Source organism: Podarcis filfolensis, assembly GCF_964270895.1.
Source record: "Podarcis filfolensis genome assembly, chromosome: 2".
In the NCBI taxonomy this organism is placed as follows: Eukaryota; Metazoa; Chordata; class Lepidosauria; order Squamata; family Lacertidae; genus Podarcis; species Podarcis filfolensis.
In genome coordinates, this window is record NC_139605.1 from 119618509 (window position 1) to 119728441 (window position 109933).

At 47.5% G+C, this 109933-nt stretch overlaps 3 protein-coding genes across 10 annotated transcripts; 1 reads left to right on the forward strand and 2 right to left on the reverse strand.

Annotated features, from left to right (window-relative positions):
- Nucleotides 1-843: 843 nt before the first annotated feature.
- On the reverse strand, nt 844-12701 carry CCNT1 (cyclin T1). Of its 2 annotated transcripts, XM_083599628.1 has the most exons (9): nt 12421-12701; nt 11127-11208; nt 9746-9874; nt 8937-8997; nt 7580-7642; nt 7182-7227; nt 5093-5256; nt 4753-4823; nt 844-4277 (listed from the first exon to the last, which is right to left on the reverse strand). In XM_083599628.1, the coding sequence occupies exons 1-9, from the start codon at nt 12594-12596 to the stop codon at nt 2913-2915; spliced, it is 2157 nt and encodes a 718-aa protein (XP_083455754.1). In that variant the 5' UTR covers nt 12597-12701; the 3' UTR covers nt 844-2912. The 2 variants fall into 2 exon arrangements, 1 of the variants encoding a protein (XP_083455754.1); XR_014544686.1 differs by lacking the exon at nt 5093-5256 and having other exon boundaries at nt 12421-12633.
- Nucleotides 12702-17842: 5141 nt separating this feature from the next.
- SPMIP11 (sperm microtubule inner protein 11) lies at nt 17843-22555 on the forward strand. The gene is made up of 4 exons (XM_083599696.1): nt 17843-18156; nt 18963-19100; nt 21091-21235; nt 22370-22555. Exons 1-4 carry the CDS (start codon nt 18072-18074, stop codon nt 22416-22418), a joined length of 417 nt encoding a protein of 138 aa, XP_083455822.1. The 5' UTR covers nt 17843-18071; the 3' UTR covers nt 22419-22555.
- A 3038-nt stretch (nt 22556-25593) lies between these two features.
- Nucleotides 25594-73959, reverse strand: ADCY6 (adenylate cyclase 6). 7 transcript variants are annotated; one of them, XM_083599613.1, is made up of 25 exons: nt 73496-73701; nt 73249-73343; nt 70350-70615; nt 68560-68672; nt 67155-67977; nt 61303-61452; nt 60837-60958; nt 60416-60527; nt 59585-59712; nt 56518-56676; nt 54775-54916; nt 53899-54027; nt 43067-43092; nt 42706-42853; nt 42470-42567; nt 40617-40704; nt 39231-39347; nt 38556-38717; nt 37396-37571; nt 35857-35892; nt 34326-34455; nt 32897-33160; nt 31224-31428; nt 30957-31081; nt 25594-28462 (listed from the first exon to the last, which is right to left on the reverse strand). In XM_083599613.1, exons 5-25 carry the CDS (start codon nt 67974-67976, stop codon nt 28337-28339), a joined length of 3465 nt encoding a protein of 1154 aa, XP_083455739.1. In that variant the 5' UTR covers nt 67977; nt 68560-68672; nt 70350-70615; nt 73249-73343; nt 73496-73701; the 3' UTR covers nt 25594-28336. The 7 variants fall into 7 exon arrangements, with proteins under 7 accessions (XP_083455739.1, XP_083455738.1, XP_083455733.1 ...); XM_083599612.1 differs by lacking the exon at nt 70350-70615 and having other exon boundaries at nt 73496-73959; XM_083599607.1 differs by lacking the exons at nt 73249-73343; nt 73496-73701 and adding an exon at nt 72326-72914 and having other exon boundaries at nt 70251-70615.
- Between the last annotated feature and the right edge of the window lie 35974 nt (nt 73960-109933).

The window sequence follows — 109933 nt, forward strand, 5'->3', positions numbered from 1 at the left end:
TTTTTATTCTTTTTTCTTTTTTATGTATTTTTGTATGTTCTCTTTTTTGTATCTTTTTCTTTCTATATGACTTTTTTCTATTTTGTAAACTTATGTTTTTGTAAAATTTCAATAAATATCTTTAAAAATAAAAATAAAAAAAATAAAGGGGAAATGTGTGTGCATCCTATGGGGCGAATACAGGCTTCAGGAAGCTCTGCGCAACTCTCGGGAGCCCGGCGCGAAGCCACGACGGGCTCCCGAGGGTTGCGCAGAGCTGCCTGCACTCCTGGGCTCGGCGCAGCTCCGCGCAAACCTCCCGGGCGCGCAGCCAGAGCAATGCCGAAGCTGCACGCAGCTTCGGCATCGCTCTGGGACCTGTTCTGGGGGCTGGGGTCGGGGGAAGCTCGGGCTTTCCCCGCCCCCCGCCTGGGGGGGGGGGAATAATTTTTTTCCCTTTATTCCCCCCCCCCCCCCAAATCTTGGTGCGTCCTATGGGCCGGAGCGTCCAATAGGGCGAAAAATACGGTACTTTGTGAAAAGTGATATTGTGCTACTGCTACTGCTTAGGGGGGGAAATAATTTGCCCAGCATTGCCACTTCCCTCTGTCTGCCCCACTCCCCACACTGCTGTAAGCAGAAAACTGGTGAAGTGAAAAGCAGTTTAAAGATAGGTAAAATCCCAGTGTAAAAAATTAGAGCCACAAGGCAGAGGAGGAAGGATAACAATGAGTCCTGGATCCAGAACTATTATATGATACAAGGTTCTTTCCCCAATGCTTCTGTACAGACTTTCTTTGCTGTATATAAATATTGGGATGTGACCAAGGCAGTTTGCAACTGTTGAAATATAGAACAGACAAATTGCGGAGACAGTACATTTATTGAAACTTAGAATAGTAATAATATGAGCTGGGAATTAGAAAGTTTCTGAAAGATTATGTGAAACCAGACCAAAGTTTGTGACCATCAACAGCTGAGACACCATTGCTTTAAAAATTAAGAGGTGGTGGGAAAATAGTTATTGTTCCAAATTAAGAGAAAACACTTCAATAAAAACCAAACAGATACCCACAGATGAGTGTCTTTTGTTGTTTTAAACATGATACACTCTATCTAACCAGCAGCAATTAAACTTTTCTCACATGAGACTGCAGACCTAGGCCATTGCTAGCCTTGTTTGTTCACAACTTTTAGTTGCTATTAACACACTGGAATAGATACCTATTGATATGTATTAGTCAAAGCATTCCATTCCAGCTAAGAAAACCACAATGCTTTACACCACACAATCCTCCAGATTTTAATTTGGAAGTTTCTTCAGAGCAGTGGGAATGCCCTGAAATACTTTGCTGAACTAAGAAATGTATACTCAAAGGACAGCAAAGCTGGGATTTATGAGTACCAACCAAGTTGTTCAGTCCAATTGTTATGATGCGACAAACCAAGGCTGAATCCTGTCAAATGAACAAGCACTCAGATGTCATCTACAGAAACACTAAATATATGGCCACTTTTAAAAAGAATAACCCCATTTAACTTTAACACAGTACTGGAGAATCAGGTCAGAATGTTATGCCTTTTGCTATACAACCTTAGGCTGGAATATGTCTCTGAATCAACTTACACAGGGTCAATTCCCACATTTTCCCGTAGATCTCAAAGTCAGGACACAGTAAACCTGGCCATAGGTTTATATTGTCGGCGGACATCATTAAATGAGGAGACAAGCAAGTTCCCATTTATTCATCTAGGTTTTACCAGCTCTTTTCACTCCTCTGTTCTCCAATCCAAATATGCCTGATTCCACTCACTGCTGTCTTTACAAATACTTTGAAAAGCCTTTTCTGCTTCTAGCAAATATGAAAATCTCGTATCCCATAATGCAGTTTAAGTACAATTTAAAGCATCCCAGAATCACGATTACTGTTCTAACATTCACATTGACTTTCTGCCTCCCTTCCCACTCCTCTTCCCAAACTAACCCCCACTTCCAGATAAGTTGCTGCAAAGACCCTCTTTTTTGAAGGCACCCTCAGAGTTCCTGCAGGAAGACACAGTCCTGACCACCTTTATAACGCAGTCCCATCAAAATTATTTTCAATGCCTTATGCTAGGTGGGACACACAGTAGCAGGGCACCCAAATGGAAGCAATGTGGTCAAGGCAGGAAGTGAAAGGTTAAGGAAGACACGTTCCCACATCCTTCCCGCTCAGCAGGAAGGGCTGGACAAAGCCAGAAACTAAAACACACAATTTGCTGTTTCCAAAGTTTCTTGGAAATACGGGTCTGCCATCTGTCTCCACGCTCACTGGTAAGCAACCAAAAGCAGCAGTAGGGAGAAATTGAGGGAGGGAACTCCACGCCCTACCCAACCATTAGGCTTCTAGTTAATGTTCATGCCTTCCTCAAGAGAGTTTTCATGCCTTTTCATCCTATCAAACCTTCACTGCCTTCCATTCAGAGGGAAGCAACTTCCACCAGGACAAGTAACACTTAAGGAGCGCACAGAGCCCATGAGCCCTGCCTTCATTTCAGTTTCTGCTGTAATCCCCTTCCTTTGTCCACCTTAGAAAAATAAAATCAACACTAAGAACATATATAACTTATTTTTAAATTATTTTAAATGTCTTTTAGGAGAAAGACTGCAACAATTTTAAATAGCCCTATGCCATCTCCTGTTGGTTCACGACCTTCAAATCAGTCTGACAGGAAACATATCCCCATTTCTTTCCAGTAGGACTGGAGGGGAGGGGAAGCACATGGAGAAAGATGGGCGCATCTTTTCACAGCTTCAAGGGCTCCACATTCTCATACCAATAATAAAAATGTTTTAAAAAGGGGTTCGGGCATTCACACAAGGCAGTGGAGATCACTACGAGCAACATGCCCTCAGCAGACGGCAGCCCAACCTCAGTAGTTAAAAACGGGAATCACTTGGGGAGAGGCGGCAGGGGAGGGGGAGGTTCTGAAGGTAGAGGGGGCGGCCGTGGTTTATCCACACTCGCAGCAGCCCTGGGGTTCAAGTACTCGCCATATGAATGTACAAAGTCAAAGGTGGGAGGCTGGGTGGGTTGCATGCCCTGTGCGCTGAGCAAGGAGTGCAGCATGTTCACTGTATCCTGGTAATCAATGGCCTGGTTCATGTTATGCCCGTTGGCCCCGGCAGTGCTCTTGTCCAGTTTCCCAGGAGCCCCTCTGGTTTTGCTGCCCTGGACAAAAGGGAGACCAGCTGCATCCAAGCTGTGCCCAGGGTGCTGGGGAAAGGGAAACGGCATGGAGGCCCCTTTTGAATTCTTGCTGATTTTCGGCTGATGTTCATGTGCTGCAGCTGAGGCCTCCTCAGAAAGTGGTCTCTTGCGGAAGGAACAAATTGGGACAAAACCTTTATGGGATGCAATGCCACTTTGGTTACCATGCTTGGAGTCCACTGGCCGCTTGGTGCTGGCAACAGGTTGTGCATGTGAATGTTTGTGAGAATGGTGGTTGTGGTGGTGGTTGGAAGAATGGACCTTATGTTTTTCCTTGTGCTCTCCTCGGCTCTTGCCGCTACTTTCATCAGAAGAGCCTGGCCGTTCTGACAGAGTCGGCACCTTGATGCGCATTTTTATTTCCTCCGGTTTGGAGGAAGAGACAGCAGGTTTGTCCCCTGGTGCAGTCAGCCGAACTTTGAGGGCAGATGAGGTCTTATCAGGCTTTTCAGTGGGGAGCCGTTCAGAACCATCAGAGCTGCCACCCAATGGGATTTTCAGAATGATGGGAGATGGGTTATTCTCTTGCTGCTGCACATCCCGTTCCCGCTGCTGTTGCACAAGCAGGTTCTGAGCAGCATAGGCATATTGAGAACGTACATTTGCCTCCATGTTTTCCAGCTCACGTTTCTGTGCAGCTAGTTCTTCAGCATGTTTGGCACGATACTCCTTTAATGATACTTTTGCCAGTGGTGCACTTTTAATGCTCTGCTTAGAGAAGGGGCCGCTACTGTTATCGAGATGTGGATGATCTGTGCTGGAAGACATTTCACTGGCCCTGTGGCTGACCTCCAATTTATGTGACGGGTGTTGAGCCATCCAGCTGTCTGCTGACATCACATCTGTGCCAAGGTCCCCTGGAGAGTCGCCTGCTGCACCTGAAAGCGAAGCAAGGCCTCCAGCTGTCGAGGAAGTAGACATGCTCATCAGACCTGCAATGGTTGTGTCAGAGGAGCTTCTGGAGATCATGCTGAGAATGGTCTGTTCTGAGAGGCAATCATCATCACCTTGATCATCAGTCTTTGATTTCCTAGCTGCCTGGCAGGCCTAGGGGAAAAAACAAAAGCAGTACCAACTTTAGAATGCCAGATCTCTCTCCTGGACAGAGGAAGGAAGGAAGGAAGGAAGGAAGGAAGGAAGGAAGGAAGGAAGGAAGGAAGGAAGGAGCTGCCCTGTTTTGTTGCAACTGTCCTGTTATGCCATTTCCATAAACATTTTTTTCATTCACAAATTGTCTTGCAAGAAAATAGAATACATCGCATTTCAACAGCATACAACATTTGATCCTGCCACTTTAGAAAATTCTATTATGGGAGAAGGCAGACAGCTTCCTGTCTGATGAAACCTTTGGATAATTCAAATAAATAAAGAAGGGTTTATGTAGAGAAGCATACACCTCTTGAATATTCATCGCCTCACAGCCAGAAGATGTTTATTATACATATATTTCTGCATTACTTATCAAACCTAAGAGCACACACAACTTTGCCAAGCCATGCTCAGAGTGTGCAGAGGACCTTACCCGCCAATTCCTGATTCGTTTCAGCCGGTTAGGAGTTTTCTCAAGGATCTGCAGGAATTCATGAGTAAGTTCTGCAAGATAAACACAAGAACACCAAGTAGTTAGAGGCGTGGAATTTACAAGCCAGAACCCAAAGGGTGCTTTAACTTCTGCCCTTGCCAGCAACAGATGGAGCAGTCCTGGGACTAATAATACTGGCTCAAGTTATCAAATTAATCCCACTTAATTTTTTATTGCCATGCTGGAAACCTTGGTGAGAATGTCCCTTAGAAGTAAGATATCAAGGTAATAAAATACCTCATTGTGCATGGGAACGTATTTGACCTTGCTCCAAACTTACCATCCAAGAGTTCCAGAGTTACAGTGCCATCAACGTACTCCCACCAGTGCTTCCCGTCCATGGAGACTGGGATCTCCCAGTTGGACCACTTACAGGCCAAGTGGATGCAGACGCAGGCCACAACGGGAGGGGTGTACTGCAGGCTGAAGGTGGTTAGGTGAAGGCTGACATCACCAGCAGGGAGAGAGAAACAGAAAGCTGTAAGCTCCCAAGCCTGAACGGCAGCAGCACACACAACCGCCCGCTGGACAGACACTGCAAGAAGTGAGCATCCCTCAGCTTTAAAAGCCTTAATTATCCTGCATGGTCAAGCAGGCCCTGCTTAAAACAACACTGTTTCAGCCTTCTTCCACGAGGTTTTCCAGGAGCTCCCGTCAGCCTGGAGCTCCAGGACCCCCATACGGCCAACAGGGCGGGCAAAGGGAAAATGCTGCATTTGAAGTTACTATTTTGGGGTTCCACAGGGCTGGATTATCCAATAGCACCAGAGAACAATCTCAAGAGATTTGGGCTACTTGGCTCTTTTTCAAAGGAATTTTATTCACCAGGCCAAAAAGTGCCAGAAACCTCCAGATACGACAATCTGATCAGTGATGGCAGTAGATTTTTGCATCAGATCCAAAAGCCAACAGTCAAGCAGTTGTGCCTTAGACAAACTGTAGTTCCCTTTAAGCTTTGGCCAATTCCACAGAGCATCAAATCGTCTTGCATGACAACAACCTAATAGGAATGGGCCCCAGAAGCCTGATAACAAAGAGATGCTGGCAAGATACTACTTTACTTATGGTACATTTCTATCTCAACAAACTGGAGACACACTACAGGGCAAGGCATTGATTTGTAAATGGTGTCTGCTGGGACAAAAGTGGTCCTTGGGAGATGTGCCAGCTGCTCTTTCCCTCCCCTACACCAGGAAGAAGCAACGACTGTGGTGATGGGACTTGCAAGCAGCATTTTGAGAAGGATGAGGCCTCAAGCCCATTCCATCCCCCTCCTTCTAAATAAATTAATCTCCAGCGGAATTAGTACTCTTTGCATATTACACATCAGCTGACTATATACTCTGCAACAAGGTAACCCACATAAGCAAATCTACACGTATGTTATTTTGCACTTTTAAAATTCAGTTCCTACAAGTCAATGAGAAAGAAGCAAGAAATTAGAAAGAGAACTCAAACCCCATTAATTGGTCACAGGAAGGCCTATGTATCTACTCTCTGGCTTCTGAAATTTCACAAGGCACAACATATGTCACCAAGTTTCTATACGCCCTACTTTTAAAAAAGAATAGTAAAATCCTCAGGATGCTGACTGCTGTATTAGACACAAAATTCCCTACTTCAGTCCTCCATGAAGTACAAAGCTGAAACATTTAAACAGCTGCATATACCAGGCCACATCTGAATTCAGAGAAAACTAGTTTGTATGAGTGTCTGAAACACTGTCAAGAAGAGCACTAAACTGAGCAATGGTTATCAGAACAAAATCTAAACATGAAATATAAAATCTATAGAATGGCAGCCTTTGCACACAATATAGTTCCAAAAAGTGATTTCAACTGTGTTGCAGGGTTCAAATACTGAAAAGGCATCTCTCTTCTGGAGAATTCTAGATTGAAAAAAGCCAGCTCAAGCCAACAATTTAGCGTCTTCCAAAAGAAAATCTAATACTTTTCATCTCAGATGAATGCTGCTAAGTGTTCACTGACTTGTAGATGGAAAGATCCAGTCTGATCCACACTTAGTAGCAAAGCAATTTTAGCCTGGAATTATAAATAGCCAGCCACCTATGGCAAGCAAGAATTGTTTCAGGGTAACCAAGCAGGAAAATCCTAATAAAAGCTGTTTATTTTTTTGTTTAGGCCACAACATAGGCTAGTACATGAGCTAGTAGCATTGTCAACTTATTTTCTAGGAGATTTCTTCAGAACAGAACCTTAATTTATTCTAGGGTAAGACATGTACTGCCCTGATATTCAAATGCGCAATAAAGCATTTCTTCTGTAAGTTTAGAAGGATGTTCTTCTACAATTGTCAAGAACTACATTCCCAAATAAAAAAGCTAATAACAGTAAGCCTTCAACATGTACCTGTTGGTAGCCATGAAGTAGGACGTCTGTGCCAGATCCTTGCTGGCTGAAAGAAAAAAGGAAAACCACGTGTTAGTGCTGCAAAGCACCTCTTTAATATACAACAATATGTTTCTATTGGGAAATAGCTCAGCATATTTACTTTGATTATATATATATACTCATCAGCTGTAAATGCCTACTTTAATACTGCCATACTCTGAAAGTTTGTATCCAACTCATTACCACCATATTAAGCCAGGGTAAGGGGTGAATATTTAGTATAGCAACACCCTCTGTTTATTTTACTTGTTCCTTTGACCAAGAAACAATTTGTCGGCTAAGAAACGCAACCACTTCTGTGTGAAAGTGTCATAAGTGCTGTGCCAGAATCACAGCAGTGTTGAATCACTGCTTACCTCGCACTAGCTGTGTGCATTTCACCACATGAGTGTGAGGATGATCTATGGTGATCTCAAACCCTGGAAGAAAAACAGGTGACAGTTAGGTCATGGATATAACATACTTGTGCTTCTACATACCACAAATGCCCCTGGATCCTGGGAGGCAAGTAGATTGCTCATTCTTCCCCATTAAAGCTCATGCTGTGTGTTCAGTTGCAAGCAAGAAGAAAGCACAATATCTTCCTAGGTTCAAATGAATCTGTTATCCAGCACAAGAAAATGACAGAAACGTCTAGCTTCTAAGGCAACCATATTCTCTGCTGCAAATATACTAAAATACAACTGAACATTCTAAATCAGAAAACTAACCTGTATTAAAACAACAGGAAAAGAAAATTCTACAATCTACTGGAAGAGAGCTTTTCCTCTCACTCCAAACACCAACAAGCAATGTTTTCCTCTTAAGCAACAGATGCTCACTGAGTATAAACCTAGTTTTCAAATGTTTTCTTTTAAGGGGAAATGTTTGGCCCAGCTATGGACTGGTCTGAGAAGTCCCAGTGGGCAATGGCTCAGGAAAGACAATAAAAAAAAATATTTGAAGCCTTGCCTTCTGCCAGACAGTAACTACTACCAGCAACAATTAAGTTAATCAAGTTCTTCCTCTGCGATGTTCTTTGATGAAAGTGTTACTGGAATAATTTTGTTGTGTCCCTTGCAGCCAGGGGTAACTTCTTTGTACATTGGGGACTAAAATTTATATACCACTTGATTGTAAGAAAACCTCTGAGGTGTTTTCAAAAAAGTGTTTGAAATATCTGCATATAACAAGCAAGATTGGGCATCATATCATTCATCTAATTACAGTGAGAGATAGTATCTGTAAGCCAAGAGGTTACCAAAGGCATAGAAATAATATTGTTTCAGCTATCAAAAAAACCTGTTTGAATTAGTTACAAAGTAGCAAAAGCTCAACATCAACAATTCATGTCAGTTTGTCTGGGTATCCAGTTCCCACCCTGCATGACCAAGCTAATCATACAATTGGAACAATAGGCTGTCATGTTGCTAAGCCTTCAATCCAGAGTACACTGCATGGAACCTGAACAATATAAATCCTGTTGAAAAAGAACCCAAACCAATTTTTGCATTCATATTGGTTTACAAGAATGTCAATAAATTCACCCTAAACAAAACATATCAAACAAGTCATAAATTGTGAGGTTTGTCGCCTGGACTGATGCTCTCCCACACTGGCCAGCTGTGCCTCTGCCCTCCAGCTGTGAAGAAGACTGGGATTAGACTCTCCACTCTGCGGAACTTTCCTGGGTCTGAGATTCATGAAGCAGCCCGTCCGCTTGGAAAAACTTACCCAGGGTCTGCAGTATTATGCTCTCTAGAATGACCAGGTCTTGGGCTTGTTGCAGGTAAGCCTGGGGTTGAGAGGACAGGCAGGTTACTTGTGATGAGGCACTCTGTATCAAGCCTGCATATTTCTAACACTCTCTTGGGGAGGCAAAAAAATATCAAGGGGGAATCTTTATCATAGTCAATGCTGGAGAGAATTGGCACAAGCATCCCATTCCCAGGAAAAAAATGTTAAGTGCCCAATAGACACAATGCTTGCTCAAGAGGCTGCTCTTGATTCCATAATGGCTTCAACTGCCATGAAGTTATCAGTGTGTGTTAAAAATTTGCCCTTTCCTTCAATTTGGCTTCAGAATAAAGCTTCCCCCTTGTTGGCAAGGTTAGATGTGCTGGTCCTGTCAGGAAGGGCTGTGGTGAGATGTAAAACAATATGCTTAACAATCCTCCTGTTTGAATGGCAGTGACAGGAATGAATTTCAAACAACGTTTTCTGTGTCACCATAAGAGGGTGATCCTGGCAGGCAATATCCACCCATTAATACAAACAGTGCTACACATCTGGCTTTAATTCACAACACTCTAGCAGGAACACACAGGACAGACAAGCTATTTGGCTTACAAAATCCCAGAGCTTTCTGTACTATGCACCAGCAATATTCAAGAACTAATTACTATTGTTCAGATAATATTCCAACAAAGCTGTAGCACTCTAGATCCAATGAAGCACAGGGGACTTGCACTGCCAGGATTCGTCCTTTCCCCTCCCTCACTTGTTGAGCACTGTATATGTTTCACAGGTATTCAGTTACTTACCTCACTCCTCGTATCTGGAAGCGCCTCTTGAGGATGCAGACAGGCATGAGCGACCTTGATGACATGCTCCAGTTTTCGCGGTTGCTCCTCCACCTTGGCTGCCAGGAAAAGGGCAGCTGGTGCTACAGACTTTACAGAGAAAATAAATTTAAATGCAACATCCTCTTTCAAATGGCAGCAAACCTCCTTGGTCTCAAAAAGTCCAGAGAAAGTATCTTAACAACAACTTAGAATTGGTAGTTCTACTATTTGACTAAATGTCCATGAGCTGAATTGTATATACAAACATTAAAAGATTCATTTGGCAAGGCATCATAACCTGCAGAACATACTGGATTGTATAAAACCCATGTTTTATATGAAAGCTATTAAACAGTAGACAACCAGTGCTAATTTGGGATATAACTACCTGGGTTTTCACACTGCACAAATTATGCACAGTAGAAGCTATAATTTAATGCAGGGGATGGTTTCTGGGAATTATAGGCTTATTCTTTTCCTTAAAAACATTATGACTCCAGGTCTTATCATCACAGGAAAACTAAGTTACAAAAATGAAAAACTTCTACAAGGAACTGTGGGTGCAAGTTTTCAAGTTTTCCTGGGGCATTCTACTGCTGATCCTGAAGTGAAGACCACTGCTAAGCTGATGATCAATTTAGGAGCTACCTTGATCACCATAGGGTCCAAAACTTGATACAGATCTATTGAAACAGAAACCTAGGTTAAAACCATCCAGTTTTATATGGAATGTGTGCCCTGTTAGTTACAGCATCCAAGTTTTAAAATGTGTTGCCTCAGGAAGTTTACCTTCCTCTCTTCTTCAGCAAAAAATGGGCATCAGCAAAATGGTATTGTTCCTATAAGCATTTGACCTAGGTGATGCCTCTAAGTTCATTCATGGATTTGCTATTGCTGTTGCCACTACATTTCACTCTTCTATTATCTTATTGTTTAACTATTAGTGTGAACTAGTGAACACAAAATGAATCTGTTCATGTTTTGTTCTTCTTTATGTATAATTGCTAGCGACCTTAAATGTATTTTTAGATCAGAAAAATGAGATCAAATGTTTAATAGAGATTATCCTTGCTCTCATACCCTCTTCATAATAAATTATTTGGAATTAATTTCTGAAAAATGTGACATAGAATAAAACCTTTAAAGATTTCCACCACAATACTCAGCACACACCCTTTCTCTTAATCTGCGTGGGATAAGGGAGAATATGAAACATATCTATGTACAATTCTAACTAAGAAAAAGTACTAATACAAGTGATACAAATGTATTTTCAATCTTTGCTGGAAGGCACCCAGAGTGGCTGGAGAAACCCTGTCAGATGGATAGGGAAATAAATAAATAAATAAATAATACTTACATTTCGATGAAATTGAGTAAAAGATTGAACCATGTAGAACCGATGCATGTAGACAATAGCCGTGTTGATAGTCAGTTGGGAACTAGTATCTTGTGGTTAAGGAAAAAGCAGACAAAGGCTTTCCAAGCATATTTTAAAAGGGTTATCTGCAAACTGTAGGTTTTAAAGGACTGCACTGCCCCATGTATTCCAATCTTCACAACACACACTGATGTGAATCAGTGTTTTTGAGGTAACGTACATCACACATTAGCAAATCCCAGATGTCTCCAAAATGATTAGAACACTTATCCTTCAGATGCAGGCTTACACAGGAAGTTCAACACCAATAAATGCTAAAACAATATTGGGCTGCAATGCTCTGCATTCTTACCAAGAGTAAGCACCAATGGGACTTCCAAATAAACGTGCATGGAATCACACTAAGTGCCATATGACCTTTAAGTAAACTCACTATACTAAGGCTACAGTCATAATAGCACTTACCTAGGAATAAGCCCCACTACATACAAAAGGATTCATTTCCTAGTAGACCTGGCTAGGATTGTACTGACAGTAAAGAGACCCTCTCTCTGAACACACATCTAAACACACATACACAAACGTTAATTTTCCAGGCTAAATCACATCTTTAAAATCAGAACCAAGCTTTAAAGCATTGCTAACGGCTCACCAACATTTACTCCTCCATAATCAAGAAACCTAATACAGGAAACACTGACGGGACTTTGGCTGCATTTTGAAAAAATACACCGCCATAAGCGTAACCAGCATTAACCTGCGCAAAGGAGAAATGTCCGTACAGGAACCAAGACTGGCCTCTTTTCCCACCAGCAAATAACCCTCTTAAAACTTAGCTCAAATCTTAAGATTCGCAATCCCAAGCCAAGCCGGCCTGCTAACAAATGAGTGCGCCTTCCAAGTTGTTGCTCAATAACGGCTTCCTCTCTCGGGCCTTGCAGCTCGATCCAGGCTTCAGGGCCTAGTCTCCTCTCCCCGACCCCACCTAGTTCCACCCCAGCCTTCTCCGCGTCGCGGAGTCGACCCTCCGCGGCCAACCGTAAACGCGTCCGAACTCCCACCCGCTACCGGGCCATCTTTGTAGGACGCGGCCTAATAACGTGCCCCGTTCTAAGCCGGCCGCGAACCACCGCGAGGCCCCAGGCTTGGTCTCTCGCCTCAGAGGCTTCAGCTCCGGCGAGGCCTAGTTCGCCCAGCGGCCCAAGCGCGCTTCCCGCACCCTGCTCAACCCAGCCCGGCTCGAGCTGCCGCGGCCTAGTCCCTCAATGGATACACAGTCAGGCGCTGGCCCATATCCTGAAGCAGGTTGGCTGCCTGCTGCCGGTACGACAGCTCCTTGTCTGGGTCGAGCCCCGCGCGCCGGGAAGGGCTGCGCGCCAGCTGCTCTCGGCTGAAATACCAGCGCCCTCCGCCGCCTCCTGCTGCAGCCGCCGCGCCACACACCGCCATGATGGCCGCCGTCGCCGTCGACAACCACGCATGCGTCTGGAGACGCACGCACCGCGCACCGGCCTACGCTTGCGTGACCTCGCCCCAGAGTGTGCGTGCGTGCGTGCGTACTTCCGTTTCCTCTCCCGCTGGGAGAAAGAAAGGAAGAGGATGTGCGTGCCGAACTTCCGGTATTGGCTTGCGTAGGGGTGGGGGCGGGGCGTTGCGTTGACAGTTACGTTTCAGATGCGTCGGTCGACGCCTCCCATCTCTATGGCGATCGTCATAGAGGCAAAAATGGTAGAGTGACACGCAAAGAAGAGGGACTTACATGAGCCTTTTTTTTGGTTCGTTTTAATCTATGCCAGTGTGGTTTTAACCTTCTGCACGTCTTAAATTACGCTTGTAAATTTTTAAGCGATGGTTTCACGCTTCCGCTTCGAGGTCCCCCCTTCCCCCGCTACAACCAAGCGGTGTATATATGCAGCTTGGCAGCTGCGTGCCAGGAGGCAAATGGACCCTCCCTCCCTGGCTGGTAGTGAGTGGGGAGGAGGAGAAATGTGGGAGAGCTGGGCTAGGAGCAGGCAGAAGCCAGAGAATGAGAACTGATATGTACTGAAGTTCTCACCCTGGGCTAGCAGGGGGATACTGTAGATAGTTTTCACTCAGGTCCGCATATGCAAATAAGGAATTGAAAGTGACGTTCAGTGATTGGATATGTACAGAGTTTGGATTTGAAGAGTTTGGATTTGATATCCCGCTTTATCACTCCCCTTCAGGAGTCTCAAAGCGGCTAACAATCTCCTTTTCCCTTCCTCCCCCACAACAAACACTCTGTGAGGTGAGTGAGGCTGAGAGACTTCAGAGAAGTGTGACTGGCCCAAGGTCACTCAGCATCTGCATGTGGAGGAGCAGGGAAGCGAACCCGGTTCACCTGATTACGAGTCTATCACTCTTAACCACTACACCACACTGTCTCGTTGTTACTGTTGCTTTGTAGTTGAGCTCTATATAAGCAGGTTGGCTGACCACTTCAGCCCAGTTCTGTTCTGGCCTGTGAATAAACAAGAGCTGTTGGAAGAATCGCTGTGTCGTCTGATACGTTCACCCACAATTTAACAAGAACCATGCTTGATTTCTGCTTGAATCCAAGGCTGTGGCTATGGGAGAAGATCCTCTTGGGTGTTAATGCTGTGAGCCCCTCCAACGTAGGCTCCGGTTGTAAATAAGACCTATATCCTAAAGACCTCACAGTCTCTGCTGCCCCTCATCCCAAGGACATCAAACCCTAGGTAAGTGCCTGGAAGCCCTGGAATCTGGCACCAATTGGGGTAGTGCGCAACAATATTAATGTTGCTGCTGAAGGAATTACACCGGCTGCCAGTTACTTCCTGGGCTAAATCCAAGGTGCTGGTGCTGGTGAATAAAGCTCTGTACAGTTTGGGACCAGGACAGCTAAACTTCATCTCCTCTCTTATACACACTGTTGTAAACCAAAATCTGCCCTTTTCCCTTATGGGGTATCCAAGAGCCCATATAGAGTCCCTATGTAGGTTCCCTATTGGTAGGAGAAAATAACAGAGGCCAACCAGAGAATATTGAGAAGCAAAGCAGCTAGTAAGCCTGATCTTTATTGATCTGTTGCAACAGGGTCCTCATTCACCACACGCAGGAGGGAGGAGGAACCCAGAACAATGGCGCGCAAGCCCTTATATATACTTTTGAAATTGCCACCCTGTAGATCAAGACCACCCCCAGAAACATCATACATACATCACAGAAGGGGTGTAGCTCAAGACCCCCCCATACATCATACCTACATCTCAGAAAGGGCGGTCAACAGGAGAAATCTGAGTGCTTTGTTTACCTCCTGTCTGCCAGGTTACCTATTTAATGGTCACTTGATTGGATTGCCTGGGGAGCCTGGCCAGTCTTTTGTAATGATAAATACTTAGTTCCTGAGCCAGGTCAGGCTCACACCCTATTCGTATCTTAAATGTGCCCTTAAGACAGGATTTGTAAAGGAAAAGACAATGGGGAGGCTTTTCCATTTTCCTTTCACCTTGCAGAGAAATAATTGAGGTCAGTTTGGGAATCAAAAATGGTTTCAGGTCGGTCTTCCTGTCCTTTTCTTAAAAAAATTTGCCCCACAAATAATAACATGGTATGTTGTAAATGGATGCCTTTGTATAAATATAGGATATCACATAAAAATAACACATGTTGTATTTTGTTACTAAATTACTTGCAGCATTCTAACACTTTGGGAGAAATATTTACTCAAGAGTGGTCTATGCTTTTCACTTAGCAGGAAAGTCCAATAATGAATGGAAAATGCAGTTTGGTTTGTTTCTGCCTTTTTGTGTGTTTTCAGGTGTCAAACATACGTAGCTCTCCTCCATCATACCACAGCAGCAACAATCCCTGGTGAATCCCTTTAGGGCTTTCATATAAACCATGTCACCTTGCCATAGGTTTGGACATGTCATGAGAGAGATGTCCTTGCCTTGACCTTTCTATGGGATTTTAGTATTATAGGCTCTGGTCTTGCACTGTGAGGAAGTTGCTCACTTGCTCTTAAGGGACGAAAAAGCTAGTTGCAGTCTGGATACACTTGTCAAATTCAAACTGAGTCCAATTAGAATTCAGATAGCACCATGGTTCTCAACTTTTCAAACCAATCTGTAAAAAAACATTCTAAAAAGGGCACTTGTCCAAATTAGTCAATTTATAAGGGATCATTTCTGCTAAATCAAGGCATATATACTTTCATGTAGCTGGTGTTTTCATGGATCCTGAAGCTTGCCTTTTTTTTCGTGAAATGAATTAGGATAATTTAAAAATGGGTAGAGAAGGTTGTCACACTGCAGAGTGTGCCAGGTGGAACATGGTCTAATCTAATTATTGGACCACACAATAGCCTGATCTATTAGAAAGCATAAAATACCTGTTTAATGGTCACTTGATTGAATTGCCTGGGGAGCCTGGCCAGTCTTTTGTAATGATAAATACTTAGTTCCTGAGCCAGGTCAGGCTCACACCCTATTCATATCTTAAATGTGCTCTTAAGACAGGATTTGTGAAGGAAAAGACAGTGGGGAGGCTTTTCCATTTTCCTTTGACCTTGCAGAGAAATAATTGAGGTCAGTTTGGGAATAAAAAATGGTTTCAGGTTGGTCTTCCTGTGCTGATTTATGTATGTGCTTGGTTGGTACACTTATGAACATTTAACATATATCTAAGACCTCAAAATTCCTATCACAACACCAAACTGGTCACTGCATGCTGCAGGAGAGGGCATTGTGATAGGAATTTTCTGGTCTTAGATATATGGTAATGTTCATAAGTGTACCAACCAAGCATGTACATAGATCAGCGCAGGAAGACCAACCTGGAACCATTTTGATTCCTAAACTGAGGAAATGTTTTCTCTGCAAGGTCAAAGTGGGAAACCTTCCATTGTCTCTTTCCTCACAAATCCTGTCTTAAGGGCACATTTAAGATATGAATAGGGTGTGAACCTGTGACCTGGCCCAGGAACTAAATATTTATCATTACAAAGGACTGGCCAGGCTACCCAGGCAATCCAATCAAGTAACCTGCCAGACAGGAGAAAAACAACAGGAGAAAAACAACATTCAAATTTCTGTTTTAAGACCGCCTTTTCTGTGATGTATGTATGATGTTTCTGGGAGTGGTCTTGATCTACAGGGTGGCAATTTCAAAAGTCTTTATAAGGCCTTGCACGCCATTTTTCTGGGTTCCTCCTCCTCTCCTGTGGGTGAGGGGAGCACCCTGTTGCAACAGTTCAATAAAGATCAAGCTTACTGGCTGCTTTGCTTCTCAATATTCTCTGGTTGGCCTCTGTTATCTTCTCCTACCAATAGGGAACCTATGTAAGGACTCTGTATGGGCTCTTGGATACCCCATAAGGGAAAAGGACAATTTTTGTTTACAACAGCATCCAGCACATTGTCGCCCAGTCGGGAGGTTTGGTCTACACAATGTCAGAATTGGACCTTTAGTGTGGAGACATCTGCCATTTGGAACTTGTGTTAAAGAACAAGTGCTGTCTGTATTCTGCACCTTTAATAGGCTTTTCCTTCCTAACAAGTATTTTAAGTGAATAGGGTGGTGGTGTGGTCTAAACCACTGAACCTCTTGGGTTTGCTGATCAGAATGTCGGTGGTTTGAATCCCTGTGACGGGGTGAGCTCCCGTTGCTCTGTCCCAGCTCCTGCCAACCTAGCAGTTCAAAAGTACGCCAGTGCAAGTAGATAAATAGGTACCGCTGTGGGCAGGAAGGTAAACGGTGTTTCCGTGTGCTCTGGTTTCCATCACGGTGCTCCATTGAGCCAGAAGAGGTTTAGTCATGCTGGCCACATGACCCGGAAAGCTGTCTGTGGACAAACGCCAGCTCCCTCAGCCTGAAAGCGAGATGAGCACTGCAACCCTGTAGTTGCCTTTGACTGGACTTACCGGTAACCGTCCATGGGTCATTTACCTTTACCTTTAAGTGGGTAATTTTTTTATTCCAGTCTGTACTGGATTGGAAATTGCTTTTAAATATGCATTTGTTGTTGATGTTTTTTATTGTTAAATTGCTTCAGTGTGTTTTATGCGGATTCATAAACTGAATGAATAAAAATATCTGTATATAAACTTATTTTTAATTGTTCTGCTGTCTGAATGTTCTACTTGTTAGAATTGCAGTGCAGGAGAGCATTGTCGTGACAATGTATTACACCAATAAAATGCTGGTTAAACTGGAAATATGAAATAAACACAACAAACTAAAATAAAATAGCTGAGAGTAGATTATAAAACTAACTTCAGACAGACTACACCTCTTCAGTACAAAAGCTTAGCAAAAGAGGTAGTTTCTTCACCTTCCCCCTAAAAGAGTATAAAGATGAGGTAAGAAACACCTCAGTGGGACGATCATGCCTGAGTTTTGGAGGTGCCAAATATTTGCCTATTAGAGTCGGAAACAAGGCTGACACACAGCACACACTTATCTATCTTTACTCAGAGCACTCCACTGAGTGAGCCACTCTTCATGGCTGGCATTTCAAGAAGACCGTTTGGCTCACATCTACTAGAGACAACACTGAAAGCTGCTGTGAGTGCCAGATCTCCCTAGAAGAGAAAATACAGCCATCTGGTTAAATACTTATTTCATCACTGGGAATCACATGCAAATAAATACAAATTAATGAAGTCATAAAGCTGGAAAAAACACAAGGTTAAGGGTCACTTCTCCCCTTTTCCTTTCTAGATACCTCCTCAAACCAAACCTCAGTACATTTTTCTCAAGGTATCACAGTTGCCCTTTCACACACTCAAGTTTTCATTGCTTAAGAAACTCCCAAGAGACAGGGCCGAGCTGCGCATCTCCATGGTAACATAGCAAACATGCTTTAGAAGGCTGAAGGCAGAAGGCTGCAGTTGGGAAGTTGTGGAGTCAGTTGAAGCTACAGCAAATTAGGTGCAGGAAATGTCTTTCTTTGGATTAACCTTTATGGGATATCAAGACCCCTTTCGGGACAGAAAACTAGAATTACCAAAGTATGAAGTACCAGGTAAGGAAACTATCCGAGAACACTTTGCTGAAAAAACAAAGCCCTTCCTGGGATTAACCAGTGGTGATTGCTCTGTATGTGTACGTAGGTACAAAAGTCTTAACTGTCATTCCTTCATCTCGGAACCCTGGGAATGGCAGTGCTCTGAGGAAGGCTGCGGATCTTTAATGGAATTCCCACCACTGTCACTAAACTACTATTGCCAGGATTCTTGCAGGGAAACCATGATTGAAGATGGTAGAAAACTGATACAGAGCAGTTGCACAGATAAGCTCTTTTTGTGCTGTTCACACATATCACCCCTACTGTACAGGAGGTTCCTGGTTTTGTCTATTCAATCCCCTTCTGAAATTGAAGGGTTGATGGCCATCCCAGTCTTTCAAAGGAGAGAATCATGCACTGGTCCGCATCAGAGAGAATGGTTTAAGCCTTTCTCCCTCAGTGTGCTAGTTTTATGCCTAGAGATTGTTTGTATATTACTGAGATATTTTTCATCCATGCTGTCTTCCAGCTGCAATCTGAAGTGGTACATCTGGGATCTAGATTGGACTGAATTCCCTGGACACAAGGAAATTTTCCTGTCTCCAACATGACCATTTTTGGCCCTAATTTCATTACTTCTTTACTTGACTGAGGCCCCATGTGCTCAACACATTTCAAGCAGCATCACACCACTTTAAACAGTCATGGCTTTGCCCAAATAATTTTGGGAACTCTATTCCCCTAATCCTCTTGTTCCATTTGCTTTCCATTTTGCTATATTCCAGAATTGCATTAGTTTTCTTTCTTCTTCTGTCCATCTTCAGTGGGAACACCAACCCCTAAACTGGAACTTTTCTACCCAAAGCTGCCACCCATAGGACCAAGTGGATATGATGGCACAGTACACAGGGGAAGCTGCAGGAAGTATCGAGAGGCTATCAGAAAGATGAAGCTCAAAAAATGTAGGTAAATAATTACCAGAGGCAGGGTTTAAATGGTGGTTTCAGCAAAAGCACAAGGAGCCTTTAGGATTCTGTAGAGGAACATCCATACTCATGAGTCGGAGCACTGGGACCAGCACTAGGAGCAATGACCTCTGGGTTGGCAGGAGCTGTGTGTGTGCATGCATGCAAATCTAAGAGAGTTCTGGAGGCAGGTTTGGAGGAAGGAGGAGGATTGAAGGCCCCTGGGTTCTTTGAAGAGGATGTCATTGCAGGATTTCCTGTACATATCTGGTTGGCCAGTCTGAGGACAGGATGCTGGACTAGCTGGTCCTTTGGCCTGATCCAGCAGAGCTCTGCTTATTCCAACGATGTTGGGCTCGAGGCAGGTGCTCCACCTCCCTACTCGCTGCATCAGCATGACAGCTGGCCCCTCCAGACAGCAGGGAAAGACAGGGAGGAAACCTTTGGCCATGTAAAAAGGAAGTTTGTTGTCACGAATTTTTAGTGAACATGCAAACCAAGTTGCAATACTGTGTATACAACCAGGTGGAAATGTGATGTTCAAGAGTGCTCCTGAGGAAGAACAGTACAGTGGTACCTCGGGTTAAGTACTTAATTTCTTCCGGAGGTCTGTACTTAACCTGAAACTGTCCTTAACCTGAAGCACCACTTTAGCTAATGGGGCCTCCTGCTGCTGCCGCGCCGCCGGAGCACAATTTCTGTTCTCATCCTGAAGCAAAGTTCTCAATCTGAAGCAATATTTCTGGGTTAGCGGAGTCTGTAACCTGAAGCGTATGTAACCCGAGGTACCACTGTAATTTGAAATGTGTTGGGTTTAATAATCAAAAGCAATTTTTCTTGTGTACCTGGGGTTTTGATCAGTGGCGTAGCGTGGGTTGTCAGCACCCGGGGCAAGGCAAGTAATTTGCGCCCCCTAACCCGTGGATTTGCGCCCCCTAACCCGTGGATTTGCGCCCCTAACCCTAACCCCTAGATGTTGCGCCCGGTGCGGCCGGCCCCCCCCTGCACCCCCCACGCTACGCCACTGGTTTTGATCTCTTTCTCTGATTTCATTCCTCCTCCTCCTCCTCCTGGACAGCAGGCTCGTACCTCTAGGCAACTGATAATGAGGAACCAGTCACCTCCCACTGCCTCCTAAAAGGCTCGCGACATCTTGGGAAGCCACTTGTCTCCTAAGTGCCTGTGTCAGCTGTCATTGGAGCTTGGCTTTCCAGCTCGTCTTGCCTGCTTCTCTGTGAGCACATTTTGTGCTGACCTAGCGATGGGGAAGCTGTGGCCCTCCAGATGTTATTGGACTTATAACTCCAATCATCCCTAGCCAGCAAGACCAATAGTCGAGGATGTAATCTGAAGTCCAACAACATCTAGACCTGCAGTGCTGAAACCAGGGCACCAAGCAGGTTCAGGAGCATTAAGGACACAGTAGTTATTGGTTCTCTGGGGAAGGGGAGGAAAAGACAAGGACGAAATATGATAATTCTAGAAGGGAAGGGGCCATAGGTCAAACGTGGCAGTTCCCATCTTTGTTTAGGGCTGATGCATGTATGAGGACATGACTGTTGAGCTTCTGAACTCAATATGTACAGCGGTAATTTAAACCCACAGATTATTAGCTATCTTCTCAAGCCTCCATTGTTGCTCAAGCTCCTGCTCAAGTCAGTGGATTTTTAGCAAGTGTTGATGGCCAGCCCAAAGCCAAGATCCTTCTCTCCCACACCTCCAGACAGCTTTTGGTTTCTCCTATGGTGTAGTGGTTAAGAGCGGTAGTCTCGTAATCTGGTGAACCGGGTTCGCTTCCCCGCTCCTCCACATGCAGTTGCTGGGTGACCTTGGGCCAGTCACACTTCTCTGAAGTCTCTCAGCCTCACTCACCTCACAGAGTGTTTGTTGTGGGGGAGGAAGGGAAAGGAGAATGTTAGCCGCTCTGAGACTCCTTAAAGGGAGTGAAAGGCGGGATATCAAATCCAAACTCTTCTTCTTTTTCTAGACCCAAATGAAGAGTACAGGGAACCAATGACCTGTGGACAAGAGATTGGCTGGTGGCTGCCTAAGAATCGGTCAGTCAAGCCAGAAGATGCCATCCCTTGGATAAGAGTGCAAAGGCATCCCCAGCTACGGAGCTCTATGACCAAGTGAGCATACAATGGGAAGCAGGGAATCAGCCTGCCCACCACTTCACCCAGCCAGGGATGGAGGATCTCACTCTCATCCTTTAATTGTTGTGTGTACAGCAGACATCATGGCCAAATCCATCCCATACAACTTACATTTTATCATATAGCCTCACCCAAAGAATCCACAGAACTATAATTCTCAGCACCTTAACAAACTACAGTTCCCAGGGTTCTTTGGAGAAAGATGTGCTTTAAATGCATGGTCTGGATGTGCACCGAGGGGGTTGCATGATTCCTGCCACCTTCCAAAAGCAGCTGCCCAGCATCTCCTTTTACTCGCAAAAGACAATGCCATTGCAGTTGGGAGTTTTCCCAGCACCATTTCATTGACTGCTGCTTGTGGAGGGTTTGTGTGTGTGTGTGTGTGTGTTTAGGGAGGTGTAATTCTGAATGCCATGACACAACAGCTTGCACCTCCTCCCATTAGGTATCATTGTGCAGATGTAGAGAGGAGATTCTGGGTGGCTGCTTTAACTGGATCCAAGCACCCTTTGTATTGTCTAAGAGATCCATGCTCTTGCTTGCCTGGAGGGCAGATAGAGGAATGGCTGCGGGTGTGTGGAAACCTTTGACCTTTGTGTGGCTGGAATATAGGCTACTGTACAAAGGTTAAGAGTCATATGTGTTGCTGTGCCAGCTTTGCCTCTTACCCACTCATTTGGCCCACTGCCCCCCCCCCCATAAGGCAATGTGGTCCTTGGCTGGAAAAAGGTCCCCCACCCCTGTGCTAAGATGTGCTTCTCAAACACTGAACCTTTCTTCCCAAGGAACTGCTGTTTGCTCCCCACAGAGCTAGTTTCCAGTACCCTTAACAAAATACAGTTCCTAGGATTCCTCTGTGTGTGCTTTGAAGACCTTCCTCTTTCAACAAGCCTTTTAAAGTTGAGGTCTTTCCCTGTCTGCACCTATTTCGAATTGGCTTTAAAGATGTTTGTTTTTATAGCTTTGTCAATTGTTTGCCACCCTGGGCTCCTTTGGGAGGAATGGTAGGGATATAAATTTAACAATAGATAAATAAGGTCCTGGCAGCTGAAACAGTACCCCACGAGACAATGGAACAGCAATGAAATTTGTTTTCTTTGTTTATTGTAGATTTGTTGACAGCATGATAGCAAGCGACCGCCTCTTCAGCATGTTTTGAGAACCATTTGGAACCATAATAGGAACCTGAGGCGAGTGGCAGCACCACTGTGTCAGTGAGAGCTCATTGGCAATAACCGGCTCCCATGTTTTAGACCTAGCGCATTTGTTCTACAAATAAATAGGAAATCAGTACAATTCACTGTGTTTGGGGTTTTTTTTGCCCACAAAAGAAGGGGAAAAGAAAGTGGGTGGATATAAACTACAAGTGAGAAGCCTGTGGCTTCTAAGTGTTGCTGGGACGCCAAATCCCATCAACCCAGCTAACACGTTCAATGGTCAAGGATGATGTGAGTTGCGGTCCAGAACATCTGGGGAGTCCACAGCTGGTGAAGGCTGGTCTATGGCCGTTTATCTTGTACTATATCTATGCACTCCCTGCTTCTTCTTTTAAGAATTAGTACAGGAATGAGGATTGTTCCTGACATTTCAATATCAAAGCTCGCTATGATTTAAGTAGATGCTGGCAAATGTGTGCACCTGAGCATGTGTTATGTCTACATTTGACCAATGCATGTTTCATCCAGGGACAAATGGATGACATATGCCATACAGGCATGGGCAAACTCAGCCCTCCAGATGTTTTGGGACTGCAACTCCCATCACCCCTAGCTAACAGGACCAGTGGTCAGGGATGATGGGAATTGTAGTCCCAGAACATCTGGAGGGCTGAGTTTCCCATGCCTGATGTTCTAAAGCAGAATAAAATGTTTATTGAACTTCAAAATAGATTATCTCCACCCCATTTCCCCACATGCGGACCCCTTGCATTTTCCATTACAATAACGTTGACCTGTCACTGTAGCAGTGCTTCAAGAAAGGGGAGGAAAATCAATGCTAGAAGGACCCAAATTGCTAAAGGCAGGGCCTGCAGGCAGACTAGTGCTGCGCTCTTACACCCCCCCCCCCCCGCATTTCTCAAACCACCACCTTAACAGAGAAATGGAACAACTCTGTTTTTTGTAAATTCCCTGCTTCCCAATCCACTTCCCTCTAGGAAACTTAAAAGCAGGCTTTACAGATGCTTGCACACAACCACCAAACCAACCCACCCTTCTGTGCTCTAGCAAGGGACTAAGGTGATGATGAGGCTTTCAGGTTTTACTATTGTTTGACTAGCTTAGCATAGACAAAGTCAGAGGAGAACAGTCAAGGAGAGACTAGAGATACACTTTCCTTTGATGGAGGTCTAGTTTGCCACTGTAAGAACAGGATGCTTTTCTAGAAGAGCCACTGGCGAGATCCAACAGGCTTTTCTTACAGGTTTCTGCTTTGTGCAAGGAGTTTAAATGTATGACCTATTGAGCTTAAGGAAAGTTACTGTCACTTAACTATATATAGAATTGCAGTCATGTAGTATAAATGCAGGTCATCTTAGCAGCTACTTTGTTGTTGTTGTTGAGTCGTTTAGTCATGTCTGCCTCTTCGTGACCCCCTGGACCAGAGCACGCCAGGCACTTCTGTCTTCCACTGCCTCCCGCAGTTTGGTCAAACTCATGCTGGTAGCTTTGAGAACACTATCCAACCATCTCATCCTCTGTCATCCCCTTCTCCTTGTGCCCTCCATCTTTCCCAACATCAGGGTCTTTTCCAGGGAGTCTTCTCTTCTCATGAGGTGGCCCAAGTATTGGATCCTCAGCTTCACGATCTGTCCTTCCAGTGAGCACTCAGGGCTGATTTCCTTAAGAATAGATAGGTTTGATCTTCTTGCAGTCCATGGGACTCTCAAGTGTCTCCTCCAGCACCATAATTCAAAAGCATCAATTCTTCGGCGCTCAGCTTTCTTTATGGTCCAGCTCTCACTTCCATACATCAGTACTGGGAAGCAGCTACTACAGCCTAGCCAAAGTTCCAGCATGCAAACCCTCTGCAGTACCAATGGGTCATAGCCTGACCCAAAGTGGGTCACAACAGGAGCACTACCTTCATGCAATTATATGGTAACATTTAAGAAATGGGTTCCCAAATGCATGTTTGGGTTAAGCATGAGACTCTCCATCTCAAGGTCATGGGTTCGAGCCCCACTTTGGGCAGAAAGATTCCTGCATTGCAGAGGGTTGGGCTAGATGACCCTTGTGGTCCCTTCAAACTCTCAAATTCTATGGCTCTAAATGTGGTTCCTGGGACTGAAAAGGCTGAAGATCCCTGCTCTACACCACCCTGCGGCAGCTCACTTTTCTATAACGGTTAGATGATCCCAACACCTTGGGCATTATCCTATATACTGTTGGCAGTGATGTGTGTAAAATATGTAATGTGTTTCTGAATTCTCCTGGACGGTGGCTGTCTTGATGTGGTCCTATATGTCAAAATTACCATTACACTTAGGTTCTGGATTCAGGTAGGTAACAGTGTTGGTCTGATGCAGTTGAAATATATATAAAAATAAAAAAATTGTCCAGTAGCACCTAGGAGACCAACTAAGTTTGTTTTTGGTATAAGCTTTCATGTGCATGCACACTTCTTCAGATACCTGAAGAAGTGTGCATGCACACGAAAGCTTATACCGAGAACATTACACTTTGGGTTATTCACAGTGATAGTTGTTCCTTAATGCCTGAAATAATGTAAGGAGATTTAATCAGGAATGTACAAGCTTTAGTATATTAATGATAAACCCTGCAAAATACCAATGCATAGGCATGTAAGTGCACACAAATTGCTTGGGCTGCAATGATTACAGTCAAGTTGACTTAACAAATGTCTTTAGCCTGAATCAATCAGGTGCTGATATCTATCTATAGCAGATTTAAAAATTCAAGAACTGTTGTTAACAGGTACTGTCTTGAGAGGTGCATCATCTAAAAATTAGTGAGGTGTTTTCTTCAAAAGCATCTTTATTCATACACAGATGGCATGCAGATTTAAATCAATTAAAAACCCATGTGATTCAATTGTACAATAGTGAAATCTCATGCAAGTGTGCTCAGTGGTCAAGTCCCACTGGGTTCAATGGGGCTTACACCCAGGAAATCGTGTTGAGGATTGCAGAATAGAATTTCCTAACTGTATGACAGCCCTAACATTCACAGTTCTCACAAGTTTCCATCTCCCTATATTCCATGTATTTGTGCACTGAGCAACTGGGGGTGGGAGGAAGTTGCCCAGGTAAGAAGAGAGGTAGTATATTCAAGTTTATGGCACTGGGAAGGGAGAAGAGAAAGAAGGAAACAATGTAATAGAAAGTGATCTTTAATATATAATTTATATATACACACACAAAAAGAAAAAAAGTACCAAATAAGTGCCATATTGCCCACTCTGCTCATACACCTTGCCCAAGGAACACAACTGAGCCATTTTCGCAGTAGCCCTAGAGGGAGTGGGGAGATCTGGGTTAGTTTTGTCTTTTTTTAAAGCTCGCTCACTCCTCCTACATAGTCTTCCCCATGGTGAGCATCAATAACTCATAGGCTATGCACAATGACAGTTGTCCATTAAAAATAATCTTTTCTTTTTTAAAAAATTAAGGAATATTAGAGCTTTTTAAACCATAAACTAAAAAAGAATAATCTTCAACTTCTTTCCCTCCTTCTTTAAAAGACTCATTTTTTTCAATTAAAAATAGTTGTTTTCCGCTTTATCCAACCTCTTCAATGGAATAGAGATTTCACAAAGCTCCCTTGCTTCCCCATGGCTTAGATGTTCCCCAATTTAGGTGTCACTTGTGACAAAGAGTTGAGCAAAATAAACCTTGTTTCCAAGGAATCTGGTTCAGTACTGGAATCCTATGTAACAAAAGGTGGAAAGGGGGGCTGTAACTTGCCAACCTCAGATTTGAGAGGGACAAGACCCAAACTATGGTAGTGGGTGGGACATACCCATACACATGCTTGCAACCAATTCAGTCCACAGCTGCAGATTAAAGACTCCTTGGAACAGGGTCAAGTGAAATAGGCCAAAGGTGGTTCCTCCAAAGGGGGAATTGCACCCACTGCATAAAATGGGAAAATTATAGAGGAAACAGGCAGAATGTAAGCAGGCTGCATGCCTGCACTATCCAAGGTGCCCCTACAGGGGCTAGAGAAGTAGATGGAGCATTTCAAAATGGCAGCCACAACCCCATTGATCTGGGAAATAGCAAGTGCTCAATATCTGTGCCATTGGCCAGCCGCGCCAGCTACTGACCACATGGACCTGCCCTTCTACACCAAACAGACACACACTTCTTTTCAGCACACTTTCACCACTCAGCAGTGAGCTCTCTTTCAAATCTTTTTTTACACATGGTTTCTGAAGTTCCTATGACCAGTTAGTACTTTGGTGCAAATAGATTCCCCTTCCCACCCACCTAGGCTAATAAAAACAAAAGGAGCCAAGGGTCTTCTCCTCTTCCACCTCAGTGCCATGTTCTCGCCAACTTAAATCTGGCAATTAACACAGAGCTCTCACTGAGCTGATTTTGTCATCTACCGTGTTTCCTGCCAGTCAGGAGGGTCAGAGCAAACATTCACTAGGGTAGCCAGACCCCAAATTTGTGGAAGTCCACTTTGCACACCCACCCTCAAGCCTTCCAACATCTGAAATAAAGAGCAGAAGGGGGGCGGGTACGTTATTATTTTTTCTGGAGCTACATATATAATATGTATGAGAAAGACGGGGAAATACCCTCAAAACCCCCAGAATCAAGGTCAGTAGAACCAACTTGACCAAACCTAAAAGATGGATAAAACAGGGGGCGGGGTGAGTGGAGAAGAGGCATGGCACTTAATAGCAAAAGATCCATGAGAGTGGGCTAGAAGGAAGGAGCTTGCTCTGTCTGCCAATTCCAGCTCCTGTTAAATAATTTCTACTTCTTTATTTTGGGGTCCCAAGTGAGTAGGGAAGAAGCTCCCGTCTGCAGAAAGGTGGAAGAGGAGGGCTGCAGACAAAGCAATCTGTCCCCTTTACTTCAGGCACCTAAGGCAGGTTTGCATCTCCACAGGGCAGCAAAACCTCATTCCCTGGCTATTACAGGAGATGGAGTGGCGGGGGAGGCAGGGGAAAGAAGGCCTGTTTCCTTCCCGTCTCTTTGGCATCAAAACCACAACCCCCAGCCACTGTCCCATTTCCTCCCCCTCTCAAAGCACCCCAAGTGCTTGTCATCACTCCCCTTCATTCCAACCAGACATAGCAATTTGGCAAATGAGAACTGTACCCCAAATGACAATCCCTCAGAGAGAGAGAGAGAGAGAGAGAGAGAGAGAGAGAGAGAGAGAGAGAGAGAGATTCCCAAACATCACAGTGAGTTTATGAGAGTGTGTTATGTGTGTGAGAGAAAGACACACACACACACAGGAACAAAAAGACAGAGTGGGTGTTTGCTGAGAGATGTGACCAACAAAACGCACTGGGGGAAAGTCACCTCCCCCAAGAGAAAAGTGCCGTCGCTGCGCTTCTGGAAAGTCTCAGCAAAATGGCGCCATGAGAAAAATGGAGCCCCGCTCAAAAAACATCCGAGCAATGCCTCAGGTTGGAGGCGGGGCAGAAAGAAAAGGGTATAGCCTCCCTTCAACAATAAAATCAAAATGTCAGCTTTCTGGATCCACAGATAGACAAGGGTGGGGGTCTTCTAACCCCTACTGCAACCTCCCTTCACCAGGTCCTTTGGTCGATCCCAAGAGCGGCAGAAGGTTCACAACAAACTTTACCCCAAAATAGCACCCACACGGGCCCAAAAGGAGGCACTCCAAGTTAGGCTTTGCTCCAAATAAATAAAAAATAAGTCTTGTATGGGGTAAAGCGACCCCCCTGACATCTCTTCTGTTTCCAAGACTATCAAGGATCCCATTTCAGAAGCTGTAGGGGTTTTTCCCTTTTTAGGAGGGTGTGTTCCAAAATCCAGAGCAAAGAGAGAAAGACAGAGAACCATTCAACCCCATGGTGCCTGACTGAGCCCAGCTTAATAGGTCCCTTTGTTAAGCAAAGGCTCTTTTCTTGCTAACTGGTGGGGCCTCCATTCAGGAAATAGGTGGTCATCTCGCCTTTGCCCTTGACCTTGATGACCCCACGACACTCCAGCTGATAACCTTTGGCTGCCAATACCTGATATAGGTCAGTTGTCACCTAGAGAAGGGGAAGAACAAGTGTTAGGAAGAAAGGGAACACGCAGTTCTGGGCAGGTGGAATTATGAGTTTCCAATTTTGTCCCTCTGCTCACAGAAAGCCTGTTGCTCTAGAAGAGGATTCTGTTCCTGGGAGTGGGAGGCAATTTCCACAAATTCTCCCCTTTATCTTGCAGTCATATCTCCCCGTCCCCCAGCACTGTTCCAAAGGGCCCCCAAATCCTCTGGAGCAAAATTTGGATGGTAAAAGGAGCCTGTAGAGGGAAGTTGCAATCAGCATAAATTGCCTTCTTGCCTTGTCTTGGTGAGAGGGGGAAAGCCAGACTGCTGAATAAAGCCAAACAGGTGATGTGAATCCTGCTGTTTTTGACAGCAAGCAGTTTGTGACTGAGGACAGCAAGGAAGCCAATGCAGCCCCCCCCCCCCGCCCAAGCCTGGCATAATTAGTGCACATTTAAGCAATGCAATGATCCAGCAAATACACTGGAACTGACATAGAGATACTATAGAAACAAATCTTTTGCCACATCATCCAGGGTTTAAATCACCCAGAAAAACCATAGCAGCCCCTCTGAAATACCTGTCATGGAATATCTCAGGTTGGGCTAATAAGTCATGTAGGGTTGACATACATCAAGAATTCCCTGGACATTGCTGGGATTCAGCCATCGGAAATGGCCTGAAAAGCTCAACAACTTTTGTGTCCAGATGTTCACTTTTTGAAATATGGCAACCCTAAGTCATGGGATTTGGGGTTTTTTTGAGCATTTGTCTCCATTTCAGTTATTTGGCTTACAAGAGACCTAGTCCCAAAGTATTGAGGTTCAGGGCTTTCTGTGTCCCTGGGGAAGGACCATAAGAAAGGAAAATGGTCTTGCTTTTGGTGTAGCCACTAGGTCTACAAGCAAGGACTCAGCCAATTGATACTAACTCATCCTGTCTTCAGACTATTTCCCTTGGTGAAGACAACCCCATGAATTCATTATCTCAAGATTCTGTGATGGCGACCCACTTGGATGGCTGTAAAAATAGACTAGGTAGCTTCATGGAGGATGGATCTACCTGTGACTATTAGTGGCAACAAGCAGAACATCCTGAGGCAATATACACCCAGATGCCACAAGGGGGTGCTGCTGCTTTTATGTGCTGCACATGGAATCTCTGGAAGCGTCTCATAGACCATGCTGCAAACAGGATGCTGGCCTAGGTGGGACTTTTGGCTTGGTCTGGCAAATGAGTTCTTACTCTCATATAGTAACCAGAACTATTCAGAAGTGGTCAGCAGAGGGAGCCTTACTGACACAATGCTCCCGTAATATTATTTAATAGAAATGTGGATATTCCGCCCCTCCCACTTCCATGGTCTCTGAGGCAGCTCACAACAAAGCCTGAATTGCTCCTCTTCTCACTCTGGACAGTCTGCTCTGGACAGGATTTCCAGCTTTCCCCACCAGCCCCAATAGTGCCTCCCCCCCCAAAAAAAACCCCATTTGCCAGGAAAAACTGGCAGCAAGTAACAATTTCAAAGCGGTTGGTGGAAAGCTTTTCCTCCACCAGAAATGACTCCCAACAATTGGCAAAAAAATAAATAAATGGTGATGGTGGCACAGGAATGAGTCAGCAACAATCCTCACTCCGATCCAGGTGTTCCAGCTGCTGGGTCTTAAAAATATCCCATCATCTCCTCGTGGGCTGTGTCACAGCTGCCCCCACCTTGAGAAAATGCTAGCTATCAACAGCAGGGCTGCCATGCTTGAGGGAAAAGAACTCCTTTTTTCCCCCTTAAATTGCTACCCAGAAATTCAGCAGCTGTTCAAAGTGCTGGCACTGTGTTCTTAAGGTTTAAATGACCCCAGGAGCAGGATAGATGGGTAGGCCTCCTTCTAAACATTTGTCCCTTATCCTTAAGGAGAATCTTCAAGATGGTCCTAGTTAGGGTGTCATTACATTTGAAGCTCAGCAGGAGGCTATCAGATCAGGTGGGAACTCTTTCTTAAGGAAGGTTTGTTTGGACACTACTCCCTTCCAACTTTTAAGAAGATTTGGGTATAAAAACAAACCAACCCCAAAACATCATCTCTTTTTAGCAGGGCTTATAGATGCAGAAACGATGGGTGCTAGTGTGGAGTGAATCTTGCTGTTCAATGTTGCTGCTTGTTTTGTAAGGTTTGCTGTTTTGTTGATTTTTAACTGTTTTAACTTTGCATGGGATATATACTTTTTTTGTTACAACTCCTGTGACTAAGCCGCTCGGCATAGATTATATTATTACAGACCTATTGAACCTCTCCTAAGGAAGTAGACTTCCAAGGTTAAATCCTGGCAACCATGAGGCCTGGGATGGGGGTCTTGTTCTTCGCATGACAGTGTAAGTCAGGCAGGCCCCCTGGCGGGGTCCCTGGCTGGAGGCAAGTGTACCAGGCTGCACCCTTGACCTCTGCATGGGCCTGCCAGCAACCTTAACCAAAAACAGGTCACGCTATCGCCGCTCTCACCTGAATACGGTCAGGGACACCAGTGCTGTCCATACGGCTAGAGACATTCACCGTGTTGCCCCAAATGTCATACTGTGGCTTTCGGGCGCCAATCACCCCAGCCACCACTGGCCCAATATTTAGCCCTGTGGAAGAAATGGGAAGGGAAGAAGGGATGCAAAAAAGGAAAATCAGTCAAAACTGAGCAGTCAAGCCACTTGCCTTAAGGCCACCTAATCTCTCCCCCCAATGTGGAACACCCGCCCACCCTTCCCAGGCTCCACTGACCAATTTTCATTTGGAAGTTATTGAATGAGTGTTCGTTGATATATTTCATCTGCTCCATGAGCCGCATCGCATAGTCTGCCAGCGCTGTAATGTGGGAGCGCCCCTCGCGGTCATACGTGCTGTCATTCAGCCCTGAAGCCGCCATGTAGGTACTGCCAATCGTCTTTATCTTCTCCAGCTGCCTGAATGGCTCATCACTGATAATCTACAGAAAGAAGCAATGGAAGGTAATTTCTACGAATGCTGAGAGAGTCTCCTTTCATCAAAATTGCACATCTGTTTTAAAACACATACAGCTCCCAAGTTAAAACAGTTCAACGCATCGTTAGAGAGTTACGACCTCTCCTAGACAACGACAGTTCTCTTTCCCAACCTCTGGGAGGAAGACTTTTCATTGCCTACAAACAGCCGCCCAATCTTAAACAACTCCTCACCCACAATAATACAGCAAGCAGACTTAACATGGACACTGGTACCAGAGCCTGCAACAAACCCAGATGCCAACTTTGCTGCCACATACACCCAGACAACACCATCACTGGACCTAACAACATCAAACATACCATCTCAGGACTATTTAATTGCTCATCTTCTAACATTGTGTATGCTATCAAATGCCAACAGTGCCCTTCAGCTCTCTATATTGGACAAACAGGCTAAACCGTATGCCAAAGGATAAATGGACATAAATCTGACACCAGGAATCACAAGACAGAGAAACCAGTAGGAGAACACTTCAGTCTCCCAGGACATTCTGTACAAGATCTAAAAGTAGCTGTCATATTACAAAAGAATTTCAGAAATAGACTGGAAAGAGAAGTTGCTGAATTACAACTTATTACCAAACTTAAAACCATGGAGAGACCTGGTCTGAATAGAGACATTGGATTCTTATCTCATTACACCTGATAAAGTTATCTCATCCCTTGCTTTTTCCTGTAAGACCAACTGCAGTTGTTAACAGTCGTCAACAGGTTTACCACACCTATCAGCCAATCACCCATTCCCACCACCCTTCTGAGTAAAACCCCTCCCTGCCCTCTCACTGTATATAAAGGTCTGGTGACTTCTGTTTCAGTGTATCTGAAAAAGTGTGCATGCACATGAAAGCTCATACCAAGAACAAACTTAGTTGGTGTGTGTGTGTGTGTGTGTGTGTGTGTGTGTGTGTGTGTATATTTTTTCTACTGTTTTTAAAACCTTCCACGGCCACTTCTCCTGAACGGCAGAGATTTTTCCTTGGTTCTCAAAAGTCTCTCCTATTTCTGCTCTGTACTCGTGCAAATGCCCAGCACTAGGTGAGAGCCGTCCTCAGAAGAATGCCATGCAGAGAGCACCAACCTCACCCTGGCACAGGGCCCCCTAGTGGGCACAGAGCCAGATCCGGATTAAGACCCCTAGAGGCCCTATGCAGCACAGAAAAAACTATGGTGACGCCCCCTGTGTAATTCACAATAAAAACAATACTAAACCACAAAACAGTAAGGAAGACTAACCAATATCAAATATTCATTCACGTGGCACTTTCAAAACTGAAGTCACAAACAATAAACATGTCCTCCTCCAGCATCTTTGTTTTGGGGGGGAGGGGGAACCTACTCATCTTTCAACCTCTGCCAGTCTTCGGTACCTCCCTTTTTCCAACCCAATGCAGGCAAAAGACACGCGGTTACCTCATCGAAGTCGGCAATTATCTCATTGAGCAGCCGCAGACATTCAACGCCTTCATTGTTGGCTTCCAGCTCCACGTAGAACTCCGAGAAGTTACTGATCGAGGCAAACATGACCGCGACACATTCACACGACTGGTGGTACAACTCGTCGTTGAGGCGCTCGCGGGCCAGGAAGTGAGCGGCCACATCTTTGGGCAAGATGTTGTGCAACAGCCGACGGTTGTAGGCCTGAAGCTCCTCCATCTCCTCTTTCTCACCTGTAGCCTGGGAGAGTCACACAGGAACGAAATGAGGAGGGTACCAATTCTCCAAGACGTGCAATTTCATTAAGCCTTTTGAACTTCCGCTGTTGAAGGTACTGGCCCTCCAGATGTTCTTGGGATTCCAACTCCCAGAAGCCTTAGCAAACAAGGCTGGTGGTCAGGGATGACAGGAGTTGGGAGTCCCAACATCTGGAGGGCCACAGTTTTGCCCAGCCTGCACCACACACACCAGGCACGAATTCTGCAACCTGTAGAAGTTCTGTACATCCAGCAGGACTGCAAATATCTGCATAATTTATTCTTTCCTGCTAGTCACAGAGAGGGGAAAAGAGCAATGTTTGGGACTAAAACTTACTACTACTAACAAAAGATCTTGCTCAATCCACTCTTCAGTTTCAGGTTTCATCACTTGTTGCCCTGTCAGTAGCCATAATCTTAAACCACAGAAGCTTACACCCCTAGTCAAGAGACGCTGTACCAGTCACTCTCCTTCCTACCATTTATTTATTTAACTTGTATATGCTTTATGTTTCGATGAATCTCAGAGACATTTACATCATCATTCAACACAAAAATACAACAAAATACACAACAAAATACAACACTGTGTGTGTGCACTTTATATAATCACATTAATATTACATAAAAGGATCCTCACATGAAATAATACAATTCAGGAATTCAAGAACCATGCTGTCATTACACCCATCACATCACTCCATCCTCTCAACTCTCACTCCAGCGAAACCCTCAACAACCCATAATCACATATGAATCCAACAGGAGAAAGCCAAACCCCCCCCAATCATTTCATCTCCATCTCTCACCTTTGGGGCTATACAAACACCCTCTCCCTCTATCTCCCCTGGGGAGATCAAGTTCTTCCTCTCACTCTGGGGTAGAAGGGTCTCTGGACACAGCCACCCATAGGCTTGACTCTCACACCCTCAGAGGGAGCATCCCAGTCAATCAAACAAAAATAATGTCCCTTAAAATAACTTTGAATTTATAAAAGCACCAAACTAAGTAGTTCAGAGCCAATTAAAGAAGGCAAGCCAAAGAGCTGAGTAAACAGCAAGAACTAACAGCATCCTTTGGAATTCCCTGGCACCATGAGATCTCCAGAGCCATCCCAGCCTTGGCAGAAACCTCACACCCTCCACTACCTGTTGTTTCCAGAGAAAGTCCAGCCGGGCCGTAGACTCCACCTGCTGGGCATGCAGATAGAGTGCCAAAGCAAAGAGCAGCAAGATGACAGGTGTCATGTACTGTAGGGCCACTTTCCCCTCGGCAGAACTAGGAGAAAAGAGAGTAAAGGCAAGCCGTTATCTTTCTGTGCTCCTGTGCCCAATACAGCCCTTTGCTCTGCCTGCTCCCCCAGCCTAGGGAAGCCCCCTGCTCTTTAAAAACCAACCTCAGCCCATTCTCCCTCTCTGTCCCTTATGCTTGGAGTACCTTCCTGCCATGACACCAAGGGGACAACCCAAACGCACTGTCATTACATGCTTGTTATCTGGCTTGGGTACCATATGCAGAAGGTGGAATATAAATCGAAATGGGGGAAAATTCAACCACCGTTGTTACTCCATAAAGTCCATCACTTCCACAAAGCATTTGGCATTTCCCTTTAGCTGCCATCCCAAGCTGAAATAAAAGCTGTTATTTGTGACTCCAGTTTTTAATTTTTTTTATTTGTGGTACGCAGTTACGTCTTGTTTTTATTTAGCTTTCCTTAGGAAGCTTTGGGTTGTAGCCAAGTTATTCCTACTCAGAGCAGACTTGACTACCTTGGGTCCATTAATTTCAACAGGGCTACTCCAAGTATAAGTTGGATAAAACCTTTCATTGAATAATGCATTTTCATTCAAATCACTCAGAGATTGTTATATTAAGTGGCACACAAATTCCATATATAATTTGCTTAAATTTCATTTCGTCTCAACGATTTATGTATATATACCACTTAAGCCTAACTACATATACAGTGGTACCTCAGGTTACATACGCTTCAGGTTACAGACTCCCCTAACCCAGAAATAGTACCTCAGGTTAAGAACTTTGCTTCAGGATGAGACCAGAAATCACATGGCAGCAGCGCAGTGACAGCGGGAGGCCCCATTAGCTAAAGTGGTGCTTCAGGTTAAGAACGGACCTCTGGAACGAATTAAGTACGTAACCAGAGGTACCACTGTAACTGCATTTGCTTACCAGTATATTTGTCCCTTGCTATCATTGCTTCACCATTGCTAGGTTCTCTCCCCTCCCCTCTAAACTTGGACAGTAAGCTCCTCGGGGCAGGTACCTATATAGTGCTTCTGTCACATTGTTACTGATAGAGCATCACAATATATAAACGAAACAGCACAATCTGATGCTTGCAAATCCAAAAGACTTCTAAAAAACAGAATCTACCACTGTCCCAAACCCTAAAAAACAGCCTTGGGACAGTTTCCCCCAAACTAGTACCCTCCAGATATCGTTCGACTGCAACTCCCATCAGTATGGCTTATTGTCAGGAAAGGTGGGAGTTGTAGTCCAACAACATCTGGAGATGTCACCTGTACCCCCTTGCTGTACACTTAACTTTTCCAAAGCTTTGGTAACACCTTCACCAAACCTCTAGGTAGCCTTTATAACCACAGCCCTCCATTCCCCACAACCACATCAAAATTGGCTCCCTTTCTGGTTCCAACTCACCAATCTTGACTACTGTGGGTCTCATTGAAGGCTGGCCTGTTGTGAGAAGGGGGAGAGAAGAATTCTTATAGCGAGAGGCCCAAGTCACCCAATACCAACACCCCAAGCCACCTCCCACAGTGCAAGGCAAATGAGATTGAGGGTGAGTTAGACATGGGGAAATGGGCTGGGAGACAATGAAGATTCTGGTAGTAGATGATGCACCTGAATTCTGCCCCAAGTATCTTGCAATGGGAAGAGACTGAGTAGCCTCCTCCTTAGTTTAACACCCATGTCCAGATAGAATGGATCACAATTAGAGGTTTCTGAAGCTTTATAGAACACCCCAGGCTCAGCGCAGTTTCCTTTTTCTCTGCCCCCCAAATTTAGCTGTTTACAAATCATGTTTGCCTATGCCTGGTTTATTTTTTGTAAACCACTTCCAAGTTTTATTACAATCCAGAGGTATATAAATTTTGCTTAATAAAAATATGCAACATTAAGTTACATTTGTTTCCTTTCTTTCACTTCTTAGCTAATAGAGCTGCTTCCATATATAATTTGAAGCAAATTATTTTCTCAGAGGAAGGGATGTTCTTACTCCTTTCACCCAGAAATAGATTTTTCTGCTTTAAAACTCCCCCCTCCTGAGGAAGCTGCTCTCTCCTCTCCCTGGGTGGGGAAAAAGATGTGGGCACTCAAGGTGGGGGGAGGTGGGCACAGAAAATACAGAAGCAGTTTGCCCAGTGATGGCTTGCTGGCTTATTTTTCCACACATGGTAGAAATATGAACAAGTCAAGAAATATTCAGGAAGAATGGGTTCAAGTTCATTCCGAAATAATTTTTGGATACAAAGTCCCACTGCATCCGGCCATATTCTTGCTGGATTATTCAGAAGGGTCAGTGAAGGAAGAACGTAAGGATATGATTTATTACTTGCTAGCAGCTGCTACGATCTTACATGCAGCTAAAAGGAGAATGGTTACAGCTCCTGACAATTAAAGAACAGCATAATAAGATACGGGATTATGCAGTAGCGGCAAAATGAACTTATTATATAATATTGTAATTGTAGATGACATATGTTAAAATGGAATAAGTCTGTCAATTATTGTAGGGCATACTGTTTTATCTTCCAGCACCAATTATGGATTTTCTATGCTGTGAGCTAGCTGGGTTTTTGTTTTTAAGTGGGAAAAGTGCCAAAGGAATAAGAAGCCCCTCTCATGAGATAATGCATGAATGAGAACCTTTGGGAATCCACAATTCAGCTGATATCTGAAAGGCCACAAAACCACCACCTCTGGTGTAAAGTGACGGTGCTAGATCATCTTTGTTTCTGGTGTTATTTGCTATTGTGGTGGTTTGTAGCTGGGCCCATTTTCTCTCGGTTACTCATGGCTGTTTGGAAAAGTTATATTTGAGTGCAACATGGAAGAAAACAAGCGCAGGGTGAAAGCTGGAAGACCCTTCCCACTTCAAGTCACCCAGACAACTTCAGAGCCCAGGGCTGAAGGTTTGAGATTTTTCCAGTCCCAGAGGGGAGGGGGGATTCTTACAGGGCATTAGCTGCCACCAGCAGGTCGTAGTTGTTGAACAACACCCCCTGGGGGCCCTCGGCCACGGCCAGGTACACCACCTCCATCCCTATCAGCAACGCCAGCTTCCCAAGGCTATTGATGTGCAGGAAAACAGAGGAAGCCAGTAGACTCAGCAACACCGAGTAAGTGAAGTACTGCAGGGAGGAAAGGATAGAGATGTCAGAACGCCCCTTACAACAGCTAGACGTGCTCCCCAAAGCCCACAGTCATTCCCTTGAGACAAGCGTGACCTCTCCTTCTCCCCCCTCTTAATTTGGATAGTGTTTGCTGCCACAAGATTTTTTTAAAGGAGAGATTACCGTATTTTTCGCTCCATTGGACGCAGTTTTTCCCCTCCAAAAATTGAGGGGAAATGTGTGTGCATCCTATGGAGCGAATGCAGGCTTGTGCCATAGCCTCGCGCAACCCCTCCGGCAGGGAGAGGCTGCACGGGGCTATGGCTTCTTTAGCTCCACGCAGCCTCTCCTGGCAGGGAGAGATTGCGCGGGGCTAAAGAGGAAGCCAAAGCAGCCAGTGGGATCCATCCCGCTCGCTGCCTTGGCTTGTTCCATAGCCGCGCGCAACCCCTCCGGCAGGGAGAGGTTGTGCGCAGCCTGTAAGCTGCAATTTGGGGCTGGGGGGGAAGTTTTTTTAATTGATTTCCCTGTCTAAAAACTAGGTGCGCCCTATGGTGCGAAAAATACGGTAGATAAGTTCACGGAGCATGGTTCTACCAACAGCCACTATCCACAGACAAGCAACCGGGGTAGATCACCACCCTTGTGCCTTGCTTGTGGAGTTCCCACAGGCACCTGGGTTGTGTGAAACAGGATAGTCAATTGACCTTTGGTCTGATCCAGCAGGATCCTTTTATGTTACACTCTCCTCCTGTCTTCACAGATATGCCACCCGCCTCAGATTTCACACTTGAGGAACCTTCAAGGCCCAGTCAGAGCCACAAACTCACAAGATATCAAGGCACTCTGTGGGAGCAAGGATGTAAAGGAAGGGAGAAGAGACCATCCTTGGGCTTAGAGGTAAACGCTGACCCCAGGCCCAGTGACTGAACCCCCAAGTCCCACCCACAACTCTTCACACCTCATGCAACCCCCCCCCCGATCTTTCTGAAATACACGTACCTCAGGGAAGCTGCAGCTAGAAGCACCATTTCCCTGGCAGGGCAGAGTGTCTGATGCCAACGAGTAGTTGAGGGCATGTAGGTGGCAGGGCCCCACGGCGGCTGGAGTAATGTTGAGAAACCCGGCAGCGCAGTCTTGGAGGCGGAGCCGGCTGCAAGCAAACTGGGTTGAGGGGGGAAAAATGGCCGACTATGTAGGGCTGACAGGGAACTCAATGCTGCTCTTGTTTGCTCTGGGCTTGCCCGATCCCACCCAATGCCAGAGACTTAGGGCAACCAGGATAACGGAGAGCCAATGCCTGGGCTCTGGGGCCAGAGACAGAGAAAGGGTTCTTCGGAGAGTTGAAGGTTTGGAGAGGGTTGGAAGTGGGACTGCTGCTCATAATGTATATTTTCTTCCCACTTTTGCCCACTGGTAAATACAATTTTGTACTGTTCCAAACACCTGCTTAATCCGGGGAAACAGCAGGACATGAGAAGCGTGTGCATAGCTCCCTCAAACCACTTTAGTCTCTCTCTCTCTCTCTCTCTCTCTCTCTCTCTCTCTCGTGTGTATCTCCAGCCTAGAGCAACCTCTGTGCTCTTTCCTGACTCCCATATCGCCTTGGTTCTCAACTGTCCCCACACCAGTCAAGGCCTCACTGCAAGACCTGCCCACCTCTCCCAACCCGCATACCATGTTGACAAAAGCAGAGATGAAGACCAGCAGGATGGCAGCAACACCAGTAATCGTGCTGTTCATTCGGGACTGGATAATCTTGCGGGAGACACGCTGCAAGGCGGCTGGAAAAGGCTGTAGGGAGTCACGAGAGGTCGTATGAGATGGGGGGCCACCACCACACACCCCATTATGCCCAAGAGGCTAGAACAAGCCTTGACTGCGCCCTCACCCGCACCAGCCTGGTTACACCAGAATCAGGTGTTAGCATTCAAACCCACAGCACGTTCTGTTTTTTTTTTAAAAATAATATTTATTAAAGTTTTAAAGGTTACAGAAAGAAAAAGTAAAAAACACCATCTTGTGTCTTCCAGTACTTTGCAATAAGCATTCTTGCTGCTGTTGTAGCATACATAAAGAAATTTCTATCCTTCTTTGGCACCAATTGGCCGACCATGCCCAGGAGAAAGGCCTCTGGTTTCTTCAGAAAGGTATATTTAAATACCTTTTTCATTTCATTGTAGATCATCTCCCAGAAAGTCTTAATCCTTGGGCATGTCCACCAAAGGTGAAAGAATGTACCTTCAGTCTCTTTGCATTTCCAACATTTATTATTGGGCAAATGATAAATTTTTGCAAGCTTGACTGGTGTCATGTACCACCTGTATATCATTTTCATAATATTCTCTCTTAAGGCATTACATGCCGTAAACTTCATACCCCCACAGCATATTCTGAACCCAGGCGATAACAGGTGGGGATTTAGTTTGCGCACTCAGTGGCAGAGCTCCTGCTTGGTATGGAGAAGGTCCCAGGCCCACTCCCTGGCATGACCAGTTGAACAGAGAAGGGGGGAGAGACCTTAGGGAACATAGGGAGCAGTTGCCAGCCAGTGCAGCACCGGGAGAACAAATAGTCTGGCTTGGTACATAAGTTAGCTTCCTGTGTTCTGACTGGTCTGAGGAGGAAAGTGCAGGGAGATTAGCCAGAAAGCCTCTTAGCTACAGTAGGCCAGAGGTGGTCAGAAGATACTTTCAGACCCATGTAAAACCTTCCAGACCCAGCTTGTTCATTGGCCTGAGCAGCTAAGGGACCCTCCTCCTCCTGGCTGCTGACTTGCTTTGCCTTTCCTCACCCTTAAATGGACAGAAGCCTGACACCAGGACAGCGGGCCCGTCTGCTCAGCCCAGCATATCAAGGGCTTAAGGGGCAGGGGGGTGACACTGTGGCAAAAACCCAGGAGGTGCACATGGAACCAAACTGAACCCACACACTGCACCCTCAAAAGGCATAAGGGGTGTTCCCAGGTGGGGTCCAAGGGCTGGCAGAGGGAAGGTCAGGGAGTCCTTGGGATAGTGATGAGTCACAAAGACATGGGATCCCAATGAAGAGAAAATCACTCACGCCAAGGCAGGAGTAGATGGCACAGACAAAAAGGATGGTGGCCAGGATGACAAAGATGCTGATGTAGGCGCCAAGCATCAGAGGGGAGCTGCGGGGAGACAAGGCAGAATCAGCCCCACCAGTCAGGAGAACACCATAACGCGTGTAGCTTTCCACCACTCATCAAATGTTGGTGGACTCCAACTCCCACCAGTCCCTGTCAGTGTGGCCAATGGTCAGGGATGACAGAATTGTGGTCCCAACAAGATCCAGGCCCCAGGTGCGGGGAAGGCAGAAGTACTGCGTAAGTTAACAATACTGTGCATATTGCTGGAAGACAGAATGTTAAATTTAAAAAATTTAAAATAGTGTGGGTTTTCCACTTGTGGTGACTCCTGACTCCCAAGACCAGTTTGGCTGTGTTGGTAAGTCACTTCTCCTCCTCTTTTTGCTTAAGAATCAGCCTCAAAGCAAAAACCTCCACAACCACAGACTGTGCTCTCCCCACTTCCCCATTTACCCCTCCTTCGCTCAGCGATATCCCCAAATTAGCCATTTAATCAGTCTAGCATATTGCCTTTTCTCACAGTGTTGTCACGTGGCATCTGCCGACCCCTTCTGCATCAGGTGTGTAACATGGGCGAGAGGGGGAACTTGGGTGTCGTGGTTCAAAGTGTAAATATACTCACAGATAGACAGCACATCTATGCTCCCTAATAACTGCAACTGAAATTCTTCCCTCCTCTTCCCCTAAAACATTTGTGGCAGCAAATAATTTTACTGACTGGAATCCAGGCAGAGTTGGCTAAATATATGAGGGATATCTTGGGCTATCCAACTGGAAACTGAAACCCATTGGTTCAAGCAGCGTTCCTCCACACTTGTGGACAAGGAGATGGAGTCGAGAGAAGGACTGGGGTTTAGTGGTACGACACCTGCTTTGCATGCAGGATGTCCCGGACTCAATCCCTGGTGTCTCCAGGCAGGGATCGGAAAGACTCCCGTCTGAAATCTTGGAGAGCTTCCACCAGCTGGAGCTGAGAATAATGACCAAGAAGGGGCCAATAGTTGGAATTGGTAGAAAGCAGCTTTCTATGACTTTGAGGTTCCCCCAACCCAATTTCTTCCACAGTGCCAGGGTGTGCCTTGATTGGGAATCAGCAGCTTGAGGGTCCTGTGCATCTGTTGGTGGCACATGATGGCAAGTAGTGCATAATAAGCCTTTATGAGAACTAGGTGTGCTTAGCACCAGTACGTTTCCAAGCACAATTCAAAGTGTTGGTGTTGACCTTTAAAGCCCTAAACGGCCTCGGCCCAGTATACCTGAAGGAGCGTCTCCACCCCCATCGTTCTGCCCAGATGCTGAGGTCCAGCGCCGAGGGCCTTCTGGCGGTTCCCTCATTGCGAGAAGCAAAGCTACAGGGAACCAGGCAGAGGGCCTTCTCAGTAGTGGCACCCGCCCTGGGGATCGCCCTCCCATCAGATGTCAAAGAGACATACAACTACCTGACATTCAGAAGACATCTTAAGGCAGCCTTGCTCAGGGAAGTTTTTATTGTGTGACATCTTAGTGTATTTTTGGTCTTTGTGGAAGCTGCCCAGAGTGGCTGGGGAAACCCAGCCAGATGGGTGGGGTACAAATAATAAATTATTATTATTATGCATCTGTACATGCCACCTTACCTCGCCTATGGCTACCATATGCAGCAATGGAGAAGTGTAGGATGCAGACCCACTGCACATACTGGGATCCTGTGAAGCGTGTGCCTTCACTGCGTGTGCACATGAACGCACACACATGGGCATGAATGCATATGTACCACGTTTGCAGAAAGAGTACACGATGAACGTACTCTTGCATATGTGTCACTCACTGCGGGAAGATGACAATCTGGATGCAGCAAATGAAGCAGAAGACGAGCACGGTGCAAGCCACGTAGCCACCAAAGCGGGTATCCACCTTTTTCGAATACTGCAGGGTGGAAGGAGAAGAGAAAGGGAAGTTACCAGTGGGGGAAAGGGGTGGTTCTGCCTGAACTGGAACAAAGAGGTGTGGGATTTCCATGCCCAGATTGAAAACTGAAGACTCCAGAAGCAAATGGGAAGGTACCTTCTTCTCCAACTCTGGCTTCTGGAAAGTGAGCAGGAAGCGTTTGACATGGTCCTTGCGCAGCTGGTCAATGCTTCGAGCATCAATGGCTCTGCCCAGAAACTCATCAACTTCATCTTCAGGGTTCAGGGCCTCCTGCGTGCTTCGGCTGCAAGAGGCAGATGTTCCAGTTTTATGACTAGTTGTGGGGGTATCAAGTGGCAGTAAAGCAAGCCTTGCCAGTGAAGTCCCTCCCCCCACATTCATCTCGCCACTCATTTCAGAATCAGCTCCCAGGCTGTCCCAACACAGGCAAGGCGCTCTAACTGGCACAACCTCCCTGCCCGCTGCCAGGGTCCCAAGAGCGAGGCAAGATACTCACTTGTCTTTGCTGGAATCATCAATACCCTGAGAAAGGAGAGGGAGACACAGAGAGGAAACAGATATTTATATTTATTCATAAAAGTATTTTTGTACCACCTTATCTTAAAATACTAGGGTGGTTTGCAACAACAAAATATTAAGAGCCATTAAAAACAATTCAAAAAATCATCCAAGTATCTGGCTAATTAAACAGCTGCAAAAGCCTGTTGGCCTAAAAACAGTATTCAAGAGACACCAGAAAGTCAAAAGCATGGATGCCCATCAGATCTTTGCTAGAAGACTTCTCCACAGTGTGGATATCATTCAAGTGTTCAAGTGTTCACAGCAGATCTTAAGAAAATTGTATACACATGCACAATGTAAGAACTTGTGATATTTTTAGAATATTAATATATAATCATGCAATCTTTACTGTGAATGTCTAAAGTGCAGAAATGGCTAACAACTGTGAGGGAATGCTATTAGTCTTAAAATACAGTGGTACCTCGGGTTAACTACTTAATTCGTTCCGGAGGTCCGTTCTTAACCTGAAACTGTTCTTAACCTGAAGCACCACTTTAGCTAATGGGGCCTCCTGCTGCCACCGCGCCGCCGGAGCACAATTTCTATTCTCATCCTGAAGCAAAGTTCTTAACCCGAGGTACTATTTATGTGTTAGCGGAGTCTGTAACCTGAAGGGCATGTAACCTGAAGCGTATGTAACCTGAGGTACCACTGTACCTGCAATATTTATTTATTTATTTATTTATTTATTTATTTATTTATGAGAGCGGTGGGGAATCTCCAGTGCATTGGTCCATTAGGGGGTCCAATTAGGGCTCTGGGGTCATATCCCCCAAATCACACACCTGCCAATCAGCTGGTGGGTTGGGAGGAGAGTTGTTTAAAATCCTGCTATGTATTGCTTCACCAAAATACTGCTAATGTGGTATAGTGGTTAGAGTGCCTGGGAGACCAAATCCCCACTCAGCCATGAAACCCACCTCCCAACCTAAACTGGGATAAAATGGGGAGGGGGAGAACCATCAATACCAACTTGAGTTCCTTGGAGAAAAGGTGGATAAAAATAAAATATGAATAATAGTAATAATAATAATAGAGAAATATCTACGTAAAATATTAAAACAGCAGAGCATAGCATACAGTTATTAAAACCACATAAGATCAGGACACAAGAGTAGCAAAAAGACCTGGGGGGAGGGAATGGTATTCACCTGGCGCTGAGAAGATAAACCAAGTCAGTGCAAGGCAAATCTCTCTTGGGGAACACATTTCAAAGGCAGGGTGCAAACAGAAAGTAAGTTCCATCTTGGCTCCCCTCCCACCTCTCCTTAGATGGAGGGAGCACTTGAAAATGGGCTTCCAAAGTCACCCAAGTCATTTAGAGACCTGAAGGTCAAAACCAGAACTTTGACTCATGCCTACAAGCAGATAGGAAGCCAGCACAATTGTTTTCAAAACTGGTGAGAGACAATCAAAACCCCAAATTTCCAGCAGCAATCTTCAGTATTTTAAACCACCTGAAGCTTCTAAGGGGGGTCCTCATATAGCACACTAAATACAGTAATCAAAATGGGATGTTATCAGTGCATACTAAACTGCAGCTTGGAATCTCGGCCAAGGAGAAATCACATCTGGTGTACCACCCAAGGTGGCAAAAAGGATCCAGAAGCCGAGAAAGCCACTGGGTTCTCCATCAAAAGATAACGTCAGTCCAAATAGCATACCATGACTACAGATCTAATCCTTAACCGCAGCCAGAACAGGCTGAACCACACTTTCTTGGTCAGATAAGTCATGCATAGTAGCTCCATCCTGTCTGGATTGAGTTTCAGTTCAAGAACCTTGCCCCCAAATGGAATGTTTGTAATGTTGGGGGGCGGAGGAGGGAATCTTTGAGTGCCCTTTATCAAGAATGGTCATAGAATTGTAAAGTTGGAAGGAACCCCAAGGGTTATCTAGTCCTCTGCAATGCAGGAAAATGGTTATACCTTGGTTTTCTTTAAAAGGTAGTCTTATCTCAGAAAGAGACATTTTTAGCCCCTAGACCCAGCAGATGAAACTACCCCAGGCAGATGTAATGAGCCAGGAAGGGCAAGGATTGAGCATCCAGGCAGTAGGCTGCCCCCATCCCTCAGAGCAGCCTGTCGATGGCCTCAGGCCTCAGCGACAAAATGTGACTCAGTGGTGTTCTGAACATGATCACAGAGATGGCAGTAAAGGAGGCATTCCAGTCCGTGCAGATATGAGCAATTCTGCCTTTGAAATGATTAGCACATAAGTCGCAGCTGGCCTCTGGGGAGTCTTTAACACCTGGATATGGGCTCAGATGGAGAAAGTCACATACCCTCCAGTGGATGGTATTGTGAGGTTACAACGGTGAGGGGGAAGTGTTGTTCCTTCACTGAATCTACTGGGTCAATAATGGCAATGATGAACAGTTACCTGCGTTTGGTTGGATTCGCTGCTGCCAACACCATGCTAGCCAGTGCAGTAAACCAAGGAGCAAATGGACTCTTTCTAGCGGGTGTGATGATTTCACCTGTCTGAGTCACCTCCATGTTCCACAGAGCAAAGCATTGACAGAAACACTAGCCCCAAACTGCCCAAGGCCTCTCAGGAATCCAACAGCCTCTGAAAGCAGGCCATTTTAACAGGTTCCTCTTCAACGGGATAGCTGTAAGTCTGAAGTCCTGTTCAGGCACTTGAGTCAAACTCATAAGGGCCCAGACTGTGTATGGGTGGAAGAAACTGTTAAGTTGTGGGTGAACATATCAGACGACACAGCGATTCTTCAAACAGCTCTTGTTTATTCACAGGCCAGGACAGAACTGAACTGAAGGGTTCAGTCAGCCTGCTTATATAGAGCTCCACTACAACGTTACTGTAACAACTTTCTAAAACTATCCAATCACTGAACGTCACTTTCGATCCCTTATTTGCATAACTATCTACAGTATCCCCCTGCTGGCCCAGGGTGAGAACTTCAGTACATAACAGAAACATTGGCCCCACCTTGTGACATCCCCAACATGCAGAGTTGGGCTTTTAATCTCCTTCCAGACCTGAATGTGAGACCTGGGAGCAGATATGTGGGGCATTGGGGGGGAAAGGGTGTTGCTGGTGCCCACAACACAGTTTTTTGCCCTCACACCTTTGGCCAAGTAGACCTTAATCTGAGCAGGAAGTGATCCAACCATAATTAGAGGAAAAGGTAAGTAACTCAGAAGTTCATGTAGGGCTGAAGTGCCCCCAAATTGCTTCACTCCTAGACCTCAAGCACAAGTCAAAGCCTGAGCCCAGAGACTCTCCTGAGGCACCAGAACCACCAACAAACCATTCCACTGTATTGAATTAGCTAAACCACAACAACAGATGCTGGGAGAGCAAAGGGCACTGCCAGATCATGCAACAGCCACCAGTATCGTGGCAACCAATCAGCCACTACCAAACCATATCAGACAATGGGCTGCCACCACTGGCAGAGTAGCTCCTCCTACCATGCTAATGAAGCTCCTCCTAAGATGCAAAGGATGCCATGGCAGCAGATGCCACACCACAAAACCCACTGAGCAACCAGTGCCATAGCAACAACCTGCAATCGAGCAATCAACAAAGTAACAGCAACCCTTCACAGTGAATGACACAAGACCACGGGCCGTCCCTTAGCAACCAGCGAACTGTGACAATATGATGAAGAAGAGCACATTAAGTGGTAGTGGTGTTTTAAAACTCTGGAATTATGCAAATTGGCTTAAAATCTTGCTCAATTTACACTTTACACTTTTGAAATCAGGGTAGCGGCTACAAGGTTCTGCATACAAGTATATTGCCAGAAATTGAGATAGTCTCTATGACCTATCATTTCTTAGACTATGAAGTCTGGATAGATATTGCATTAAATAACCAACCTTAATGCGGAGCTGACAGTGTTTAAAATCCCTAGACAACCATGTTTCATTTAAGCAGGGCAAATGGGATTTTTCCAACACAGAAAAAGGAAGGTGCAGTGAGAACAAACAACTGTTGCAATGCACGAAGTCTCACTGAAAAAAACCCCAACACTCTTTGGTTTTGAAACCAGGGAAAGGCAGCTTCAGTATCAGGGGATCTGCCATCTATTCTCAAGAAACGTCTCTGTGGGCTGGGAGTATATTTTGCGGCACAATCGGATCCCTTCAGATGCGGTCAGGCTCTGTGATAAAGTTATCAACATCTAACAATAAGGGCCCTCATAGCCGTGGAACAAGTGTGTAGAGGCACAGCCAAGGTCATTCTGCAGAAACTCAGAATTAAAATGTCACACAGTTTGCTTAAGCATTGGTGATCAGCTAAAAGGGTCTTGTGGGCCACACCCTGGCCATGAGAGCTGAAAACTTAGCCATCTGTATTTTCTCATTCACACATGAGCTGTGGGGGCTACAAACTTGCTTTCGTTTTGTTGTAAATAAAAGCCAAGGCTCTCAGGATTCTGCAGAAGCTGGTAGATTTCATGCTAAAGCCTCGCTCAGTTCATAGACTCATAGAACTGTAGAGTTGGAAGGGACAACAAGGGTCATCTAGTCTAACCCCCTGCAATGCAGAAATATTTTGCCCAACATGACTTGAACCCACAGCCCTGAGATTAAGTCTCTTATGCTCTACCGACTGAGGTATCCCAGCTATTTAAATAGGTTGTCACCTTGGCTTTTTGTGAGAATCTCACAAAGCAAACAACATGCAGTAACTTATTTTTTAAATATATAAAAAATGCTTCCAAAGTCTTAAAGTTAGCCAGCGCGTCAAGATAATGGTCATAGCTATGATAGTTTCGAAATCTCCCCCTCCCTGTCACACACAAATTGGGAACAATAGCTGCCCCAATGTGCAACAACTGTTGCTATAACAATGCTCCGTGCAATTTATGAAGCAAAATAGGGCTGGGAGGAGGGAGACTTAGAAAAGCAGGGCATTGTGCCGAGGTCACAGGAAGGAAGTAGGAAAGACTCAGGGGAAGCAAGATTCCAGTTCTCCTAGAAAGACCAAGGGTGAGGCGTGCCGGCGGGTGGGAAGAAAAGGGTGAGAGAGAGATAGCTGTTGGCTGTGGCGGCTGATAGCAGGAGAAGGAAACTGGGTCCAGAAGGGACCTTCCTCCAAGACTCTCTTTGAGATGTGCTCGGCACCTGCAGCAGAACGGAGGCAGTAGAGCAGACCGACTCTAACCAAGAGGGGAAGGAACGTTTTTGAAAGCTTTTCCATAGAAGAGCACTCCATGCACAGAGAAAGTAGGTGAGGAGCTGGTCTTAAAATGGATCTCTTCTCAGCTATTCTTCTTTTATTACATGGGCAGCATACAGAAGTGACCCCACACCTTGCATAGTCAAAATAGCACCATTCACACATAAACATACAGAAGAACCCCAGAGTTTGCCAGTATAGTTTTTTTTTAAAAAAAAAAAAAACCTTCAAAGCAGCCCAAATATGTTCAGCGGGCACAGAATGTTGGCCAGTTGCATGTGAAGTGGGAACAGAAGAGGTCAAAAGTGGTTAGGATCCTGAACAGGAACACTCAGTCCTACTACAGTGGTACCTCAGGTTACATACACTTCAGGTTACAGACTCCATTAACCCAGAAATAGTACCTCAGGCTAAGAACTTTGCTTCAGGATGAGAACAGAAATCGTGCTCCAGCGGCACGGCGGCAGCAGGAGGCCCCATTGGCTAAAGTGGTGCTTCAGGTTAAGAACAGTTTCAGGTTAAGAACGGACCTCCAGAACGAATTAAGTACTTAACCTGAGGTACCACTGTATATTTTGTTGCAAGCCTCACATGTACCAGCTCTGGAGACCTCATCCTGGGAGGTGGGGCGGTGGGGGGGGATGTGGATGATTAACAGGGAGGGAAGAATTACTCCTTCCAATGCTAGATCAGTAAATCCTAAACCGTGTGCCATGTAATAAATTTAACAATTTATGTAATTTGAGCCGCACCAAACTTGGCAACAAAGGAAATGCATCCACTGCAACTCTGCACAATTTCACTGGGTGGTATACAATACTTGTCCTACTCAAAGTAGGAGACCCACTGAAGTTAACAGCCATGACTAACAAAGGTTGGTTAATTTCAGTTGGTCTACACCGAGTAGGACCTAGCTGAATAAAACTCATAGACCTTGCCTTGCCCCTTCACAGCAGCCTCTAGTAGGAGCAATTAATTCTGCTATATCACTCCGCTGGGTGCAACTGGAGCATGTAAATACACTCCATGTATAGACAGACATGGCAGAATTCCTCACCCACTAGGAGGCCAACAGTTACATCTCTGCCTGAGTAGCAAAACTAGGTTTGCACACTGGCACCGGGGTCTTGCACAGAAATCTAGGGGGCGACCTCCTTTGAGAAGTAAGAGACCTCCTCTTACTTTTGCACATTTTCTCAAAATAAAATCTGTTCCGATGAAATGGAGGTGGGAAAAGGTGTGCCCTACTTATCAGAAGATAACTTGGGGAAACACCGGATTAAGGGCAGAAAGGGCTCAGGCTTTTGCTGCATGAATGCCCAGAAAACCTTGGGAGGTTCCCCTACCCACCGAATAAGCACACAAGCAACTCTCATTCTTGCCACCCAAGCAAGATAGTCCAGAGTAATTCAGGCACGAAATTCTTCCTAGTTAGCTGCTCACCTCACCTCTCGCTCGGGTGAGTGACTGATTGGAAACAACCTGCACTGAAACTGCCCCAGGCAAAATCCACCAGCTCAGAATGGCCACTAGCAACACACTCACCCAACCAACAAGCCATAAAAAGAGAATCTGGACATTCTCCCGCTCCCCACAAAAGCCACCACTTCTAAAACCCTTTACACACAGAATATGGAGAAGAACTGTTCTACTTGTTTTCCACACGAAGGAACAACTCCCCACAACTCTGCTCCTGCCTTCTGGGGTAAAACAATCCAGAGGGCTGTAATAAATGCTCTTTCACATGTGAATGTGTCCCTCAGCCCTAATGCTTCAAAATAATCCTCCTAGTTCCTGAAGCAAGCACCTTCTGTCCTGATAGCTGTTGTATTTCTTAAACAGCCTAAGAAACCCAAATGCTTCAGATTTATTTGGCAAAGCCATGTAGTCCCAACGCCTTCAAATTCCGCATTGTAACTAGACATTTCTTCACCTGAGGCCAGACTTTTAAGAATCCACACTATGCCTCCGCCCATTCAGTTTTCAGATAAAACGGTCAATTGTGATTCTCCAGTTGTAGAACGCTGCACTTTTTAGCTCTGCTCCACATCTGGGTCTCCAGACATTTTGGAAATCGTCCTGTTTCAGCCAACATGGAGCCAGGGTGGGTGGGTTGGGGTGACATGGGCATGGTACCCAATTCCTGCCTGCTTACACAGTCCATTGGAAGTATGAAAGAGTTTCCTTCCCTCAGCCCCTTGTTGTGCCCCCCGCCCCCCGAGAGAGCTGGGCCCCAGGTATTCAGGAACCGAGAAAGCCAATTTACTTTCTGGCATTTCTATCCTTCCTATGCTCTGAGGAGTTCTCGGTTGTGAGCACAGTTCTCCCCCTATCCCACTGTATCGTCACAACAACCATGTGAGGTAGGTTAGGCTGAGAGAAGGTGACTGACCCAAGGTCACCCCATGAACTTCCTGGCTGAGTGGGGATTTGAACCCTGGTCTTTCAGTCCCTAGTCCAACACTCTTAACTGCTACTCCATACTTGCTCTTTAGTCCCTTTATACACCTAGCCTGGCACTATCAACTCTGGTCTCTTTCCAAGGTCTCGGGCAGGTAGAAGAAGAAGAAGAAGAAGAAGAAGAAGAAGAAGAAGAAGAAGAAGAAGAAGAAAGAAGAAGAAGAAGAAGAAGAAGAGTAGTAGTAGTAGTAGTAGTAGTAGTTTGGGTTTGATATCCCGCTTTATCACTACCCTAAGGAGTCTCAAAGCGGCTAGTAATCTCCTTTCCCTTCCTCTCCTACAGCAAACACTCTGTGAGGTGAGTGAGGCTGAGAGACTTCAGAGAAGTGTGACCAGCCCAGGTCACCCAGCAGCTGCATGTGGAGGAGCAGGAAATCAAACCCGGTTCACCAGATTACAAGTCCACCGCTCTTAACCACTACACCACATTGGTGTAGAGGTTTTTCTACTTGCTCTATTTAACTGGAGACACCAGGGAATGATGCCAGGAACCATCTGCATGCAGCATATGTGCTCTACCAATGCTGTCCTACTTTAACCCCAATTCCTTCCATAACTTTTTTTTTCCAAAAAAAGAAGGCTAAAAGTATTTTTGTTCTCTTGTTTGTAGGATATTTGGCACCTCCTTTGTCCAATTAGCTAGTCTCTCAGGATGATTATCTCGAGGGAAAATATGATGTGCTGACACAACGCATCAGATCTCCCCTATCCGCATGGTATCAATAGATTTCCTTTTAACATTGGTCAGCTAGCCTCCAAAAGGTTGACAGGATAAATAGCTGGATCTGTTCTGGTGGTGTAGTCTACTTATCTGCCCTTCTGCTGTCCTCATGGAGGGTACTCCTAGACAGAAAGACAGCAGGCTTCATTCCACACACATATTCAAAAACACACATGGAGGAGATTCCCTATGCTTCTTCGCGTCTGCTGCAACACCCAAGCAGACTCTTGGACATCTGGTGTGCTGACATCTCATTTCAAAAGCCAGTTCCTCTCCAAAGTTAAAAAGAGGTGCTACTCAATATCTCCATATGGATCTAGGCTTTTAATTTATTAGAAAATTTATATCCTGCCTTTTTGAGCCAAAGCATCTACACAGTGGTTAACAACAACAACCCAAATAAATATAATTCAAGAGGGGGCTTAATTTTTTAAAAAATAATAATAATCAAGAACTAATCAATCAATCAAGTTAGCAGCAATAAACAATGACCAAAAGCTAGCAGAAGGTGGGAGATTCTCTTCCAACTTTGAGGGCAGCCTGGGATGGCACAGCCTAGATCAATAACAGCAGCAAAAATTAACAGAGATAAGTGAAAGTGTGAATAGCCCTTGGGAGGGACTTCCAGAGTTTGGATTCCACCACCAAGGAGGTCGTACCCCAAGTAACTCTGCCCTCAATTTACTTCAAATGGCAAAAGGGTTCAGGAAGAACAGAGTCTCCAAGGAAGTTCTTGTAACGTGGGTAGGTTCACGATGAGCTGGGAGGGAGGTAGAGGAGGACCTTCCACATTACATATATATAGATGCCATCCTCGTGATCTTAGAAAAATTACATGAGCAAATTCAGCCCAAAGCCTCTAAGTGGCTCATGCCACAAAGAAAGAGAAAAACAGCCTGCTTGTTGAGCATCAAATATATTATCTGTACATCACATAAAGGGTGGGGACATTATTTGCTTTCTCAGCTTCTAGGATCAGTAACAGCCTGGTTCTCATGGATGCAATTTGCTGCAAGTGGGGTAAAACTGTAACTCTGGCATGTGACACGTTCGGTTTTATGGCTGGTAATCCAACTGCACTGGAAGCAACTTTATGGTTATGGCCTATGGCCTTAAACAGCTACTCCCACCCTATCCCCATCCCCCCCCCTCATTCTGGGCCAACTCCTTTGGCACAGGGCTCACTATTGTCTCCTTGGCACAAGTCAAGGTGCTGCTCTGACCTATAAACAGCCTTAATGCACAGAAGCCTCAGAGAAATCCTCTCCCCTAATTCCACATACTTTCTCCTTTGCTCCACCGCCAGTTGCAGAATCAAGCAAGACGGATTTCTTCACTGCGCCAACCAGGCCACCAAAGAGGGAAGTTATTGGTGGCTCCCTTCTCAAGCACTCTGAGGATGTTTTAAGGCTTTTCCCATTTGGGCTGGCATTCAAGAGCCTGTGTGAAGCAGCCCAAATGGCAGCGGAGACAGGCTCTGGATGCGGAGATTTCGCCATGCTCATTCCCCAGCCACTCTGGTAAAAGGAGCTCACATAAGCGGCCCTTGGAAAGATCCCCACCCAAAGTCCTTTTGCCAATCAATCTGGGCAAAGTAGATTAATACTGGACTCAATAAGAGACATCAGCTTCGCCTGCGCCAATAAGAAGAATCGAAGAGACCAGATCCTGCACATGCTGCCATGTGACCAGCTTGCCACACAGTCAGAAAAGCCAACACAGGCAAGGCTTTTGCCATGGTCACTATGGGTTGTAGCCAATGCTAGCCTGGCTCAGAGCAGACCCATTGAAATTAAGACATGGCTTAACTTAGGTCCATGAAGAGTAACAGGTCTACTCTTAAGCTGGCTACAACCCCCTGTGCTCAAACATTCATGAGAGCAGGCCCTTGTGGGGGCTTCTGCCTCTTTCTCTAAGGATAATAAAGGTAAAGGGACCCCTGACCATTAGGTCCAGTCGTGGCTGACTTTGGGCCGAGGGAGCCGGTGTACAGCTTCCGGGTCATGTGGCCAGCATGACTAAGCCGCTTCTGGCGAACCAGAGGAGCACACGGAAACGCCATTTACCTTCCCGCTGGAGCGGTACCTATTTATCTACTTGCACTTTGATGTGCTTTCAAACTGCTAGGTTGGCAGGAGCAGGGACCGAGCAACGGGAGCTCACCCAGTCGCGGGGATTCGAACCGCCAACCTTCTGATCAGCAAGTCCTAGGCTCTGTGGTTTAACCCACAGCGCCACCCGCATCCCTTCAATATTTAGGATTTTATTAAGGATAATAAATAGTATAAAATGTACACAACAGACCATTACCCACCCAGGACCTGCAAGCAGGTGTGTAACGTGATCAAAGCCCGGTTGCCTTTTTGCTCCCACCCTCTTGGCTGGATGTGCGCCCAAAGCAAGCCCTCTCTCTGTCCCTCGCTGGCACTCACCATCTGTCGAAAGGCCTTGGAGTCCTTCGTCCGGGGGAAGGAGCGCTCAGGCACCCAGCGAGGCACCAGTCCTTCGGTAGAATTGGCCTGAGCCCTCTGCAGCTTGGCTAAGATGGCCTTCTCCTCTTTCTGTCAGAGAGAAAAACAGGCCATGGAGGTGCAAACAAAGAAGCTGGGGTGGGGAGGGGGCCATGGGGAGAGGGGGGAGGCCCTTTCCAATACCCTCCCCTGGAATAAGGCTGCTCATCTTGGCTGGTCAGAGTTGCAGCTTCCACTGCTCCAGGCTTGGATAGCAGAATGCTCACCTTCCCCGTGAACCACACCTACAGGGCATAAGCATTGCCCTGCTGGCTGGCAGGTAGGTCTTCTAACCTTCCACACCCTAGAGAAGGGAGGGGAGGCAACTTTTTTGGGCCACGGGACACATTTTGAGAGTGTGCTGAGAGTGCCAGTCACAAAATTGCTACCACTGGGGTGGCATTGCATAACACACAATGGCTGCCGTGGGGAATGTGGCATAACACAAATTTAGAGACTACCACCCCCGACCACCTCAGACTTACTAATGGAAGGGAGGTATGTCCTGCTGTGATTCTGAGGCATCACACAGTATTGGTTCTACTTACACACACAAACATTTGCAGTCTAAAAGGAACAGGGAACCTATCTCAGTCCCAGGGAAAATATACCTCAGAAGGTATATTCACATTTTGCTCCATAACTTTTTTCCAGGAGGGCTAGAGGCTTCCCTTTAAAAAGACAGAGAAAACGGGGAGACCTGCCCAAGAACCATGGTGGGAAAGCCTTTCGTGACCCCTGCACAAGAGCAAATGACTGTGATATTCTTCCCCAGTCCCCAGCCCCTCCAGGACTCACTCGTTTCTGGCTGCAGCCCACGATGAAGAAGGTGTCGATGTTGTGCTCCTTAAGGTAGGCATTGCGCTCGCCCCCGTGCCCTGGCTCCACTTCGTAGTCCTCATTCAGGTACTGCAGCGTAGCTCGTGTAATGTGGATCCGCCTAGCACAGAACTTTTGTCACTCAGCCAAGTCATCTGGTGGAGCCCCCCCTCTCCCACTCCCTCTGAGCCACATCTACAACTGCCATTAATATGCACAAGAGGAAGAAGAAGATACCGTTCAACATGTAAGTGGTTTGGTCTCTGCCCACGAAGCTGGAGAGTAAGAGGCTAGAATCATTGAACCATAGAACTGTAGAGTTGGAAGGGATCCCAAGGGTCATCTAGTCCAACCCCCTGCAATGCAGGAATCTCAACTAGATCATACATGACAGATGGCCATTCAACCTCTGCTTTAAAACCTCCAATGAAGGAGAATCTCCCACCTCTCATGGGAGGTTCGATGGGCAATTGAACAGAAAGGGCAAGTAAGTGGGTAGTAAAATTAGAAGAGGTAGCAATAGGACTGCAGGGAAGACAAAAGTGGACTAAGCTGAATATCAGGGGAAAGCCTCAAAGGTGTGTCTTCAGGAACTAAGGCAGGAACAGGGAACAACATGGCTGAAAGCCACAGAGACAGGACTGGGGGAGGCAATGACAGATGGCTTTTCATGGTACAAGAAGGGGAGATGAGAAGGGAGATAGTTGGGGTCAAGAGTGTTGTGTTGAATGAAGGGACTAGAAGTGTGAAGAGGCTGCAGGTGGCAACTGGGAAAAGCCATTGGAGAAGCTTCAAGGGAAGAGATCTTTGGTCACCTTCACCACACCTGGCCCATGCAGTAGTGGAGAAACTCCAGCCCACATGCCCTCCTTTGTGGCCTGCAAGGCCACTTCAAGCAGTGGGGACAGGGCTTTGCAAAAGTGCCAGGGATAAGCCGATGGCAGTGACTTTGCCTGCAAGGATTGACTCCAAACCATGAGGGCCAAATTGGGCCACTTGCTACCAGGTGCTTCTCAGGGTGGTCTACTCCACCCACCTGTCAAGCTTGGCCTGCAAGCTTAGATCCAGTTCCCCACCATTGGGTCAAGACAATGACCACCAAAACTAGAGAGCCTAGTTTTGCTCATGCCACCAGCAAGCTGAAATCCTGGCCAAACCAAGCTGCTTGTTTATGCAAAACTATGGGGCCTCTCCAGGCACAGAGGTGGGCAGAGCCATGTGGAGGTGGCTGAGGTGGTCAGACAACGTTGCCCCAGCAAAAATGCATCTTTGTGGCAGCGGGACAATGGCTGCTGTTTAAAAATAAACCCTTGCCCCATTTTTTGGATAACAGCAACCCCCCACTTCCAAGCATCAAGGATAGGGCAGGGCTTTTGGGACAGGGAAGGTGGCGCCTATTGGACAGTGCTTGTGACATCCGCCAAGGGGGAGCTCACAAATTCTCCACCTGCCTACCCACAAATACATGTACAAGCTGTTCATCTCCACATGATCTGTCTCAGGCAACAGACACAGCCCTACAGTTCCAGCTATCAACTCATTCCTCTTTATGGTGCCACGTCTTAGTAATTCCACCAACCCAACTTTCCCCTCCTTTTACTCCAAAGACAGAGACTTTGTGGCTCTCCAGCCACAAGTTCCAGGACTCCCTACTGCTATCATGCCTGACCACTGGCCACTACTGCCCCTGCCTTTATTCAGGCCTATGGGGACTGGACTTACCCAGCTTTGCCACCAGCCTCCATGTGGTTGGCCAGGGTGACATCATTGGACCAGACGTCAAACTGCCACTTGCGTAGCCCCAGCACTCCGCAATGTACACGCCCACTGTGGATCCCGACACGCATGTTCACATTCACCCCTGTCACCTCACGCACCAGCCTGAAAAGCAGGAGGAAAGGAAGTGTCAAAGCACCCCTCCCCCTCTTCATACACCCATGAATTCACTTGTGTGAAGCAAGAAACACAGCCTGTGTCATGCTTACAGGGGAAGACTGACTATAATACCATCAACAAAGTGTCATATTCATGCAGGGTACAAGAAAACAGGTCACTGCCCTTAAGGGTGATGACTGATGTTAAAATGGGCAATGAAACTTCCTGCAAGCAAGTTGCCAGGGTGGGGATGGAGGTACAAGAACAAAATAATCTAAGATCAATAGACAAGCTTTGGCTATACAATATTATTATTATCATCATCATCATCATCATTAATAATAATAATAATAATAATAATTTGTACCCCGCCCATCTGGCTGGGTTTCCCCAGCCACTCTGGGCGGCTTCCAACAAAGATTAAAAATACATTAAAATGTCACACATTAAAAACTTCCCTAAACAGGGCTGCCTTCAGATGTCTTCTAAATGTCAGGTAGTTGTTTATCTCTTTGACATCTGGTGGGGGGGGCGTTCCACAGGGCGGATGCCACTACCGAGAAGGCCCTCTGCCTGGTTCCCTGTAGCTTTGCTTCTTGCAGTGAGGGAACCGCCAGAAGGCCCTCGGTGCTGGATCTCAGTGTCCGGGCAGAACAATGGGGGTGGAGATGCTCCTTCAGGTATACTGGGCCGAGGCCGTTTAGGGCTTTAAAGGTCAGCACCAACACTTTGAATTGTGCTTGGAAATGTACGGAATATATGGAATATGAAGCCTCAAACACCTGTAGATTAATTTGTCACCATATCCATACCCAAAGCACATCTTTAGACCCTTTTATCAGTGGTTTTGTGTTGGTCAAGTTAAGATTTACCTGTGAAAGAAGACTTTGTATGCTTCTTTTTATTTTCTGTGTTTTTGTTCAGATTTTTTGTGTGTGGTGGGGGGTAATGTGTCTATACATACATATACCAACTACTTGGGACTGGAGTGAGCCCTCACAGAAGTGGGACACCATGATAAACCACTGGGTTGTATTCAATGATGCCATTCTGCTTGTGCAACAGACTTCCTGCTCCAGAGGGTTGAGGGACCAAAAGGCATCTTGCCGCTTTGACACCAGCTGCCGCTTTTGGATGGTGCAGTGTGGGGCACAGAATACAGCCACCCGTGATTTCAGATGCAAGGACAAAGCTGGTGGCATTGCTGGCTTTTATCACGCACCTCTTCACCTCGCAGATGCTTCTGCCTTACAAAAAATGGGCCTATAGATAAAGCATTTCGATCCTCTGGAAGGGGCTCCAGTTTCACAGCTGTCCATCGATAACCCCATGGGGTTCTCCGTTCTCATTTCCTTCAGTGACACTGCATAAGCGCACAGGGCTTGGCACAGAGAGCTGACACCCTGAGAGGACTTTGGCTTTTATGGGGGGTGGGGGTGTTGCAAAAAGGAAGTTTCTAGACCATATGGCTGTAAAGATAATCCTGACATTACATAGGCAATGCCTGGTGAAGTATGAAGATTCTGCGGACGAGGAGGAGGGGTGATGAGGAATGGCCAGGAAGCAAAGGCAGGGCAAAGCACCTCCCTCCCTACTGTCAGCCAAAGCAACACTAAGAACATTATGGGAGAATAACAGAAGCTTCCCCAACATGTATGATTTATTCACTTCCACAATTTTGCATTTCAAGGAACTGAGATTAGATATTTCTGCTTCATAGCCCTGGTGATGCTATCTCATATAAGCTATTATCAAGCCAGGATCCAACTGAATGCTGCAAGTGTGAAAGAGATACTAAGTTTTTTAAACCATTCAGTGATCTGTATAAATGGAGAAGTAACGAATTTGGCTTTCTGTATTGTGACCTGCGATAAAGAAGGATGTTGCCACCTGTATGTTGTGCGTCAAGCATATGCGCAAACTGCCACAGTCATGGCTGGTGTATCTCACACATTGTAAGCTGATTCAGATATCCTGATAAAACACGGTTTATCATGACGGGAACAGGCTGCACCTGTGAGGGTCACACAATCTCCATTCCTCCTCCAGAGTGGCCATGGGGGGTGACTGGAAGATTTTGCAAGCTTGTTATTAACAAACTTGACATTCCATCCAAACTTGACAAATAATTTTAACCAGAGTTTATCTGAAATAAGCTGTGGGTTAAACGACAGAGCCTAGGGCTTGCCGATCAGAAGGTCGGCGGTTCGAATCCCCGCGAAGGGGTGAGCTCCCGTTGCTCAGTCCCTGCTCCCGCCAACCTAGCAGTTCGAAAGCACGTCAAAGTGCAAGTAGATAAATAGGTACCACTCCGGCGGGAAGGTAAACGGCGTTTCCATGCACTGCTCTGGTTCACCAGAAGCGGCTTAGTCATGCTGGCCACATGACCCGGAAGCTGTACACTGGCTCCCTCGGCCAATAAAGTGAGATGAGCGCCACAACCCCAGAGTCAGTCACGACTGGACCTAATGGTCAGGGGTCCCTTTACCTTTTTTAAACCATGGGTTATGAAGTGGGCTTACTTCAGACAAACCACTGTTCAGATTAACCAGAGATTATGAAATGGATATACTGATAAATTGTCATTAATCTGAATATTCAAGTCCCCTCATCCAGTCCACGCTAGAGGTGGGGAGAGCACAAACACCCTAGGCTAGCTGGTGCTTGTTCCCATCACGACAAACCACAGTTTACCGTACATCCAAACTAGCCCATTGTGCAATATGAAAGAGCAAACACACACACAATTTTATGGTATCCTAGCCAATGAAAGCTTATGCCGTAGCAAATGTAAAGGTTACCTTTATGGAAACTGTCACAGGGAACATGTTACATGCATATGGCGAGGCACTGACTAACCCAAGGAACGCATGCAGCCCTCGCAAACCAAGCTGCTTCCCCCTCTCACACTCACGAAATGGCCTCGATCATGTCAACGCCCATCTCCACGCAGCAGTGGGCATGGTCCGCCCGCGGTTCTGGAAGTCCAGAGACACAGTAGTAGCAGTCCCCCAGGATCTTGATGCGGAGGCAATGATTCTCCTGCCAAAGGGAGGAGGAGGAAGTCAGAAATACCACCACCCCAAACTCCAACATGCCCCTTCCAAGCACATCTCACCTCAGTTCATTTTGAATTTTAATTTTTTATTGGAATTTTATTTACAACATAACACAAACCCCCAATACACAAATCCACCCTCATTAAACGTGAACATAACATACAGTGAGCATAACACTGTGGATATTTAAGTTATAATTAGAAAATTCATAAAGGAAACGGTTTATAAGAAGTAAATAAGGAGGCCAGATACAAGATAAAGGAAGTCTTTTATTTGGTTGTTTGTACTGTTGTATGTTATGATCTCACCTCAGTTCAATACCTCTGCCCCTGCTCCACAAAAATACCCTCCAGCAGCCAAAAACTGTACTTCTATAGGGGACGTAAACTTATAAGAATAAACAGAGTGCTGTGGGATGTGCCTTAAAGGATCTTGCTTTGTCCACAAACATAGGGAAGGAGGTGGTAGCGGAGCTGAACATTTATGGGGATTTCTTAACACAGCAACTGTGTTTGCTGCAGGCACACCTGTAATAAGCACAAAGCTCAAGGGAGGTGTGAATGCTTAAAACATGCAGACATTTGCAAGAACCCCGACTGGGCCATATTCCTCCAATGAGCACAGGCAGATCATCATTCCCACACAGGTCAGCTCTTCCACTGGCCGATCCTGCTAGACACACTTACCGCAGCCAGCTTGTCAAAACGGGCAAAAAGCTCGTTCAGTGTCATGACCAGTTCCTGCGCTGTGCACTGGGACGCCAAGCTAGTGAAACCCTCAATGTCAGCAAACAGAATGCTGTTGGGGTGAGAAGAGACAGGAAATGAGCATAGGAACTGGCAAGGAGCTAACAGCCTGGGGGGTCTCTGTCTTATCTGGCTTAATAAACCCACCCAGAACCCAGCCAACATTTTCTCTCCTCGAGCACCCAGCGACCCACCCGCTCACGTCTTGTCGAAAAGCAAGTGCCCTGCAGTTTAAGTTTTCCATGTTTACAGTAGAATGGCCTTTGCTTCACTGACGTCCTTGCCACTCCTAGGCCTCGGTCACTCCCAGGCATGGGTGCACACATGCAAACACACACCCCATATCCCAATAGCTTGGTACCTGACATTGTCATGTTTCTGGATGTAGATCTTGTGGAACATCATGTCCTCCTTCTTGGTGTTGATGTCCTCCTTCATCTCCATGGCAACATGCTGGGGCAGCACTGATAGCAAGAGCCGCTCCTGCCCACCACCCCAGAGAGAAAGCCACATAAATACTCCCCTCAGAGCAAGAATGTTGACACAACACACCAAAGTTAAAGGCACCAGTTTCAGCCTTGTCACAGATAATCCTCCCTTCACCTTTCTCTTCCAACCTTAACATTCCTTCTGTCCCAATTCACAATCCCCCCAACACTGCCGGACTCTCAAAATTCTGGCATCCTCTCGTCCCCAAGCAGCCTAATGCCAGCCAAACAAGACCAGGAACTGAATGGCAAAGCTGGCCCTTTAACTGGCAGCCCTGCCTACTACAACTCCCGTTCAAGGCTGCAGCCCAACCCTGGCCCCCCACAATGGCTCCTCACCTGCTGGCGGTTTTCACGTTGCAGGTGTAGCCGTGCCTGAATGTAGCCCCGGGTCTCTTGGAAGGCCTGGCGCTGCGACACCTCAGCCGGGTAGTGGGTGCAGATGCCAATGACATTGGTACACAGGAATATCAAAATGTTGGCTCCAAGCTGCAAGCAAGAGAGGGACCCAAGTGAAACGCATACTGGAGCAGGGAAAGAAGTTACCTGCTTCAAGCAGTTTTCTTTCCCAGCAAGCTTTCAGCAGGAAACCTAGACCTACTAAAAAACCCATTCATCATCAACTCCAGGTCCTGACGTTTGTGAGGTGGACCACCTTCCCTCCACCTGAGGTGCCGTTACCCTCTGCTCCCTTCCCTAAAGAATGAATTGGGAGCTTTGTGCAAGCCAAGGAGACCCTCTTGGCCCATAATGGAGTCTCGCCCTCCATTGCTGCCAGGATACAAAAGGGGTCCCAATATTGTGCCTTCGGGAGACAGAGGGTTGGAAGAAAAACAAGCAAAACACAGTTCCCTAAGGTTTAAGGCAGGGCTAGGGAACTGAATCTGACCACCCCTTACACCCCTCACAAGCAGTGCTTGTGCAGCACTTTGAAAGGAGCTTTTGGATATTAGACCATTGGCTGGCTGGCTGTTCCTAGAAGCCCATTTTAGAGCACCATCTTGTCCAGCGCTTTGCAGGCACTGTTGATCAGCTGACCAGCAATACCTGCTAATCCCCTTTTGGCGGAGCCAGGTGTTCACCTGCCTCACACCTGACAGGTGGCTGCTGCTGGGAGAGGTAACAGGTAGCAGCAACAGCCCTTGGCCTTTCCACTCTGTTGCAGGAGCGCTGTGGGAGCCGCATAGCCTGGCCTTCCTAAGATGAGCCTGCTCTTCTGTTGCCATAACTGAAGGAAGATTAATCTAACAGCCGGCTTGGTTTCTGTTATGTGCAACAGGGAGGCACGGTCTTGTCTTTTGCCTCAGGCAGTGACACATCTTGGGCCTGCCCTGCCTCCAGGACCCACCTGCCGCTGAGCTAAGGTGCTGCAGAGAACTGGGATGGTGCCGTGGATAAAAGGGTGAGCTGCAGGCCAGGAAGTTGCCAGCTGAAATCTCACTTCAGCTCTTTAACTTGCTATCATTTAGTTAATTAATGTTTTCTAGGTACTGCACAAATATTAAGAAAACACCCTAGCCTCTCCCCACCAGCTTACAGTCCAGCTGACATGATGGAGAAAGGGATTGGGAGGGAATGGGCAAACAAGCTGACAGAGGCACAGATTTATTCAGAAAAGTTGAGGGCATGGTCCATGGGCACATGATGCAACTGCCATGTTGAAGCCAAACAGGCCTGGACAGGACCTGGTTGGGAGTGTGTTTTATCATGTATTTTATGTTTTGCTAGAAACTTCCCAGAGTGGCTAGATCAACCCAGTCAGATGGGTGGATGATGATGATGATGATGATTAGCTCCACAGGCCATCCCCAGCTCCTCCAGTTAACAGATCTCTAGTTGGTCTTGGAATGGGGAAGGCCTAAGATTAGGTGCCAGGGCTGGGAAAGACCTCAGCTTGAAATCTTTGTGCAATTCCTGCCATACCAAGTAGGTATGAAAAAGAAATTGTCAGACTTGGTCTATGGCCGATGTCTATTCTCAGGGCGACAAGCCCAATTAGAGACATTTCAACTGATTCATCAGCTGAAACTCTTATTTGATTAACCTATTAATTAAGTTTGTGTGATCAATTATGTCTGCATGCACATTTGCAAACAGTGGCATTAAGGGGAAAACAATGTTTCTGAAGCAAGATGCATTTTTTGGGTAGATAACAAAGGAAGCGCTATTTCAGAAGAGGCATTTCCTTGAGTGTGCACACATGGTTATGTGGACGGGAGAGACAACGAATCTTCTTTTACAAACATAAGAAACACAGAAAGCTGCCTTATATTAACAACAGGAAAGACTATTTATCAATTGAGTCCAATAATGCCTACTTAGAGTGGCAGCATTTTTCCATGAAAAAGGGAGATGTCAAAGATTAAACCTGGAACCTTTGCAAAGCCTGTGACCACTCCTACCATCTATTGCACTTCTCACCTGCATTTTTTTGTAAGAAGCTGCATTAATATACAATATGAAATACAACTTTAAAATCTACTGCCTTGTTAATCAGTGGCACTTTTGCACGCATGCACACACACACACACACACGTAGCTGCACCTGCTGTCCCTTGGTCACTCTGGACTTTCTTAGTAGCTCATGCTCTCTCTCCATGCAACGTTTGTCACAGTGACAGGTACTCAGTATCCTTGTAAGCTTCCTGGGCAGCTTGGGTGAATTCGTTCTTACTCTAATGCAGTCAATAGGTGACGCCAATCTGTAATCTGCCCTAAGCCATAGAGATAGCATGGGGGGGGGGGAGTCTAAATAATATATATGTAAATAATGCACAAGCTAAGGCTTCTTCCCTGGTCACCTAATAGTGCCATGATAACTGGAAACAGGATCTTAACACATCTGCTTGGGGGTCAGCTGCGGGAGGCGGCTGGTAAACCTCCACTCTATAAATGCTGGAATGCTCACAGGTATAGGTGTGCTTATTACTGCAGGGCACTGATGGTAGGTTCTAGGGATGCTGTCAGCATGGTGAGTCTTGGAGCACAAACGTCAACAGCGGGCTCTTTCCCACAATGCCACTACGGTCTGATGGCTCTGATCTCATCTCATCAAGGTCAACCAATCCTCAAGGACCGCCTCTCCCCATGTGAAGTGACCCGGACCCTGCGATCATCATCTGTGCCTCCTCCTTGAGAGGTCTGGAGGGCAGCAACACGAGAACAGGCCTTTTCTGCTGCGGCTCCTCGCCTGTAAAATGCTCTCCCCAGGGAGGCTTGCCTGGCCCCTTGGCTGCGTTGTTGTTGGGTTTTTTCCTGTATTTTTGTTGGAAGTCACCCCGGGTGGCTGGGCAACCCAGTCAGATGTGAGGGGTATAAGAAATGTATTAGTATTAGTATTAATCTTTAGGCACCGGCAAAGCATTCCTCCCAGGCTTTTGGCTAATAAACAATCTATGGGCTTTTAAACTGGGGGGGGGGGGAGAGCATTGTCTTTTTGTGTTTTTATATTGTAAACTTTGGTTTCTGATCTTTGTATGAAGGGTGGTATGGACTTGTAGTAAATAATAATAATAAATCCTGACCAGAGTTTTGAAAGGTAGCAAAAATGAATGCCCACTAGGATGTCACCAACTTATAACAGACAGTGACTGGGCCACTTATAGACACCTCCAGACTCCAAGCTAACTCCCCAATTGCTGCTGCCAGCACTGGATAGTTGAGGGTTAACTCTAATTTAGTTTACGAGTTGAAGATACAGCAATAATTCCAAGCATCATAGGGGAGCTATTTGTGTGTGTGTGTGTGTGTGTGTGTTTTAAAAAAACCAGAAATCCACAGCAACCCAAAGCTTGAAAGTAGCTATTTCTTTCCTCCTGCACAGAAAAGGCTGATGTGAGCAGCTGTATCCTTGATCCTTTTTTGGAAAGGAGCACTGGAAGCCTGAACCGAGGAGGAAGGGGAACCAAATGGAGGCGTGGACGAAACCCAAGCAGGCCGTGAGGTTACACTAACAGCAGAAGCAGCTGCAAACTGACCACCACATTTGCCTCTCCGTCGCCAGTGGCAGCGCTCATCAATCTGATAACTTTGCAGACGCAGATCCTTCTAGTTATTCCCAGAAGAGAAACGCCGAAAGTTGGGCTAGCCAAAGCTAACAGACAGTGCAAGAACAGGAGAGATCTGGGGAGCAGTGGGGGAGAAACAACCAGTGAACTTGCGGATTTGAGTGTTTTAAAGACCCTTTTCTAAAACCATGTCAATAAAGGGGCACAGATATAAATCACCGAGGGAGTCTGCAAGCTGCCAGATCATTATTCTATGTAGGCCACCCTCTTGTGGCCTCTTTCCTTTCCTCCCATTTTCTCCTCTCCACACACAAACATTACACATTTTAGAATTATGCCTCATTGCCGCTGTAGTGTTCAACATCACAATTTTAATGACCCGTGTTTAAGAGGTATGTTACGTAGTAGTTCAAAAACCTAATTGCAATGCAATTATGTAAGTTTTAGACACACTGAATTTGACGGATTTCAAAAGGATAAAAATACAAAAGAAATGGGTAAATTATGCTGCTCCTTCCTAGGGCCAAAGAAATAGAAGCACAAAAAGAGGTGATGGAACTGACTATTAACATTATGGTTAGCTGAACTTCTGCATTTACCAGCTGAATAAATGTGGACATTTAAATTACACCTTTGCCTTCATCTCTGCAGCAAACAGAGCATCAGGGAAGTAAATTCAAGGCTTGGAATGTAAGCATATAAAAACAGCTTTATCCAGCCTAATGTCCACCAGATGTTTTAAAACTACAGCTCCCACAAGCCCCAGCCAGCATGAACAATAGCAAGGGATGGTGGTAGTCTACAACATCTGGAAGGTACCAAGTTGGGGAAGGCTGATAAAAAGGTCACCATAAATCTGGATGCTACACAGCACTGACTCTGTAGCACTAATGATACAGTGATGACAGCAGGTAGAGATGCTTAGGAGTAATGTGTAGATATGGTTCTCTGTGGAGTGCAGACCATAATTAGCACATCACTCTCTAAAGTACAAAATAGGTAAGACTTTGTCTTTCATAGCACTGATTTATAATATGCAACTGTGGGACAGCAGAGAACTCTTCATCATACAAATTGTTCTAATTCACTTTCAAATGCCTGATTTCCTAATTCATTCAGAGAAAAGGGGCAACCAAAATTATCAAGAGCTGAAGCAACTCCTGTATGAGAAAAAGGAACAGCACACCAGACTTGTTAGCTTAGGGGATTAAAAAAAAGGCACGCAAGGCCAGGGAAGGGCAAGGAGAGACCACCAGACAGGTATATAAAATTATGCAGGTGGGGAGAAAGAGGGCAGCGGTTTCTCTCTCATTGTCCTTGAGCCACGAGGTCATCCAATGGTTGCTGGGAGATTCAGGACAGACAAGGCAGAAACCTTCTTCACCCAGCGATATTTAAGCTATGGAAATGGCCGTCACGGCTGTGGCCACCAACTTGGATAGCTTTAAAAGGAGGTTAGATAAACTCATGATGGAAAAAGGGGCTACTAGTCATGCAGCAACAAGAGGCAGGAGACTGAGGAGTCCAAGTCGGCAGCTTAAAACTGCCCCAAAATATCCAACCATCCCACCACAAAGAACATTCCTGCGTTAAGCAGAGGATCCTGTGGACGTGCCATCAGATTCTGTGCTGGGAAAAGATGTTCAGTGCTAGTTCTGGCCAAACAAGATTCCCAGGCGTTCCTCTGTCACCACCAAGCAATGAAAAGCGGGCAAGAACCAAACAGATACGGGGCAGAAGCAAAACGAAGTTTTCACACACAAGGCTTTAGCGCCAACGGCCAAGCCAACCGTGTTATTTGGGGAACTCAGGAAATGAAATATCCCAATCACCCACTTCCAGAAACTGGGCCAATCCCACAGCATGGGGAGGAGCCACAGGCAGGCTCCTCCTATACTACCCAAAGCTGCTCCTACCAGCTTAGGAAGGGGCCACAGATTCATGTTCCCACGCAGCTCAGCAGGAGAAGTAGGTTGCAGGCCACTTGACTGCTCCCCCAACAAAAGCCTGAAGCAATTACCATACGAGTCCCCGACTTGGCAGCCTTTTTGTTTCACACCCAAGGCCTTTGCCCAATTAGTGTACGGTTTCAAGTGTGCCTTTCCTCAGCTTCCAAGGTGTTTCTTTGTCCTCAAGGGACTCATTAATCCCAGGCCTCCTCCGCCCTCACTCCTTCCCCCTTACCTGCTTCCAAAGGAAGGAGTCCGCCCTGTTCTGGTGCCAGGAGATTACCAGGTGCAGCACAGAGAGCAAGGCTCCAGCCAGGACCGCCACCCGCATGCGGACGGGCAGGAGGGTGTAGATGATGTAGATGAAGAAGACACTCCACCAGACGCCCTCGGAGGCACTGCGTGGTGAGACCAGGAGAGTGCCCAGAGCCTGCACCCCGCACAACGCCCCAATGACCAGGTAGCTCACGGCCCACATGCAGTCCTGGTGGAAGCCAGTCCGGTTGCAGAGGACCATGAGCGAGAGGAACAGGGCGGCCGCCACGGCCAGGGCAGCGGCATAGGGCACGCGGGGAGTGCCAGGCACGCAGTGGAACAGCAGCATGATGCCACAAGCCAGCACCAAGACTCCCATGAGCACCGTCAACGAACTCTGGTTCATCTGGAAGAAGTAGCGCTGGTAGAGCCGCTCCAGCTTGGCCGAACGGAAGCGCTTGGAGCGGAACACTTGCAGCAGGCGCCGGCCACAGTCGCTGGCCGAGAGCCCCTTGGCCTCTCCGCCCCCGTCCTCAAAGCCCAGGTCCACGGCTTTGAGTCCAAGGTCCCCAGTGCCAGGCGGGGGTGGCGGCGCCGCCTTCTTGCCATAGTGGTCCTCCTGCCACGAACAGTTCAGGCCCAGTCCCCCGCTGCCTCCGCGCTCCAGCTCCGGGTCCTGCAGGCAACTCATGTAGCGAGGGCCACAGAGCGCTGGGCGGTGGCGCTTGGGCCCATTGCGCTCCCCCCAAGCAGTCTTCCGCTCGTCCACTTTGGGCACCAGGATGCCACTAAACCAGGACATACTGTGGGGGAAGGGGAAAGGGCATTAGAAATAAGAACAGGCAGCAAGGGAGAAAGTCAGCTGGACTTGCCTCTCCGAGAGGACCAACCCCACATCGTTCCCCACACAGCCCAGTAAGGGAGCAGTTCCTGCCATGGGTCCGTACAACCTAGAAGGAGGTGCTTTCTTTCCTTGGCAGACACAAAGCAAGAACAAGGGAAGAATGAAATCCTTGCCAGACCACTGGCAAGGAGAGCTCCACCAGTTCCTGGGCAAAGCTATTCCCCTCTCTATGGGAGGCTGGGCCACAGAGGCAAAGCACACAGGGCACTGGGACGTCTCCAGTTTAGGTAACAAGGATGGCGGCCACCAAATAGGATGCTCTTCAAGCAGGGCAGCAGGATCAGCGCCAGGGGACGAGGCAAAGCTTGTGTGGCAAGATACATAAACCAGAGGTGCCTAACGTAGAGGTGGGACAGGGGAAGCAGAGCATCCACATTCTTGAAAAGAGCGTCTTGAGAGCCTGCAGAGGGAGGGTTCAGATTTATTAGGGGTCGGTGCCAATGCATCAGGCTGCCCTCTCTGCCTTGGGGAGATTCAATACCTGGAAGGCCGCTGGGAACTGGACACGAGGAGGCGACATGGATCCCCGTAGGGAAGGCAAAGAAGCAGCAGTGAGGGGTGTCTCTTATTTCCTCTTCAACATTGAGCGGCAACCTGTTCAAAGAAAAGAAAGCTGTCAAGCTTGTTGTTCATCCTTGATGCTCTTCCAAGGCTGAAGCCCCCATTTCATCCCGTTCTCCTGCTCTCTGGAACTTGAGACTGGATATTTCTCTACTTGCCAATCTGTGGTTACCTTCACACATTCTCTTTCGACTTCAAGTTCTATTACAGACACTTCCCCTGAGATGCAACTAGATTCCCACCAGGGGATGACACCCCCCCCCCCGTGCATACTTTATGCTGAGTGACGCAAAGAGGATATCTATCCCTTTATTCCCCTTCCAACAAGGATGACAGTATGAGCGCGATGCTCTAACTAACAGCCCACAAACACAAGTAAATACATTAACTGCTTTGAGTCAAAAGGACAGCTCAAACAATTCGCTTTGTAACCTCAGGTTGCGTAGCGCTGACAGAGGGAGACTTGCAGGTACTTTGGTCACTGAACCATCTGCTGCAGATACTGGGAATCAGAAATATGTGCATGTTCCCCCCGCCCGACCTGCACAAAAACCAGCTAACAGAGTCTCGGGTGTGTGTGTGTGTGTGTGTGTGTGTGTGTGTGTGTGGCTTGCTTCAATTTAGCATCCCCGGTGCAGCAAAGTGGAGGACAGGCAGCAACAGTTGTCCTACCAAGGTCAGCTCCAACAAAAGAACAGTGATCAATATGCTAATCTCTCTTTCCTTCTTTAAAAAGGCTGGCTCCTAACATTCCAACCCACTGGAGAAGGACTAAGGGGGGAAAAACCCCAAAAGGATGGTGTTATGTGGATGAGGAGGGGTTTGTTGCAGAAGGGAAAACCTGCTTGATTCTTAATCCCCAAGATCAAGGAAGGGAGCAGGGAATGGGATTAGCCCCACCCCAACAGTGTGCTTGCACACTTTCCCTACTTCCCACAGGAGAGAGGACGCCTGTCAGTAATTCCTCCAGAGAGAAAGTGAAAGTGCTGCACCTGGAGAATTAGCGGCTGCCTGAAGCAAAATCTCCCTGTGCATTGCTCTCACCAACATAGATCCCATGGGGAGGGGGTGCTATACACAGGTCCCCTCTCTATACACATCCTGCCCATTGCAACAATAAGGGGACAGAGGGGGCCTTACAGAATGCTGTTGGAGGGGGTCGGGTGGAGCAAAGGCCAGCCTCCCTGTTTAACTGGCAGGTTGAGAAGGCATGTGGCATGTTAGTGGCAAGGCGACTGTGCCCTGCCCTCCTCTCTCTCTCCTGAAGTGGGAAGGGTCTTTAGCGAGTGTCAGCCTGGCAGCAAAACCTGGTTCCTAACATTTCATCACACTCTTAAGAGTGCCCAAGAAACAGAAGTAAAGGTGGAGTTATGCAGATGAAGGGACTGAATTATTCAGAGACATCTCAAGGCAACACCACACTCCTTGGCTGTCACTAGAGGCAAAGGGAGAGGACAGAGAGAGTGTTCACACGCACAGCAACCCGCCAATCTCCACCAAAGCCCTTGCAAAACACAAGTCCTTTTTCCACACTGCCCATCAAAATGGTATCTCTGCACAGCGAATACACACACACACGCGAGCATATGGATACAAAAGTTTAAAACGTACAGTGAACACAGCCTACAATATGCAGCCTTCCTTATGCAGTCCAGAAAACTCCAGAAGTTCAGATCAGACCCCACTGGTCTCCGACACTTGCTGGCTCACCTGATCCATCAAAGATCCAGAACACAAGGTGAAAGGAACTATATGGGCACAGCTCAGTCCAAACTCAGTTTACTTGTCCGCTAATTCCAGCTCGCCATTCTGCTGCTCTCTCAGCAATGTGCCCTTCCTCTTCTCCAAACGGTGTGGAGTTTTGCCCAGGGTGCAACAGGAGAGATTTCAGAGGCCAGGGAAAGTTTGGGGCAGGAGGAGCAGCGGTGCTAGTTTCTGGCAGCTGGGTCTTTCCTCTGGCTTAGCTCGCCCATTCACTGCAAAACCAAAGTGGAATAGTTTTCCCCTTTCAAACTCTATTTGTCTTGAGTGCCAGCCAAACCAGGGCTTGTTTTAGCTCCAACCCCTTCGGAGAGCGATTCCAGTGCCCTCCCACACTGTTCTTATCTGCATCCATCCAGGGAGATGGCGTCAACGTCATGACATCATTGCCCTTTACTGTAGGAACACACAGGCAGGCTTCAGAAGCTGGACCCCTCTTCCCCTCCCCTCCAATCCCCACACAACACACACACCAGGAATGGCTTCACACACACCAGCAGCACTCTGACGCAGCCTCCTGGGCTGTGGGAAGCAACAGCCAACAGCACATGAGGACAGCTTAGTGGCAAGCGGAGGAGGTCAAGGGGTGCAGGACATAACCCATCTAGGGAGAAGCTGGGCTGAAATAAAACTCAAGCATGCAGGGAGGGGGAAGGACTTTGGCTTAATAGCAAGGTTTATTACAGCTCAGCTCCCCCAGCATGGATTTTCCCCCTCCCCGCAAAAACCCCCCACATTCGTAAGTGATGCAATAACGAAGCATAACAAAGTGATACAACAGCAACAGCATCTTCCTCCTTGGTTCAGCTATGCATCCTAGGAAGAACACATGCCCCCTCGCATAGTCACTTTTACCCTACTCCCTGCAGCCCAACACCCCTCACTCAAGAGCCTGTTCCCTATAGCACAGCACCCTCTGCCTTGCACCAGGTTATAGGTCAACTTCCTTTCCCTTTCCATCCCCTTCCCCGGGTCCTACTAAGGGGCTTGGGAGAGGTGGTTCCAAAGTTCAATGGGAAAAGAGTCCAGAGCCCCACAGAGACTCTCTGCCCAGAGACCCCCTTCCCTCTGCCTGCTTTAAAGGGGGGACACGGCCAAAGAATAAACAAGTCCACAGCTCACAATACAGAGGCTTTAGGGGAAGCCCACCTGCTCCTCCTCCAGGTATGTAACCTGACCAGGCTGAGAAGCTAAGCTGCCCAGGCCAGCCCACATTCGGGAGCCAACCAATCCCTGCAGAGGGATCCCAGAAAACCAGTCCTGGGGGAAGCAGAAATGGGGAGAAAGTCCTACCGCGCTCAGCCCTTACGAACACAAGGAAGGTGAAATCTTTCAACTCTGGGAGTTGCATTATCATTAGCCTTTTCTCCTGCGCTCTGCAGGCACCCTATTGCCTGCCCACCTCATTCAATAGCCAGTGTTCCAGTCGGGGGGCAGCCATGGAACTTTCCCGGCTCTGGGCAACTGCGCCCCCCAAGGGCCCCGCATCGGCCCGCTGCTGTGCGCACCTGTCCCCACGCCCCTTCCCCCCGCGCCTCTTGCATTCCCCGCAGTCGCCGCGGATCTCTGGGCCTAAAGAGCGCCCCCAGCCGGCGCGCTTGGACCCAAACGCGTCCCCTCTCCTCCCGTGCGCCAAGTCGCCGTGCGGACGGCCTAACTACAGTACTGCCACCCCTTTCTGCTCGTTGCGCTGCCATCCCTCTCGGGACCACCTCCCCAGCTCGCTTCTCCCCGCCGCACCCCCGGCAGGCCCGGCCTTTCTGGACGCGGCGGTTCCCAGAGCCAGCCTCCCAGCGCCCCGCCGCCGCCGCCCGGCTCCATGCGTCCTCCGGGGCGCAAAGCGTATTTCCCCCTCGGAGAGATCTTCCGTGCTCCCTGCGCTCTCCGGCTTGCTCCCGTTCACCACCTCCGCCACTACCACTCACCTCCGGGTGCTGGGCCGCCTCTGGGCACGGCAGGGCCCTCCTCTCCGGCGGGTGGGGCGGCGGGGGGTGTAGCAAGCAGCGATCTCTGGCAAGCAGATCCTTCTGCAGCCCCTCGCTATCTGTTTACACCATGCGCCCCCCTCTCCGTTTTCGCCTCCTCTCCATTCCTGCCTGCCCGCCCGCCCGCTCTGGGCCCGTCCCCTCCTCCCCGCGTTGTCCAGAGTAAACGCCCTCTAGCCCGGATCCACAAGGCTCGCCCCGCTCCGTGCGCTCCTGACCGGGATCGCCAAGCAGGAGGCCTTAAAGGCACAAGGTCCCTTTTGTCGCCTTCCCTTCGCCTGTTGCGCGGGGATGCGGGGGCAGTTGGCGCGGGGGAAGCAGAGATGCCGAGGGAGAGAGGAGCTGTGATTCCAGGCAGCGAGGGCGCTTGGCAACGGGAGGCGGCGGAGGCTGCCCAAAGCATGGGCACCTGCTGCAAGCAGGCAGAGCAAGGGGGGGGGGCAGAGAGCGGCAGCTGGGCCCAGTGGTGCAACCCGCCTCTCCCCACTCTGCGGTAGATGGATTCGCTCGGCTCACACGCGTGCCCGCCGGGAGATACACGCAACACCTACCGCCCGTGGGTGGCGACAAAATCCCCGGTGTCCTAAAGCACAACTCTTGGCTACAAGGGTCTCTGAGGCTCTCGCCTCTTCGTACGCACATTCCCCCCACCCCAGCATAAAAAAATCTCCCAATCCCAGGACACTCGTGGATCCCAAACTGTTGTCGCCTAGAGGGGGAATCTCTTAATGCCGTTTGGGTTATGCTCAGGAACCACCTGTTGTTGCCATCTCTTAAACCAGGACAGTCCCTCTCCCCTCTGTTTTTTTGCTTATCCCCAACGCACAACAGAAATATCAGGCTGAAAGTCTGTGCGGACTTACCTGGGAGCCAACCCCACTGAAAACAACGGCATTTACTTCTGAGTAGGCATGCCTCTGCCAGCCGTATAAGCGTCCACCCGTTTGGATGCCCACGGCTTCAGTCCAGTGGCGTAGCGTGGGGGGTGCAGGGGGGCCGGCCGCACCGGGCGCAACATCTGGGGCTTAGGGTTAGGGGGCGCAAATCCACGGGTTAGGGGGTGCAAATTACTTGCCTTGCCCCGGGTGCTGACAACCCACGCTACGCCACTGCTTCAGTCATCAGATACACTCCATCCATCAACAAGTGGCTTGTCAGCCTGTTTGCCCAACTTGGAGGCCGCTCTGCTCCGCTCCAGATCCCGATCCCAGGCAATCTCTCAGGGCTGGTTTGAGTCTCTCTCCCCCCCCCCCCCGCAAGCTTGCTAGCAGCATACAAGCAGAGGAAGGGAAATGGTTAGTGAGCAGCTTGCCCTTGGCATGGGGACAGTGCCAGGCAGAGGACAAGCCCTAAATCCTTCTGTTCGTGCCACTCCCTTAGTTTGTGCCAGCGAGGGAGAAAGGGGAAGGCAGGGCTCCCCGTGGCACAATCCTCCGAAGAGGTAAGCTTAATTGTTAATTAACCGTGAGTCCCGCGGGGCCAGGGAAGTGCCCGCAGTGGCAAGGATGGTATTTTGTTAAGGGCACAGTGGAGCGGTTCTTCCAGGGCACCTGCCCCTGTGCCGCTGGGTGTGTACAAAGCCTCCACTCCCTCCCTGCTTTGCAGATTGGCTTGGCTGTGGAATAATGCCACCAAATCTCCTTAACCGAGTGACTTATTAAAGCGCTGTTTGGGGAGTGATTATCCCCTGCGCAAGAAGGTCTGGGCTTCCCCTGGGCCTGCTTGCTTGGCTTCTCCCCAGGCAAGGAAGAGGGGAAGGGGGTGTGAAAGGCATTAATTGATTCCGAAGCCTTTCTGCTGAATGTTCCATTGCATCATAGTTGATGGCAGGGGGATTAGGACTGGGTGTCATGTGATGGCCTTAACCCTTCCCGGACTGTAACTGGACACAGAGAGAAACAAGAGCCAGAAAATGTGGCAGAAACTCGTCACATTAACATATCTTTGGTGCCTCTTTTCTTTTCTTTGACTGCGTACACATCATGCATTTAAAGCACATTGTTTCCGCTATGTCTCCTGGGAACTGTAGCTTAACCCTCACAGAGCTACAGTTCAGAGCACCCTTAGTAAAACTACAGTTCCCATGATTCTTTGTGTGAAGTCATGCACTCTAAACTTGTCTTATGTACACAGCCATTGTCTTCTTCGTCATCTCTATTCTTCCTGGTGGAGCTCTAACATGGCTACTCTAAATATATGGATGCATTTTAACGCCTTTTCTAATAACCGAGTATGGAAGAAAATTCACCAGATTGTGAATTTGACATGGTGTTTTCTTTGCAAGTTCCCTTTTCACCTGGATGGTGGCAGTTTTTTGGAGTCAAGCTTTCTAACTCCTGCTCCAATGAGTGTCATAGGAGAGTGTTTTCAAGCAGGGTTTTATGAAACCCTTAAGATTCATGAGCATCTGCTTACACAGGTTCTGCAAACATTATCATTGTCCCACTTCAAGGACATCACCTCCCTATTCTAAAAGTGGGGTTATCCCTGAGTAACACATGTCCCAGTATAATCTCATGATGCATCTTTTGTGCTTAATTGTTCAAAAACAGTCTTTATTTGAATTTTGAAAACGTTAAACACTACGTGCTTCCAGACAGGTTTTTGTTTTGTTTTGTTTTTTGTCACGAACAGGTAATTCAGATCTGATTTTTGTGTGTACGTGACTGGCACGCAACCATCAGCACACTCCATTTTTAGTTATAGATTTTTCATAGCTATTCAGCTGTTTCCCATCTTGATGGAATGCTATATTTTTTGGTTTCTCACCTCAACTGCCCACCCCCACCCCAATGCCACCTTATCCTGTTCTGGGCCGCAGACAGCTTTAAAAAAGTCACAGGGAGAGGACAAGAGCAAACTTTACCTCTCGTTATCATGCTTCTCTATGGGCAAAATGAAGGCTTGTGCTGTGCAGAGAGATCTGGTTCCATTTATTTATTTTTTTATGTTCATTTAAGAGTTGTGAAAAGCTTGTGTTTAGCTATACAGAAATTCTGATGCATAGATCTTGTGCAAGACCTTGTATTATTATTTTTAAAGACCTGATGTATGTGTTGTGATTGCAGTCCTCAAGGGACTCCCTCACATGCACTGAGATCTTGGGAAAACAGCTCCTCCAAACTGGGCTGTTGAAAATTTTGACGTGCCTTCAGCATGTGGTCATCGGTGGAAGTAGGTGGGGAAACTGAACTTGAAAATGTAAAATAAAATAAAATTGGGTCATGGGAAACAAAATCGCCAAGTTGTACTCAGGTGAGGAGCAGATAGAAGCAGGAGTGTGGCAATGGGAACAACCTACTAAAACATTTACCATGAATGTGACAAACAGCCCCCCCTGCCCCCCATCTGCTGGCAAGCTTCTGCTCCAGTAGTCACTGCAGGTATATAATGGGTTATTTGTACTGAACAGCTTTTCTACAGGAGATATGGATTAAATGTAAAAAAAGAGAAAGAGAGACTTTGTGTCGTCATTTTGGTGGTAAGAACAGTCATATGGACGGTGCAAAAACCTTGCATGTGTGAACAGCAACAATTCCACAATAAACTTTCACCTGGAAGTAAAGTAAGGCTGCTACGCTATATCCATTTACTAGGGAGTAGACCCCAATGAACTCAGTGGGGCTTACATCTGAGTAGATGTAACCAATTGAGCTGTAAATTTCTGATTAACAGTTGCCCTCTCACTTGGCTTGGTCTCTTGGTGCCTGAGTTTTCCTTTCCAGTGGAAAGTGGGGAAGATAATGGAATTTCCCCAGCTTTAAAGAACAACTGCCCCAAAGGCCTGCTTGTGATTATTTGTGGTTGTGATTGTTCAGGGAGTCTGGAAGATCCCCAAAGCTACACAGGTTGGGGATGAAGGAGCCCTCAAAGCCCAGGACTAGCAGGTGGGGGGGTGTTAAGTAAGAGAAGCTTTCCACTCTAATTCTGTGCAAGTTTTTGGGAGCAATCACCATGGCGGGAAGAGTGCTCTGCAGAGGCCAAATGTTTAGGGTCAGCCTGAGCCTGATCCTGGAATAATCCAAGCCTGCTGCAAATGATTTTTCAAATCCTGACATTAGATGATTGCATGTGGCATCAAACCTAAAATGCTTTTTGAGCATTATGCCCCACTGGTCTTGGGCTGGGTGGCAAAGATACATGCACTGAGAAGGAGAGAAGAAAGTCAGACCTGAGGGCCAAATGCAGCCTCTCTAGCTGGCCCTCGGAGCTCCCCTTAGACTGCCATGGCCTGCTGGAATACATCCTTGAATCTGGATGTCTCTTGCTTGCCAGAGTGGAGGACAGCAACGTGTTTGTCTAAGTAGAAACTAGCCCACTGTACAAGGGGGAAATTGACTTTGTTGCTCCACCTACTTTTGTCTCTGGCTCCACCCATCACTGACATGTGGCCCTCAGAAGGCTGCCCAGGGGATTGCGGCCCTTGGTTCCCTGCCCCTGCTGTAGATGAAGCCAGTGGCGAAGCTACATGCTCCGGCATGGGGGGGGCGGAGAGCAGGCGGGGGGTGGCATGCATCCCAGGGGCGTGACACATCGCCCACAGGGCATGGCATGCGTCCCGAGGGCGTGGGGCCCGGCACAGTGTGGGGGGTGCGGCACATGTTCGGGGGTGTGGCTGTGTTGGTACCCCCCTCTCTGATGGTGCAGGGGGGGTGCGCTTCTCCGCCCCCCCACTCCTCCGCCAGTGGATGAAGCACAATGGGGAATTTAAGAGCCAATACAGAATGCAGTGCACCAGAATGACATAGGTAAGGCTGCAAGCCTTTGCTCAGTCACCAGGGAATTACGGTAGTTTCACTGAACTGACTGGAACTTAATTCCATCTAATAATAATAATAATAATAATAATAATAATAATAATAATAATACCTTTATTGTCAATGTACAACCTGTGTACAATGAAATTAACTGAGCCTCCCTCCCCGCCCCCCACAAACACGCAATCTCATTGCACTCATTGCACCCTAAACATGCAGAGATCAGGCCTACCACCAAGATTTCTCCCATTGAACTTAGTGGAACTTTTTCTTAGTAAAAATATTTGTGACTGGGATGTCAGGGTGCAAACAACAAACAGAAATACTGCTCCTTTTTCAGTCGATTCTATGGTGCTATCCTGCGGGTTTAGCAAACTCGCAAGGTGTGGATTGGAGGATTCTAGGCCAGTGTTTCCTAAACTTTGGATAGCTGAGGCACAAAATCTATCTGAATTGAAAAGGGAAACACAACACTCTTAGATCTGCAAAGACTAAAAAGAAACATACCCGAAATAGTAACTCATGCAGAGATGCAGCAGGCAACCTCCTATGATGGCTGGTAATTCTGGTTCATTTGTTCATCAGGTATGATTGAATTGTTTGCATATTTCTGGGGTGGGACCTGGCACTAATAGTATGTTCAGAAGCTGAGCCCTGGCTCAAATCAAGCTTTTCACAGAGCTTCATTTGAGCTAAAATATAGCATCTGTTTTCACCATTTCAGCTAATAGCTGCTCTTGTGGGGTGGGAGGGTTTGCATCAGGGAACGGATGTGGGGGAAAGGAGAGAAAGGGTTAAACCTCTCCACTTTGCTTCCTTGATCCAAAGCTCTCTCTTCTCTCTCATGTGTACACACACAAAGAGCAGCTGTTTTTCAAAAGAGAAAGTGATTTTGGAGATGCACTCCTGGCTCTCCACCATCATGTATAGTTTGGGTATGTTTCCCTGGTGCAGGGAAAAGGGTACTGGGGTCCGTCGCCAGCAGTTGCACTATGCCTCTGTATAATAGTAGCTAGTAATCACAAGTGTGGGGGACGCAGGTGGCGCTGTGGGTTAAACCACAGAGCCTAGGACTTGCTGATCAGAAGGTTGGCGTTTCGAATCCCCACGACGGGGTGAGCTCCCATTGCTCGGTCCCAGCTCCTGCCAACCTAGCGGTTCGAAAGCATGTCCAGGTGCAAGTAGATAAATAGGTATCGCTCTGGCGGGAAGGTAAACGGCGCTTCCATGCGCTGCTCTGGTTCACCAGAAGTGGCTTAATAATGCTGGCCACGTGACCCAGAAGCTGTACGCCGGCTCCCTTGGCCAGTAAAGCGAGATGAGCGCCACAACCCCAGAGTCGGCCACGACTGGACCTAAGGGTCAGGGGTCCCTTTACCTTTACCTTAATCACAAGTGTGCTGTCGCACTCATGTGCTCCTCGTGGGTTTCCCACAGGCACAGGGGTCCTGAAACTAAGGCCCGCGGGCCGTATAAGGCCCAAGGGACTCATTTATCCAGCGCACGGTAACCCCCGCCTCCCGCTCTTACCAGCGCTGCGCTGCGTCGCGCGGCGTGGCTGCCCACTTCCAGGTCGGAGGAGCACCGGAAATAGCTTGTGCGCATGCGCAAGCATTATTTGTGCATGCGCAAGTGTTATTTCCGGTGCACATCCGGGTTGGAGGAGGCCCGTGCACATGCACACAAGCTATTTCCAGTGCTCCTCCGACCCGGAAGTTCGCGGGAAATAGCGTGTGCGCACACGTATGGGCACACGCATCCCCGCCCTCTGGCCCGCCGCAAGATTGGCACTGGAGACACCGGCCCGAGGCGCGGTAAGTTTGCTGACCCCTGCCTAGCACAAGCAACCAGGATTTGCCACCTAAGGGACTGTCTTTCTTTGGAATCTTTCCTTGCCATGCATAGCGACACAGGCTCGCTCCCCATCTTCCGTCGCCTCCTATTCCAAACAGTGGCGTAGCTCTGTTGCATTATGCAGCTACTGCATCTCTCCCCTTCTCTGTAGAGAGGCCTGCGTCCCACTCCTGAGCCGGGAAATCACGGCCACGTGCAATTTGCCAGCTCAGTTTGCACAGCTTGGTGCGGTTAATTATTACAACAGCTCCCCCCCTTTTCCGTTTCTTTCTTTTTGCTGGGAGATTCCAGAGCAGCGATAAGAAGAACCCGGCCAACACATCTCAGAGGGCTTAACGTCCATTAACTGAACACCACAGTGTGCCATGATGAAGCAAGCTGAACCAATTCTCCTGTGTTATGTACTGAGTTGAATAGGATCCAAACTGCAGCAGTCTGATTGGTCCTAGAACAATAGGATCCAAAAGGCAGCAGTCTGATTGGTCCTAGAACAATGCAGCAGTATGATTGGTTGGCAGGAACCACCCAATCATGCTCCAGATAGAAGTGAATCCACAACCTGATTGGCTTACAGTAGAATTCCGGAATTAGCCAATCATGTGCAGCCCATTGTGTAAATAATGTATATAAAGCAGATACTTTGAGGGGACATTCATTCATTCCTCCTCACCACTATGAGCTGAATAAAGAGCATGAAATCACTTTGCGACTCTGAGTATATTTCATCCTGTGTCAAGGAAGGGAGACTGAGGCTGGGAAAACGGGGTGGGAGAGTTACCCAAGGTCACAGAGTGATTCATCAGGCAAGACAGGAACAGAAAGGTTTGCCAGAATCACCATGTTTTTAAAGGGACTGTCCCTATTACCCCAGAACATTGCAACTTGATGGAACATTTCAGGACACTACAGCACCAGAGAACAGACACCACAACTTATTTTTAATGCTCCCCCCCCCACTCCCTTAGCAGCACTTAAGTCCTGGCCTCCAGCCATCTGTTTTTCTTCCTTGTAATTTAGGTCTTCCGACATGGAATTCTCCACACTGAGACTCAATTCTGGAATCTGGAGTTAAATGAATGTGTCACATCACATGTAAGCATTGCTGTTTAGCTGTGGAACTGTCCTTCTTGCTTCCCCTTACAGTTCTACAATGCAGTGGTGCTCCAGAATGAGAGAATAATGGACAGCTGAAGCACAGTCCTGGGCTTCTATCTGCACCACAGACATAAACCAGTTCCATAGCCTTTCCCTCTTCCTAGGAACTTTTTATTCTGAGGCAGTGAACAATGGATCAGTTCAAATGCAGACAACAAACTGGTGTGCAGAAGAAGTTAGCCATCCCTGTACTAGATATGAAAACAATATAATGGCATTGTGGTGTTGGAACAGGATTATGCGCATGCAGTAGGTTGATAAGGTTGGGTAAAAGGTGGCAGCCCTAAACGCTCCCCCCTTTTTAAAAATAGGTCCCCCAATGTGATTCTGTGATGCACCAAGAAGTGTGGTGGGTTGTGAGCCCCCCCCCCGCAAATGTACATAGGAGATAAGGTCCCATCACACAAGGAAAATAGCCAACATTTCCTAGGCAAAAACTGGGACATTTGTAAACTGTCCTCACCGAAAGTAACATAAGGCACACCTCACTTCATTCTGTAAGATGCCCTTTTTTGAATACCATATTTATTTACCTTGCTATAGCCTGACTTACAATGTGTGTTAAATATCCCCTTTAAAAAACAAATCCCAAACCTTTAGAACAGGCATAGGCAAACTCTGGCCCTCCAAATGTTTGGGACTACAATTCCCATCATCCCTAGCTAACAGGACCAGTGGTCAAGGATGATGGGAATTGTAGTCCCAAACATCTGGCAGGCCGGAGTTTGCCTATGCCTGCTTCAGAATATATATTATTCAATTTATTCATTCAGTTTCCTCCCAAAGGAACCCAGGGTGGAAAACACATCAATAATAAGTGTGTGTAAATACACTTAAGAAACATTCTAAAAACAGTTGAATGTATTCTCAGCCAGTGATTTCAGGTTGCCAGAAACTGTATCTTTCAGCCATCAAATGCTGGGTCAACCAAGAAAGCCTCGTTTCACAGGGTCTGAAATGGTTTGCTTAATCTAACAATGTGTCTGGTTGTACTTATGATGGGATCACTGCAATTCAAGCCCATCAGCAACATGCTGTGAGTGGTGGTGGTGAATGGGCAGCAGGACACGCCTGAAGATGCTGCAAACATTTTGAAAAAGGCTTCCCACAAAGGCGTGTGACTTACTTGGGACATGTACCAGAAAAGACAGACTGTTCCTGGTAAATAGAAACAGGGAGCGTATGTGAATGTTGGGTGCTGGGGACACACAGAAGGGGAAGGAGTGCTGTCCTTGTGCTGCTCATAAGCTTCCCAGAGGCAAATCTGGCTTGGCTGTTGTGGGAACAGAATGCTGGACGAGAGGGACCTTTCATCTGATCCAGCAAGACTTTACACCATATGGCCTTTCGTTTGAGGTTCCTGTGATTTAGCAGTACCCAGCTTGGACTTGAGCTGCCGTGATTTAGCAGTACCCAGCTTGGACTTGCTTTCTGCAAATTTCTGATGGCAGAGGGCAACTCTGAATTCTGCCCCCTAATGAGCTGAGGTCACAGCCTTCTGGCTAGCCTCTCATTCCATTAGAGAGAATTAGAGGGAGACCAAAAGTCATGGAATGCAGCTTTGACCCTGGGCTGGCCTGCGCTGCATTCCCACCCTAAGCGATCTGATCTAAGGGGGCTTCTGACTTCCCTGAATGGCTTCTGTGTAGAGGAGCAGAGGTCAGAAGCGACTTCTTCCCAACTCCCGCTTGCAGTGCGTTTGTGCCAAGCTTTAAAACAGCAGCAGCTGAAGCAGGAAACGGGCCGCCTGAACAATAGCCCTTTGCAAATCCATGTCCCCAAGGGTTTCAATCAGAGATGGAGCCAACCCGGAACTCTCCAGGCTTAAACCATCGGGGACTTCAGGGGATGAGGGGGGGGAGGGAGGAGAGTGGGAGAGAGAATCCAGCCCTGATTGGAATCTTGAAAGATGAATCATTTTAAGATTTTGAAGAAACTTTCTCTTCTCCACTCCTCCCACGCCAGACGCTTTCCTGCGTTTTACTGAAAGGAGGATTCATGGTCTCTCCTCTCACCCCACCCAAAAGTGACTGCTTGTGTAGTTTACTCCTCTTATGCTCAAGTCCTTGGAAATTCATGCGGCGAGAAGCCCACGGAAATAGTGCTGAACTGGCTCCACGGAGGAACGGAAGGGAGATGTCGGCACGTGAGAATGAGAACCAAAGTATGCAGGGAATCAAAAATAAAATAAAATCTGCCCAGCAGCCCAGTGAGCTAAGCATGGAGTGCAGAACAATCTCAGTTAGAAAGCTGAAATGGAAAACAAGGTTTCTCCTTAAGGGAAAAGGCAGGCTGGAAGCCTGGACCATAAGTCAGGTGAGAAAGATACACAGCATCGTTTAGTATATAAAACATATTAACTGTATCTTCAGAAGAAAGCATATACACTTGTGGCTCCCAGGCAAACGACCTTCCAGACTGCCTAAACAGCAGACAGATTATCTTTATTTTTCTTCTAAAGAGAGAGCTGTAGGCAGTTTGGAAAAGGGATTGTGCTCCTGTACCACTTTTGCCTACAGAAAGCATATTTTTGTGCCTTCTCAAAAATATGCAAATACACAAAACCTGTTCGGCCAAAGGAAGCAAAATGCATGAGGGCAAAGCATACTGTGGAAAGTGAAGAGTTTCTGTGTTCACCACAGAGCCCTCCATCGGGATTGACTAATAATTCAGTCCCTTGTGGCGCCCACCAGCCCAAGTACTTGCGGAAAGGCTTCCTGGCTTCTCTTGCAAAGTCACCATGCCTGAAGGGGCTGACCCTGCTCCCAAAGCAAACCTCCCCAACTTGGAGGACAGGGAAGAGCCAGCACCAAGGATCCACAGGCATCCAGGGCTTCTTGTCGCCTAGCAACCGGCCCCTTGCCTGCTCAGCTTGGGATTCCATTGATCCAAATTACGCTGTCAACAAAGTTGCTGTGGCAACCGGTGGAGGGGGTGAAAGTTGGTGGAGGACATCTTGTTTCAAGAAGGGCTGAAGGCCCCCCAGCACAGGGGGAGAAAGAATGGAAATGCAGAGAACCAATCGTATGCGGATCACTCTGAGATCTATGAATGAAGGGCAGTATACAGATTCAATCAATAATCATAATAGTCCGTGGAAACCCTCAGGGGCAACAAAGCCTCTCATGTTGTCCAGTGCCTTTTGCACATTTGCATCTATCACTCCATGGGAAAGGAGTCCATGGGGGTGATTACGATGGGGTTTGGTTGATATTTGAATGGACTATGGCAGGATTATATCTAACCCACGTGTGGGTTCAGGAGGCGATGGGAGTGAAGGTAAAAGAGGCTAGCCTTGGTCTAATCCAGGGGTGGGGAACCTGTAAACGAAGAATCAGGATGAATGGTTCAGGCACCAGGAAGAGGGGCTGTGGAGTGTCGCCATACTGTTGCTGAAATTCCATGCTCTTACTGTTCAGATAGACTGCTCTTGCTCAGAAAGCTGTTGGGTGAAAAAACCTGCTAGCTGTTACTGTACAGTTACTGTCCCCACTTCTCCAAACAATAGCTGGATGTCTTTTTATGGGCTAGACTGCACGCACTTGGCCAATGGAAACATGCCAATAAGTCTGGTCTGTTGCCCTCACTAAGCCTCCGAGCAAGAGAACACCGCATTATTTAGCATTCATTTAATAACTGTCAATATATTGTATTATCTTGGATGTTCAATATGGCCCATCACCATATCGGGTTGCACCCACGGCAGATGCACCTATTGCTCCAACCAAACGCTTTAGTTAACTACTGAATCCTGCTGTGGGTGTTTGCAAGTGTGTATATGTGAATGTTTGGTTGTGTGGGAGTGCCTGCATGTTTGTAAGTGGATTTGTACATTTGCACATCAAATACCAGAAGTGGTCCAGCCCGGGTAAGGCTTAGCTCAGTAACCTACATTTTACTTATTGCATTTATTGCATTTTTATCCCATTTTTCCACGAAGGACCTCAAGGTCAAGTACTTGGTTCTCCGCTCCTCATTTTACCCCCATACCAACCCTGTGAGGTAGGATAGGCTGAGATACAGTGACTGGCCCAAGATCACCCAGTGACATTCATGGCTGAGTGGGGATTCAAACTCTGGTTTCCCAGGTCACAGTCCAGCACTCTAACCACTACACCATGCCCTTTGCCATGTAATGTTGCCAACTTTCCCCCTGGGCACTGCAGCTGTGTTTGCAAAAAATAGCTCGATGCACAAACATTAGCTTCACTGTTTCTTTCTTCCCATTGAGCTGTCTTTCCTTTTTCAGGCACAGGAGCAGGCCTGTCAGGATCATTTTCTGATCAGTTGGCAACCTGATTGCCGGGGAACCTTTGCACGAACATTGTGTTGAGTCAGAAACTCCAGCCCTGAGCCCGCCTATTAAGTTGCCTGTAAAATGGAGGTATTGTTCATTGCCAAGTGAAATTCTTTCCACTGAGCATAGCCATGCACTGTGGGAACAATCACACACAGGAAAGCTTGATCCCAAAATTAACATGTGCAGTCATCACATTACTGGATGCCATAAAAACAAATAAGCTAATGATTTATGTATGCTTTCTTCCCAGCTATTGTGGGTATATTTTGGTAAATGACAAGCAGGGCTGAGCAGGCAGCAAGGAGGCAGGACTCCATGGCTGAGTTTGCTAAAAGTCACAAGGAAACTTCCTCGCCATTGAATAACCATTGTGTACAGCCGGTACACAAGGACTTAGATGTTTACACTAGATTTGAAAACAATCCCTTTACCTGTGTACTCTGGCTTAGACATTCCTCAAACACATTTTTTCAGACAGGCTTCCAGGTCCTTCTCAAGTTTTGCCAGTTAAGTTGCACAATCAGATAAGCCCAATGATAGCAAAACTCCCAGAGCCTCTAAACTCATGCTGCCATTTTTAAAACCACTGTTGCTTTTGGCTATAAGAGTTTGCCTAGTGGTAGAGCAGATGTTGTTAGAGCGATGACAGGCTAGATCAGAATGGCCTGACTCAGTGTAAGGCAGCTACCTACGTTCCTGCGATCCCGATCCAGCCCCTCTGCAGACAACGGTCAACTGCTGAAGTTTCACGAAATGTGTAGGAGCAGTTTGATTGCTCAGAAGTGTGAACACGGCCAACACCCAAGGCCTGGGGACTGGGGCAGCTCGGTGCTTCTGGTAAAAACTGGACCAGTAGAGAAGATTCAAAGAGGCAGCATTTTTGTATGGAGTCCAGGCTAAACAGATGCAGTGGCTTAGTAGCACAAGTGCTTCTCTTGACAGTCCCGCTTTGCCACCCCAACCCGCTGAGAAGAGTCAATAGCCAAGTCCCCAGCGAGAGTCCAAAAGTGTAGGCAGCTGTGTCAATCCATTATGATTACATGCATAGACAAACGACACACACACCAAAGAGGAGCAGTACATAGCACAATACCCATTTAATAGGATCATCATGACTGCAATCCTATACATGGTTTCCTGGGAGTTGTTAGCTTCTGTCTCTCTTGAGAGGCAATGGAGAGCACTTCCGAGGATGAAGACAAGCCGTGGTATTCGCAGTACCATAGGGACCTCCCTGGGGCACAGTCCTGGGCAAGTGTGTATGGAGGTCCTGGGCTGCGGTGGTCCAAAGGAAAGCAGAGCAATACATTTGGCACCAGCTTGGCTGCAGGAGTTGCCGGAAGGAGGCGTCCAAGGCACCATCCAATCAACTGAGGGACTCCACTCGATTTGTGTAGGGTATGCTCCTTTGCCTTTTCTTCTCCTGAAGATCTCCCGCAAGGCAGTGGAGGTTTAGGATCATACTTCTTCTCCCTTCCCAGGTGGATGAGCCCCATTTGCCCCTCACAGCATGTGCAGAATCTGCCTTCTTGACAAGTTGGACCCACGACTGGTCTCATCCGCTCAGTCTGCCAGAGCCTTTCTTCACATGCTGGGGAATAAGCTCCATTAAATCCAGGGGTGTTTACTACTGACTGCATAGATTCAACTCACAAAACACATTTGAGAAGGGGTGGGGGAACTGTGTCCCTCCAGGTGTTCATGGAATTCCTATCAGACAGGCTGACCAGTGGTCAAGGTTGATGGGGGCTGAGGTCTAGCAACCCCTGGAAGGCCACAGGCTCCCCACCCCAGCATTTAACAAAAGACACTTGGTCTGCCAAATGCAACCTCTAGCTTTCAGTTAGAAATGCCTGCAATCCAGCAAATGGGTATTTCGGCTTAAATTATCTGCCTTCCTCTATGCCAGGCATGGCCAAACTTGGCCCACCAGCTGTTTTGGGACTACAGTTCCCATCATGCCTGACCACTGGTCCTGTTAGCTAGGGATGATGGGAGTTGTAGTCCCAAAACAGCTGGAGGGCCAAGTTTGGCCATGCCTGCTCTGTGCTGCTCAGTCACAAACAAACTTCAAAGCCACATTATCACCTCATTCACTTTCCAGGGCAAAAAGGGTCCATCAATGGCCCTGCCACTCCTTCTGATGACATCCACATTCCTGTTCTGAAAAATAGTCCTGGAGATGTGCTTGCTCTCTTGCATTCACCTTCCTCTACATCTCTGGGAAAGCTAAGGCTAGGACCTGGGACAGTTCCTGATGCAACTCACAAGACAGAGCAAAGAATTGAGCTCAACTGAAAGCCAGGAGGTATGGAGTAGTGGTTAGAGTGTCAGTCTAGTAGAGAAGATGTGCTCTGGTCCTGCTTGCAGTGGTTGTCCACTGTGAGAACAAGATGTTGGAGTAGATGGACCATTGGCCTGATCCAGCACAGCTCTCTTCTCGGGTTCTTATGACAAGAGTCACATCTGGTTGGTCCGCCTGCTATTACAGCCTCTGGAAAGCTGCCCAAGAGGGAATGTGATCCATGGGCTCAAAGAGCCTCGCACACCCCCATCTCTGCTGTGCCCACAATGCTAGAGCGATTCAAGCAATGCAAGCACCCATCTAGCAGGAGGCAGGAACTGAGCCACAAGGAAAGAAACAGTTTTGGTGTGAAGTTCTCAACTGTATGTGTCATAGTTCCGATAACCACAACAAAACGCTGCTCTTGGGATTTCATCTCAAGTTGTGCAGATGAGATCAAAGGTATGGAAATATGTTACTGTGGTATGAAATTGCCCAGGAACCGTTGCCAGGCTACCTTGGTGTTACTCTTGGTAGAACGCCTACCTCTCCACAGCACATTAAGCAGGTGAGCAATGCAATCAACTCCTGTGTGAAAGTGATCCAGGGGCTGACAGGTGCAAGGAAAACTGGGAACATCTATGAAGATGCCTTTATACTGAGTCAGACCACTGGGCCTCCAGCTCAGTGCTGAAGTGCCAGGGGTGGAACATGGAGGCTTTTACACAAATGTGCTTTTCCTGATGAGCTAAGGCCTCATTCCTGCGGTGCCTGGGCATTAGTGCTCGTCACCAGCAATTTATGGCCAGGCAACATCAATGCTCATTTGCAGCCATGCCTGTTTTAAGGTCGTACTGTGCTGTAGGATATGCTGTCCCCTGCGCTCCCAAAATTGCCTGTGTGTGGGAGGGGGAGTCTGGAGAGCCCCCAGAACAGCATAGGGGAGGAGGGCAGGGCAGATAGTTCCCTCAGGCAGAAGCAGAAATCCTTGCACTGATGGAGCAATTTGCTCAGTGCTGTGTTGCAACTTCTCGCAATATTTAGAGCTGGCATAGGCAATGTGGTTCTCAGTGGTTCTCAGGCTCCAACTCCCATCAGCCCCCACCAGCATGGACAATGGTCAGGGGTGATGAGATTTGTGCTCCAGCAGCATCTGAAGGTACCCATAATTTGTAGCCTTCTGGATCGATATTAGAGAGGCTTTGGGGGGAAATCTAGTACTGCGCACCATAGGCCCAAGAATATTTGAATGTAAGAATGGGCTCTCTGTCTGATAAGTGTAAGGATGAGTGTAGGGTGACCGGGTGCAGGAGAGGGCAGGGCTCTTGCACTTTCGTTGTTGTATGGAAAAGGGGAATGCACCTGCTGATATTCCCTCTTCTGCACAGATATCAGAAGATGCAGTAGCCCTGGCCTCTTTTGCAGCTGGGCACCCTGGCTGTGTGCAAGTTAATAAGGTGGTTCTTGCATTGCGGGGGGGGGGGGGTGGACAAGATGACCCTACCCAAAATTGTAATTCTACAATTCTACAATTCTGTGATTCATGAATTAATGCCATCTCGGTAACCCATTGCCTCTTGCTCCTTCTAGTGTCTTCCCTTCCTCTGTGACAGAATGTTGCAAAGTTGCACAATGAGCTTGAAGAAACCCTGTTGTGTGAGCGAGGAAAACCCTCAAAGTCCTCTACCTGCCTGCGGACTGCCTTGCCAGAGTGGTGCATGCTCTAGTTATCTCCTGCTTGGACTACTGCAATGCGCTCTGTGTGGGGCTACCTTTGAAGGTGACCCGGAAACTACAACCAATCCAGAATGTGGCAGCTAGACTGGTGACTGGGAATGGCCGCCGAGACCACATAACACCGGTCTTGAAAGACCTACGCTGGCTCCCAGTACGTTTCTGAGCACGATTCAAAGTGCTGGTGCTGACCTTAAAGCCCTAAACGGCCTCGGTCCAGTATACCTGAAGGAGCGTCTCCACCCCCATCATTCTGCCCAGACACTTGAGGTCCAGCTCCGAGGGTCTTCTGGCGGTTCCCTCACTGCAAGAAACCAAGTTACAAGGAACCAGGCAGAGGGCCTTCTCGGTAGTGGCACCCGCCCTGTGGAACGCCCTCCCACCAGATGTCAAAGAGAAAAACAACTACCAGACTTTCAGAAGACATCTGAAGGCAGCCCTGTTTAGGGAAGCTTTTAATGTTTAACGGACTATTGTATTTTAATATTTTGTTGGAAGTCACCCAGAGTGGCTGGGGAAACCCAGCCAGATGGGCAGGGTATAAATAAAAAATTATTATTATCATTATTATTAAGTCAACCACATCACTGCAGCGGCTCAACAAAGGCCTTCCTGACCCTGTGTAATATGGTGCGCATGACTGTCCTATCTGAAGCTGTGGAAGTTTCCGCTCACAGCAAATAGGGTTGCCAATTTTTTTAAAGATTGTCCCTCCCCACTCCTGTGCCTCTTCCAACTAGGTGTGCAGTCATTTGTACAGGGTCTACTGACCTCCTCAGACTTGTGGGCACCACCCTCTTTGGTTAATTTCCCCCCTGGATCAATACTCTCCTCCTGCCCCTCAAAAAGACAGAAAGCATGTGCACACAAATTTTGCTTCTCTGTTTGATACAGTTGGAACCAGATGTATGCTTAATCTGAGTCTTATCAAGCATCTAGAGCTGAAAAAGGAAGTGGGAGAGAGCATCACTCTTTCAACTTCCCTCTTTGGCTCAATGTACATTTCAAGAGAAAGAAAGGACACCATCCTTACCATCTGATGACCAAAGGGGAGGTGGTGCAGGTGAGCTTAGAAATTTAGAGAGTGAAGAGGGAAAGCTCTCAAGGGCACCGTTGCACCCACTGGGAACACATTAGCAGCTAGTAATGTTAAAAGAAGCCTGTTTCTTGGGAGAAAAGCAATGACAAACCTAGACAGCATCTTAAAAAGCAGAGACATCACCTTGCCAACAAAGGTCTGTATAGTTAAAGCTATGGTTTTCCCAATAGTGATGTATGGAAGTGAGAGCTGGACCATAAAGAAGGCTGATCGCCGAAGAATTGATGCTTTTGAATTCTGGTGCTGGAGGAGACTCTTGAGAGTCCCATGGACTGCAAGAAGATCAAACCTCTCCATTCTGAAGGAAATCAGCCCTGAGTGCTCACTGGAAGGACAGATCGTGAAGCTGAGGCTCCAAGACTTTGGCCACCTCATGAGAAGAGAAGACTCCCTGGAAAAGACCCTGATGTTGGGAAAGATGGAGGGCACAAGGAGAAGGGGTCGACAGAGGACGAGATGGTGGGACAGTGTTCTCGAAGCTACGAACATGAGTTTGACCAAAATGCGGGAGGCAGTGGAAGACAGGAGTGCCTGGCGTGCTCTGGTCCAGGGGGTCACGAAGAGTCGGACACGACTAAACGACTAAACAACAACAACAATGTTAATTTCCATGCCGCAAAACAAAACCTTCACCAGCTTACTGCTGCATTCAGAGCATCAGAGCAGGGCATGCTGTCTTTTCTTTCGAGAGCAACTGGCCTCCTGCCCATGGGATTCCCCATAGCAAACTGTAAGAGACAGGGGTATTCTGCTTTATAGTTACAGATTCTGACTAAGTGTCAGGAAGAGCTGTTAGACAGCAGAAGAGACTCCCACGAGAGGTGGCACACTCTCCTTCCTTGGCGGTTTTTAAACAGAGGTTGGATGGCCATCTGTTCTGTATGATCCAGATCAGATTGCAGGGGGTTGCACTTGATGACCCCTGGAGTCCCTTCCAACTCTACAATTCTGTGATTCTATATTGTTCATTGAATTGATGCTTTTGAATTCTGGTGCTGGAGGAGACTCTTGGGAGTCCCATGGACTGCAAGAAGATCAAACCTCTCCATTCTTAAGAAAATCAGCCCTGAGTGCTCACTGGAAGGACAGATCCTGAAGCTGAGGCTCCAAGACTTTGGCCACCTCATGAGAAGAGAAGACTCCCTGGAAAAGACCCTGATGTTGGGAAAGATGGAGGGCACAAGGAGAAGGGGACGACAGAGGACGAGATGGTTGGACAGTGTTCTCGAAGCTACCAACATGAGTTTGACCAAACTGCGGGAGGCAGTGGAAGACAGGAGTGCCTGGCATGCTCTGGTCCAGGGGGTCACGAAGAGTCGGACACGACTAAACAACAACAACATATTGTTCATGAACTGTCCTGTCTGGAGGCACCTGCCGCCACCTCCCTCCTGCCTCAGGTCGGGTGATCTGAGGTGAGCCATGACAGCAACCCTGCTATCCAAAGGCACTTGGGCTTTTGCAGTTAGATCTTAGGGGACAATTTGCCCGGTTGGGATCAAAGCAGCAACCGCCTTTTCACACTTCTAAGGCAGCAGCGCCTCCTCGTGGAATAGTTGTGCGTTGACTCAGTGCTTCCTAAAAGCACAGGAGGCGGGGCTGGAAACGGCTTGAGCCCTGGCCAGTCTCAGCGATGGATGGACCGCATCGGTTACGTGAGGAAGGAAGCGCCCCGTTTTCTGTGTTTTAAAAGCGCTTGTGGACCTATGCATGCAGGTTTGGGTGTGCACACTGCAGTTACAGCCTGTGGGTCTGAGACAGCAAGAGTGCTTGGTGTGCTGGATGAAGTGACGCATTTTTCCCACACGGGGGCGCCCTCCGCCCTCCTTTTCCTGGCTGATGAACTCCAGCTGGGGAATCCTCCCCCGAACATTCCAGAGATCCTGCAGGGCTTTAACAAAACCGGTTGCTCTGCACAAGAGCCGAGAAGTAGCATTGTATTAAGACAAAGTGGTTGTGGGGCTACTGCAAGCATCACTGGGCAGGAGTCTTGCTGCTGCCTCTGCTGGGCTCCCGTTTACATCCCCAGCCCCACTTGTGGTCAGAGTAGGGCTGACTGGCTGGATCTGGTCACCATTTAAACTTCCCAGAATGCCACCGATAATGCACACACAGTCCCACATCCGCGCCAACATTTCTTCCACGAAAATAAACAGGTAAAGGTAAAGGACCCCTGATCGTTAAGTCCAGTCGCGGACAACTCTGGGGTTTTGGCGCTCATCTCGCTTTACAGGCCGAGGGAGCCAACGTTTGTCCGCAGCCAGTTTTTCTGGATCATGTGGCCAGCATGACTAAGCCGTTTCTGGCAAAGCCAGAGCAGCGCACGGAAACGCCGTTTACCTTCCTGCCGGAGTGGTACCTATTTATCTACTTGCACTTTGACGTGCTTTCAAACTGCTAGGTTGGCAGGAGCTGGAACCGAGCAACAGGAGCTCACCCCGTGGCAGGGATTCGAACTGCCGACCTTCTGATTGGCAAGCCCAAGGCTCAGTGGTTTACACCACAGTGAAAATAGGGACATCCTATTCTATTCTTACTCTATTTATACCCCACCCATCTGACTGGGTTGCCCCAGCCACTCTAGGCGGCTTCCAACATATATAAAAACAATAAAACATTAAACATGAACAAAACTTCCCTCTACAGGGCTGGCTTCAGATGTCTTCTAAAGGTTGCATAGTTACTTATCTCCTTGGCTCGGGGATTGCATAACTCCATACCCTCCAACATTTCTCGAATGAAAATAGGGACTTCCTACGGAAAAATGGGACATTATGGGATGAAATCAGAAACTGGGGCAGCTTCTGTAAATCCAGGACTGTCCTTGGAAAATAAGGACACTTTGAGGGTCTGCTCCTGTCCACTCCCAGAGTATTCCTGCTGCTGGTTTGTGTATGCACAACTTTTGCCAAACATCTATCCTGCTGTTTCTCCACTCTCTCCTAAGAGGTTTTTCATTCTGAAAAGGGGCCATCATGTTGCAGTTATATGTGCATTTGTGTACCCTGTGTGGTTTGGCTCCCAATGGAGCCCCCTCTCTTGGGTATTTGTACACCTGGAGCTGGAGTAGGAGAGAACAGAGGGTGAAGATAGAGCTGGGAGTGGAGAGACCCCCTTTCCCCATGGTTTGGACCCCCTGGGAAGCTCAACAAACCTGCTGCCCCTGGAACTGGGTGTGCAGAGTGCAGCTGTGGGCAGCTTGAGGAACTGCCCTCCACCTTGGCCCTGTTGATAAAAAGTGAGTCTAGAATGAGAGAGCAGGGTGATCTTTCCAGGAACTCTTCTTATTGTGAGACTTCTGTGGGTTCGTTGAAGGTTTGGATCCTGGGTGAAAACATGGTGGCTGAGAGGGAGGGTATGTCAGAAGAAAAACGTATTGATATATATATATAACTTTGTATTAATGTAACATTTTTACATGCAACTGTGTTTTTTTGTAATGTTTTGTTTCAGTTGTCTGTTGTTGCTTCTTTTTTGTACGCCACTTAGAGATATTTCTAATGTATTAAGCCATATATAAATTAAATAATCAATAATCAACCAGTATAATCGCAGAAAGGGTGTTTGGCTTTGTTGAACTGTAGGGACACTCCACTTCTGGGTGGTATTGCAACTGCTGTTGTTGTTGCTGTGCCAGCTACCTTGGGCTCCTTCGGAAGGAAGGGTTGGATATAAATCCAAATAATAATAATAATAATAATTTTGTTGCAGGTTTCACTAGTTCCTTCTGTTAGCGTGCTAAGTGGCCTGATGTCAATCAGTGAAATGGGTGACTGCCCTAAAAACAACAACAACAAAAGGCAGGGTGGGTGGGTGCAGTGGCGTAGCGTGGGTTGTCAGCACCCGGGGCAAGGCAAGTAATTTGCACCCCCTAACCCGTGGATTTGCGCCCCCTAACCCTAAGCCCCAGATGTTGCGCCCGGTGCAGCCGGCCCCCCCTGCACCCCCCACGCTACGCCACTGGGTGGGTGGTAATTCTGTATATACAGAAAAATATTGTTATATTGTTTTTACAGGGAAGGAAAACCAAGCAGGTGGGTGCTACATATGCATAAAGCACCCGCCACCTGGTCAGGAACCAGAGTCAGGTGTAGGTCAGCAATAAAGAAGACCAGTGTCAGTGAAGTTAACTCTTTGTTGAAAGAAACCGAAACAGTGCAGGCCTAGTGATCACAGCAACCCTTCCCAGTAGGTCTTGCCCCAATGAGGCTGTTGCAAGGAGGCCTGAAGGTCCCCACCTTCCCACCATGCTCTAAGGATCCTCCCCTCCAGGGTCTTTCCCCAGCAACCTAAAACTCCATTGCCTCATATCTCATTGCTCCGCCCTCTTCATGTTTGGGGAGACCAGGGGAGAGGGGAGCTGGTCTCAGGAGGGTGAGGAGACTCCCTAGAATCTTCTGCAGCCTGCCTCATCTCCATCTCCTGTCTCTGATTCTGTTTTTTTTTTTTTTTTTTTTAAATAATATTTATTGAAGTTTCCAAAATACAGAAAGAGAAGAAAAGAAATTATGAAGATACATTCAGAACCTTATTTTCAAACATCCACTTTCTGGGACTCCCCCCTTCCCCCACCCCTACCGTATTCCCCTTTCATATTGTTGTTTCCACAAGTTCTGTTTCTGATTTAAAGCACAATTTATATACCCCATTGTTCAAATTTAAATTTATACAAACCTTATGCAACACCCTTGATAAAAAAAAAAGCAAAAGATCTCTCCCCATAGCCCGCCCCCTTTTCTTTCCACAATGTCCCCCTTTTTTCCCATTAAAGTAAAAGCACACAGAATAAAAGTATAAAAAAATAAGAAATATATTAGAAAAAAGAAAACCAATTCAGAAAATAGTTGCAAGCCTTTGGATTCTAATTCTCCCTCCCCTTCCCCGGTTTAATTTCCCTTATCCTCCAATCTATGTTTCCAGCCTGGAAGTCTTAAGTCCATCAATCCCATTTTTCCCCCAACTCCTTGCAGAATTATTTCCCATTTTTAGGATTACTTTTTAAAAATTAATTCCTAAATCTTTAAAAATGTCAAATTATAAAATTCCCCCCATTGTTCTTTCAAGGTTATAGTCCAGCTTCCTCTTGTTCCGCTGCTAAAACTTTCTTATTCAGAAGTTTAGTAACTCTACATGGGTTGTTGTTATTCAGGAACAAAAACTTGCGTTCAGTCCCTTCCTTCTTCAGTAAAGTATTCTGTTGTCTCCTTTTAGTCTAAACACCCTGTAGACGAGATTCAGTTTCAGTTTTGCAGCTTTCCCAGGAGATAACCAGTTCTGTGAAATTCCGAAGTGTTGTATTTTTCCCGGCTTACGCCCATCTTTGTAATGTCCCGAAGCTCCTCTAGGGGGGTTGTTGTAACTTTGTTTCCAAAAATCCGATTGTTCTCCGTATTTTCGCCATTTTGTATTCAAGTCTTAACAAATTATATCAAGTTGTAACAAATTTGACCAGCAAGGTCCTTGTAATAAAATCCTCTTTAAAATTCCGACTTTGACAGCTACTTTGACAGCTGTCAAAATCACCGGCTCTTTTCACCAGGCTCACTCCTCAATCGCCCCGGTTCCCAGGGAGGGGGGTGCATTTTCCTTCTCCTTCAATTCTTCCTCCAGCACAATTCTTGTACTTTCCCATCATGGAATTCTTGATTTTAGCAAAGATACCGTTCTTTTTGGGCCTTGGCTTCCCAATCCTTGTTTTAAAATGTCTACAATAGGGAGGGGGACTGACTTCCTTTTTAGATCCCCCCCCGCTCGTCTCAAATCCAAAAAATTTTTCTTCTTTTAAACCCGATTTCCAATTTACTCACGGGTTGTTGTTAAAAGTCCAAATTCTCAATGGAAGAAGTCAGCGCTCTCCGCCGGATGGCATGCGGCTTCGCTCGGCAGGGATGGCAGAGGACTCAAAGCACCACGCTTCTCCCCGGCACCCGATCCGTAGCCTTTAAAAAGGCTCCTTCACGAGTCGGGAGGGCGCTAGCGGTGCTAGCCGAGTCTCCAAGTCCACGGCCCCCGTGGCCGTGGTTTCTAAGGGTCCCCGCATCGCCGGTGCGGTAAAACCCAGCCCCTGCCGAGCCGGCTCCCTCCGGAGCTCGGAGGGAGTCCGCCATTCGGCGATGGCGCCAACCCGGAAGTCCTCCTGTCTCTGATTCTGGACTGCTCTCTGCTACAGACTCTTCTTGCTTACTAAGTCCTGTTACCTCTTCAGCTTCTGACACCTCCTCCTCCTCCCAGTCTGCTGCCTCTTCTCCCTCTGACTGCTCATTGTTGCCCCACCACCAGCCCCCTGGCTCTGAGCCTTCTTCTCCTGGGGATTCCTTTTGGGGTTCCCCAGCTGGTGCCTCCCACCTCTCCTCTGCATCCCTATAGACCAGGGATAGTAACGTGGTGCCCTGCAGATGGCTTGGACTCTAGCTGCCTCCATCCCTGATTATTGGCCATTTTGCCTTGGAGTCCAACAACATATGCAGAGCACAACATTGGCTCCCTCTGCTGTAAACGGTTGCAAATTGTGGCAATGGCAAAATGGAGAGAAGGGCAATTTCCTCCACCTACTTCCATTCAGAGAAAAAAAACAATAAGGGGGAAGGAGGAGATCTGGGGCCAAATTCTCCCCCCTGCACACACTTCAACAACTGCTCTGCAGCTATCGGGGGGGGGCAGGAGCAGCCAGGTGCCCCTCCATTGTTCCTGCATTCGGCTCCAGCTGAGAACCTCCCTCAGCTGCATATTGTGTTGGATAATTGCTGCGAGTTGCTTGGGGAGCCAATTTTTGGCTGAAAAGCAGGATAAAAATATAACAAACAGAGTGGGGGGGGGAAGGAACTCTCTCAGACATAGTGGGGTAGAGGAGGAGGAGGAGGTGGCAACCCACCCCGAAAAACCACCTACCCCTCATCCCCTCCCCTCCTATATGTCTCAAAGTGGGGGTTGGCTGTGAGGCCTCCTGTTCTAACACACCTCAGGAGGGTCAGGGCTGGTGTCTTCTGGTGGCAGCACAATTCACCTAATCTCCATGCTGAACCTCAAAAGTGGGTAGGGGCTGCCCCTCTGCTGTTCTCCCCCTCCCCATTATTGCTTTGGAGAAGGAGGAAAGTAAGTTTGCTGCTCTGAGAGCCATTATTTTTACCCCTATGCAAATTTAATCAAGAGTTTAATTAACTGCATCAACAGGAAAAACCCCATTGTGCAATTCATTGGCTAAGATCTCCGTTAATGGGGTGTCAGACCTTGCTTGAGCCCATGGGAAACAGTCCTTGGAGAGGTTCTAGCAGATCCTCCACCATTTATCTGAGTCCAGATCTAGTCTGCACAGTGAATTGCCAACTGATTTTTGCTCCCCCGGTCTCTTTAACAGAGGTTTTGAACTGCAGGAATCAGAAGGGGGAGCTTTCCCCAGCACACAACTTACTATCTGCTGTATCGTCCGTGCCTTAAGTTGCTATTGGGTATCAGAGTCAATTTGAAACACTGGCTGGCCCCCGCTACCCCATGATACAATCACACAGGGGTTGAATGCAAGGCCACTATTAATCAGGGTGGCCACACATCCTACTTTACAGGGGACGGTCCTCTGTTTGAAGGCATGTCTGGTCAAGAAGCAGGAGGGAGCAGGGAAGGAGGCCATGAAGCTGCCCACCAGCAGTGAGTGCTTAGGCAGAAGCCTGAGCAGCTTCACCCAGGGGGTCACCCAGGGGGTCACCCAGGTCACAGCCTCCCACCCCCAACACCCCTATGGGGAGATACATCACCTGCCAATAAAGGTCCGTATATTTAAAGCGATGGTTTTCCCAGTAGTGATGTAGTGAGAGCTGGACCATAAAGAAGAATTTATGCTTTTGAATTCTGGTGCTGGAGGAGACTCTTGAGAGTCCCATGGACTGCAAGAAGATCAAACCTATCCATTCTGAAGGAAATCAGCCCTGAGTGCTCACTGGAAGGACAGATCCTGAAGCTGAGGCTCCAGTACTTTGGCCACCTCATGAGAAGAGAAGACTCCCTGGAAAAGACCCTGATGTTGGGAAAGATGGAGGGCACAAGGAGAAGGGGACGACAGAGGATGAGATGGTTGGACAATGTTGTCAAATCTACCAGCATGAGTTTGACCAAACTGCGGGAGGCAGTGAAAGACAGGAGTGCCTGGCGTGCTCCGGTCCAGGGGGTCACAAAGAGTCGGACACGACTAAACAACATGGTCTTCCTATTTAAACTACAGTAATTATTTCTAAATTTACATCTGTATAGAACACTTAGCATCTGCAAGTTTCAGCAGTGTCTTGCCTTTATTTCACAGAATCATAGAATTGTAGAGTTGGGGTCCTGAGGGTCATCTAGTCCAACCCCCTGCAGTGGAGGAATCTCAACTAGATCATACATGCCAGGTGACCATCCAATCTCCGCTTAAAAACCTCCAAGGAAGCAGGTTTAGTTAGTCATTTAGTTATTTATTTTGGGTGAAGCATAAGTGACCACCCTCCTTTAAACAGGAAACCTAGATACAACACGAAAGTCCTGAGGAACACCAGAGTTCGCCTGACACAAAGTGTGAAAAGCCACTTGTTGGCAGTTAGTATCTGCTTTTCACGGATGCCTTCTACCCTTCCCTCAAGGCATGTGTGATCCAATTTTATCCTTGTGACGGTTCTTGTGAAGTAGGTTGCTTTGAGAGAAAAAGGAATTCACTCAAGGAACTTCATGGCTGGGCAGAGATTTGAACCCAGGTCTCCCCAGTCCTAGTCCAATACTCTGTCTGAGGCAGCAGACACCCCATTAGTTCTAGCTGCCCTGAGGCACAAGCCAGTTGAAGCCTGGCACTCTGATGCCCTGGGGACAGCAATGGCAGGAGGGTGACTTTGTGCTCATGGAGCAAGGAGCCAGCTAGTCTCTGGGCACTGCTGTGGCCTCTTGCCTGTTGCCACAATATGTTAAAGGCAGTTGCTCTTTCTTCGCTGCGCAGGTGAAGAACGTGTCGTTTGAGTGAATGCTGAAGCCCAAGTGGGTGATTCTGTCCATATCCGCTTCTCATTTTTCCAATTTCTAAGTTCAGTTCTTCACTTTTCCATATTAGTTGGTGGTGGTTTGTTTTTGAAGTCCTCATGAAAAGTCGCCGGCAATTTTTGTACAGGTTTTTCCTCTATGGACACATTTTACAAAGCACTGTTCCCTAATACAATGCATCTTATAGGTTATGTTCACAAATAGATGCATCTCTGTGCACATTTTACCTTAGCAGACACATTTTTGTACTGCATTGTAAAATTCAGAGTCATGTGAATCTCAAAGGAAGGCTGTGTGTCTGCTTGCAAATTGTTTCTGAAAGTGAAAAGTCAGTGGATTCGCCTTAGAATTGCAAACGGAAATGAAATTCTCTCCCATCCCATCCCGGCTGGATACACAGTCCAGGAAGGACGCAAACCATCTGGATCTAACATGCGGAGTGGTTGTACAAATTGGCCCTAACATGGCCAGTCTTCTGGAATTCGCCTCTGGGCTTGCGAGCCAACAAGCGGCTCGTCTCCCTCCATTTCTTGAGGGCCAGCTGCTTCTGGTTCTCAATAAGGCCTCAGCTCAGTGGCAAAGCACATGCTTTGCACGGAAGTCCAAAGGAGCCGGTGATGAGCAAAGTCTTTCTCTGCCGAGACCCTGCAAAGCTGCTACTTGCCAACTGGCTGCACTCGGCTAGATGGAACAAATAGCCTTCCTTGGTATCTGTGGCAGTGTGCAGATTGTGGCTCTTTTCTGGCGAGATTCACCCACATGCCGACAAACTCAGGGTGCAGGGTTAGAGTTGATGGGGGGGGGGTGTCATGCGCAACAAATCCACTTCCCCAGCAGATCTGACTTTTTGCGATAAGGAAAAATGGCAGCAAAGATTTGCGGGACGGTGTGGGCTCACACATGCTTTGACCCAACGTCCTCTGGCCTACCCACAAGCAAGTGAGAATGAATGCTCAGTAAACTGGTCGTCCAGAAGCAACCTACCGTATTTTTCGCTCTATAAGACGCACCAGACCACAAGGCGCACCTAGTTTTTGGAGGAGGAAAACAAGAAAAAAAATATTCTGAATCTCAGAAGCCAGAACAGCAAGAGGGATCGCTGCGCAGTGAAAGCAGCAATCCCTCTTGCTGTTCTGGCTTCTGGGATAGCTGCGCAGCCTGCATTCGCTCCATAAGACGCACACACATTTCCCCTTACTTTTTAGGAGGGAAAAAGTGAGTCTTATAGAGCAAAAAATACGGTACATTACAGAACTCACCTGGATGGATTGAGCAGGCCTGGCGTGCCATTAAAAGTCACAGCGCCCCCTACAGTCTCTTTGTAGCATCTCGATATCCCAAAAACGTCACTGTGATGTCACCGTGCTCTGGCTTTCCCAGTTCCATGTTTCATTCAACTGACTGCAGGGAAACTCGCCGTGCGATGACATCACCATCCCACCTCGCAGCTGCTGTTGCTGTGTTACAAGATGACACTGTGAGAATAGAGGGGGAGATGCAGGTGTCCTGCTGCTTTTGGCACAAGCCCAGGACACATTAGGGCCTGATGGGAGTTGTAGTTCAATGACCACAACATTGGCTATCTCTGTAAGCTGACGACAAATGAGCTGGACAAGCCACATGCTGTGAGATGGGTCTCCTTTCCCTCCCTGTGGTCACTTCTGCCATAGGCTGTGTGGCCGCTAGTCCACAGGACTAATCTGCTCTTGACTTTGGCTTTTCAGGTCCGGTTTCCAGCTACCATACTTCTCAAGTACAGTGGTACCTCAGGTTACATACGCTTCAGGTTACAGACTCCGCTAACCCAGAAGTAGTGCTTCAGGTTAAGAACTTTGCTTCAGGATGAGAACAGAAATTGGGCTCCGGCGGTGCGGCAGCAGCAGAGGGAGGCCCCATTAGCTAAAGTGGTGCTTCAGGTTAAGAACAGTTTCAGGTTAAGTATGGACCTCTGGAACGAATTAAGTACTTAACCTGAGGTACGACTGTACTGCTTGCTCTCTCCACCACTACCCAAAATGCCCATCTTACGACACTCTCAACCAGCTCCCACCCGTCCTTTCTCTAGAACAGACAGTCTGGAGCCAGGGCTAGCTCAAGCTATTTTGCTGACGTTGGCAAAAATTGATTTTTATTTTTTTTAAATTGCTGCTCCGCACCTACATCTAGTTTTATCTAGCAAAGGGTGGGAGGAGGTGGGAAGGTAATTCTGTTTCTTCTACAAGGGTCTTCCTGATAGCAGTTCCCATAATTTCATTTAGGAATTGCTGCTTAGGAAGCACCGCAAAACAATTTCACTGCACAATAAAAACACATACAAAACAAATCGCCTCTATAACGTCAATTAAACCGACTGCATCCATAGAAGCAAATTAAAACAAGTGAACAGGTATATGAACTTCAGATCAAAAATAGAAAAAAATTGCTTCCAAATGGGAGGGCCTTTTCTTACAACCGTCCCTACACACCTCAGACTGGGTAGTTTCAAAGGCCTGGATTAGTGGGAGCAGGGCGGAGCAGGGCAGAGATCACTTGTGATTCCCCGGCAGAACTTTTCCAGATTATCTTAGAGTCTCTGGAATTCTGCCACCAAGAGAGCTACTTGGAAAGACTGATGTGGTCGGACCACAGAGTGCCCTGCACATTGGGGCTCTTCTCAGCCCTGCCAGCTGCATCCTAACGCGCCCCACCCATCCTATTCTGCCCAGATTCTCTCCCCGCCCCCCCCCCGGCCCTGCTGTGCAACCCCCTAGCCTGCTTCCGCCTGCATTCTTTCCCAAACCACCTGGCAGACTTCTTTTTCTCTACAGTCCTCAATAATTCATATGCTGCCGAAGCTGTTTTGCAAGATGTCCTAATTTTTGAGACTGTCTTGGCTTGGGGAGCAGCTCCTCCCCACTCCTTCCCCCCCCTCTCCACTCCCCCCCACCACCACAACAGAGAGAATTCAGGAGACACTGGAATGCAATGAAATATTAGGGAGACTAGAAGGAGAATGATCACACACACACACACACACACACACGGCTTGTCATTTCTACATTGGGCTTTGGTGCCTTGGGGCAAGAGTTAGACAGCCCTGCCATGGGCTTGATTGTGTGTTTATTGCATGGGCCTTAAACCAGAACATTTAACTCTACAGTGCGAAGGATGTCTAATTAAATATATTTCACCCCAGATGTCCAATTAGTCAGTGGCTTACTGAAAGTGGAAGGAAAGCAAAAGAAGGGATTTATTTTGGAATGTGAGGAAGCTCTGTTATTGGCCTGTTGAAGCTGAGCTAGGGGTTTAAACTAGGGCTGCCAACTTTGCAAGTGGTCATTGTTGGTCAGGACTGTAGTTCAGTGGCAGAGCTTGTGCCTTGCAGGGTTCAGTGCCTGGCATTTCCAAGTGTGGCAAGGAGAAAACCCCTGGAGAGCTGCTGCCAGTCAGTGTGGGTGATATTGAGGTAGATGTTACCTGGTTGTTTCCTATGTTCTGCTAGCTAAGCCCCTCACAAACAGTTCCAATGGTTCCTTGCAGAGAGGGATTGACTATTAAAACCAGATGCACAGTGCAAGCCTATATAGCTCTTCTACTCAAAAATTAGCCTCATTGAATTCCACAGGATTTGCTTTCAAGTGAGTCTAGGATTGCAGCTGGGTAAGTAAATCTTTAGTGCAGATATTCCTGTGTCTGCTCCACTTAGATGCTAGTATCCAGGCTAGAACCCATCTTCTCAGCAGATTCCCCCCGCCTTTCTTTCCTAAAGCATCTTCTGTTGGGAGATGCAGGAGGTGCTTCCATCACAATTTTTTAGTTGTTTATTGCATTTACAGCTCACCTTTTTCTCTAAGGAACTCAAGGAGGCATACATGGTCCTCCTCCTCCTCACTGAGTCCCCACAACAACCCTGTGAGGTAGGTTAGGCTGAGAGGTAGTGACTGGCCCAAGCTTCATGGCCAAGTGTGGATTTGAACCCTAGTCTCCGGTCTTAGTCTGACACTCTGACCACTAAACCACACTGCCCTCCTTGTTTACCCTGGAATCCTCTGGTCGTTAATATTGGCTGCACATGCTGTCACCTAGCGAAGGTTTGCTTTTATAACTGGAATGGTAATGCAGTTTTAAATTATTTTTATTGCTATGCTTTGTTTTGTTTTCATAAGGTTGTGGACCACTTTGGATATCTTGTACATAAAGCAGTATAATGTTTTCTATAAAAATAAATAGGTAGACATTGTGAATTTGCAGCAGTTCTTGCTTTTTGGATCACAGGGAATATTGGGCCATGATCCAAACTGGCAGCAACTCTCCCCCCCCCAGAAAACCCCTACGCCTTTAGTTTCTTCCTAACCTTGCTCTGGAAGATGATGAAGAAACGTCAGAAGTTGCTGGAGTCTCCAGGGGCATAAAACTCTGTGTTGTCCTCCCATCACTTGCTGTTCTTACATGCACTCTTTAATTCCCAGCTGCCCTCCATATCCAGTATACTAGGACGTGGGTGGGGGGCCCTCCAGATGCTGTGCTTGGACTCCCATCAGCCAGCATGGCTCTGTAGCCAGGGATCATGGGAACTGTAATCCAGCAAACTTCTGCCAAGGTTAGAGCATCCTCATCCCTGAGGTTGCAAAAGCAGAAGCAACCTCTTAGCTCCCACTCATCTCTTTTTAACTTGCTAAAGCTGTTTGGAGTCAAACGCCCCCACGAAGACTCCATTGTGGTGGTGACACTGAAGGAGACCACGGCGAGGCCTCTGGAATATCAGCCAGGAAGGGGCCAGCGTTGACTTTGCTAAGCACATGGCGGAGCCACGGAGGACTTTTGTGGCATCCGTCAAAGCTTGTGAGAGTCAGCAGGAAGCATGCCGGCCAGATAGCGCTGCCTGGATCTGTCTTGCTATTTTTATATCTAGCAAATGCTGTGTCAGAGGACAGCATCCGGAGCTGCTGAGCCTTCTGAAATACCAGCTGGCAGGGTGACAAGGTGGGCAGTTGCGCTCAGCCCAGCTGGAGACAAAGGAGGGAGGTGCGTGTGGAGCCCAGGCTGAACCTCCGAGTTAACAATCCAAATGCCGCCATTTGATGGTGATGGTGGGGGAGCATGTTGCAATGTTTAGTCACAGTGTGCCTTCTGAGCATCGGTGCAGTTCTTGCGGGTTGTTTTAGCACATTTGGTGAAACGTTAAAGCGATATTTCCTCCCTTGCACCATGCATCAGAAGTTGCCTTGGGCTGAGTCAGAACACCAGTCCATCTAAGATACATCCCTATCCCACTTACTGGGAGTAAGTCCCATTGAAATCAGTGGAATTTGCTTATGTGTTTTTTGTGTGTTTTTGCTTTTGGGCAGGTATACATAAGATTGCACTGTTAGCCCCTTATTCTAACTGGCAAGAGCTCTCCAGCCCATCAGGTTTAAGTCTTTTGGGCCCCTAAATCCCAGGATGCCATGGAAAATTAACCTTGCCTTGCTCTGTAATACAACCCACAATGAGAAGAAGGTGTACGGGTTCTGCTGGGTAATTTGAAGTAGATCAACAAGGGCTTTAGACTCCTAATGTCTTGCTAGCAGGAACAAAAAGCCTTTCCCCTCACCTAAATTAGGCTGGTGCAGTCAAGAAACCTTGGTGGGAAGCAGGGGAAGATTTGTATAAAAGGTAAAAGGATTTGTGTTTAAGCTCCAGTTCTGGTACCAAAAATCTAATTTTGGGGTTAAGTGTTTAGGGGGAGGTTAGATGACATTCTGTTGAAGTAAGTGCCATTCCAAACTTTTCAGTGCATTGCCCCATATCATTTCCCTTATCACAAAAGCCTGTTCCTTTGAGGAAGCAGGTTTGTTGTTCAAGACCCCACAAAACAGCAGTCTGAAAGTGCCTCGTGTCTGCCCTCTTGAACCACCATTTTGCATTTAGCTTCACTTGATGCATCTCAGGGCTCTATTGAGGGGGGAATGTAGATCCTGCAGGCCTACAATCTGCCCCTGCCCCGAGATCCCACAACTGGGAATTACCTGTCTCTAGTGGTCCATGTCACCACTGTGTATTTGAATCCAGAAGGGGCCACCTTCACAGAACAACAATATACCCTGGGGAAAGGCTGTCACTTAGTGGGGCAGCATCTGGTGGGCTTGCAGGAGTCCCAGGCTCAATTTCTGTCATCTCCAAGTAGAACTGGGAATGCCCCTCTCTCATTCCCTTGAGTCCCGTATGTTAGGCTCCCCGGCTCCTCCCACTAGGCTAGCCTGCTGTTCCCAGGTGTGATGTGCCACTGCTTGTGTAGAAGTAACATTCATCTGTCAGTCCAGCCTGATTCTACAGCAGGGGTCAGCAACCTTTTTCAGCCATGGGCCGGTCCACCGTCCCTCAGACCTTGTGGGGGGCCGGACTATATTTTGGAAAAAAAGATGAACAAATTCTTATGCCCCACAAATAACCCAGAGATGCATTTTAAATAAAAGGACACATTCTACTCATGTAAAAACACGCTGATTCCTGGACCATCCGCGGGCCGGATTGAGAAGGCGATTGGGCCACATCTGGCCCCCGGGCCTTAGGCTGCCTGCCCCTGTTCTATAATGTAGAACAGGAAGGCGCCATCTTGTACCAGGCAGCAAAATGTGTTGGTCCTGAAAGACCAGCGATTCTGACACAGCTGCTTAGGAGGAACAGTCCTATAATTTGGAACAAAAGCAGGGAAATACTCTCCCTAAATGGCCCTCCTGCATGAGCACAATCTCTGGTTTAAGATCTGGCAGCACTAGGACATTAAAAAGAATGGCTGAGTGTTTCTCAGCAGAGGTTATTTTCAGTAGGGCCCATTTGGCCAAGTACCCCAAGCCCTAATGGGGCTGCCAGTATAAGTTGTCCACAAACAGGGTTGGGGGCTGGGCAGCCACCGGTTGTGTACGCGGTTCGATATGGATCCCTGACAAAAGCGAACTCAGGATCTGTCCTCCCTGCCCCAAATGCAACGGGAGGGAGCGAAGGCCCCCCCACACTGCCTCCCCTCCTCCCCGCATTCCCTTCCCCTCTTCTCCTTCTCCTGGAAAGTGAAGATGCTTCTTGCATCCCCAGGGCCTGCCTTGGCATAGGAGAGCATCCATTAGCAGGCCACTCTGAGGGCCCCCTCCCCCGCCCTGCCTGGCTTTGTGTTTTCTTATTTATGAAGCTGCTCCGAGGCAGCCAAATGGAAGGATTCTCCACACACACAACACACACTTCCAGCTCTGCCTCCCCCACTCTTCTAAGCGGAGTGACTCACAGTGTGTGAGGGGGGGGGCAAATAATTTAGATCCAGGCTCCTTATCCTTTTACGCCTGCAGGGTATAACTGAGCACAAGTCCCCCAATGCTGTCACACTGGGGCAGAAGAGGAGGAGGAGATGGAGGGGGCTTTCTCAGGCACCTGAGATGGCCTGAGTTTTCTGCTGCTGGGGTGGAGTTCTTCATGCCTGGAGCACCACCACCTTCACCCACCAAGTGCCCTCTAGATGCCCTCCAGTGCCAGTTGGGAGGTGACAGGAGCTGTATACCAAAACACTGGGAGGGCACTAGGTTGGGGAGTCCCATGGACTGCAAGAAGATCAAACCTATCCATTCTGAAGGAAATCAGCCCTGAGTGCTCACTGGAAGGACAGATCCTGAAGCTGAGGCTCCAGTACTTTGGCCACCTCATGAGAAGAGAAGACTCCCTGGAAAAGACCCTGATGTTGGAAAAGATGGAGGGCACAAGGAGAAGGGGACGACAGAGGACGAGATGGTTGGACAGTGTTCTTGAAGCTACAAACATGAGTCTGACCAAACTGCGGGAGACAGTGGAAGACAGGAGTGCCTGGTGTGCTCTGGTCCAGGGGGTCACAAAGAGTCGGACACAACTAAATGACTAAACAACAACAAAGGTTGGGGAAGCCTGCCCTACTGAATCCGTGGGTTTTCTCAGTAAGGTGCTATCCCATGAAATAGCTGCAAGGCTTCCCAGCAATCCCTCAGTGGTTCAGAAACCATTTCACTGGGAAAATAAATTGCTCAACCTGTCAAATGGGGTCTTTGCTTAGGCCAAATCAGCCAGAATAAAGCAGAAGTTGTTGAATATGGTGAGGGGGGGGGACCTCAGTATTTCTGGTCTCGTGTGCTGTAGGGAAAGGGGGGAGTCTCAATTGCAGACCAAGCACAGAAGAGCAGTTGCCTTGAAAGGCTGCAGTAGGGAAGGAGAGCCCCCCCCTCCCCACCACCCTGTCCACAATATTTCCCAAGGCCTTTTGCTCATCTTTCATATAAAAGGCAACTTGGATCTTCTGTTGGGTGGTTACAAGGAACAGCTGGTATCTGGGAAGAAGTGCTGTTACTTTGGGCTCTTCCAGATGACCAGATGTTCACTGAGCATGCTCTCTGATTTGTTTGCAGGGATGTTAGAGAATGCATTTTCCACCTTCACTTTCTAGATTGCAAAGTCTGATCTTTCGGGGGAAGCGAGTTTGTTGTGGAAGACCACCCAATCCACTACAACCCGTGTGTGATTGAATACCAGCCCAAAGCAGCAACAGTCCGGAAGCTCCCCTTGGCTGCAAGCCTTCAGTGGAGCTGGCCTGGAGTCCTGGAAGGAACGGCAGTGGAGAGAGCAAGGGAGCCTCCTCTTGCTCTCACCTTCTATCTGATGGGTTCCCAGTATGCTAATTGCTGAACATGTCCTGAAGATAAATATCAGTCCAGTTGAGGGTGATTTGAGAGCCCATCCGTGGTCTAGAAACTGAACCAATGATGGGTAGAAGCCACAGCTGGAAGAGAAATTCCAGCAAGGTGAGGGGAACGTGGGTGCTGCTGAGTTGGGTGGCTTGCTGATGACGTACCATCTTATAGCAGTTTTACAATTTAGAGGGATCTCTCAGGAAGGTTTAAGCCAGGGTTTCCCAAACTTGGGTCTCCAGCTATTTTTGGACTACAGTTCCCATAATCCCTGCTAGCTAAGGATGATCCAAGTTTGGGAAGCCCTGGTTTAGGCTTTTATTGGGCACTTGTTAGCATCTTGGGAGACAGTGGAGGAGTGCTCCTTTGGGAGTAAAGTCAAACTGTTGGAAGGGAAACCAATACAAGAGAGACATGTTTTGTTGCAGCTGGGGCAGGTGAAGGCGTCCAATTGTGCTGCTGCAGAAGCACCATGGCGTTGCTTCTCTCTGCACTCCTCCCATCACTCATGCCTCCTCTGGTCTGTCTCCACTGCAGTCATATTGGGCTCTCACTTACCAGTTTCAACAATTGATCCAGAAGTGATCATTAGACGGCATCATTTCTCAGTAGCCACTTTTGACAGCCCAGAGACCCATGGCGCTGAGATCCTGCCCAGCGACTGCCTCTACCCTGTGAGAATCTTTGTCATGAAAGCCATTTGCACTATAGGCCCATGATAGTCATGGGCTGCCACCGAAACTGCTCCTGTGGGTACCCACAAGAGGCTGTGAGCTGATGAGCTGCAAGCTAATGCCTGAAGCCAGCGTGGTGTTTAAATGCATTGCTGCAGCTGGTGCGCTGTTTGTGCTTGGTGCTAAAAGATGATGGTTCACAAAGCTGGCTTTGTGATGCGCACTCCCACACCCATCCACACCCACAGTGTCCCACAAGAGCTTGGGAGCCAATGGGATGCTTGCATACGGTGCCACAAGACAACAGTGTGCACGGGGGGTGGACTTGTAATGCTCGTGCACCGTTGCACAATTTGCTCGTGCCCCTGAGCTTGCAGGCTGCTGGCTCTCCATCCCACGAGAGAGCCCCTGTGGGCAGGGCTTCCTGTCTGCCCCGTGAGCTGGGCTGGGTTCATGAGAGGAAGGTAGAGGAGGTGTGTGAGCCACGCAGAGTCAGCTACAGTCCAGCAAAGCAGACACTCTGCATGTCTCTCTCCAACTCCAGTGTCTTCCTGCTCAACGAGGTAAAGTGGCGCCATCCTTGTCTCTTGGGGGGCGGGCTGGAAAAAGAGGAGCGGGTGAGAAGGGGGTGAGGGAGCAGCCTGGCGAGTGGGCCGCCTGGGTGGCAGAACCGCAGCACAAGAAAGTGGAGTCAGATGCAGGAGATGGGGGTTGAGAGGCTCGCCAGAGCTGTCAAGAAGAGTTAGGTTTTCCCAGGTAGGCAGATGGCACCAGCCACTGCAGCGATTCATGGGTGTGTTTGAGCTCTGCTGTGCCATCAGCTGCCCCCCTTTCCCCCTTGCCCCGAACTCAAGGCCTGTGCCCCTGCTGAGTGAAGACCACCAAAGCAGGAGGACTGCCCCCCCCATACAGAAGAGTCCAGCAGCTGAATATTTTCTGCTTTAACCCCTATAGTAACTAAAATATTCCTCCTCCATCTGTGCTCTCTGCAGTTTTCATCCCATACACAGCAAAGTCAGAAGCTTCCCCTCCACAACATCTAAAACTATTGACCCTCAATCCATAGTGCCCCCTGCAGGGCTGGAACCCCAAAGGCTCCGCTCTAACTGAGACCCGGTGTAATATTATTTTCACAGGCTTGTCCTGAACAATTTTCCATTGCACTGACCAGGGTGGCACCAAAGTTTGTTTTGCCCTCCTTTCCCTCCTCACCCCCTGGGCTTGCTTCCCACCCCAAGTTAAGAGTGCTGGTCCTGTCTAGGTTGAGCTAAGCTTTTCAGTGATTTGTGTCCCATCGCCCACCCTCAGTAAGAGGGTCCAGTGGCATAGCTGATCTTTCCTCTTCCTCCCTTCTCAAATCCAGCTGTTCTTTCATACAGTCTTCCTGGCCGAGGCCTGTATTCCCTGATGACAAAAGCCTCCAACTGAGATTAAAATAGGGATCTGCTTCATTAATCCTGTTTTAAACACCCACCCGCACCAAATATTCCCTAGCAAGGGAAGTCGAACCCCGATTATCCTCTTATCTCCACCAGGGGGCGCCCCAAGGAGCTGGGGCAAGGGGCTAGATGCAGCCACATTGAAATCCCTGGAAACGGGGCGGGAAGGATCTCGAGCAGCCGAGAGAGAATAATGTGCTTTGCTTTTTAACGGTCGGGGGTGGCGTCCGCGGGAAATGGCAAAGCTTAAGTTGTAACACAAGCGATGCTAGGGCCGGAGGGCCTTCAGACACAGCTCTCCGGCGGTGGCTGATATGTGGCAATTATTTGCAGCCACCCCGCGGAAGCGCACTCTGCTCTTGCTCTGGGGCCCTTTCCACTGTTCCCTTTTCCCCAGGGATGAGCCTCTGCCGTGCCAGGGCCGGCGGACACCCCGGGGGAAGGCGTGGTATGCGGGCAGGGGAGAACGGCGGCGGGCGAGCGGCTTCCCCCATCTCCAGCTTCTCGGATTTGCAATGCCATCGACGGGCGGGGGAGCGGGAGCGATGGCCTTAAAACCCCGGGAAGCTGGAGATCTCTCTATCTGCTGGATGAGCATCTG

Coding starts and splice junctions, on each gene's coding strand:
- CCNT1 (XM_083599628.1), bottom strand. CDS start 12,596: ATGGCGGTGTGTGGCGCGGCGGCTGCAGCAGGAGGCGGCGGAGGGCGC. Junction 11,209..12,420: donor ATGGGCCAGCGCCTGACTGT/GTATCCATTGAG, acceptor ACAAGATACTAG/TTCCCAACTGACTATCAACA. Junction 4,278..4,752: donor AACGAATCAGGAATTGGCGG/GTAAGGTCCTCT, acceptor TTTTTCCCCTAG/GCCTGCCAGGCAGCTAGGAA.
- SPMIP11 (XM_083599696.1), top strand. CDS start 18,072: ATGTCTTTCTTTGGATTAACCTTTATGGGATATCAAGACCCCTTTCGG. Junction 18,157..18,962: donor ACCAAAGTATGAAGTACCAG/GTAAGGAAACTA, acceptor GTCCATCTTCAG/TGGGAACACCAACCCCTAAA. Junction 19,101..21,090: donor AAAGATGAAGCTCAAAAAAT/GTAGGTAAATAA, acceptor TTCTTTTTCTAG/ACCCAAATGAAGAGTACAGG.
- ADCY6 (XM_083599612.1), bottom strand. CDS start 67,976: ATGTCCTGGTTTAGTGGCATCCTGGTGCCCAAAGTGGACGAGCGGAAG. Junction 60,528..60,836: donor CAGAAACATGACAATGTCAG/GTACCAAGCTAT, acceptor TCACCCCAACAG/CATTCTGTTTGCTGACATTG. Junction 31,082..31,223: donor TAACTTCCAAATGAAAATTG/GTCAGTGGAGCC, acceptor TTTCTTCCACAG/GGCTAAATATTGGGCCAGTG.